At 46.3% G+C, this 144,179-nt stretch overlaps 5 protein-coding genes and 1 long non-coding RNA gene across 6 annotated transcripts; 2 read left to right on the top strand and 4 right to left on the bottom strand.

The window, feature by feature from the left end:
• Positions 1 to 5,714: 5,714 nt before the first annotated feature.
• Positions 5,715 to 13,287, bottom strand: LOC137527460 (lysophosphatidic acid receptor 6-like). Its single transcript, XM_068247976.1, has 2 exons — positions 13,224 to 13,287; positions 5,715 to 6,807 (listed from the first exon to the last, which is right to left on the bottom strand). Exon 2 carries the CDS (start codon positions 6,798 to 6,800, stop codon positions 5,715 to 5,717), a length of 1,086 nt encoding a protein of 361 aa, XP_068104077.1. The 5' UTR covers positions 6,801 to 6,807; positions 13,224 to 13,287.
• Positions 13,288 to 26,674: 13,387 nt separating this feature from the next.
• Positions 26,675 to 27,721, bottom strand: LOC137527459 (lysophosphatidic acid receptor 6-like). Its single transcript, XM_068247975.1, has one exon. The coding sequence runs from the start codon at positions 27,719 to 27,721 to the stop codon at positions 26,675 to 26,677; it is 1,047 nt and encodes a 348-aa protein (XP_068104076.1).
• Positions 27,722 to 57,213: 29,492 nt separating this feature from the next.
• LOC137527458 (P2Y purinoceptor 4-like) lies at positions 57,214 to 58,257 on the bottom strand. Its single transcript, XM_068247974.1, has one exon. It carries the CDS (start codon positions 58,255 to 58,257, stop codon positions 57,214 to 57,216), a length of 1,044 nt encoding a protein of 347 aa, XP_068104075.1.
• A 21,151-nt stretch (positions 58,258 to 79,408) lies between these two features.
• LOC137527457 (lysophosphatidic acid receptor 6-like) lies at positions 79,409 to 80,479 on the bottom strand. The gene has a single exon (XM_068247971.1). The coding sequence runs from the start codon at positions 80,477 to 80,479 to the stop codon at positions 79,409 to 79,411; it is 1,071 nt and encodes a 356-aa protein (XP_068104072.1).
• A 7,803-nt stretch (positions 80,480 to 88,282) lies between these two features.
• LOC137528522 (uncharacterized) lies at positions 88,283 to 138,208 on the top strand. Its single transcript, XR_011023420.1, has 2 exons — positions 88,283 to 88,430; positions 138,002 to 138,208. It is a non-coding gene; the product is annotated as an uncharacterized lncRNA (long non-coding RNA).
• On the top strand, positions 115,337 to 118,177 carry LOC137528520 (C-signal-like). Its single transcript, XM_068249834.1, has one exon. It carries the CDS (start codon positions 115,392 to 115,394, stop codon positions 116,163 to 116,165), a length of 774 nt encoding a protein of 257 aa, XP_068105935.1. The 5' UTR covers positions 115,337 to 115,391; the 3' UTR covers positions 116,166 to 118,177.
• Positions 138,209 to 144,179: the final 5,971 nt, after the last annotated feature.

The raw sequence follows: 144,179 nt of genomic DNA, 5'->3' as shown, positions 1-144,179 counted from the left end.
ATTCCTGTACATTCCGCTCATGATGATGAAATTCAGTCTCAGTTTATGGTGGAACCTTCCCTGGGACATCTGCCCTGTCCTCAAAATAAAGTTCCAGTTTTGCCCTGTAACATGGATAGTTCAGAATCCTTCTTAGAAAACTTGGAAAATGATGTTCCTGAGGTCTTGTCTGATGTCCTGGAGACCTCCGAGTTCCTCCCAAAGGGTGCAGAACTTGTAGGAGATGTCTCCTGCCCCCCAAGTCCTTCTGAGGTGTTGCCCACTTCCGTAGGCATTGCTGCCTTGCTGGCTACTTTTTCAGCTCTGGTGGAGCTTCAGTCGTGTGTGGTCAATGCTCCTGAGGTTTTTTTGATGTTCTGGAGGTCTCTGAGTTCCTCCCAAAGGGTGCAGAACTTATAGGAGATGCCTCTGGCTCCCCAACTCCTTCTGAAGTATTGCCCACTTCAGTAGGCATTCCTGTCATGCTGACTATTTCTGCAGCTCTTGTGGAGCTTCAGTTATGCGTAGTCAATGATGAGTTTTTGTCAGATACCATTACAGTCACTGAGACTTCTAAGCCTGAGTCCGAGTTTTTTTTTTGAAAGTCCAGTGCTTGAGACCACTGCTCATGATGATTCTCTGCCCGGTTCTGGTTTTGGTCTTGTCGTAACGGACTCTGAGGTTGGCAGTTCCTCGACGTGTCCTGAGGTTCCCCTTGGGCTAGTGTACCCCGATGAGTTCTGTGACCCAGAAAGCCCAAGTGTGTCTCGGTTGCCAGCCTGCTCAGATGCTTCCTCGGTGGAAACCTGTTCTGATGTTGCCTCTCTGCCTGCATGCCCAGAGGTGGTCCCTGAAGGCCCTGGTCTTGATGCTTGTCCTGGTAATTCTGAATCCGGAATTGTCATTGGTTCCATAGGGGGTTCTTGATAGTTCTCCGTGTGAGCCTGGTGATCGTTCTGCCCTCCTGGGATCTCTGCGGAGCTTCAAAGTGTTCTAGGAGATCCGGGGAGAAATATTTCCTGGTACCTTGGATGAGATCACCAGTGGGTGCTTTGTGGAAAGGGACACTTCGAATGGGTATTGTGGCAGGTTTGGTATTTTTGGACAGTCCTTGGAAGGTGGTGAGCATGGCTCGGTGGGTGTCGATGGCTTCTTCTCTGGCATTCACAGTACTGATGGGTGTTACACTGAGACTTGTGGTACTGATGGGCATGTTTCGGTGGCTTCTCCTTCCGATGAGGTCGGTTTCGGGTGGGCTGACTCTGGAATTGGGTCTTGTCGGGCTGCCCCGACCTTCATGAGTCTTCAGTTAGAGTCTTTTGCAAATATAAGGTTAGAGGCTCGTCTGGAATCTGACCCTAGAGGGGGGGGGGGGTACTGTGAGGATCTGCTCGGCTGCAGCCTTTTGACCATTGTTCAGGTCTGCATTCTGCAGGTCTCTGGAGAAGAGACCTTGTGTCAGTTTTGCAGTTTGCTGCTGCTGCTGCTGCTGAGTAATTTGCATACGTTTGTCATGCAAATTGCCTAGCCACATCCTCTGAGGGCTTGTACTATAAATACCATGTGATTTCCACAAGTCCTTGGCTGGTCATAAGGGTTAGTTCCTGTGTAACACTCCTGAAGTGTCAGCATTGCTCATTGTTTGAAGATTAGCTTAGAGTAATTCCTGGGACTGCACTAGGCAGATTCCCTAGTGCAGTTAGGATTGCATATCTGTTTTATTTGTCTGTTGCGATTGTCCTGTCCCAGCGGTGGTCGACAGGAGGTTGTTCTGATCTGTTGTTCTTGGAGTATAGCTGGAGCAGCGGTTGCTACCAGCTATCTCATCTGATCTGTCTTACTAGGATCGCACTCGCCTTGCGCTAGTGCTGTGGATCCGTCTGATCTCCATCTCTCTTTCTGTACTTGGATCGCACTCGCCTTGCGCTAGTGCTGTGGATCCTTCTGTTCTGTCTTCCTGGATCGCACTAGCCTCTTGCGCTAGTGCTGTGGATCCTATCTCTCGCTTATTCCTGTTTTCGTGTATCTGTCTTGTTTGCTACGAACGCTTGCTGGAGGCTCGGTGAGGTAACCGTTAAGCAAGCGCTCGCGTCCTCTGTTTCATGTTTGTCTGTCGGTGGTTAGTTAGGCGTGCTTGTCTCTGTTGTGCTTAACACGTGGAGACCTCGCATAAACGCGTGCACTGTTGCGAATGAGTGCGGTGTTCGCGTTTAGTTAGGGTTTGTTATTTTCCTTATCTTCTCATTGTATGATTTGCTGTGCCTTTGCTACTCTCGTGCTCTGCCTTGCTGTAGCCTTGTGTCACCTCTGGCAATCGCCTTTCTCGTGATTGCGTTCCTGCTTCATATCTGCTGTTGTGTATGCACCATCGCGGGTTGGCGACTAGTTTGGTGCACACACATACAATCTGTCCCTTTGCTCAATCTCATTCGCAATCGCTTCTCAGGTGATTGCGTTCTCACTCGGTTTCCTTTGTTGTATGTCCGCCGTCGCAGGTGGCGGCTAGATTGGTGCTCATACATACATTCCTCATCTGTGCTTATTCGGTCTTGTGTCGCTGTTAGCAATCGCCATCTCTGGCGATTGCCTTCTCACTTTATCTTCGTGGTTGTGTGTTCATCGTCGTAGGGTGACGACTAGTTTGGTGGACACACATACCCTCTGTCGCTTTGATCTCTCACTTTCAGGGCTATCTTGCCCTGTGTTTCTTCCCGTCGTACAATTCCTGTCTGGCGTCTGTGGCAGGGCAGAGGAGCTGTTCCTCTGCACTCCACAGCTCCACCTGTCGACAAGAATTTCCCTCTACAGGTGCATTGCACCTTTTGCTGGGTTCCCTCAAATTATACGCTTGTGGAGGATTTCCGCAGTGTCAGCGCACGTCTTGTGCGCTGATCACGGAGAGAATTCCACAATCGTTACAGATGGCTTTCTGGACAGCAGTCAGGTCGGCAGTCTTACCCATGATTGCGGTTTTGAGTAATGAACCAGGTTGGGAGTTTCTAAAAGCCTCAGGAATTTTTTGCAGGTGTTTAGAGTTAATTCGTTGATTCAGATGATGGGTTAATAGCTTGTTTAGAGAACCTTTTCATGATATGCTAATTTTTTTGAGATAGGAATTTTGGGTTTTCATGAGCTGTATGCCAAAATCATCAATATTAAAACAATAAAAGGCTTGAACTACTTCAGTTGTGTGTAATGAATCTAAAATATATGAAAGTCTAATGTTTATCAGTACATTATAGAAAATAATGAACTGTATCACAATATGCTAATTTTTTGAGAAGGACCTGTATATGTATTTTTATACTGACTGTTATCAGGAACTCGACTACCCAGCAGTCTTAACCAACTCGCAAAAATTAACAGGCGGTACTCATAGTGCAAGGCCAACATCTTAGGCTGATGTAGGCTCTGCCGTGCTTAAAGACTGGGTTACAAGGCTCCCCCAAGGTTAATATACTTTCAGTTACTATTATTAAAGTTTAAATACAGCGTTCATGGCATTTACAATATATAAAGTTGGGTATAGCACTATATTAGCTGGGCCTATTGATAACATCTCAAGCAACCAGAAAGCACAATTATCTGGCATCAGCCAATCCCCGTCTGTGATGGATAACCGAGACTCTACTGTATTTCTTTATTTTTTCTATATTGACATGAAGGAAAATGAACCAGAATAGAAAGCAATTGTGTGGTTTGAATAATAAAACTAATTTAGCTATGAAATCTTCATGGTATGGGTGAATAGGGTTGTGCTGGGGGCGTGATTAGGGGTGTGGATTGGGGCGTCGCTTAAGGGACCTTCTTTCTTATCTCTAAAAGTTGAAAAGTATGGAGGTGCTGGATTTCCTTCTTCCGCTCCTGGTGGCAGGATCCACATTAACCCTCTGGGCGATACAATTATATCGCCCAAGAGGTGGCGCAGCACTATTTTTTAATTTTTTTTATTTTTTAAATCATGTAGCGAGCCCAGGGCTCGCTACATGATAGCCGCAGCGCAGCGGCATCCCCCCACCCACTCCGATCGCCTTCGGCGATCAGAGTAAGCAGGAAATCCCGTTCAGAACGGGATTTCCTGCTGGGCTTCCCTGGTCGCCATGGCGACCGGGCGGGATGACGTCACCGACGTCATGGACGTCGTGACGTCATAGGGAGTTCCGATCCACCCCTCAGCGCTGCCTGGCACTGATTGGCCAGGCTGCGCAAGGGGTTGGGGAGGGGGGGGGCTGCGCGGAACGGCGGGTAGCGGCGGATTGGCGGCGAGCGGCGGCGATCGGAAGTTACACGCAGCTAGCAAAGTGCTAGCTGCGTGTAACAAAAAAAAAATTATGCAAATCGGCCCAGCGGGGCCTGAGAAATCCTCCTGCGCGACATACCCCGAGCTCAGCTCGGGATTATCGCTCAGGAGGTTAAAGGACATCCAAGGTGAAAATAAACTGATGAGTAAAACAATTGTATCTATCCTCCTTCTCCTTAAAACGACTATTTTAGATATCCCACAGTTCTATTTTGTATTTAAACCTAGTTTTTAAGTTTTTACTGTTTTATTGTCTCTGCTCAATGATACCTACATTGAAATATGCCAGAGCTCAAATCTATGAATTATTGACCATTTTTATCTTTTTTCTAATTTTACTGACAGGAAAGTGTTTTATGGCTGTAATTACTTATCAGTGAGGGTTATGCTGTAGTCTGACTCAGTCCGACCCAGACAGAAACTGTCACTTGCATACCTGATGTTTAACTCTTTCAGGCAGAGAAAGAAAAAAAAGGAACACAGCATAGTTATTTGTGTGCTAGGTACTCTACATACACATGTCTATCTCATCATGTCACCTCACCTCGGTTGTCTTACAGTATAAGCGCCTTCCAAACAACAACAAATAAAACCTTCAAAACACAGTGTACTGTAGTGCACTCCTTCCCTAAACGAATCTCTACTTGATAGTAATATTATTATACCTTTGTAAGAGCAGCCATCCTTATTTAACATTGGACAACTGTTCGCTCCACCTGAAAGGGTATGATATCTCTGACAACATGAAACATACAGCAGTAAGTTAAGATCGCTCAACAGTCTCGTATAGCATCATAAATAAGTCTTTTATTTTCCTTTCAAGAGTCCAGATAACTTTAAAAAAGTTCCTCCTGATCTTCAAGCTTGCAGCCAACTCCTAATACTGAACTCAAAGATTCTCGGACAAAGCAGACAAAAAGTGACATTACGCAATTTTGCTATTAGCAATGAACTTCATCCACCACACCTCTGTGATGTGGTTCAGTGCCCAGAGCCAGTGATAAAACCCTCACCACCCCACTGTAAGGCTGATTTATTAAAGCTACCATGCACGAACAGTGTGGGTCAATAATAGCACACGCATGCTGCGGCGCATGTTCCAGGCAGGCAGCGTAGCATGCACTCTTAACTAACGTTGTTCCTTCTATCTGCCACGCTATGTCTTTGTAACGTGACCATGAAACTATACTAGCAGGGCCGCTACTTTGTTAATAAACATTGCGTGGCCGATAGAAGGAACTGGCGTAAGTTAAGAGCGTATGCTTTGCTGCCAGGACTGCAAGCCCCTATATCACTATCTGCCTATTTTTTCTTAAGATCTTTGAGTTCCTTACAAACGTAGCTTGCTCTAACAGATTGCTTTTGAGAAGTCAGTAGGGGATTTTTTTCAACCAGTATCTATCTAAATCCAAAAACTTTGTCTTTAAATAAGTAGTTAGTTTTCCCATTCCACTGCTGCAACTGGCCTTCTTTCTGAACTGTCCATAGTTAGAAGAACAGTTTGATGAATATTTTTAGGTTCTTCAGTCTGTCCACCGCAATCAGAGACTTCCATGTTCTCCTGATGTTGTTGTCTTTGCAGAAAAGGACAGTAGAAAGTACAGCAGCTTGTAAATGTAGCTCTAAATTTATCAGAAGCAAAACAATACAGTATGGGATCCATTAATGAATTTGTTGCCACAATTGTCAAAGTGATATTAAAGACATTCTCAACATTTTCCAACAATGAACAATTGTCTCGATGGAATGATGTAATGACGATCACCGCGAACCTGGTGACATAGCTGGGAATGTAACAAATGATAAATATAATCAAAGTGACAAATATAGTCATCACTGACTTGGATAACATAACTTTGCTGAGGGAGTTCATTGGTTTGACCCTGCGGAGGTACTTAATTAGTAGACTGTAACTGGCCAGGGTTATGAAGAAAGGAATGAGAAGCCCAAAGAACTGGGTGAACCAGAGCAAGGCATAAAAGAAATCTGTTTGGTCAGTCTGCTGGATGCTGAGGCATTTTGTAACTCCACGGACTTCAGAAGTTTCAACAACAAAGAAAGAAGGAACAGCTTGGCACATCATTACACCCCACATAATGAGACAAAGTTTTTTGATGAATGGTTTTGTGGTCAAGACTTTTCTTTTGTCATTTCGGGCAATTGAGAGATATCGGAAGATGCTGATTAAGGCGAGGAAATACATGCTCCCATACGCGTGAATGCTCAGTGCGAAGGCTTTGAACTGACATAAGAATACTCCAAAGGTCCATCGGTCCATCAGGCCATATATTACGACCAGAGGAGCAGCTGGAGTGACCATGGCATCAGTGATGGCCAAGTTGAACTGGAGAACCACCATTGCATTCCATTGCTTAACTTTGAACCAAAAGATCCATAAACTGATACAGTTCAGCACAAAGCCAATGAAGAAGATGAAGCTTAAGAAGATAGGGATGAAGGGGTTGATGGGTTGTGGTTGGCAGCCGGTAAAGTTCCCAGATGAGTTCAACATCGCAGACATCTGTTAGCTGAAAACCAATGAAGATTTTTATATTTAATGTCAAATAAATTCTAGGCTGTTTTTGGTATTATTTATTTTTATAATGCCATCATCTTCCATGGCGCTGTCAGGGCCGGTTTAAGCAACAATGAGGCCCCAAGGCAAAATAAGCCTGGGGGCCCCCCGACAGATACCCCGGAACAAAAATCGGCATTAAGGGACCTTTTTTGCAGCTGGTATAGTCAGGGTGTGAAGCCCCAATCGGTCGGAGCTCCACATTCTGGCTATCCCAGCCTGCATGGGGGAAAAGGGGTTAAAAAGTTTCAGGAGGGGGGACCCCACATAATAAAAAAAAATTCCCACACTCTAAACATAAAAAAAAAAATTGGGAAAATAGGAAAAAATGCCAGGGATCTTCATACAGCCATATTGCGGCTGTATAGCGATCCCTGGCCAAAGCGCTGTGGCTGCGTATGGACCCCCAGGAAACCCTGTCAGGAAATGTATTACTCTTTCTTTTGATGCATGTAAAATTACACTACCGTTAGGTTTGCTACTAAAAGTGACAATTACCGCATTTAAAAGTATACTTTTTTCCTTTGAAACGTTGAAATCGATTTTCTCAAAAACTATAAGGTCTTTTTGAAAAATTTGTTTTTTCCTCTTATTCCCAATGATCTCCTTAACCTATCCTGCAAACTTAGGGTTTCTAGCATTTAAGGTGGATTTGCTATTAACCGTTAAAGTCGGCGGGTTTTTAAAAGTGTATTTTTTTTCCTTTGAAACTTTAAAATCGATTTTCTCAAAAACAATAAGGTCTTTTTTGAATTTTTTTTCCTCTTGTAGCCTTTGGGGGCCCCTACAGGATCTGGGGCCCTGGGACAATCGCCTCCTTTGCCTCTATGGTAGCGCCGCCGCCGGCCTTGGGCGCTGTACAAAGTACAATATAGACTGTAATGGGCAATATAACTATAGTGCACACAGTACATAGTCCATGTGCAGCTCATTTGGAACATAAAACAAGTACAATAATACATATATAGTTAAAGGGAACCTGAAGTGAGAGGTATACAGAGGCTGCCATCTTCATTCTCTAATAAACATTACCAGTTTCCTGACTTTTGTGCTGATCCTCTGCCTTTACTGCTACCATGTACACTGACACTTGAAATCATTGGCCCAGATGGATCATGCAGATGCTTTGACTCTGTATGCTTGTTGTTGGTTTGACTCAAAAGTAATGATAGTAGTAAAAATGTTTCTGTACCGTGTTAGCCAAACAAATTATGTAGGAAGAAAAAAACAAAGTCTTGTAAAAGTAATACCTTTTAATGGCTAACTGATAAAGTTAAATCATGCGACTGTCATCGGCATCTACGTGTTTACTATTTACCTGCATCAGTGTTTAACTTCAGCTAACATCTGGAAATATGCCTGAAGAAGGGGACTAGATCCCAGAAAGCTTGCATCATTTAACTTTATCAGTTAGCCATTATAAGGTATTACTTTTACAAGACTTTGTTTTTTTCTACCTACTCAAAAGCAATTAAAGCCTGAAGCTCAGCATAACAGCCAGGCAACTGGCATTGTTTATAAGGAAATGAAGATGGCAGCCTTCGTATACCTTAGTTCAGGACAGAAAAAGAAGGGACACCGAGAGCCCAATATAGTGTAGTAAGTTGGGTGATGAGTAAATGGAAAAGTATATGATAGATATACTCACAAGTCAGGGTTACCAATTAGGCAACCACTGTGTAGGCAGGTGAGGAGATTAGACCTGTCCTCACTAGGGATTAAGATGTCGCTCTCTGTAGATTAGGAAAAAAAAAGGGAATTCAACCCCTCCACCAGGAGTGAATGCTGATATTGTAAGGCGAACAGAGGCGCCAACAGAATAAAATATATCTAAAAACTTTAAAATTCCTCGGGAGACGTTGGTGGACTCATCTCCCCGAAGCAGACATGATACGGTCAGATTTAGTACAAACACATTTATTTATATACTCCAACATACAGTGCAACGCATTTCGTGGGTATATTCCCGCTTCTTCAGGCAATAATGAACAGGAGTACACACAGTGCAGACTTAAGGTCACGATAAGCGCCTCTGTCTGCCCAGAGGCGCTTATCGTGACCTTAAGACTCCACTGTGTGTACTCCTGTTCGTTATTGCCTGAAGAAGCGGGAATATACTCACGAAAGCGTTGCACTGTATGTTGGAGTATATAAATAAATGTGTTTGTACTAAATCTGACCGTATCATGTCTGCTTCGGGGAGATGAGTCCACCAACGCCTCCCGAGGAATTTTTAAGTTTTTAGATATATTTTATTCTGTTGGCGCTTCAGTTCAGGACAGGTTTTCTTCAATGCCTCAAAACATCCATCAAAATACACTAGGTATGTATTAATTTAATATATAGAGCTAAGACAAGGGTGAGAACTGTGCCCTTGTGAGCTTGGAATCTAAAAGAGAGTGGGGTGGAGATTCTAGGTAAGGTGATGAAGGAGGTAGACAGAGGGTAAGATAGTCTTTTGAAGTTTGGTGCAGATATGGATTACTGGTGGAGACTATGACAAAATCTAGGCTTTTTTAAAGGACTGACAAGGTGAAAAACTGTAAATAAGATCAATACCTGTGTGCATTCTTGATCTATGGGGGACGTCATCCGCGCCCTCCCTTCCATTACGCACAGTTTTTGTAATCGTATTCAGACCCGGGTTGCATCCCAACCACACAGCACGGGTCAGGCTAGCTTTCCCCGCATTCGATGGCCACCAGGATTGCCGTGGATGTGCAGTCCACATAGACGCAAGTGAGGATGCACAGCATTAGTGCCTCCTCCAGCCAAGTTCACGCTCCCACATGCTTGTAGGGCGTTCCGTCGGGAGGAGGCATTAAAGCTGCGCATCCGCACTTGCATCTATGCGGACTGCGCAGCCGCTGTAATCCTGGCGGCCATCTTATGCATGGGAAGCTAGCCCGACACGTGCTGTGGGGTTGGGATGCAACCTGGGTTTGAATACAATTACAGAAACTGCACGGAATGGAAGGGAGGGTGCGGATGACATCCCCCATAGATCAAGAATGCACACATGTATTGATCTTAATTACAGTTTTTCAGCTCATAAGTCCTTTAAAGTTAATGTTTACCCATTTAAAAATAAAAAAGTCGGATACTCACCTAAGGAGAGGGAAGGCTCGGTCCTAATGAGCCTTACCTCTCCTCTCCCGGTGCCCGGTCCTGCTCAGAATCCCCTGTAGCAGTATTCGACCAGTTCGGTCAAATACTGCCACTTCCGCTGCCGAAGGGATGTTTCGGAAGCCTTCGGGAGCACTCGGGCTCCCGAGGACGGGGCCGCTCCATAGTACGCATGCGCGAGCGCCCTCTATGATGCACTCGCGCGTACGTAGTATGGAGCGGCCTGTCTTCGGAAGCCCGAGTGCTCCCGAAGACCTCCGAAGTCCCTGCCGCGGCGAACGAGAACGGGGGAGCCAGCGCAGCACCGAGGGCACCGGGAGAGAAGAGGGAAGGCTCAATAGGACCGAGCCTTCCCTCTCCTTAGGTGATTAACTGACTTTTTTATTTTTAAATTGGTACCCATTGGCTTTAAGGAGGTTAAGAGTGTGCTTGAAAATTCTAAATCTCGGAATTTGAAGGATGACTTTTAGAGGGGTGTTCCAAAAGAGGGGGGAGGCTCTTGGGAAGCCCGGCATGGGAGAGTGAGAGAAGGTGTCCAAGGTGGAGGATAGAAAGGTTCAGGGGCGGTCTGCAAGATGTTCAGGCGTCTCCAAGTGGAGGCATTCTGCTTGCCCCCCCCCCCCCCCCCCCCCTCCCATCCACTGCTACTTTTACCTTCTGAGTCAGTGGTCACTTTATGACAGGCCTCGGTCCCCATCGCTAGTCGCTACTAGACCTCAGAAGTTTGCCTCAGGCAACAAAAAGTCTAGAAACAGACCTGGAAACATTTCATGTGTGGAGAGAAGGTTGCAGATGGCATCATATCTGGAAACTAGTAAGACAATGTACACAGAGAATGGCTTATGGAGAGCTGTGTAAGGGAGGCTAAGGCAAGGCAGGGGCAGCATCAGAGGAGTGGGAGGCAGATGAGACAAGCAGCTAAAGATATTAGGGACTAGAGAGGTCTGGTCTACACTGTAGGATCCTTCCGTAGTTTAGGTGGGATAACATAAGGGCAAGCACAAGCATTTTAATAGACTTTTGTGTGAGAAAGAGACTTATTCAGGATATTTTTGGAAGACTGAAATCACAGGCGATAGGTAATTAGATAAAATGAAGTTTAATGAAAGCTCCAACTACGGTAAACTATAACCCCTGGGTCAATATGCAATTCACTTTTTCTCCTAGGGGATATTTTCACACCTTGTCACTATAATGTTTTTTTTTAAATTAGCAGCAAGCAAAAAAATACTCAAAACAATTTTGAGAGTACTTTTTACCCTCTTTTTGACACTTTTTCAATTGCAAATAGCTAAAAAATGATTTTAAAGAGAAGATGAAAAAAATATCTCTTATTAGGAAAACTTGGGAAGAAAAGTCAAAGGAAACCCGAGGTGTGGAAGCTGCCATATTTATTTCCTTTTTAGCAATACTAGTTGCCTGTCAGTCCTGATGATCTTTCTGGTCAATAGGGTCTGAATTACACATCTGAAGCAAGCATGTGTCCAGGGCCGGTTTAAGCAACAATGGGGCCCCAGGGCAAAATAAACCTGCCCCCCCCCCCCCTAACAGATACCCTGGAACAAAATTTGGCATTAAGGGACCTTTTTTGCAGCTGGTATAGTCAGGGTTTGAAGCCTCAATAGGTCGGAGCTCCACATTCTGGCTACCCCAGCCTGCATGGGGGACGAGGAGTTAAAAAGTTTCAGGAGGGGGAACCCCACATAAATTTTTTTTTTTAAATTCCCACACTCTAAACATAAAAAAAAAATTGGTAAATTGGAAAAAATACCAGGGATCTTCATACAGCCATATTGCGGCTGTATAGCGATCCCTGGCCAAAGCGCTGCGGCTGCAGAGGGGTTTCCGGGAGCTCCATACGTACTGCGTATGGACCCCTGGAAACCCCGTCAGGAAATTTATTGCGCTTTCGTTTGATGCATGTAAAATTACACTACCGTTAGGTTTGCTACTAAAAGTGACATTTACCGCATTTAAGAGTATACTTTTTTTCCTTCAAAACTTTAAAATCGATTTTCTCAAAAACGATAAGGTCTTTTTGAAAAATAGTTTTTTCCTCTTATTCCCAATGATCTCCTTAACATATCCTGCAAATTTAGGGTCTCTAGCATTTAAGGTGGATTTGCTATTAACCATTAAAGTCGGCAGGTTTTTAAATGTGTATTTTTTTTCCTTTGAAACTTTAAAATCGATTTTCTCAAAAACTATAAGGTCGATTTGAATTTTTTTCCCTCTTGTAGCCACTGGGGGCCCCTACAAGCTCTAGGGCCCTGAGGCAATTGCCCCCTTTGCCTCTATGGTAGCGCCGGCCCTGCATGTGTCTAATCTTGTCAGATTTGTCATAGACATTTGATCTCTATGCTTTTTCAGGGTCTACAGCTTAAAGTGAACCAAAGACGAAGCACCCTCATGTATTTTACCATATAGATCAGTGGGAACATTAGAGAAAACACCTACCCTGCTTTTTGTTTCATTCTGCACTGCACAGCTTGTTTCTTATCAGACCTGATAAAATCCCCGACTGAGCATTCAGGCTTTGCTATAATGATTCCTGAGCAGAGCCACAAGGGGGCAGACTTGGACTTGAAAAGACATGAGAGAACACAGACTGAGCTATAAATATTCCTGAGAAAAGCCAGACTGAATGCTCAGTCGGGGATTTTATCAGGGCTGATAAGAAGCAAGCTGTGCCGTGCAGAATGAAACAGAAAGCAGGGTAGGTGTTTTCTCTAATGTTCCCACTGGGATATATGGTAAAATACATGAGGTTGCTTCGTCTCTGGTTCCCTTTAAGCAGAGGATCAGCGGGACAACCAGGCAATGTGCATAATTTAAAAGGAAATAAATATGTCAGCCTCCATATCCGTCTCACCTCGGATTCCTTTTAATTGCATATGGGCCCCAGACTGTGGGCTTTTATAGTTAGGGTGGTATCTTCTATACATTTATACTGGCTACAGTGCTACAGAAAGGTGTGGAAAGAGATATTTGCTTGTATTGCCTCAGTAAACCTTTTCTCCTGCGTTTGCTCCTAGGAGATAATGTAATCTTCTCTTTAAAAGAACTTTCATCGCTTTGCAATTGAAAATACCAACAAGTAGGTGAAAATGTACTATCATAACTATTTTGAGCATTTGAGGTAATTGAATTGGAAGGGGGGGGGGGGGGGGGGAGGAGTAGGACAGCATCCCAAGTTCCCAACTACAAATGTTTTGAAAATCAGTAAAAAAAAAATGTACTTACCTTCTTAGACACAACTCGGATGTCTGATGAAAAGTGGACAAGATTCTTTCTGGTGCTTTGATGCAACTTCTGTCCAAAATGGGTTTTTTTTTTGTACCATCAAAAATATAAATGCAACATTTGCAAAGTCAAACTCCTCCTAGCACACGATTGCAAAACTTCATTTGTTGCCAAGCAGGATAAGCTCATACTTACGATATTGACCACAACTTAGAAGAAAATTGTTAAGCATGTGGAAATGTTGAGTCACAAAGAGGTGAGATCAGAGAAGAAAGTCAAGTGCTGTACACCGGGGGTTCCCAACTTGCAACATTTCCTAGTGTTGTTGCTTGACTTTGTTTATATATATATATATATATATATATATATATATATATATATATATATATATACCCCCACTGTATTAGCAGTAGAGTGGGGCCGAACCTCCGATTTTAGGTTCGCGAACCCGCGTAAGGTTCGGTTCGCGTAAAAGTTCGCGAACCGCCATTGACTTCAATGGGGATGCGAACTTTGAAAAAAAAATTTATGCAGGCCACAAAAGTAATGGAAAAGATGTTTCAAGGGGTCTAACACATGGACCCCCAGGTGGAGGAGTGGGATACATGCCAAAAGTCCCCGGGAAAAATCTGGATTTGACGCAAAGCAGCGTTTTAAGGGCAGAAATCACATTGAATGCTAAATGACAGGCCTAAAGTGCTTTAAAACATCTTGCATGTGTATACATCAATCAGGTGGTGTAATTAAAGGGACTCCGAGCAGTGCAGAAACTATGGGAAGATGCATATCATTTTAAAGCTCTCTTTCTCCTCTTTCCAATGATATATAAACCGCCGCCCTACGCCTTTTAGTTTTCTCTATTTTCGCGATTGAATTTGCCGCGGCCGCGATTTCAATCGCGAAAATAAAGAAAACTAAAAGGCGTAGGGCAACGATTTAGGTGTCACCAGAAAGAGGAGAAAGAGAGCTTTAAAATGATATCCATCTTTCCATAGTTACTTGTATTACACAGGACGACACTTTCCCCAGTGTCAGCAGCTCCATTCAGCAGAAAAAGTCGGCCTGTGTAATACAATGTAACTATGGAAAGATGGATATCATTTTAAAGCTCTCTTTCTCCTCTTTCTGGCGACACCTAAATCGTTGCCCTACGCCTTTTAGTTTTCTTTATTTTCGCGATTGAAATTGCGGCCACGGCAATTTCAATCGCGAAAATAGCAAAAACTAAAAGGCGTAGGGCAGCGGTTTGTATATCATTGGAAAGAGGAGAAAGAGAGCTTTAAAATGATATGCATCTTTCCATAGTTTCTGCCCTGCTCGGAGTCACTTTAAGGTACTGCTTCACACTGACACACCAAACTCACCGTGTAACGCACCGCAAACAGCTGTTTGTGTAGTGACGGCCGTGCTGGACTGGTGCGCACCATGGCGAGAACAGGTATGCAGTGGCGGGTTCACTGAACAGATCAGGTATGCAGTGGCAGGTTCACTGAACAGAACAGGTATACAGTGGCGGGTTCACAGAACAGGTATGCAGTGGCAGGTTCACTGAACAGGTATACAGTGGTGGGTTCACTGAACAGGTATGCAGTGGTGAGTTCACAGTACAGGTATGCAGTGGTGGGTTCACAGAACAGGTATGTAGTGGTGGGTTCACAGAACAGGTATGCAGTGGTGGGTTCACTGAACAGGTATGCAGTGGTGGGTTCACTGAACAGGTATGCAGTGGTGGGTTCACAGAACAGGTATGCAGTGGTGGGTTCACAGAACAGGTATGCAGTGGTGGGTTCACTGAACAGGTATGCAGTGGTGGGTTCACTGAACAGGTATGCAGTGGTGGGTTCACTAAACAGGTATGCAGTGGCAGGTTCACTGAACAGGTTCACTGAACAGGTATGCAGGTACTGAACAGAACAGGTATGCAGCCAGGAACAAGCTAAGCCTAACTAATCTTTCCCTATGAGAGACAGTCTGCAGCAGCTCGCCCTACTCTCACTAACGCAGGCACACGAGTGAGCGTAATGGCCGCCGCTGCCTGCCTTGTATTAGGGGGGGAGTGGCTCCAGGGGCTAGTGTAGCCTAATTGGCTACACTGGGCCTGCTGACTGTGATGTAGAGGGTCAAAGTTGACCCTCATGGTGCATTATGGGGCGAACCGAACTTCCGCAATAGTTCGCCTGCGGGACGCGAACGCGAACCACTGAAGTTCGCATGGAACCGTTCGCAGGCGAACCGTTCGGCCCAACTCTAATCAGCAGTGGTTTGTATAGGGTTCAAATTGTTGACCAGACTAGACAACATTAAAGTTTACCTGAAAAGACTTCCAAGGCCAAATTTAGAAAAAAAAATTAAAAAAGTTAGATACCTGCATCAGTTTGGAAGACACGGAGGATGCAGTCCACGCCCTCCGTGCCGTTCCGCCGGGTTCCCGCCGCTCAATAGCCCCCGAACGGCTCCTGACCGCATGGCCCGGGTCGGATCTCCTGCCTGCACAAAGATGGCCACTGGAGCTGGCCGCAGTTGCGCAGTCCGCATTGCCGCGAGTGCGGCTGCGCAGGTCTAGGGCCAACCCCCCGATCCACACTACAGGAAATGTGGATCGGGGGGTTGGCCAGCTCCGGTGGCCATCTTTGTGCAGGCTGGAGAGCCGACCCAGGCCGTGCGGTCGGGAGCCGTTCGGGGGGCTATTGAGCGGCGGGGACCTGGCTGGCGGGAGGGCGCGGACGGCGTCCTCCGTGTCTTCCAAACTGATGCAGATATTTAACTTTTTTTTTTTCTAAATTTGGCCTTGGAAGTCCTTGAAGGGGGGTTTAAATAGTTAAACTAAACATGTCCCCGATATTTATATTTAGAAGATTTACCTAAGTGCATGCATATTAGAGGAGATGTCTTCACTGTTCTTTTGCAGTCTATTGGTAAAAAACAAAATAGCCTCCCACCCCACAGACACACAGGAGGTTTGGCTGCAAACCCTGTTATGGTGTGTGTATGAAAAAGATGGATGCTATGATAGATAGCCAGCTTCAAAAATCCCTCACATTTGGTGCATTTTGGTTTCCTTACTTTTCACCTGGACATCATAAGTAGTGTGTCCGAACCTCTATAAACCTATATAGCATCTCCACAGATTTCCTGTCACCTCACACCTATGAAACCACTGGCTACCCAATACTGGGGGGTGGGGGAGAGGATGTTAGGGTGGGTGGAACCCAGAAAGAGCATCACAAACCTATACAACGAGCAAAACCACTACTAGTCGCCAGTAGAAACTCCACTTCTGTAATACGGAGGGTAGCAAAAACCTTGTGGATGTTTTGCCACTACTGAATTCTACTAAATAAAGTGATTGCGGTTTGTGTTCTTGTTGCAAAGATCTCACCTCACCTCTCTTCCTGTTTTTGGTGACCCCAGTATAGTCCTGACAGGGCCCCACCCTTTCCCCCCACTCAATATAACACCAAAAATATAAATATTTAAGAAACACTCCCCCTCCAGACATTAGAGGGAGACAAAGTACTTCAGAGTTGTTCAGACTAGCACAAGCAAACTGGAATTGATTTACTAATCTCAAGGAGCCCTTGGCCCTGAGTTATCCAACAAATTCTGTTGATTTTTTTAAAATGTGTCTGCTATTAGGTCTGAATTTTTTTAGCCCAATTTAATCAAAACATTAGAGATTGCTTAAAATTCACAAAAATTAGAGTGCAATATTAAATTTCAAGGAATCTCCACCACTTCATGAGAACTGAAGAAGTTGCTCAATCAGTCTGACTAAACATCTTCCTGTACACAAAAAGCTGTCAATTTGAAATGATCTTATTTTTTTTTTTATTTAGGTACATCATGACCTAGATACCTGAAAAATGTAACATGCATATATTTGCTAACATATATAAATTGCTAACAAACACAAGCATACGTTTAAAAATACATATATATATATGTGTTTATATTTATGTTTAAATAAAACATAATAACAAATAGCAGATATGCCAACAAAACAAATGACTCAAAACTGAACCTTTACACCCATCTGCTTTTACTGAACATGTTCTGACATTATGATTAACCACTTGACCACCACAGATGGTGTTCCTCTTATGGATCAGAGCAATTGTCACATTTCAGCGTTCCTCCCAGTCATTCGCTAATAACTTTATCACTACTTATCACTTCAAAATGATATATATCATGTTTTTTTCGTCGCCACTTAGGCTTTCTTTGGGTTGTACTTTTTACTAAGAATTATTTGTATTCTATATGTATTTTAACAGGAATAATACGAGAAAAATTGAGCCAGCCATAAATCTACACATTTTATTTGCCCATTTGTCCTGGCTATTACAGTGTTTAACCACTTCACCGCTGAGAGTTTTTCCCCGTTATGGAACAGAGCAATTTTCACCTTTCAGCGTTCCTTCCATTAATTCACCAATAACTTTATTTGTCACAACACACAAAATTATATATCTTGGTTTTTTTTTGCCACCATTTAGGCTTACTTTGTGTGGTGTGTTGTGCTATGAATTATGTTATTCTAAATTGATTTTAATGGGAAAAAATAAGAAATAAATTGAAAAAATATAAAAATATGAAAAAATGTATTCTCGGGGGCGGAGCCGGACATGGCGCTGTAAAGACGTGTTTCTGCAGAGCTCCGAGCCGCATGACAGCAACAAGCCAAAATGGACCAAAATCCCCAGCCAAATCCTGCTACTGACACCACAGCAGGGAAGACCTCTAAGCGAGGACCACGACAGAATCAAATAGGGGCCGCGGGACCAGCCGCTAACACGGTCGCTAAATATTTCACAGGCCCCCTGACACGCAACGCCACAGACAAGATGGCGGATCGGCAGGCCGCGGCCCAAGCATCGGAAGACTCCCCAGAGACTACCTCGGCGAGAAGCCTAGAGGACATCTGGGACTTCCTGAGGGGCTTACCAACAAAGGCAGACATGCTAACCCAGACTAATACAATACTCACCACCACGAGGCAAGAAATCTCGGCGCTAAAGGAGGATATCATAGGCCTTGGACACCGGGTCCAATCGGTGGAAACGGATGTAGCGGACCTCCAAAAAGAACTTAACGACCTAAAAGCAGCTAAAGACCGGCAGACTTCACTTAATGCGGTGTTCCGTTCACATATAGAAGATTTACAGAACAGAAGCCGCCGAAACAATGTACGCATCCGCGGCCTGCCGGAGGCCACGCGCCAGGAAGACCTCCGAGAAACGGTGAGAGCTATTTTTGACAAGCTGCTCAATAGAACACAGGGCCCCCCGATCCGCATAGATAGAGTCCACCGGGCCCTCCGACCATTACCAAAGGGAAACACCCCACCACGAGATGTGATATGCCGCATACACTACTTCGAAATCAAGGACGCCATCATGGCTGCGGCTAGACAGGAGGGCTCCCTGGATTTTGATGGCGCGGAAATCACCCTATACCAGGACCTTGCTCCACTTACACTGGCACAACGTAGAGCAATACGACCTCTCCTACAGAAGCTCCGTGAAGCTGGGATAGTGTACAAATGGGGCTTTCCATTTCATCTCCACGCTAAGAAAGGCACGCAGGTTGCGATACTTCGGAACCCGGAAGATCTTACAGATTTTTGCAAAAAAATGGAGATCTCAACAGTAGATCTCCCTGAGTGGGATCCAGATCTAATGCTCATTAGGGGCCCACAACGTCCACGCCGAGAGGACTTACCCCAGACAACGGATGCGTGAGTATACACATACCCTTGGAGATTCGAGATATTGGGAAGCTATGAAAACTTCCCTCCATCTGGGGAACTGTTCATTTTTACTTTTTACTCTCTCCTTTCGTTGCTGGGCTCCTATACACATATTAACTGCCCTTACACTCCGCAACTGGCCGTCTACACATATATATATGTACTTTTTCTTTTTTGAGCCACCTGATCTGAGGAGATGGACAGTCTCACCCATTACACTATAAAAGACAACTGCAGGAGACAAACCTTACAGCTAGCCCTTCTTCACTTTACCAGGGTGCTAACCCATTATTCTCACCTGTATATATGCATGGATGTTTTGGGTGCTAAGAGCACAGTTTGTTATAACTAATTCAATGCTAACTAATGTTATGATGTTTGGTTTATTGTCCCGCTTTTAGTATGTGCGATACTATATAACTGCTAACCCTGCCTCAGTGTCATGCGAGCCTAGACTGTTCTCTATTATATCCGGACCATAGCGGATTATTCAACCTACACTATGCAACTCCATTTTGGGCTTTGCACAATTAGCTGAGATTCTCTAGGCTCGTGAGCTCTGCGCGCAGTGCCAACTCTACTTTGTTCCCCATCCATTATGGCCTTTAGGGCTATAAACAGTTTCTTAAATTTATACTTTATTTGCTCGATATATATACTCACCAGATTTTGGTTGCCTCGGTATAGGCAACGACTCTCAACTTTTCCCACTGAATCTGCTTCTTCTTCTTTCTTTTCTCTTTCCCTACTATTTCCTGGGGTATTCCTGTCAGTCTCCCTCCATCTTAATATCTGCTGGAGCTACTTAGATCACATTCCTTAAGATACAATCACTGAACACCAGGGGTCTCAACATCCCTGAAAAACGCAGAGCCTTACTCAGACAACTTCACAAAGATAGAGTGCAAATAGCATTCCTGCAGGAGACTCACTTTAAGGAAAATGCATACCCTAAGTTATCTAATAAGCATTTCCCACAGGTGTTCTATAGCAACAACCCTGATTCTAAATCTAAAGGAGTAGCTATCCTTTTGTCAAAAGACGTTTCGCTTACTCTTCTGCAGGAGTGTAAAGACTCTACCGGTCGCTTCCTTTTTATAAAAGGTAAATACCTCTCTAGAATGCTCACATTGGGCACTTTTTACGCCCCCAATGGTGGGCAACCTGCCTTTCTGGTCAGGGCCCTCGAAGCCCTTGACTCTTTTGCTGAAGGAAGCCTAATCCTGGGAGGTGATTTAAATGCGGTCTTGGACCCTTCCCGGGACAACTCTACTGGTAAGAGCTCCCTGACCAGCAAGGCAATAAAGACCTGCCGCACTGCACTCACCAAAAGACAGCTAATAGACATATGGCGGATTCAAAATCCCACTGCCAGGGACTACACCTACTTTTCTCCTCTGCATAATTCGTACACGCGTATTGATTTTATATTTATATCACAAAATCTACTCTCAGAACAAATCCTCACAGACATTGGAGTGACTTGCCTTTCGGACCACTCCCCTGTGACGCTGGAAATTGGCATCCGCCCTAAACAGTGTCTTCCCAGGCAGTGGAGATTGAATAGCTCGCTACTACAAAACCCAGAGTTTAAGGATAAGATCTTAAAATCTATCTCACACTACTTTAGAGAGAATGCAACGGAGGAAATAACTCCTCTCACCCTATGGGCGGCACATAAGTGTGTAGTTCGAGGTACCCTAATTCATGAAGCCAGCATAATTCATAAACAAAAGATGAAAGAAATGGAAGGTTCCCTCCTCCTAATAAGACAGCTGGAATCCAAACATAAGAGCACTTTAGTTCAGGCAGATTTAAATATTCTAAATCAAGAGAGAGAGAAGTTGAGGAAACTCCTTTTTCAAAAAGAGAAACACATAGCAATCAAATGCAGGAGAAGTTTCTATGAATACAGTAATAAATGCAGCAGACTCCTAGCGAGAGCTTTACGAGACCAGCAGGCTCTCACACATGTCACCTGCATCCAAGACATTAGTGGTAATAAGAAAAAAAGACATGAATCAATTGCCAGAGTCTTTCGAGACTATTACCATTTCCTTTATAACCTGCCCTCTCCGACCATGAGCACATCCGACTCAGAAAAAGCCCAGATAATCAACCAATACCTTTCTAATTCAGGTCTGCCCACACTCCCACCTGAAGCACTTGAAGACCTCGAGAAACCCATTCTAGAAGATGAGATAAGACTAGCAATTAAGACATCCCCGACAGGTAAAGCGCCTGGCCCTGATGGCCTCCCCCTAGAATATTATAGAGCTTTCAAAAACGAACTCTTGCCTTTTCTAACCAAAGCCCTTAATAGCTTAGCCCCAGAAAACACAGAACCTGCACAGCTACCAGTAGATATGTTAAGAGCACAGATAACTGTTATCCCTAAGACAGGGAAGGACGCCACCTTGTGCTCCAATTATAGGCCCATTTCCTTATTAAACACGGACCTAAAGCTTTTTGCTAAAATACTTGCCAATAGGCTATCCCCTTACATGTGTCATCTAGTTGACCCTGACCAGGCTGGATTTATACCGGGAAGGGAGGCCCGAGATAATGTCATACGAGCAGTCGATCTAATGGATTGGGCTCACACAGCTCATACCCCCACTCTGCTCTTGTCAACAGATGCTGAAAAAGCTTTTGACAGAGTAGACTGGGGGTTCCTCACACACACCCTAAAGCATATTGGCCTGGGTCCTCATATGCTTCAGTGGATTCTGTCTCTGTACTCCAGGCCTACAGCTTGCGTCAGGGTCAATGGGTTGATCTCAGATCCCCTGTCTATTGGCAACGGTACCAGACAGGGTTGCCCCCTGTCCCCACTCATTTTTGCCCTGACCCTGGAACCTTGCCTGCGCACCATTCGCAGCAATCAAGATATTAAAGGACTACAAGTCAGGTCCTCAGAGCACAAGGTGGCAGCCTACGCCGACGATTTACTTTTCTTTCTCACAAATCCCCACATCTCCCTCCCAAATTTAATGAGAGAATTAGGGACCTACCAATCCTTAGCTAACTATAAAATTAATCCTGACAAATGCCAAGCCATGACCATAGCACTACCATCATCCCTCGTTGCCACTATTCAATCTAACTTTCCCTTTAAATGGGTGTCCAGATCCATCACATACTTAGGGACTCAGCTCCCCTCCTCCACTGCATCTATTTATAAACTAAACTTTCCTCCTCTGGTCCATACCATTAAACAAGATCTTCAAAGATGGGACCAACCACACTTTTCCTGGATAGGCCGCATCAACATTATCAAAATGAATATACTACCTAGATTGCTATACTTGTACCAAGCCTTACCCATCACCCCGCCCACAGAGCACTTTAAAGAGCTTAAAAAACTACTCACACAGTTCATTTGGCACAAAAAACCTCCTCGGATAAGATATAACGCACTAACCCTATCTAAATCCCAAGGGGGCTTAGCTGTCCCTGATCTTAAAAAGTACCACACTGCAGCCTCCCTGGTCAGACTGGTGGACTGGCACAGACATTCTGAACATAAACGATGGGTGCAACTGGAGTCAGATATGATGGGATCTGACCTACTCAATCTTCCCTGGTCCTCCCCTAAAGTCTCCACAGGCTTTATTTCACTACAATCTACGCTTTTAGCACTCTCTAAATCACGCAAGGACCCGGATATCTCACCTTGGCCGACCCCACTAGTCCCTCTCTTAAACAACCCTTTGTTTCCCCTAGGCTGCAACCTTAGAGGTTACCAGCACTGGAGAACAGATCCACCTTTAAGGGCTAAGGATCTTATAACTCACTCAAATTGGACACCTTTGGCTGACCTGCGTTCAGTGAGAGGAACCCCGTCCCTAGATTCATGGAGCCTATCGCAATTCCAGCACTTTTTGCGCGCATTAGGCACAAGGGATCAGCTGTCTCGCGACCTTACACCTTTTGAATCCATGTGCCTAGGTAAAGGCAAAGTGGAAAGGTCTCTCTCACAAATCTACCAACTATTGGGTTCAGATGAGTCTTGGGCCCTACAACTTAAGAGCAAATGGGAGGCAGATCTGGGTTACAACTTTACTACTGAGCAATGGCGAAAGATACTATTACTAAATCAAAAATCCTCCATTTCTGCAAGGATTCAAGAATCAAATTATAAACTTTTGAGTAGATGGTACTTGACCCCTGCAAAACTTCATGTGAGATACCCAGCGGCTGATCCACTGTGCTGGAGATGTGGTCTGGATGGAACGGGGTACACTTCTTCATATTTTTTGGAAATGCCCACTCATAACCCCCTTTTGGGAAGCTGTACAAAAATATATCAAGACACTTACAGATGGTGACCCTAACCCAGACCCTTCCTATTATCTCCTGCACCACACCCCTAAACCAGTTAAAAGATTTAAAAAATCCCTCACTAAACACCTTATCCAGGCGGCTCGCATACTCATCGCCAGACACTGGAAATCCGCTACTCCACCCACAATCCCAGAATGGCTTAGTGAAGTCCAATCAATCAACCAAATGGAGTCCATGACGCATGCTCTACATGGTAGGGAAGAGGCGCACAATAAGACGTGGGTACATTGGCACATGTTTTTAGAAACTCAAGAATACAGAGACGCAATGTCTATTACCTGATACTCACCCCCTGGTTGTTCTTCTTCACCATAGCTCAGATAGCCACATATTATCTGGACACAGATGGAGCTCTGGTACTGATGGGATGCCCCCAAACTCCTCTATCCTCTTCTTCTTTCTACTAAACACCTTATTTCCTATCTCCCTTCTCACTTTCTTTTTCTTTTTTCTTCCTTCTTTTTTCTTTTACTACTTCTCTATCCTTAGATCTTGGAGTTGCAGATTTTTGAATTCAGCGTGCTCAGCCTGTTCTATATGCACTCGGCACACTGGACCCGGGAGCTGGGGGGTGGGAGGGGGCCCCCCCTTCTGGACTATGTGCGGCTCCCTTTCCGTAAGCATATGCACTAATTTTACTGGGTCCCTGGCAGTATGACCCCCTTTGGGCTCTGGGGACCATGGTTTATCCACAATTTTCTCTCATCCTTTTTTCTGTGCTTGTGGGAACGGAGGTCCGCGACGACCTAGTCTTATATAAATATCTTCCTCTCACCCCCTTTGGGGGGGGCCCCTTCACATCACCCCAAGAATATACTATATTCTATATGTACGCACTATATACGGAGTCACTGGCTGACCACTATACTTGCATTATTCCTTGGTCTACATTATGTACTGGATATTTGCTGACACTCCTGATGTAATGTCCACTTTTTGTTATTATGCATATTTTACTCCTGGAATGTTTGTACAATTTCCTTGCTTTATATATTTGAAAAATAAAGAGTCTTTAAAAAAAAAAAAAATGTATTCTCAGTTTTCAAGCCATTATAGTTTTGCTTCAGCTAATATCTGGAAATATTCCTGAAAAAGGGGACTAGATCGCAGAAAGATTACATCATTTAACTTTAACAGTTATTCAATAAAAGGTATTATGTGAGCAGACAGAGGCGCCAGAAGAATAAAATATACTAAAAACTTTAAAACGTGAGGAGGCAGTGGTGGTGGACTTACCTCCTCCAAGCAGACACATACGAAGCTCAGCTTTGTACCAGACCTATTTGAGTTTTATGCTCCTTTCGTATTGCCTGATAAAGCGTGAGATTCCCACGAAACGCGTTGCACTTGCACTTTCTGGAGTATACAAATAAATCTTTTGTTGTTTGAATTAACACAACATTCGTATGTGTCTGCTTGGAGGAGGTAAGCCCACCACGGATACAGTCAAAAGTGGCGCTGGGAAAAAATGGCGCATGGTTGCAAACGAAAATGTGCTTAAAACGCTATTTAGCGTTTTAATGTAATTGTCTTTAAAACGTTCCTACAGCACACATTTGTACTCACTGCTGCTCGTCTGGCCAGCCAGAGTTGATACGGAGGTGTAGTGCGGCTTCATTTCCAAGAACGGCGGCCCTTATTGTTACTGTCCTGCGCTCTTAGACCTCAGGCTGGCTGAGACCAGCACCTGGCCGGGAGCAAACTGAGCTGTCCGCATTTAGTGGGGGTTGACAAGCCCCGCACAGCACTGGAAGCCGGGCACACCGGAGAGGAGCGCTGGGGAAGCCGTGACTGGAGAAGTGCAGCACAGAAGAGGATTGGCGCGCTGGAGGTCCAGTGCACCAGCTCCGGAGGAGAATGCATTCCCAGCGGCTGCTGGCACCCGGAGCAGAGAGGAGCATCGCTTCCCAGCACCCGCACGGAGCATAGAGAAAAGGATCCAGCGGGCGTATAACCGCTGCACACAGCGCTGTGGAAGAGACAGTCTGGAGGTGGGAGCACAGTCCATGCTCACAGCGCCCGGAGCAGGATAAAGAAAAACTTTCTGGTGCAGCATTGAAAAGCACTGAAAATGTAATTTATCGTTTTGAAGTGCCCTGCGCCATTATTTCCCTCCTGCACTTAAGATAGCAGCTGTGCGCCAGAATGTTGCACTTCAAAAACGGTAAATTATGTTTACCGTGCTTTTCAATAGTGCGCCAGAAAGTTTCTATTGCAGTATGCGCCATTTTTTCCTGCTCCCCCCACCACAGCCTCCTCTCGTTTTAAAGTTTTTAGTATATTTTATTCTTCTGGCGCCTCTGTCTGCATACATAGTTCCTGAGTCCCCCCCTTGGTGGAGAGGTGTTGCCCCGTATTTCCTATCTACAGAGAGCGACTTATTAATCCTGAGTGGGGACAGGCAGGGATAGGCTCAAATTCGAATTTGGGTGAATCCAGATAGTTACTATCTGGATTTCACCCATTTACCTGTGCGGGGTGGTCAGGGGGTTAAGCTTACCTATCTGACGTCTTCTTCGGTCTGTCCCTCGGCGCCTCCCACAATGCGGTCCATGCGCGTCACGTGAGTACAAACACTTCCTCCTTCAACCCGGAAGGAAGAAGTGTTTGTAATCACGTGACCGCCGTGTGAACCGCATCGTGGGAGGTGCTGAGGGACGGACCGAAGAAGACATCAGATAGGTAAGATTGACCCCCTGCCCACCCCGCACAGGTAACTGGGTGAAATACAGATAGCAACTATCCGGATTCACCCGAATTCGAATTTGTGCCCATCCCTGGGGACAGGTCTAATCTCCTCACCTGCTGATAAAGTGGTTACCTGGACGGTAACCCACGTTTGTGAGTATAAATAAATACTTACTTGTCATATTCATTTACCAGTACTTACTACACTATATTGGGCGATCGGTGTCTCCATTTTGTTATTAAAAGGTATTACTTTTACAAGACCTTGGTTTTTTTCTACCTACATAATTTGTGTGGCTAACCGGTACTGAAACATTTTTACAGAAGTAACATTGAAGTCTATGGAGGCGCCCTTTTAATACAGATGGCTCAGGTGCCCTTTTCAACTGATTACTGTGAGGGTCACCAGGGGTAGGTAAGGGAAAGGGTGTAAACATTGGGGGCTCCATCAAAGTTTTGCTGGGGCCCCCCTGATTTTTAGTTATGCCCCTGAATATAGGACAAACATTAGTGTGCCAAATGAGCTGTGAGCGTTGGTGCTTACCTAAGTAAAACTGGCTTTGAAGGGTAGTTTTAGCTGTTGTCATCTTATCTTTGCTAAGTTTATGTAAAGCAAGTAAGCAGCAACATTGTTGTTACGGTAAAGAGATGAGCTGTTGAAGGCACCCTAAGGCGAGCTGTCCATAGTTAGAATTGGAGCAGGGTGCTGCTGCATATCTTTAGGTGTCTCAGCCTGGCCACCAAAGCCGCAGTCTTCTGAGTTCTCCTGATGCTGTCTTTGTGGAGAAGGACAACACAAAGTACACCAACTTATGAATGCAGTTCTAAATTTATCAGAAGCAAAACAGTACAATATGGGATCCATTAAGCAATTTGTTGCCATGATTGCTGCAGTGATATTAAAGACATTCTCAACATTTTCCAACAATGAACAATTGTCTCGGTAGAACGATGCAATGGTGATCACCGCAACCCTGGTGATGTTGTTGGGAATGTAACAGATTATAAAGATCATCAAAGTGACAAATATAGTCATCACCGACTTGGATAACATAACTTTGCTGAGGGAGTTCATTGGTTTGACCCTGAGGAGGTACCTAATTAGTAGACTGTAGCTGGCCAATGTTATGAAGAAAGGAATTAGGAGCCCAACGAAAAGGACGACCCAGGTCAAAATATAAAATAAACGTGTTTGGTCAGTTTGCTGGATGCTGAGGCATCTGGTAACTCCATGGACTTCAGAAGTTTCCACAACAAAAAAGGAAGGAATCGCTTGGCATATCAGAAAACCCCACATAATAAGGCAAAGGTTCTTGATGAATGGTTTTGTGGTCAAGACCTTTCTTTTGGCATTTTGGGCAACGGAGAAATATCGGAAGATGCTGATTACGGCGAGGAAATACATGCTCCCATAAACATGGATGCTCAGTATGAAGATTTCGAACTGACATAAGAACACTCCAAAACTCCATCGGTCCGTCAGGCTATATATAATGATCAGAGGAGCTGCTGGAGTGACCATGGCATCAGTGATGGCCAAGTTGAACTGGAGAACCACCATTGCATTCCATTGCTTAACTTTGAACCAAAAGATCCATAAACTGATACAGTTCAGCACAAAGCCAATGAAGAAGATGAAGCTTAAGAAGATAGGGATGAAGGGGTTGACGGGTTGTGGTTGGCAGCCGGTAAAGTTCCCAGATGAGTTCAACATCGCAGACATCTGTTAGCTGAAAACCAATGAAGATTTTTATATTTAATGTCAAATAAATTCTAGGCTGTTTTTAGTATCATTTATTTATATAGTGTCATCATCTGCCATGATGACACTGTACAAAGTACAATGTAGACCATAGTGGGCACCATCGATATATTTATCGTTCTTGCGCAGTTCATTCAGAACATCTATCAGCACAAGTACAAAAATACTTACATAGTTGATGTGTAGCATGCTAATATTGTGTATATACAGCCATTTGATATACAATGCTAAAAAGAGGTCAGAGAAAAGGGGGGAGGATTGTGCTCTTGTGAGCTTGCAATCTAGAAGGGAGTGGGGTGGAGATGCTAGGTAAGGTGATGAAGGAGCTAGACAGAGAGTGAGGCAGTAAGTCTTTTGATGTCTGCTTCAAATATAGATATATGTCTGGGAGAAAGAGGCACATTTCTGGGATGGGCTTGAAGAGTTGATATCTTGGGGTTTGATGGATGAGTTGTAGAGAGGGGTGTTCCAAAGGAGGGGTGAAGCTCATGGAAAGCCTTGCATGTGAAAGTGAGAGAAGGTGTCCAAGGTGGAGTGTAGAAATGTGTACATGGAATAAAGATGATTGAGAATTCAGATGCCTGGTAATGCCAAATTGCCGATAGTAGAATATTGGTAATGTAACTGTCACTTTAAAGGACATCCGAGGTGAAAATAAATGAGTGGGATAAACAATTGTATCTGTCCTCCTCCTTCTAAAAATGACTTTTTTTAGTTATCCCACAGTTTTGTTTTATTTTTTTAAATCTTACTTTTCAAGTTTTTACTGTTTCGTTGCCTCTTCTCAATGACACATTCATTGAAGTATGCCAGAGCTAAAATCTATAAACTATGGACCCTTTTTATCTCTTTCCTACTCTCAGAAGCTATTTACTGCCAGGAAAGTGTTTTATGGCTGAAATTTTTTATCAGTGGGTGTTACGGTATAGTCTGACCCGGTCCCAACCCAAACAGAAGCTGTCACTTGCATATCTAATTTTCTAATTTTTAACTTTTTCAGGCAGAGAAATAAAAAAAAAAAGAACACAGCATAGTTATGTGTGTGCTAGGCACTGTACATACACGTCTATCTCATCACCTCGCATGTCTCGCTAACATAACTCTCACACTGTTCTCCCCTTTACCAATCCACCACTAACCTAAGCTGAACTATTATGTAGTTGAACTCTGCTAGCCAGTTACCTACCCTCACCACTGACGCCTAACCCCTGAATTCCCTGCACATACCTATGCATACGTATGAATCTGGCGATGGTCAGCTGGGCACGGGGAGAAGCCAAGAGATGACTCACCCCGCGAAAGGCAAAGTAGGGAATATAACAAATATATTCCCCTACTGATTACCTAATTTGTCCCTTCGGACACGCAATTTGGTGTCCGGCTATTGCCGGCACCTTACAGTTATTTAACTAAAAATTCCCCCTGTGCCGCTATAGCCATAATGAACATTATGGTCTATGATGGTGTCCAAGTCACTTTGCAGTGTGTGCAGGCGCCGAGAACACCTGACCCACTTGGCTATAGTATAATCAAGCACCCATCTCTATTTTCAGAGCCAAAATTAACCTCCTGGCACTCAGCTATACTATAGCTAAAGGCCCATTACTTCAGCACTGCCAGTAACACTGCCGCTATCTGAAGCCAGGGTTCAGCTATTTAAAGGGGAACTTCACCCTAAACAAACATACTGTCATTAAGTTACATTAGTTATGTTAATTAAAATAGATAGGTAATATAATCTCTTACCCACCCTGTTTTAAAAGAACAGGTAAATGTTTGTGATTTTGTGGGAGCAGCCATCTTTTTCATTTGGGCAACCATCTTTTTGTTTGAAAGGAGGTGACAGGGCGCATGAGACACAGTTCCAACTGCCCTGTGTCCTGATCACCCGCTGTGCACGCTAGGCTTCAAATCTCAAATAAAAAGGAAAAAAAAACAAATGTGCGCCAAAACAGCAGAAGGAGAACAACATCCATCATGATCAAAATCCCATCATGCTTTGCACAGCATTAGGGGAAAAAATGCCCTGGCAGTTTTCTTCTGTGCAGCTAAAAATGAGGCTTGGGTAAGAAAAACAAAGTTCTTATGCTGTTAAACTGTTAAAAAACACAGAGCTTTTCAGTGCTGCTGAGTAGATTTTTAGTCTGGAGGTTTACTTTAACCTCCTTGCCGGTTATCCCGAGCTCAGCTCGGGGTAACCTGCGCAGGAGGATTTCTCAGGCCCCGCTGGGCCGATTTTATTCAAATAAAAAGGAGCACACGCAGCCGGCACTTTGCCAGCCGCGTGTGCTACCTGATCGCCGCCGCAGCGCAGCGATCCGCCGCGGGCAGCGGCGATCCGCCGCGTGCAGCGGCTAAAGAGGGTCCCCCTAGCCGCCCAAGCCCAGCGCAGCCGGAACAAACAGGGCTGGATCGGAGGCGGCTGACGTCAGGACGTCGGCTGATGTCCATGACGTCACTCCGCTCGTCGCCATGACGACGAGGAAAGCGAAACAAGGAAGGCCGCTCATTGCGGCCTTCCTTGTTACTTCTGATCGCCGGAGGCGATCAGAAGTACACATACGGAGCGCCCTCTAGTGGGCTTTCATGCAGCCAACTTTCAGTTGGCTGCATGTAATAGTTTTTTTTTTATTAAAAAAAAACCCTCCCGCAGCCGCCCTGGCGATCTTAATAGAACGCCAGGGAGGTTAATAACCAAAATCCGGTTTCACTCCCCAATGCATTCCATGCTATCAGCCGGAGTTTGGTTGTGTAATAACAGATCTCTGGTGCCTATTTCACCCAAATTAACTTGTTGGTGCCACCATAGCTGCTTATCACGTTGTGAGCTATGGCGGCACCCAAATCCCTAGGTGCTTCAGTAGAAACACCCTAATAACCCCTTGATTGTGGGCTTAGAGTGATATGGAGGCTGCCATATTTATTTCCTTTTACGTGTACCTGAGATGGGGCAGGAAAAAAAATTAAACATACCCGGGGCTTCCTCCAGCCCCGTCCAGGCTGATTGCTCCCACGCTGTCCTCCGACACCTCCAGGATCTTTTGCAATTGGCCCCAGTAATTTATCCCGTTGGGGCCAGTCGTTGCAGGCTCAGCCTGGCCACTCACACTCCCCTATCGCGCACCTGTGGCAACAGTACTGCACAGGTGCAGAATGCTCCCAGCACAGGAGAGCGAAGGAGGCACGCAAATAGGCACGGATAGGCCGGAGGACTTACCGGGGCTGATTGCAGAAGATCCAGTAGGAGGCGGATGATGATGGCAAGGCATCGATCAGCCTGGAGGGGGCTGGAGGAAGCCCTGGGTATGTATATTTTTTTCTTCCTGCCCCATCTCAGGTTTCCTTTTAAACAATACCAGTTGCCTGGCACCCTTGCTGAGCTATTTGGCTGCAGTAGTGTCTGAATTACACCAGAAACAAGCATGCAGCTAATATTTTCAGTCCTGACAATATTGTCAGAAACACCTGATCTGCTGCATGCTTTATAATAAATGAGAATCGATTAAAAAAAACAAAACAGATACTACCTAAAAAGAGGGAAGGCTCCGGGTCCTATAGAGCCTTCCCACTACTCTCCCGGTGCCCTCGTTCCAGCACTGGCTCCCCAGTAACAGTATTCAACCAATTTGCTTTCTCTCTCTGCTGTGAAGGAGGCTTTGAAAGTCTTCGGGAGCCCGAGTGGGCCTCTCCATCTGCGCACACGCGAGCCCCCTCTTTTGCGCAGTATGGAGCCACCTGTCTTCACGAGGACTTGGTTTCCGAAGTCCCCCACGGTGGGGGATTGAACGGAGGAGTTGCTGCTGCAATGAGGGCACCAGGAGAGGAGTGGTAAGGCTCTATAGCAGGGGTCCCCAACCCCCAGTCCGCGGCCCACTGCCAGTCCGTGGGCCATTTGCTGGTGGTTCGCGGGTCTGGCCTCTTGCCCCCACCTCCCCCCCGTGGCCGCTGCTGGTGTTACCTTGCTTAGCTGGCGGCAGCTTCCTCTCTTATATTACCCTTTACTGCGTGTTATTTTCCTTCACACCAGAGCTGCTGTGATGAGGCAGGAAGCAGGAGAGAGGCTTCCTGTAGCGACGATGTGTATCCCAGTTACCAGGGGAACCGCTCTCCTGCTTCCAGCCTCATCACAGCAGCCGCAGGGTGCGCTGTTGTGAAGGTAAATAACGCGCTGGAGAGGGGAATATAAGCGAGGAAGCGTCCGTCTGCTAAGCAAGGTAACACCAGCGGCGGGGGTGGGGGGGGGGGGTGGTTCGGCTTAAGCAGGGGAGTGTATACTGGGGGGGCAACTATAGTGGGGCACAATAATACCCATACTGGGGTACTATACTGGGGCACTATGCTACCCATACTGGGGTACTATACTACATATACTGGGGCACTATACTACCCAAACTGGGGCACTATACTAGCTATACTGGGGCAACTATACTGGGGCAACTATACTAGCTATACTGGGGCACTATACTACCCATACTGGGGCAACTATGCTAGCTATGTCGCTGCACCCAACCCACATAACCCGCTGCGCACGACACTCCCACTTTTTTTTATAACAATTTCCAATGACTTTAAGGGGCTATGGAGTAAATTGCTTAAAAGGAAATAAATATGGCAACCTCTATATCACTCTCACCTTGAGTTCACTTTAAAAGTTGAGGTTATTATTAGGTTGTTATGTACATTTATACTAACTACAGAGAGAGTAGTGGAAAAGAGAAAAGTATTTTGCAAAAGAGGTATAAAACACTAACCTGCTGGAGACAAATCTTAGATACAGCTCTTATAAAGGCTGGAGAGGATTTTGTCTGGTGCCTTGATACCACTTCCGTTAAAAATGATTTTTCCAGCGTCAAATATATAAATGCAACATCTGCAAAGTCAAACTCCTCCTAGCACATACGTTGCAGAACAGGATAAGACAATGCTTACGATACTGACCACAACTTGTTTAGCATATGGAAGTGATGAGTCACAAAGAAGTGTGGCCTGAAAGGAGAGTCGAGGGGTTTGCACCAGCGATTTCAACTTTTGCTAATGTTGTTTAACCTTATTTTGCTTGTTAATTTATTGCCCCGATGAAGCAAAAGCGAAACCGGTCAGGTGGAGTAGAGGCAGCCAAAGTCACGTTTTAACCATTAGTATCATTGATGTGCTGCTGTTGGTGCAGGCCCATGTGCTATTTGGACCTGGAAGAGGGCTCTGGGTGCTCAAGCATGCCCCCTTGCCCCTTTGTGTGCCCCACTTCCCTAGGTCCTTAGGCCCTTCCAGCGGACTTCCTCCTTACAATGGGCTTAATTCATTAAGACAATTTGCACGCCTTATCAAAGTTAGCACGCATTATCTAAGTGAACACGCCTTATCAGAGTAGCATAGCGAGCTCTATGAACCCGCAGGGGCTCAGAGCAGGACGAGTGGAGCTCTCGTCATTGCCAATTAGCAGGCATAAGTTCGCTATGCTACTCTGATAAGGCATGTTAACTTTGATAAGGCGTGCTAACTTGGATAATGCATGTTATTTGTCTTAGTGAATCAAGCCCAATGAGTGTGGAGTCTGTGGTGTGGAGTGGACTGGAGGGTTGCAGCAGACTTGCAGTAAGTAACTTATACTCACTGGTCCCTGACAGATGCAGGGACCCAGGCAGCACAGGCACCAACAAGTAGGAAGTTCCTTGAAGCTTGGCGTCTCCATGGCAACCACATCCATCACATAGCATTGTTGCCATCCTGACAGCAGAGATGTGGTTGCCAAGGAGAAAGAAAAGAGGAGAAGGGGACATGCAGCCACCGGTGACAGGTCCGACTGACTCCACACCATTGAATGCAGCCAGTACATCTATGACTTAATGTGTGTGTACCTTGGAGGGGCCCAGGGGGATGGTTTAGGACAGTGAGAGAGTGGTGGGGAGTAGTGATTATGGCTGTAATTGAAAATTTGTAATTTTGTGAAATTACGTGAAATTTCTCGTTGATTTCGTAATTACAACCGTTTTTCATAATTACGATCATTTTTGTCACAGAAACGAATCAGAATTTTGTGTTTAACGAGGAAATTCATCCGTTCTCTAAATTGTGTCATAGTCCAGAGCCTCCTGATACATTTAAAGTGACAACACGTGCAGGGACCTTTGTATTATCAGATAATGCAAGGCTCAAAACCAAGTGTCTCAGCATGCATGACCGCTAAGTGCACTTTTCAAAGAGCACCTGTCTTAAGGCTCATACACACATCAGACTATAGTCTTTGGAAAATGAAAGATCACAGACCAATCTTACCACCCTTCATGTAGTATGAGAGCCATACTCTCAGGGCCGGCCCGCTCATGAGGCGGGGTGAAACTTTTGCCTCAGGCGGCAAATTTCCAGGGGCAGCACCCGCCCGTCCGTGGGTGCGGGGAGCCGGCCCGCCGAGCTGGAGGGGTCGCTGGCAGGACGGGGGTATTGGGCCAGCTCCCTCGCCTGGGTCCCCCGTCCTCCGCTCCCCTCCAGCCTAAATAGAAGCAGCCGTATGTGTAAGAGGCACGGGCGGGGAGACACTCACCTCCTCCTCGCTCCAGCGTGCGCTCCACTGACATCACTTCCTGCAGGACGCTGCAGGAAGTGACGTCAGTGGAGCGCACGCTGGGAAGAGGTGAGTGTCCTCCCCGCCCGTGCCTCTTACACATACGGCTGCTTCTATTTAGGCTGGAGGGGAGCGGAGGACGGGGGACCCAGGCGAGGGAGGGGGGGGTCCGACCCCCCTCCCCGCCGCTGGCCCAATACCCCCGTCCTGCCAGCTACCCCTCCAGCTCGGCGGCCCCCCAGAGCGGCCCCCCCGAGGGGGGGGGGGGGGCGGCGGTGACAATTTTTTAAAAATTTGCCTCAGGCGGCAAAAAGTCTAGGGCCGGCCCTGCATACTCTACACAGTCTTTTCTATGGAGCTGAACTCCACATCAGATAGAAATCTTTGCAAGATGCTGCACACACAGATGCTGTACAGACACAAAAGATCAGTATCTGCAAAAGATCTGTTCCTGCCAAAAATCCATTCCTGCAAATTGCAATGATAGTCTATGAGATCTGCAAATCATCATACACACATGATTTAACTGACATTCATCTGCAGATCAAGCAATCATCTGCAGATCTGAAAATCCATCCTGGTGGATCTGATCTGATCTGCAGATGAATGTCAGTTAAATCATGTGTGTATGATGATCTGTAGATCTCATAGACTATCATTGCAATTTGCAGGAATGGATTTTTGGCAGGAACAGATCTTTTGCAGATACTGATCTTTTGTGTCTGTACAGCATCTGTGTGTGCAGCATCTTGCAAAGATTTTTTTCTGATGGGGAGTTCAGCTCCATAGAAAAGACTGTGTAGAGTATGGCTCTCATACACTACATGAAGGGTGGTAAGATTGGTCTGTGATCTTTCTTTTTCCAAAGACTATGGTCTGATGTGTGTATGTGGCCTTAGAAGTGGCTGCAGCCTGCAGGTAAAGCCTTCTGATACATTTAAAGTGACAGTATGTGCAGGGACCTTTGCATTATCAGTAATTGTAATCAAATGAGTGCCTTTCCTGAGTTTAGTAATTACTTACATTTTCATTATTTCTATTAAAAACAAAATTACGTCAATTTTCATAACTAAAATGACTGTTTCTATAGAAAACTTGAAATGACGTAATTTCGCATTAAACACATATTTGCGCCGAAACGAGAAATTGCGTGACGGAAATTTAGTTTACGGAATTCCGAATTACTGTTTGTATGGCAATTACGAAATTACGAATTTGCGAAGTAGCGGCAAAATATGCGTCCATAGGGAGAAAATACTGAGTGTACCTCTGGCTACCTAATACTGGGTAATATTCCTAGTTGGCTGGATAGTGTAATGGTTAAGGGCTCTGCCTCTGACACAGGAGACCAGGGATCGAATCTCGGCTCTGCCTGTTCAGTAAGCCAGCACCTATTCAGTAGGAAAGTCTCCCTAACACTGCTACTGCCTATAGAGCATGTCCTAGTGGCTGCAGCTCTGGTGGTTTGAGTCCGCCAGGAGAAAAGTGCTATATAAATGTTATTTGTCTTGTCTTGTCTAGTTACCAAATACTGGAGTCAGTGCAGTTTCAAGGCTATAGAGCTCCCAGGACGAGGGTCTATAAATGGGGCCGCCTACTTTCGCCATAGATTTGGGCACACTATTGTGATGCAGTAGCCAGAGGTGCCCCAGTATTAGTTAGCCCCCATTATAGCTATCCAGAGGTGGCCCTCATTATTAATTACTGTTCAGTAAGTCAGCACCTATTCAGTAAGGAGATCTTTGGGCGAGACTTCCTAACCCTGCTACTGCCTACTGAGTGCGCTCTAGTGGCTGCCTCACAAGCGCTTTGAGTCCGACAGGAGAAAAGTGCTATACAAAAAAAAAAGGTATTATTATTATTAATTAGCCAGATGCAGCCCTCCAGCATAAGTAGCCATAAAAGTCCCCAATATTAAGTAGTCAGATGAAGCCCCTCCATAATAGGTAGCAACAACAGCCCCCAGTATTAGGTAGCCAAATGCAGCCTCCCCAGTGTAAGATGCCCCCAAATATAGGTAGACAGAACCCCCCCCCCATGTTGGTAGCCATAGAGTCCCCCTGTAGGTAACCAGAGAGCCCTTCCCCTCCGTAGGGAGCCTTAGAGACCCCCGTTTAGATAGCCAGAGAGCATCCCCCTGTAGAGAGCCTTAGAGACCCTTGCTTAGGTTGCCACAGAGCCCCTGTTTAAGTAGCCAGAGTGCCCCTCTCCCACGTAAGTAGTTAGAGAGTCACTCCCCCCCCCCCCTCTTAGGGAGCCTTAGAGACCTCAGTTAAGGTAGCCAGAGAGCCCCTCCTCTACCTGTTTAGATAGACAAAGTGCCCTCCTGTTAGGTAGCCAAAGTGCCCCCCTGTTTAGATAGCCAGAGAGCACACCCCCATAGGAAACCTTACAGATCCTGGTTTAGGTAGCCTAAGAGTCCCCCCATTGGGAGCCAGTGAGACCCCCTGTTTAGGTTGCCAGAGTGCACCCTGATTTAGGTAGCCAGAGACCCACAGTATCCCAGTGTTTAGGTAGCCAGATAACCCTCTGTTTAGGTAGACTGATTACCCCCATTCAGGAAGTCAGAGTGCCCCCCCCCCCTGTTAGGTAGCCAGAGTACCCTCCTGTTTGGGTAGCCAAAGTGCCCCTCTTTAGGTAGCCAGAGTCAGAGTGCCCCCCTGTTTAGATAGCCACTTAGCCAGACCAATAGATGGGGGGGGGGGTATAGGCACATGCAGAGTACGCTAGTGATACTCGGATAGTACTTTTTAAAATCCGAATTGACCCCAATCCGGATACCTAGATATCTGGATCCGGCTCGGATATCCGAATCTGGCCTTTTAGATATCCGCATGAACGCGGATATCCGGTCGCATTATCCGCGGATATCTGGCCTATTCGGATATCTGGATAGAAAAACCGGAAGTGCCCTTTAAATAGCTTTAAAAGGGGTTTTGAGGGTAAATGGGGCATGAATCATCATTATTTGCAAAGGGAAACACTAATTGATGATGTGGGGACTTCGAATCCGCCCCCCCCCCCCCCCCCCAAAAAAAATGACTGTCAATTAACATTAGGCCTAGATTCCAGACAGCGGTCGTGCAGCCCACATTGTGTCCAAAGTCCAACCGCACAACTGGGACATGACAGTTTTCAGTCAAGACACCTCCAAAAATTGATGCTGCAATTTTGTTTTGGGTTAAATATAGGTGGTATCAGTGGCCTGTGGCACCCTGTCCTGGCGGTGGGAGCTGCACAGGCAGCAGGAGCAGGGCAATGCAGCAGCAGCAGGTGTAACGTGTGCCAGCCAGGAGCATGACGGACGTGGTACGTGGCACTTGCCAAGTGTCACGTGACAAGTGCACAGTGACAGACAGCAGAGGAGAAGACACTAACTAGTGCACACTAACACATTAATGAATTAACAATAGTGGGGTGATAGTGAAGGGGTTAATCACTGAGCTTATCACTGTGTACAGCCCTTGGCCCAGCAGCAGCACTGCAGCTGTACAGCACACACTCTAACTGTCACACTATGAGACATCAGTCAAGCTAATTAACGATTACTATAGAGTAGTGAAGGGGTTAATCAATGAACAGCTTTAGGTTTATAACTGTGTACAGGCAACCCTTGCTAGGCCACCAGCACTGCAGCATGTCTCTCAGGAAGCATTCAGCAAGCCATAACGATCTGTCTCATCATGGCAGCCCTCCTTATTATACAAGGGGGCTGGCCAGTGTTCCTTTCTGTGATTGGGTGCCAGGGCTTAGGCTAGGAGGCCTCTGTTTGGCTCAATGAGGTCAGGTGGGGCTGGCCAGGGTTCCCCTCTGTGATTGGTTGCTAGGGCGTCTGCTGGGAGCCCTCTGATTGGCTCCAGGACGTCATCACCTTAGTTACAGTATTTCGGATCCGGATATCCGCGGATATCCGCAGATATCTGGGTCATGCGTCAAACTATCCGCAGATAGCTATCCGGATATCTATAGCTATCCGGGATCCGGAGTCTGACCCGGATAGCGTAAAAAATGCTCAGATATCCGGGTTACTCGGATATCCGGGATCTAGATGAGCATCACTGGAGTACGCAGCAGGAGCGTTACGATTACTTACCTTGCCGGGATCCACACGCACTGCAAGTACTTCCTGGTCCTGGGCATCCCATCTCATGATAACAGTAACAGCCCCCCCCCCCCCCCCCACACACACACACACATCATAGGGGTGGTGTTACCATGCACAACGGGATGCCCAGATGAGGAAGTACATGCGGCGCTTGTGGATCCCGGCAAGGTGAGTAATCATAACGCTACCACTACGCATGCACTCCCCCTCCATCTGCACCCCAGGTGATGCCTCACCTGCCCATAGAAACGGTAGTGACTGGGGTCACCTCTGGCACCCTTGGTTACCTAGCACTGGGAAACCACTGGCTAACTAATACTGGGGCACGACTGATTACTTAATGCTGGGGGGCACCTCTAGCTATTTAATACTGGGGCACCTGTAGTCAGGGCCGGATTTCTGGAAAGGCCATAAAGGCCAAGGCCTAGGGCGATAAAATTAGATAAGATAAGAAGGGCAGCATGACTTGGAGAGAGAAGAGGTCATATGTCAAAGTAAATCATCTCTTCTGGTCTCGCAGCGCAGCCATCCAGCGCCCTGCTCTGCACTAATAGCTGAATTCCAGAGTTCCCCGATCCCTGCATCTCTCACTTCCTGATGTGTTAAAACAATCAGGATCAATCATAACGGTCACTTGATAATCCATTCCTTTCTTTGTATGATAGACTTACAGATCGATGCGAGAAATACCAGAGATTTACATTACAAAGCAGATAGAACTAAGTTCCGCTGAGTTTTAATGCAGGCATTCCCAAACATCAGAAAGCTCTGCAGTTTCTTCACCTCTTTTACAGCTTTGACACTGACCCCAGCAGTTGTTAATTTATCTAATCCTGATTTATGACGGTCTTTCTTTTTTTTTTCCTAGTAGCAGTGGTCGCTTCTCTTCCTTAGTTAACTCTTTCCTGGCTCATTTTCTGTCCTCCAGCTCCTACCATCTATGAGACTGCAGGATAAAAAATGCTGTTTTCTTCCCTTTCATTGCTAAACTGTCATTTTAAATACACCTGAGCAGTGGTGCTCATCCAATATTTGGGTATTCGAACTACCCAGATAATCTGAACTTTTTCCACTATCCGAACTTTGAATAGCAATTCGGATATTTTTTAAAATCTTAATAGCACTATCCGAGCAAACTCGGATTTCCCATCTGAGAGAGAGAGGGATTTTAAGTCCCCACATCATTAAAAAAACATGATGCTACATGCCTCATTTACCCTTAAAAAAAGTTTTAAAGGCAATTTAAGTAAGCCTTCTTCAGACTTTGTTCCCGTATACTGCCAATATGTTAGAGCACACCACCATATGTACATTCAGCATTCAAATGAGATGCATAGATTTTTCAGCAAATATAAATAAATGTCATTCAGATGCTTTACACTGTGTCACCCGACTGCCACAACAGCTAAGCTCATTTGAAAGCACAGGATGTTAAAAATATATCTGCTTCCATAAAAGCAGGAAGTAGACACACTGCAGATTTATTGCAGGATTTGTATCAGCTGTAACAAAAATGTTTTTATTGAAAGGTTATTTTGTTGTGTATCTTTTAGAGCAGAGAGGAAGTTCTGAGTTCAGGTCCACTGTAATTACAACAGAACATCCAAAGTGGGTCTTGACAGGATGTTTGCTACTTACCTGTTCTCTGTTTTGGATGGGCTTCTGTCCATTGCACTGCCCTGCCACCTATTTGTGGCTCCGACTGCAGCCAGTCGCACAGAGGACAAAGAAGCAGCGCATGCTCTGGCCACTCGCGCTCCCTGTAATATCTCGCTCCTGCCCAGATGTGCACAGCAACTGAGGCCGGTACAGTGTTATGCATTCTTGCCAAGTACCGGTCATACATCAGCATAATTTCTCAAGTATGCATGCCCAGAACACAATCGGCTGCTGTGCACATTCGGGCAGGAGCGCAAATTACAGGAATTATTTGTTGAATGGGAGGCAGAGCTGCACAACTGAAATGAGCACATTCAAACCAGTGATCGCTAGTAGAGTGTTGGACAATTTTTTTTTTTTTTTTGGGGGGGGGGGGGGCACTTGGTGTCAGCAGGCCTGGGGCACTGGAAAGTACAAATCCGGCCCTGCCTGTAGTTGCCTAATAATGTGGGGCACGCCTGGCTAGCTAATACTATTGGGGCATCATCCTGCTACCTAATACTATTGGGGGTACATCTGACTACCAACTGCTATTTTGGGGGCATATTTAGCTAACTACTGCTATTTGGGGGCACATCTAAAAACAAAATTACGTCCATTTTCATAACTAAAATGACTGTTTCTATAGAAAACTTGAAATGACGTAATTTCGCATTAAACACATATTTGCGCCGAAACGAGAAATTGTGTGACGGAAATTTAGTTTACGGAATTCCGAATTACTGTTTGTATGGCAATTACGAAATTACGAATTTGCGAAGTAGCGGCAAAATATGCGTCCATAGGGAGTAAATACTGAGTGTACCTCTGGCTACCTAATACTGGGTAATATTCCTAGTTGGCTGGATGGTGTAATGGTTAAGGGCTCTGCCTCTGACACAGGAGACCAGGGATCGAATCTCGGCTCTGCCTGTTCAGTAAGCCAGCACCTATTCAGTAGGAAAGTCTCCCTAACACTGCTACTGCCTATAGAGCATGTCCTAGTGGCTGCAGCTCTGGTGGTTTGAGTCCGCCAGGAGAAAAGTGCTATATAAATGTTATTTGTCTTGTCTTGTCTAGTTACCAAATACTGGAGTCAGTGCAGTTTCAAGGCTATAGAGCTCCCAGGACGAGGGTCTATAAATGGGGCCGCCTACTTTCGCCATAGATTTGGGCACACTATTGTGATGCAGTAGCCAGAGGTGCCCCAGTATTAGTTAGCCCCCATTATAGCTATCCAGAGGTGGCCCTCATTATTAATTACTGTTCAGTAAGTCAGCACCTATTCAGTAAGGAGATCTTTGGGCGAGACTTCCTAACCCTGCTACTGCCTACTGAGTGCGCTCTAGTGGCTGCCTCACAAGCGCTTTGAGTCCGACAGGAGAAAAGTGCTATACAAAAAAAAAGTATTATTATTATTAATTAGCCAGATGCAGCCCTCCAGCATAAGTAGCCATAAAAGTCCCCAATATTAAGTAGTCAGATGAAGCCCCTCCATAATAGGTAGCAACAACAGCCCCCAGTATTAGGTAGCCAAATGCAGCCTCCCCAGTGTAAGATGCCCCCAAATATAGGTAGACAGAACCCCCCCCCCCCCCCCCCCCATGTTGGTAGCCATAGAGTCCCCCTGTAGGTAACCAGAGAGCCCTTCCCCTCCGTAGGGAGCCTTAGAGATACCCGTTTAGATAGCCAGAGAGCATCCCCCTGTAGAGAGCCTTAGAGACCCTTGCTTAGGTTGCCACAGAGCCCCTGTTTAAGTAGCCAGAGTGCCCCTCTCCCACGTAAGTAGTTAGAGAGTCACTCCCCCCCCCTCTTAGGGAGCCTTAGAGACCTCAGTTAAGGTAGCCAGAGAGCCCCTCCTCTACCTGTTTAGATAGACAAAGTGCCCTCCTGTTAGGTAGCCAAAGTGCCCCTCTGTTTAGATAGCCAGAGAGCACACCCCCATAGGAAACCTTACAGATCCTGGTTTAGGTAGCCTAAGAGTCCCCCCATTGGGAGCCAGTGAGACCCCCTGTTTAGGTTGCCAGAGTGCACCCTGATTTAGGTAGCCAGAGACCCACAGTATCCCAGTGTTTAGGTAGCCAGATAACCCTCTGTTTAGGTAGACTGATTACCCCCATTCAGGAAGTCAGAGTGCCCCCCCCCCCCCCCCTTGTTAGGTAGCCAGAGTACCCTCCTGTTTGGGTAGCCAAAGTGCCCCTCTTTAGGTAGCCAGAGTCAGAGTGCCCCCCTGTTTAGATAGCCACTTAGCCAGACCAATAGATGGGGGGGGGGGGGGTATAGGCACATGCAGAGTACGCTAGTGATGCTCGGATAGTACTTTTTAAAATCCGAATTGACCCCAATCCGGATACCTAGATATCTGGATCCGGCTCGGATATCCGAATCTGGCCTTTTAGATATCCGCATGAACGCGGATATCCGGTCGCATTATCCGCGGATATCTGGCCTATTCGGATATCTGGATAGAAAAACCGGAAGTGCCCTTTAAATAGCTTTAAAAGGGGTTTTGAGGGTAAATGGGGCATGTATCATCATTATTTGCAAAGGGAAACACTAATTGATGATGTGGGGACTTCGAATCCGCCCCCCCCCCCCCCCAAAAAAAATGACTGTCAATTAACATTAGGCCTAGATTCCAGACAGCGGTCGTGCAGCCCACATTGTGTCCAAAGTCCAACCGCACAACTGGGACATGACAGTTTTCAGTCAAGACACCTCCAAAAATTGATGCTGCAATTTTGTTTTGGGTTAAATATAGGTGGTATCAGTGGCCTGTGGCACCCTGTCCTGGCGGTGGGAGCTGCACAGGCAGCAGGAGCAGGGCAATGCAGCAGCAGCAGGTGTAACGTGTGCCAGCCAGGAGCATGACGGACGTGGTACGTGGCACTTGCCAAGTGTCACGTGACAAGTGCACAGTGACAGACAGCAGAGGAGAAGACACTAACTGGTGCACACTAACACATTAATGAATTAACAATAGTGGGGTGATAGTGAAGGGGTTAATCACTGAGCTTATCACTGTGTACAGCCCTTGGCCCAGCAGCAGCACTGCAGCTGTACAGCACACACTCTAACTGTCACACTATGAGACATCAGTCAAGCTAATTAACGATTACTATAGAGTAGTGAAGGGGTTAATCAATGAACAGCTTTAGGTTTATAACTGTGTACAGGCAGCCCTTGCTAGGCCACCAGCACTGCAGCATGTCTCTCAGGAAGCATTCAGCAAGCCATAACGATCTGTCTCATCATGGCAGCCCTCCTTATTATACAAGGGGGCTGGCCAGTGTTCCTTTCTGTGATTGGGTGCCAGGGCTTAGGCTAGGAGGCCTCTGTTTGGCTCAATGAGGTCAGGTGGGGCTGGCCAGGGTTCCCCTCTGTGATTGGTTGCTAGGGCGTCTGCTGGGAGCCCTCTGATTGGCTCCAGGACGTCATCACCTTAGTTACAGTATTTCGGATCCGGATATCCGCGGATATCCGCAGATATACGGGTCATGCGTCAAACTATCCGCAGATAGCTATCCGGATATCTATAGCTATCCGGGATCCGGAGTCTGACCCGGATAGCGTAAAAAATTCTCGGATATCCGGGTTACTCGGATATCCGAGATCTAGATGAGCATCACTGGAGTACGCAGCAAGAGCGTTACGATTACTTACCTTGCCGGGATCCACACGCACTGCAAGTACTTCCTGGTCCTGGGCATCCCATCTCATGATAACAGTAACAGCCCCCCCCCCCCCCCCCCCCCACACACACACACACACACACACACACACATCATAGGGGTGGTGTTACCATGCACAATGGGATGCCCAGATGAGGAAGTACATGCGGCGCTTGTGGATCCCGGCAAGGTGAGTAATCCTAACGCTACCACTACGCATGCACTCCCCCTCCATCTGCACCCCAGGTGATGCCTCACCTGCCCATAGAAACGGTAGTGACTGGGGTCACCTCTGGCACCCTTGGTTACCTAGCACTGGGAAACCACTGGCTAACTAATACTGGGGCACGACTGATTACTTAATGCTGGGGGGGCACCTCTAGCTATTTAATACTGGGGCACCTGTAGTCAGGGCCGGATTTCTGGAAAGGCCAGGAAGGCCAAGGCCTAGGGCGATAAAATTAGATAAGATAAGAAGGGCGGCATGACTTGGAGAGAGAAGAGGTCATATGTCAAAGTAAATCATCTCTTCTGATCCCGCAGCGCAGCCATCCAGCGCCCTGCTCTGCACTAATAGCTGAATTCCAGAGTTCCCCAATCCCTGCATCTCTCACTTCCTGATGTGTTAAAACAATCAGGATCAATCATAACGGTCACTTGATAATCCATTCCTTTCTTTGTATGATAGACTTACAGATCGATGCGAGAAATACCAGAGATTTACATTACAAAGCAGATAGAACTAAGTTCCGCTGAGTTTTAATGCAGGCATTCCCAAACATCAGAAAGCTCTGCAGTTTCTTCACCTCTTTTACAGCTTTGACACTGACCCCAGCAGTTGTTAATTTATCTAATCCTGATTTATGACGGTCTTTCTTTTTTTTTTCCTAGTAGCAGTGGTCGCTTCTCTTCCTTAGTTAACTCTTTCCTGGCTCATTTTCTGTCCTCCAGCTCCTACCTACCATTTTCTTCCCTTTCATTGCTAAACTGTCATTTTAAATACACCTGAGCAGTGGTGCTCATCCAATATTTGGGTATTCGAACTACCCAGATAATCTGAACTTTTTCCACTATCCGAACTTTGAATAGCAATTCGGATATTTTTTAAAATCTTAATAGCACTATCCGAGCAAACTCGGATTTCCCATCTGAGAGAGAGAGGGATTTTAAGTCCCCACATCATTAAAAAAACATGATGCTACATGCCTCATTTACCCTTAAAAAAAGTTTTAAAGGCAATTTAAGTAAGCCTTCTTCAGACTTTGTTCCCGTATACTGCCAATATGTTAGAGCACACCACCATATGTACATTCAGCATTCAAAAGAGATGCATAGATTTTTCAGCAAATATAAATAAATGTCATTCAGATGCTTTAAAGTGGAGTTGAACTCTTGCACAGGACAGAAGGAAAACAGAGAACTGTACCCTGTATGTATTTAGAGAGCCTGTCTAATTCCCCCTCCTCTATGTCACAAGTTGTAATTTGATCTCTACACTGTGTCACCCGACTGCCACAACAGCTAAGCTCATTTGAAAGCACAGGATGTTAAAAATATATCTGCTTCCATAAAAGCAGGAAGTAGACACACTGCAGATTTATTGCAGGATTTGTATCAGCTGTAACAAAAATGTTTTTATTGAAAGGTTATGTTGTTGTGTATCTTTTAGAGCAGAGAGGAAGTTCTGAGTTCAGGTCCACTGTAATTACAACAGAACATCCAAAGTGGGTCTTGACAGGATGTTTGCTACTTACCTGTTCTCTGTTTTGGATGGGCTTCTGTCCATTGCACTGCCCTGCCACCTATTTGTGGCTCCGACTGCAGTCAGTCGCAGAGAGGACAAAGAAGCAGCGCATGCACTGGCCACTCGCGCTCCCTGTAATTTCCCACTCCTGCCCAGATGTGCACAGCCACCACGCCGGTACAGTGTTATGCATTCTTGCCAAGTACCGGTCATACATCAGCATCATTTCTCAAGTATGCATGCCCAGAACACAATCGGCTGCTGTGCACATTCGGGCAGGAGCGCAAATTACAGGAATTATTTGTTGAATGGGAGGCAGAGCTGCACAACTGAAATGAGCACATTCAAACCAGTGATCGCTAGTCAGAGTGTTGGACAATTTTTTTTTTGGGGGGGGGGGCACTTGGTGTCAGCAGGCCTGGGGCACTGGAAAGTACAAATCCGGCCCTGCCTGTAGTTGCCTAATAATGTGGGGCACGCCTGGCTAGCTAATACTATTGGGGCATCATCCTGCTACCTAATACTATTGGGGGTACATCTGACTACCAACTGCTATTTTGGGGGCATATTTAGCTAACTACTGCTATTTGGGGGCACATCTGGCTACCTAATACTTTCAGGAGGGTCACAGGATTACCTAATACTGCTAATTGGGGACACATCCATCTAACTAATACTTTTTAGGATGGATTCATGAGACTAACTAATACTGCTAATTGCAGCGGGACACATCTGGCTACCTAATATATAATGCTGGGAACACACGATGCAATTTCCTGCCCGATCGACGGGAATCAAGTGATTATTTTCGACATGCCCGATCTGTTTCCAATCGAGAAAGGGATCGATTTTACAAAGTTATCATCACAAAATCAATCTCTTTATCGATTGGGACCAGTTTGGAAATATACACACGGTACAACTTCCTGTCGATCACCCATCGATCGGATGGGAAATTGCATCATGTGTTCCCAGTATTAGAGCTACCTAACACTTGGCTCCCTAATACTGTCCAGAGGGGGGAGCAGTTTACACATGGCTTACTAATACTGCTATCTGGATGACTCACAGGACTACCTAATACTGCTAATTATAAGGCTGATGCACATCTGGATACAGGGGCATAGCAATAGGGGTTGCAGAGGTAGCGACCGAATCGGGGCCCTTGGGCCAAAGGGGCCCGAAGGGCCCTCCCTCAACTACAGTATTAGCTCTCTATTTGTCCTGTGCCTGAAAATTAAACATCAGGTATGTAAGTGGCAGTTCCTGTTTGAGACAGGACTGGGTCAGACTACAGTGTGACCCTCACTGATAAGAAATTACAACTATAAAACACTTTCCTAGCAGAAAATGGCTTCTGAGAGCAGGAAAGAGATAAAAAGGATCAATAGTTCATATATTTTAGCTCTGGTATACTTCAATGAATGTGTCAATGATCAAAAACAATAAAACAGTAAAAACTTAAAATAACTGTGAAATATCTTAAAAAATCATTTTTAGGAGAAGGAGAATAGACACAATTGTTTATTTCATTACTTTATTTTCACCTCGGGTGTCCTTTAAATGGATTGGAAATATTAGAAAAGACTTTCATAATTCGTATTAAATGATATCTTTAAAAAAAAATAACTCATGTATAGGTCACATCTATTTATTAGATATTATTGTCATTCAACATTTTATTACATCACAATTTCCTAGAACGCTGATTTCATCCAGACTGCAATAAAAGGAACTGGGGGAGTGGGTGTCATCAATCATGTGCAACAGTGATGAATTCTTCATTCTCTTTCAGATACAGGAAGTGAAACTTTTACTTAAAGAAGTACAGACTAACCAGCAAGCTCATGGTGAACCAGAACTCATTGGAGCGTGTGAGGGGCTACAATGGTCCTAAAAGCCCCCTTACTAAAAAGCTAAGAAAAACTAAAGTTTGCTTTCTTAAAACAGAAAGAATTTGCAATAGTTCAGGCTGGAGTGAGCTTGAGATGTCTCCCATATCTCAAGCTCACTCCAACCTGAATTATCGCAAATTCTTTCTGTTTTAAGAAAGCAAACTTTTACTTAAAGAAGAAGTTCAACCCTGAAAATGTCCCAACCTAAAAATTCATATTTATAACGCTTTGGGCCTATCTTTCCTCGTCAGTTTTCTGTGCTTTCTCTGCACAGGAAAACTGCAGCCAATGTTAATCAATGGACTAGTTCACACTTGAATGCATTTTTCACATGCAGTAAAACTATTGGCAGCAATGCAAAACTGTCAGGCTGGGTGCACACAGAGCAGAAACGCTAGCGTGGCGTAAAATGCTGCGTTTTTGCTGCTAATGGAAGTCTATGGGCCGCAGAATAATACGCATATAAAAAGCGCATATGCGTTTTGTATGCTTGCGTTTTTTAAAGCACAGGTTCGGTTGCATAATATTCATAGACGCATCAAAAACACACATAATGAAAGTCAATGGGAACGCATTGGTTTTTAATATGCATTTTTTCCCAAAAATATATTTTTTTTATGTATTTCTGCTTCCTGTAGTCTTCCTAGTGATTTGCATAAATGTACATATGAAAACGCAGGAAAAAATGCATACAAAACGCACATGCGATTTGCATATACGAACCACAAACGCATTAAAGGGAAGGTCCAAGCAAAAAAAAAAAATGAGTTTCACTTACCTGGGGCTTCTACCAGCCCCATGTAGCCATCCTGTGCCCTCGTAGTCAATCACTGCTGCTCCAGTCCCCCGCTGGCAGCTTTCTGACCTCGGAGGTCAGGGCCAAATTGCGTACATTTTTACACATTCCCGCTAGTGCAGGGACATTAACACATACATTTTTACCCGTTAGTGGTGCAACGCGTAAATTTTTGTTCCTGCACTAGCTGGAATGCGTAAAAATGTATGCAATTTGGCCCTGACCTCCGAGGTCAGAAAGCTGCCAGCGGGGGACTGGAGCAGCAGTGAGTGACTACGAGGGCACAGGATGGCTGCATGGGGCTGGTAGAAGCCACAGGTAAGTGAAACTCATTTTTTTTTTTTGCTTGGACCTTCCCTTTAAAACGCACGCAAAACGCTTGAAAAACGCATCTGCAGTAAAAAGAACGCAAACGCAGAAAAAACACAGCAAAAACGCAGCAAAAATGCACACAACAGTAACATAAAACTTGACATAAAACGCAGCATTTCACGTTATGTGTGCACCCAGCCTTAGACAAATAATGCACAAAAACTGACACACAGAAAAACTGACTAGTGGAGGCGGGCCTTAAAGAAAGGAAAATCCTTTCCATATAAGGAGAACTCAAAATCTCATGTAAATATGAAGATTTTAAAGAACTCTCTGCTGTGTACTCTTTAAATCACTTTAGGTCATAACCACTTGGTGCGTTTCTGTGTGCTAGTGAACCGCACACGCATTGTGATTTGCAAAAGCATAAAATGCCCTGCAAGAGTATCCCACCCCTTGGATTTATACCTATTTTTTACATTATAACCTGCAACTTTAATGTTTCTTAATAGACAAGACAAATTACATTTATATCACACTTTTCTCCTGGAGGACTCAAAGCGCCAGAGTTGCAGCCACTAGGGCATGTGCTATAGGCAGTAGCAGTATAAGGGAGTCTTGCCCACGGTCTCCTCACTGAATAGGTGCAGGCTTACTGAACAGGAACAGCCAGGATTCGAACCCAGACAGAGGCAGAGCCCTTAAAGGCAACCCAAGGTGAGCAGGATATGGTAGCTGCCATATTTATTACCTTCTAAGCAGCAATGCCAGTTGCCTTGAAGGCCTATTGATCTTCTGGCATAAGTAGGGTCAAAACCAAGCATATGGCTACTCCAATAAAACCTGAGTCAGCTGCGTTAGACTGAGTCCCCGATCTGCTGCATGCCTGTTCAGGGTCTATAGCTAAAAGTATTAAGCCCCATCTACACCATACAATTTTTTGTCCGATTCAATTTGATTAATTGATTCGATTCAATTTAATCCGACATGTCCGATTGGTATTCTATTCGATTTGATTCAATTTGCCATTGTTTTAATGGCAAATTGAATCGAATTAAAACGAATCCCAATCTGACATGTTGGATCAAATCGAATCGAATCAATGAATCGAACAAAACATTGTATGGTGTAGATGGGGTTTTAGAGACACAGGTTCAGGAGGACTGCCAGGCAACTGGTATTGTTTAAAAGGAAATAAATATGGCAGCCTCCATATCCCTCTCACCTTGGGTATCCTTTAACCTCCTGAGCGGTATGGACGAGCTCTGCTCGTCCATCACCGCCGGAGGCTGCCGCTCAGGCCCTGCTGGACCGATTTTCCTCAAATAAAAAGCAGCACACGCAGCCGGCACTTTGCCAGCCGCGTGTGCTGCCTGATCGCCGCCGCTCTGCGGCAATCCGCCGCGAGCAGCGGCGAGAGAGGGTCCCCCCAGCCGCCCGAGCCCTGCGCAGCCGGACCAATCAGTTCCGGCCAGCGCTAAGGGCTGGATCGGAGGCGGCTGACGTCAGGACGTCGGCTGACGTCCATGACGTCACTCCGCTCGTCGCCATGGCGACGAGGAAAGCCAAACAAGGAAGGCTGCTCATTGCAGCCTTCCTTGTTACTTATGCTTGCCGGAGGCGATCAGAAGAACGCCTCCGGAGTGCCCTCTAGTGGGCTTTCATGCAGCCAACTTTCAGTTGGCTGCATGAAATAGATTTTTTTTTATTAAAAAAAACCCCTCCCGCAGCCTCCCTGGCGATCTCAATAGAACGCCGGGGAGGTTAAACATTACACTATCCTGTGTCATTGACTTTAATGGCAGGCCAATATCAGGAACCTCCAGGGCGCCTCCGCAGACAGAATTTATTTTAAGAAGGTGTACAAAGTGTACAGAAACCATGAGAGTGGCATGGCGGAGGGGGATCAAGGTCAAAGTGTTCCTTAAAAACCCAGAGGCTTTATTTCATGTGTAAATGCCAAAATCACATATAGTTTCTCGATTTCTTAAATTAACCATTTCAGGACCACAGTCTTTACCCACCCCCTCCCCCTCTTCCCTAAAGACCAGGCTACAAAAATGGCCACTGCAGCTTTAAGTGCTCGCTGCAGGGCCGCACAACTCAGCACACAAGTGATTTCCCCCCCTTTTCTCCCCACCAACAGAGCACTCTGTTGGTGGGGTCTGATCGCACCCCAGGTGTTTGTTTGTTTTTTGACAAATATTTATTACATTATTTTTTAAATATTTAAAACTATTTTGTTTCATATTTCCTCTTCTAACCCCTCCCTCCCCCGGCAGCCAATCAGCACGATCGGCTGTGATAGGCTTCAGCCTATCACAGCGGATTGCTTTTGTCCCACTGGAGGGGACAGCCGAGTGACACGGCTGTCCCCTGTACAGCGCTGCCTACCAAGAGGAGATGTGCGCACAGTGTGCACACAATCTCCTGCAAAAGCGAGCCCCAGGACTTTACGCCGATTGGCTTTAGGCGTTCCTGGGGCTGCCGCTGCAGCCACGCCCATCGGTGTGAGGCGGTTGGCTAGCAGTTAAAGTCTTTAGAATGGCTGCTGTGTTTACCTCCCTAAAAATTTGTATGTGCAGCCAATGCGTGCAATGCCCAAAAAGTTCAATTGATTGATTGATTGATTGATTGATTCTAGGTAAAATCTTTAAAATGTAAACATTTTTAATGACGTGTTATTTATTTGCAGACACTGTAACATAGGCCATGGAAAAAGGTGGCATGCAGCAGTCCTGTAATATCAGGCATTGTATACTAACGTTTTACATTTTTACTAATTTTTAAAACAAAACTGACATGAACCAGGTAAGTCATTTCTCAGAATCCAATGAAAGTAAGACTAAATGACATATTAGCTGCTGAAGGTGGAGCAGGAATGCTCTCCCTGTGACCAAAGTGCGCATGAGGCCCGCCTTACCAGGCACATTTTAAAAAAATTTCAAATAATTTATAACATTACAAATTGTTTCTACTACTGGCATGCGCCAGACGAATAATTTGCCGAATCCAATTTAAGTAGGAATAAATGACATATTGGGTGCTGAAGGTGGGGCAGAATAGCTGTCCCTGTTAGAGATGCTCAAATCCGATCTGGATGAAATCCAGATAATTGCGATCCGGATTTCATCCTGTTAAATTCAAGTCACCTGTGCGGGCTGGGCGGGGGGGTTTAAAGAGAACCAGAGATGAAGCACCCTCTTGTATTTTACCTTATAAATCAGTGGGAACATGACAGTAAACACCTAATCTGCTCTTTGTTTCATTGTTCTCTGTTTAATCTGACTGTTATCACCTCTGATAAGAATCCCTGATTGAGCACTCAGTCTAGCTTTGCTACGGAATGATTATAGCTGAGTCTGTCTTCTCTGGTGTCTTTTCAATCCCAAGCTTGCCCCCTTGTGGCTCTGCTATAATGACTCAGCTATAAGTATTCCCTGCAAAGCCAGACAGAATGCTCAGTCCGGGATTCTTATCACAGCTGATAACAGACACTTTTAGCAGTGAGGATGAAACAGAGAGCATGGTGTTTTCTCTAATGTTCTTACTGATATATATGGTAAAATACACAAGGGTGCTTCGTCTCTGGTTCCCTTTAATCTTACCTATCATGACGTCTTCTTTGTCCGTCCCTCGGCGCCTCCCACGATGCGGTCCAATCCGGCGTCACGTGACTAAAAACACTTCCTCCTTCCGGGTTGAAGGAGGCAGTGTATAGTCACGTGACGCTGAATTGGACCGCATCGTGGGAGGCGCAGAGGGACGGACGAAGAAGACCTCATGATAGGTAAGATTAACCTCCCCACCCCAGCCCGTGCAGGTGACTTAATTTCATTCAGATCGGATTTAAGCATCTCTATCTCTAGGCCGTGGCCAATGCAGGCATGAGGCCTGCCTTAACAAGCACATTTTAAAACTTTAAATGATTTATTACATTACATATTTTTTTCTATTATTTGCATGCGCAAGGCACAGTTTTTTCTGTCAAGCAGGGAGCACGTTAATGTTCAGGGGGCGGAGCTATGCATATAACGCTGTCGACGCCCTCTGCCGCAGGGTAACATGTATCGGGGAATGGTGCGGTGCGATTGTCCTGCCACAGAACAATCACACCACACCATGGCCCAAATGCAATATAGATTTCTCCAGAGTTTTCTCCTTGGTGATATTTGCAATCTTGTCTATAAAATGCCTTTTAAACCACCAGCAAGCAAGAAAAATACTCAAAATGATTTTGGCAGCACCGTTTCCTCTACTTTTTGGTAGTTTTTTTCAATTGCACAGTGCTGAAAAGTTATTTTCAATAGAACATGAAAACATTTAAATTGAAGATGAAAAATTATCTCCTAGGGGAAAAATTTGGAGAAAAAAGTGAATCGCATATTGGCCCATATGCAATTCGTTTTTTCACCTGACTTTTCTCCTAGGAGATAATTTTTCATTTTCAATTTAAATTAACTTTTTAGCATTTTTCAATAGAAAAAGTACCAAAAAGTAGGTGAAAAAGTACTGTAAAAATGATCTTGAGTATTTGTTTGCTTGCTGGGGTTGTAAAAGGCAAGTTATTTACAAGTTGGAGCCTAGGAGAAAAATTAGGAGAAAAAGTGAACTGCATATGGGCCCCTATGAGAAAAGAAGAAATTGTGTTGATTCACAAATAGTAAATACAGAGTAGCCCTCAATGCTGATAATGACTTCTCAGGTGCATAAATCAAAAAACAAGGCACAATGTAGCAGTGGTGCTGCGAAATTTCGCAAATGCAAAATTTCGCATCGAAATTCGCCATTTTCCATCGTAATGCGACATTTACGGGAGAATGCATAATAAATTACATATGGACTGTAATTATGTATCGAAGCTTTGTCTAACTTTATAATTTTGCGAAATTACGGTTCATTACGAAATCAGTCATTTAGTATGTTTGGACGCGTATTATGCCGGTGTACCCATACAAATTTCCGCATGCGGACATGTTATTGTATCGACGCGCATGTGCTGTTTAATGTGTATTTTTATACGCATTATAAGCATGATTATACACATTAATATATAGTATGCGCATGCGCATTGGCAAGTTTAACACAGATATTTATGCGTAGGTAACGTGTAATTATGTTACACAATTTTGTTTACACGTGAAGTACCATAGCCGTAATTACGGGATACCCGTAAATGCGTAAAATACTTCGCAAAGTTTTATGTGAAGTTTTTCGATGTGAAAAACTTAGCGAAATTTGCGAAATGAAGTTTTTGGCCATTACGACCACCACTGCAATGTAGTCCGCCACCAGAGGGATTCCTTACACCAGGTTCCCCCCCCCCCCCCCCCCAAGGTTAACGACTCACCGGATCCAAAGATTCACAGGGTCTGTCTGCGCATTTGGAGTGTATGGCCATCCCCCAGACTCTCAGGCAATCTCCTCTGCTCGGCCTCCTCTGCTCCTCGAGTTGTCCTTCAGCATACCTCATAAAAAAATGTACACACTTCAAATAGCTTAAAAATACCTTTTAGCTTTTATTGAAGAAGATTAAAAAAAAATGTGCACAGGCACTTTAAAAATAATGAACAGCGTGGATGGACTAGATGACTCAGACCTGCCAGATCGGCCTCGCTTCTCTAAAGGGGCCCATACACTGGTCGAGGTATGGGAGCGTGCTTTTGACATCCTACAAATCCCTGGAAGAGGAAGGGAGGAAAGAGGCTAGAAGGTGTTTTTAAAGGTTAGAAATGGTTTTAAAGCATCTTGAAAGGCACTTTTAGGTTCTCTATCGGATATCCGAATAGGTCGGGTACCCGCGGATAATGAGTTTGGATATCCGCGTTCATGCGGATATCTAAAAGTTCGGATTCGGATAGCTGAAAATCCGGATCAATTCGGATTTTAAAAAGTACTATCCGAGCAACACTGCTATGTGCTACTATATACTGAAGGTAATGCAGTTACCTGTGTATTCAGGGTCCTAAAGGTGGCCATACATCACTTGACTTGGCAGCCGACCGACCATCTGATTTGATTATTATAATCGGATGAAAACTGGTGCTGCCAAGAGCATGCCCGATCAACGATGTGACCAGTTTTGGTCCGAAATTGGTTGCATGTATCAATCAGACATGCTGAAAGATGTAGGGCCAACTTGTTCGATCGGGTGCGTGGCAGTACCGGCATACGATATCGGGACAATTGACAAACGCAATGGAACCCCCAATGCTGTCCCCTCTAATGTAAAATGTCCTCCCCCCATGGCCGATGAAGTACACTTTTCCTGTCCATCAGTAGCTCCGGGCTCCATCCGCATACGCGTGCCCCGAGTGTGTGATATAATACACGTGCCCATGTATACGCCGGCAACTACATGGGGCACGGGTATGCGGATGAAGCCAGCAGAGGGCAGGTAAAGAGTACTGCGCAGGCCACAAGGGGATGAATATTTTACATTAGGAGAGAGAGAGAGCAAGGGGGAGCGAATCGGTGACAGTAAGGTCACAAGGCCAATTCAGGAGAGATTTCATGCTGAAATTGATCGGGATTCAGCCTGTGCTGTATGGGCAGGCAACAGATCTCTCTCTGATCACATTCGATCAGTCTGAGAGATGTGTCTCTTGGTTAATCTGCCCATACATCTTCTGATGTATGGGCACCTTAAAGGAAACCTAAACTGAGAAGGATATGGATTTTTCCTTTTTAAATAATACTAGTTGCCTGACTCTCCTGCTGATCCTGTGTCTCCAATACTTTTAGCCACAGCCCCTCAACAAGCATGCAGATCAGGTGCTCTGACTGAAGTCAGACTGGATTAGCTGCAAGCTTGTTTCAGATGTGTGGCTCAGCTACTACTGCAGTCACAGAGATCAGCAGGACTGCCAGGCAACTGGTATTGTTTAAGGAAACATCCATATCACATTCAGTTTAGGTTCCATTTAAAAGTAATGAGACAATAAACATAAAAGAACAAAGTTTCATTACAGAACCAAATATTAGTGTTGCTTTCCACGGCCTCGTGATCACAGGTAACCCGTGATCACGAGCTGTTTTTCCTGATCACAAGGTCAGATTCCGAATTCGTGATCGCCTCTCGGATACAAAATTAAGTTGTAGCCACTGATCACCTTTATAATCCATGCAATTTTGGTGGTAGGAGCATGTATGGGAGCTTTGCTATTAACGTTAAAGTCAAATCCGTGATCACGGCCACGATCACGGATCACGGATTCTACATGTAATCACAGCTAAAATCCGAGTCGAATTTGGATCACTCGCTCGCTAACAGTGATGTGTATTGTCTGGTATCAGCAGCAGCCCAGACAATACACATCGCTGTTAGCGAGTGTTAGAGAAGCCAGACTCCCACTTCCTATGCAGTAACTTTTGCACAGCAGCAGACGGATCTTTGCCTCCGAGCAAATATTGCCTTGATAAAGGGGCCCTACGTGGCTCCGAAACATTGGCCATATTTTTTACATGGAACCAATAAAGATTAATTTTGGATGTGCCAGCTTTTTTCCTTTTTGAATACTGCATAGAGGGCGTCATCCCTCTTTTCAGCTTTTGCACTCCCCTTAACCACTTAATGACCAGGGGTGTTTTCTATTATATGTGCTGCGTGGGCTCTCCAGCCCACAGTACAGATCGGGATTGAGGCAGGGCGATCAGACTTCCCCCCTTTTTTCCCCACTAGGGGGATGTCTTGCTGGGGGGGTCTGATCACCACCGGCTATTTTGGCCTAGCGGGGGGGGGCTCCTCAAAGCCCCCCTCCGCAGCGTTTTTCGTCTTCCCTCTGTTTCCCTCCTTCCCCTGGGTGGCACAGGGCGGCGATGCATCCTACGCCGCCTCTGATAGGCTGCAGCCTATCAGATGCCGGCGATCCCCGGCCAATCAGAGGTCGGGGATTGCCGATCTCCTTTACGGCGCTGCTGCTTAGCAGCGTCGTATGATGTAAACAGCGGGGATTTCTTCCCCGCGTGTTTACATTTCGCCTGCGAGCCGCAGGCTCGCAGGCAGTTCACGGAGACACCCTCCGTGAACGGACATGGAAAGGCCGCTCGTTCCATGTAAAACCACTTAACACCTAGGTCCGCCGATCGGCTGACCGTGGTCGTTAAGTGGTTAAAGACTATGGGGTTGATCCTTTAGTGATTGCGAGACAATACTACCAATGTGATGGTTATACGATAGTTGAACTCTGGCTTCAGTCACCTCTGCATTCCCCAACCCTCATGGGAGTTTGGCTGCTATATAATAGCTGATCTCTGGTACCTTGTGCCACAATTATCTTGTTGGCGCTGCTATAGCTTTTAATTAAACTGTGGGCTATGGCGGCACTCAATTCACTAGGCGTGCCATGCTCCCATATACCTTGGTACACCAGAGACTCCATTAAAATGTGTACTGTAATATAATGTAATGTACTATAATGATTTTTCTCTTTCTTCACATCTGATGGTTACTAGCCACAGTTATATGTTTTAATAGAGCTGGTAGATTTAATAAAATAGTCAAATGTAAAAGGAATCTGTTGAAATCAAGAGCAAACTCTATTGGTTGGCTTTCGCCAAATGGTTGGCAGGACAGTAGGAATCCAACGTTTCCATATCTGTCTACTTTGAGCACTACAAAGCTAGTGCTAGCATTGGTTCAGATAGATAGTCCAAACCTGATATAATCACGAATGGTGAACAGTAGCCTCCAGGCAAGCAAACAATATTATTCAGATGTATGTTTTAGTCACGCAATCCGGCATCTGTAGTGTTTGTAGCTAGGGGAGGAATGGGGTCCTGATCACCTTCAGGTTCCTCTGCTTCATCATCATGAGTCAAGTCCACGGCGTTCCTATGACTTTTTCTTCTTAGAAAGATACACAAGTTAGTGAAAGTACTTTTAAATGTATCTGTGGTATAACAATACAGTATAGGATCCAAACAACAATTTGTTCCTGACATCACCCAAGTGATGAAGTTGGCAAGTTCTGCGCCTTCCAGCCAAGAGCACGAGGAAGGGTAGAACAGCATGATGGTGACACCCACAGTTCTGGAGAGATGATAGGGAATGTAGCAAACTATGAATATTATCAAGGAGATGAGGATAGTCTGCACTGACTTGGACACCATGGCTTTGCTGAGGGTGGTCATTGGATTGAGTTTGACGATATATCTAATTAGTAGACTGTAGCAGACTATAGTTATAGAGAAGGGAATAAGGGCCCCGAAGAAGAGGATGACACTATTGAGGACAAAAAATAGTCCTGCTTGTTCAGCTTGAAAGAAGTTGAGACATTTTGTGGCTCCGTTGACTTCAGAAGTTTTGAGGACAAAGAAAAAGGGAAGGCCTAGGCACATAAGAATGCCCCACACACCGAGACAAAGTTTCACGATGAATGCTTTTGCAGTCAAAGCTTTTCTTTTGACATTGTGGGCCACAGATACATACCGGTGGATACTGATTAACGTGAGGAAGTAGATGCTTCCATACAAGTGAGTGCTGAGTAAGAAGACTGTGAGCTGGCAGGAGAACACTCCAAAGGTCCAATGGTCAGTCAGGGAGAATATAATAATCAGAGGAATCGTAGGGGTGATGAGGGCATCAGAGATGGCCAAGTTGAACTGGAGAACTACTGTTGAGTTCCATTGCTTGATCTTAAACCAAAATATCCATAAACTGATGCAGTTTAGCACAAAGCCAATGGAGAAGGAAACACTCAAGAAGAAGCGCAAGAAGCCATAGGATGACGGCTGACAACCAATAAAATTCCCAGAAGAGTTTGCCATCGCAAGCATTAGTGAGCTTATAAAAAAAAAGGAACAGTCAGAATCTTATACTTAAATTACAACTTCAACTTAAATTAAAACGTTTAAAAACATGTATCTATGCTGTTCTAGCATTAAAGGACAACTATCAAAGTTAACTGCAATTCTAAATGCCACATACTGTATATTTCCAATACTTACAGTACTAACAAATAGCAGTACAAAGGTTTTTTTTTAATCTTTTCATGATTATATGAAGAAAATGAAATTTACAGAAAACTGTTTTCACTGTGGGCATTACTATGGAGGTCTGTGTCCAGCACATCCAGCATACAGAAACAATATTCACTGGCTCTAAAACTGTGACTGGAATCTGTTCAGAATGATAGGAAGCAGAAATATAGCTTTAAATGTGTGTAAATAATAATCAACTGACGCTCTATGTTCCTTTCTGTGTGTGTCTCTCTCTGTCAGCAGTATAAAGTAAACAGTTTACAGTCAGGTTACAGTTCAGCTCTGCCTACCCTCCCTCTAATGCCAAAACAAAATTGTTACAAACAGCTGATAAACAAAGCATTTTTTTCACACAGGCTGTGCTGGGAGACCTCTGAAAAGCTTTCTAGTGTTGCTGGCTAAAAGCTCTATAGGTATGCAAGGTAAACAGAAAAACAGTTTATTTGATAGTTGTTCTTTAAATATGTATCAGAAGTCATAAAATGGCAACTTACCTGTTCATTGCATCAGTTCTCCGAGCAACACTGCAGGCAACTAGCAAAGAGAGAACTGCAAGCTTCCTCCTGGTAGATGGTTGTGATCTCTGCAGGCTATAGCGCACTCCCACCAGAAGACCTCCAAAATTAGCTACGTGCTTGAGTGCAAACTGAGTCACACTTCTTCAAAACTGAATTCAGTGATGTGTAAGATAACATGCAGCAACGTTTTGAAAGATAACCATTATGTCTTTGTCAGTGCAGTTTCTAGGCTAAAATGCACCCAGGGCGAGGGTGTAAAAATTGCGCCCCCCCCCCCCCCCCCCCCCCCGAGCAAGGTATGGGTGCCCGCAGTATAGGTTAGCCAGGTCTAGTTGCACTTAGTATAGGTCCCCCCAGTATAGGTAGCCAAGAATAGGTACCCCAGTATAGGTAGCTAGGCATAGGTGAGCCAGTATAGTTGCCCCCGCTATAGGTTAGCCAGGTAGGTGCCTCCAGTATAGGTAGCCAGTATAGTTGCCCCCAGTATAGGTTAGATAGGCAGGCGCCCCCGGTATAAGTTAGATAGGTAGGTGCCCCAGTACAGGTTAGCTAGTTGGGTGCCTCTAATATAGGTAGCCAGAATAGTTGCCCCCAGCATAGGTTAGATAGGTAGGTGCCCCCAGTATAAGTTATTTAGGTAGGTGTCTCCAATATAGGTAGCCAGTATAGTTGCCACCTGCATAGGCTAGCTAGGTAGGTAGGTGCCCCCAATACAGGTTAGATAAGTGCCCCCAGTATAGGTTAGATAAGTAGCTGCCCCTCCCCCCAGTATAGGTTAGATAGGTAGCTGACCCCCAGTATAGGTTAGATAGGTAGGTGCCCCTCAGTATAGGTTAGATAGGTAGGTGCCCCCCAGTATAGGTTAGATTAGGTAGCTGCCCCCCCAGTATAGGTTAGATAGGTAGGTGCCCCCCAGTATAGGTTAGATTAGGTAGCTGCCCCCCCCCCCCCAGTATAAGTTAGGTAGGTGCCCCCCAGTATAGGTTAGATAGGTAGCTGCCCCCCAGTATAGGTTAGATTAGGTAGCTGCCCCCCCCAGTATAGGTTAGATAGGTAGCTGCCCCCCAGTGTAGGTTAGATAGGTAGCTGGCCCCCAGTGTAGGTTAGATTAGGTAGGTGTCCCCCAGTATAGGTTAGATAGTTAGCTGCCCCCCAGTGTAGGTTAGATAGGTAGCTGCCCCCCAGCGTAGGTTAGATTAGGTAGCTGCCCACCAGTATAGGTTAGATAGGTAGCTGCCCCCCAGTGTAGGTTAGATAGGTAGCTGCCCCCCAGTGTAGGTTAGATTAGGTAGCTGCCCCCCAGTGTAGGTTAGATTAGGTAGGTGCCCCCCAGTGTGGGTTAATTAGGTAGCTACCCCCCAGCATAGGTTAGATTAGGTAGGTGCCCCCCAGTGTAGGTTAGATAAGTAGCTGACCCCCAGTGTAGGTTAGATAGGTAGCTGCCCCCCAGTGTAGGTTAGATTAGGTAGGTGCCCCCCAGTGTAGGTTAGATAGGTAGCTGCCCCCCCAGTGTAGGTTAGATAGGTAGCTGCCCCCCAGTGTAGGTTAGATTAGGTAGGTGCCCCCAGTGTATGTTAGATTAGGTAAGTGCCCCCCAGTATAGGTTAGATTAGGTAGCTGCCCCCCAGCGTAGGTTAGATTAGGTAGGTGCCCCCCAGCGTAGGTTAGATTAGGTAGGTGCCCCCCAGGATAGGTTAGATAGGTAGCTGCCCCCCAGGGTAGGTTAGATTAGGTAGCTGCCCCCCAGCGTAGGTTAGATTAGGTAGGTGCCCCCCAGGATAGGTTAGATAGGTAGCTGTCCCCCATAGTGGAGGGCGGAGCCGGAGCCGCGGGGAGGGCAGCCCGACCTCTCCCTCCCTCTCCCGGGCTGCCCTCCGTGCTCCCCCCTCAGATGCATAGTGAACAGTCAGGAAACATACCTCCCTGGCTCAAAGCGCCGCTCTCTCGCCGCCGGTCTTCTCCTATCTGCCTACACGCTGATACACACGCTGCTTCCGGCTAAACAGGAAGCAGCGCGTGTATCAGCGCGTAGGCAGAGAGGAGCCCGGCGGCGAGAGAGCGGCGCTTGGAGCCAGGGAGGTATGTTGTATACAGCGCTTCCTGACTGCTCACTATGCATCTGAGGGGGGAGCACGGAGGGCGACCCGGGAGAGGGAGGGAGAGGTCGGGCTGCCCTCCCCGCGGCTCCGGCTCCACCCTCCATTACAGCGCCCTCCTCCCAACAGCGCCCAGGGCGGCGGCACGCACTGCATGGCCCTAGAAACGGGCATGGTCTTTGTCATGTGTTGTATTGAAGAGCAGCCTCTAAAAGAATGCCATGAGTGCGCTGTTGGTGGGGAAGAGAGTCTGAAGCAATACAGAGTCTCAGTGCTGCAACCCTTCAGATTAAAGAGGAGATAGAGGTGTTACTGGCAGGTCCCGATTCACATTACAGGAGCCTATAGGCACAGATGTCCTGGCACCTTTGACTTTGCCCTCCATGGACCTACAAACCCATGCTGAGCCGCGCTACAAGTGTGCTGGCTGGCCCAGCTGTCACATCTCCCCTACTTTGCCTGCTCGGTGCAGGTAGCTACAGGTGCCCCTTAGTATTAGGTAGCCAGAGGCAGGGCAGGCCCTAGACTTTTTCCCGCCTGAGGAAAAAATGATTGCTGCCGCCACCTCCCCGTGGGGGGGACCGCCGCCGCCCAGCTGGAGGGGTAGCGGGCAGGGCGGGGGTATTGGGCCTAGCGGCGGGGAGGGGGTCGGACCCTCCCTCCCTCGCCTGGGTCCCCCATCCTCCGCTCCCCTCCAGCCTTAAATAGATAAGAAGCGCAACTCGTAAGAGGCAGTGGGTGGGGAGGACTCACCTCTTCCTCGCTCGATCCAGCGTGCGCTCCACTGACGTCCCTTCCTGCAGCGCCGTCCACTTACAATACAGTGGGCGGCGTTGCAGGAAGTGACGTCAGTGGAGCGCACGCTGGATCGAGCGAGGAAGAGGTGAGTCCTCCCCGCCCACTGCCTTTTACGAGTTGCGCTTCTTATCTATTTAAGGCTGGAGGGGAGCGGAGGACGAGGGACCCAGGCGAGGGAGGGGGGGGGTCCGACCCCCCTCCCCGCCGCTAGGCCAAATACCCCCGTCCTGCCCGCTACCCCTCCAGCTGGGCGGCCGGCTCCCCGCACCCACCGATGGGCGGATGCCGCCCCTAGAAATTTGCCGCCTGAGGCAAAAGTTTCACCCCGCCTCATGAGCGGGCCGGCCCTGGCCAGAGGTACCCTCAGTATTAAGTAGCTAGAGGTGCCTCTGAAGGGAAATCTCATCAGTGGAATGCCGAGAGCCAGGTGAGTAACCTCTCATTTACACTCAGGACTCTATATAGGGAAGGAGGGAGGGAGCCACTCTGGGAGGGAAGTGAGACGCCTTTCCATCATCAGGCCCCTGTAGGCATGTGCCTGCAGTGCCTTATGGTAAATCCGTCCCTGGTTACTGATTAGGGCTGTTGATGAGGGGATTATTATGGGCCTGTTCATACGGACGTCTGTGTGTCATCTGCATTTATGAGCTTTTAACCGCTAATCACTGAGCTACAGAAATCGACATGTTGTTTGGTCAAATCATTTGTTAGCGGTTGTTAGAGTCCGGAAAGCGTTCGCGTTTGAAAGCATTTGATCGCTTAGACGCCTCTTAAAGAGGAAGTAGTCATAAAAGGGGCGGTACTATACTGTCCAAGGAAGAGGAAATTGGTCACAGCTTTGTACTTCCTGTACTCCCGGGTGATAGAGACATATTGGGCTCGATTCACAAAACGGTGCTAACCCAGTTAGAGACTTTAGGCGTGATAACCATTGCACCATGCTGGTGAAAAGCCAGTTTAGGCGTGATAAGTTTAGGCATGATAAGTTTAGGTGTGATAAGTTTAGGCATGATAAGTTTAGATAAGTTTAGATCGCGCGCAAAGTCCCGCATGCAAAACAGCACCATTAAACTCTATGCGAAGTGCACCAGACTTTGCTAGCGCAAAACTTTTGATCAGCTGTGCACTGCAGTGCTAACCCAGTTGGTGCTTAAACTTATCATGCCTAAACTTATCACGCCTAAACTTACCATGCCTAAAGTTTAGGCATGATAAAGGGCTTTTCACCCGCGTGCTAACTGTTAGCACCGCTTTGTGAATCAGGCCCATTGTCTTTAAGCTCTGGTAGTTTTTCCCAGGAATTGCGTGTTTTGATTCGATATGGGCTCCAGGACTGTGTTTGTCGCCACCCATCTCTCCTTCTTTATCCCAGAGGATTGTGGTCTATTTCCTGTCTACTCCCTTCCCTATGAATTATAGTCCATTTCCTGTCCAGCGCATACCTCCAGGATGACTACTACAGACAACCAAAGCGTTTGCGCACTGTCGGCGGCGACTTCGAGTGGTTGCTACTGTCGTTTGCTGAACGCAGCCGCCACCAGAAGCCGCATGCCATGTCTCTCAGAGACCGCTATCAACCGCTAATGCTGACAAATGAGATTGCAAAAACGCTCCCATAGAAAAACATTGGGAGCGGTTGAAACGCAGTGCTTAAACGACAGAAAAAAACGCCGACAGACGTCCGTGTAAACCAGCCCTATATGTTAACTGGTGGCTTCTTTGAAAAAAGATATGTAAGGAGACAAAAAATGAGACGGGAGCCCCCAATAGTGTATTATTGGTGATAAAAACGGTAAAGTAAATAATGAGAGATATACTCACAAACATGGGTTGCCGAGAATCAGGCAACCACTATAAGCACATATGGGGATATTGACCCTGTCCCCACTCAGGTTAAAAAGTCGCTCTCTGTAGTAGGAAAAAAAGAGTGGGTGTCCACACCCATCCACCAGGTGGATAACAATATGTAATAAGAAAACAGAGGCGCCAGTAGAGTAAAAAAAGAACCGTATTAAAATCGATAAAACACGGGGGGCAAGGGTGGACTTACCTCCCTAATTATTCAAACACAACCACTGTGATCAAATGTATGAAAAGCATTTAATCTGTACTCCAAAAACAAACAAACAGAGCATTGGAGTACAGATTAAATGCTTTTCATACATTTGATCACAGTGGTTGTGTTTGAATAATTGGGGAGGTAAGTCCACCCTTGCCCCCCGTGTTTTATCGATTTTAATACGGTTCTTTTTTTACTCTACTGGCGCCTCTGTTTTCTTTGAAAAAAGAGAACTATAAGAATACCAGTAGTGTATACACTCCCTAAAGTTCACAAAGGCTTATCCCACTCCCATGGAGACCTATCTTGTCTGCAATGAACTCCCTATTGGAACCATCAGGGATCTTCAGTACTGCAGCCGGTGGTAAGATCTAATCCAAGATGTCTCAAGGACACTACAAATTTTTTGAATCACCTCGATGAACTAACAGTCACTGTTGTGATATTTTTAGTGAGCGTAGATGTGGTCAGTTTGTATACTCACATTCCACATCATGAAGGGCTAGCTGCAGTTAGGAAGGCATTTGATGTAGTTGATGGAAGTAGTGGTGACCTAATTTCCATCACAGTTTTAATTTTGTTTAAAAGGTCATCTGAGGTGAAAATAAACTGATGAGAAAAACAATTGTATCTATCCTCTTTCTCCTAAAAATGACCTTTTTTTAAGATATCCCATAGTTTTATTTAATATTTAAATCTAGTTTTTACTGTTTTATTGTCTCTGCTCAATGACACCTTCTTTGGAGTATGCCAGAGCTAAAATATATGAATTATTGACCCTTTTTTATCTCTTTCCTGCTCCAGGAAGCCATTTACTGACAGGAAAGTATTTTATGGCTCTAATTACTTATCAGTGAGGGTTACGCTATAGTCTGACTTAGTCCGACCCAGATAGAAACTGTCACTTGCATACTTGATATTTAACTCTTTCAGGGCCCATTCACACCTAAAAATGAAAACGCAAATGCAAGCGTTTTGCGTTTTTGTGCACTGTTTTCTTTTCCCCTCCCGACGCTCCACTGCATGCTGCGTTTTTGAAATAAGCGCTTTTCTAAGCACTTTTTCAGAGCAGTTTTGTAATTCACTCCCTGGCGCAATTTAGGAAGTGAACTCTTTGACCCGGAAAAGAATAAATACAATATATTTATTCTTAAAAATGCAATCGCTGCATAAAGCGATTTTATGAGCATCTTGCGTTTTTCCTATACCTTCCATAATAGCAAAAATGCCCCCAAAATGATACAGGCACCACTTTGCTGGGGCGGATCGCAAACGAACCGCTCAGCTGTGAGCTCTCTCATAGGGAATCATTGCACAAGCGTTTTGAGGGCGTTTTAAAAAATCGCCTGTGCTTGAAAAAAGGCAGGAAACGCCCCTAGTGTGAACGGGCCCCTTAGGCAGAGAAAGAAAAGAGGAACTCAGCCTAGTTATTTGTGTGTTTAGCACTATACATACACATGTCTATCTCATCATATCGCGTCACCTTGGTTGTCCTTTAAAATCGAATTATTTCTGGCTGCAAGATGATTAAATCTTACAGGTCCAGGAAGTCCCGATGGCGATGGGGCCCGTATGCACCCAATATAGTCAAGGTGTTCATAGCGGAGACCACATTTATTTTGAACTATGACATTTTTAAAAAAAAATATGGCAAAGGTTTTTTGTAGGTATAGTGGTGACCTCTAGGTTGTAAGCTCGCAAGGGCAGGACCTCCTCCTATCGTTTAAATATTTGAAATACCTGGCATGCTTGTATAATTCTTCTATTTCTACCTTTGTTACTATCACTAGTGTTGATCGAACACCCAGATATTCGGGCTCGCGTCGGCTCGGCCGAACATGGTCCAGATGTTCGGGATATTTGGCCAAACACAGAGCCTAATTAAAGTCAATGGAGACCCGAGCATGCCTGCTGGAGGGGACGCAGCATGAAGAAAAAAGCCATGGCCACAGTCAGCAGGAGGGGGGACGATCTCCCCCCCCCCCTCCCTCACCTCGGGGCTCTCCCCTCCAGCTTAAATTGGTGTGTGGGCAGCAGCGGGCAGATACATACCTTTCCATGCGTTCCACCGCGGATACTCCTTGCTCAGGGGCGGTGCCAGGGGGGTGCTTTTGGGTGCTCAAGCACCCCCTAGAATTGTCCAAGCACCCCCAAAGCACCCCCTGACGTGAACTGACTTCAGGCGTCTAAGAGACGCCGAGTCAGTTCACAGCAGCAGACCAAAGCAGCAGAGCAGGGCTATGGTAAGATGGCTTCCGAAAGCCCTGCTCTGCAGACTTCGAGTCTGCAGTGCAGGGCTTTGGGCGGCCATTTTCCCGTAGCCCTGCTCTCAACATGCAGGCAGGAAGTCACGTGACGTCGGGAAGGAAGAGGATCATGGGAACTGCGCGCCACAAGGAGGTCGGGACAGGAAGAGGTCGGGACAGAAGGTCTTCTGACTGTAGGTGAGTAAATGGGTTTTTCTGTTTCAACAGGTGGTGCATATATTGTGGTCAGAACTGCTGAGGATTGTGCATATTGTGGTCAGAACTGCTGAGGAGTGTGCATATTGTGGTCAGAACTGCTGAGGATTGTGCATATTAAGGTCAGAACTGCTGAGGATTGTGCATATTGTGGTTAGATCTGGTGAGGATTGTGCATATTGTGGTTAGATCTGCTGAAGATTGTGCATATTGTGGTCAGATCTGCTGAGGATTGTGCATATTGGGGTCATATCTGCTACCGATTGTGCATATTGGGGTCATATCTGCTACCGATTATGCATAATGGGGTCATATCTGCTACCGATTGTGCATATTGGGGTCATATCTGCTACCGATTGTGCATATTGGGGTCATATCTGCTACCGATTGTGCATATTGGGGTCAAATCTGCCAAATTATTGAACGTGTTTTTTGTTTTGAGAAAACCTGCACAATTATGTGAATTTTCTCGGGAAAGGTTCACCAAATCTTGGGCCCTCTGTCTTTGCGTTGCACTTTTAAAGGGAACCCGGGGTGAGAATAATATTGAGGCTGCCATATTTATCTCCTTTTAAGCAATACCAGCTGCCTGGCTGCCGTGCTGGTCCTCTGCCTCTAATTCTTTCAACCATATACCCTGAACAAGCATGCAGCAGGTCAGGGGTTTCTGACAATATTGTCAGAACTGACAAGATTAGCTGTATGCTTGTTTCTGGTGTAATTCAGTTCACTACTGCAGCCAAATAGATCAGCAGGGCTGCCAGGCAACAATTGTTTAAAAGGAAATAAATATGGCAGCCTCCATATCACTCTCACCCTGGGTTCACTTTAAATTACAGTTAGCTCTGCCCTCATCCAGTCATGACCACGCCCACGCGAAGCGTGCCACAGGTCTTCAGCTACCCCGGAAATTGGTCCAGCACCTGCATAGCACCCCCTAAAAAAAATTCCTGGAGCCGCCACTGTCCTCGCTCTAGTGTCTGTCGCAACTTCCTGTTTATACAGGAAGTTTGTCGAACACTGTTCGATCAACACTAACTATCACTATGTTCTCCATATGCACCATGGGGCTGTCATGAAAAGTAATAAAGTAGAGTGACCAGATCGGGGGGGGGGGGGGGGCGGCGCACGCAGCGCGCAGCGGTGAAAAGTGTGGGGGACTGAGGAGCGTGCAGTGACGAATACTGGGGGTGTGGGCGTGGCCATGACATTGTATGGGCGGAGCTAACTTAATGATGTAACAGCGAGGCATAAGAAAGCAGTGTTTACGCCATGATGTGGTCAAACGAGACTTCGCATCATGGGTGTGCAGAAACTGTGTGATGCTAATAGTATACCGTAACCACAAAGCAGCAAACATAGCCATCTATGACCATTAAATAATAAATGCAGTAACAGTTACCCCGGACACCAGAAAATAAACGCAATGGGCAACATGTCAGCACAAAATAAACGCAATGCGGGCAACATGTCAGTATAAAATAAACGCAATGCGGGCAACATGTCAGTACAAAATAAACGCAATGCGGGCAAACATGTCAGTACAAAATAAACGCAATGCGGGCAAACATGTCAGTACAAAATAAACGCAATGCGGGCAAACATGACAGTACAAAATAAACGCAATGCGGGCAATATGTCAGTACAAAATAAACACAATGCGGGCAACATGTTAGTGCAAAATAAATGCAATGCGGGCAACATGTCAGTACAAAATAAACACAATGCGGGCAACATGTTAGTGCAAAATAAATGCAATGCGGGCAAACATGTCAGTACAAAATAAACGCAATGCGGGCAAACATGTCAGTACAAAATAAACGCAATGCGGGCAACATGTCAGTACAAGATAAACGCAATGCGGGCAACATGTTAGTGCAAAATAAATGCAATGCGGGCAAACATGTCAGTACAAAATAAACACAATGCGGGCAACATGTTAGTGCAAAATAAATGCAATGCGGGCAAACATGTCAGTACAAAATAAACACAATGCGGGCAAACATGTCAGTACAAAATAAACGCAATGCGGGCAACATGTCAGTACAAGATAAACGCAATGCGGGCAAACATTTCACCAGAAAATAAACGCAACGCGGGCAAACATTTCACCAGAAAATAAACGCAACGCGGGCAAACATTTCACCAGAAAATAAACGCAACGCGGACAAACATTTCACCAGAAAATAAACGCAACTCGGACAAACATTTCACCAGAAAATAAACGCAACGCGGACAAACATTTCACCAGAAAATAAACGCAATGCGGGCAAACATTTCCCCAGAAAATAAACGCAACGCGGGCAAACATTTCACCAGAAAATAAACGCAACGCGGACAAACATTTCACCAGAAAATAAACGCAATGCGGGCAAACATTCCACCAGAAAATAAACGCAATGCAGGCAAACATTTCACCAGAAAATAAACGCAATGCGAACACACATTTCACCAGAAAATAAACGCAATGCGGGCAAACATTTCCTCCTGCTCTTGTCTCCCGCGCTGACAGGGCTACGGCAAGATGGCGCCCGAAGCCCTGTACTAGAGACACAAATAGTCTCCAGTACAGGGCTTCGGCAGCCATCTTGCCGTAGCCCTGCTCGCCTGCCGGTGTCGGAACACCGGAAGACTATAGACTAAGGAGGCTGGAGCGGGGCTGCAGGCAATGAACTGGCACGGCGTCTATAGACGCCGCTGCCAGTTCATGCAGAAACAGTGGCCAGAGTCGCGAGGCCGGGACGTCCCGCTGCTAAAAGCGGGACGTTTCCCGGGACCTCATGCTGCCTGGGACAGCGGACCCCGAATCCGGGACGCGTCCCGGGCAAACCGGGACATCTGGTCACTCTAAATAAAGTGCTTGAACTTATTTTGCTGTATGGTAATCCTATGAACGTGTACCAGCTTTAGTGATATCTCAATCCACACATTAACTATGTATGTCTGTATTTGTACTTGTATTACTGGATGTCATGACTGTACAATGTCTTGAACTTCTCATGTACATACAGTATGTTCCCCAATATTTGTTGTGTACTATGTACAGCGCTACGGAAGACGTTAGCACTACATAACATAAATAATAATGACCAGGGAGTTTTTCTCTGAAAGGGACTGGAGCAGGCCTTCCTTGACTTTTTTGAGGGTCTCAATCTCCGCTATGACTCCCTGAAGTTCACTTCGACGCTTAATGAGGAGAAATTGCATTTTTTGGATGCGGATGTCACGGTCTGGGATGGTGTGTTTGAGACTGACCTATTCCACAAGGGCACACCTGCAAGAGCTGTCATCCACCACCACCCCTAATTATGGGTCTCCCACAAAAGTCAACTAATCAGTGCAGAATTACTTCCATTACTTCCAGTAATGAAAAGTATCAGAAACAGGCCAATTGATTATGCAGAGGGGATACTGTCGCTACACTCTACACCTCTTCCTTCTGGTATGCAGTGGGAATACCAGAGGGAAGAGGTGTAGAGTGTAGCGACAGAAGTAGTGGGCCTACTTCCCAGCCAGCCCCCTCCACAATTTGTGTATCGGAATGGAAAAGTGTAAAAGCGTAGATGAGCAGGATAGGAAGGACCACCTTCATACCACATCACAATGGCATGAGTTGCCAGAACTACTCAGGCACCCCATGAGAGGCTAATTTAGTCTATCTTCTGAAGTGCCCTTGCGGAATAGGTTATTGGTAGCCAAGGAAAAAGCTGAATGAGGCCTTGAAAAAGACCATACAAGTCGAAACGTTGTGCTGTATACTGTGGCACTTGTAATAAATTTGCCAATTGGTCCAAATTCAGGTGAGGGAACCAGTCTTTACTTTTCTTTGTGGAAGAATAGGGTACTGGGAAAGAAAACACAAAGACAACGGGAGCCCAAATTGTGCAGTATATCACAGGTAGATGGATGAGTAAAGTGTTTGGAAGGGGAATACTCACAAAGGTGGGTTGCACACAGGGCAACCGACCACTTCGAGCAGGTGGAGTGTCTTATACCTGACTCCACTCTGGTAAGCCAGTGAGTTTTAGTTTTTAGTGTTTTTAACTTTTTTATACTCCATTGGGCGCCTCTTTACCCCCTTCTTTGTGGAAGAAGTTCCTCTCACGGTCTTTGAGTTGCATTTGTAGATACATTAGACCCGTGTATAAAAGGGTTGGTTGGTTTGTGTTGATGGACTATGCGCTGGGACTCAATACATTGGTGTCAAGTAAGGTTTCAATGGATTTAATGGAGCAAATACCAAAATGTTTATGGACACCTAACCAAAATAGTTTTCAACAGCGATCATACTATCTTTCCATGATAGAGACACTGAGTAACCACAGGTTCATGTTATACAAAAGTAAGTAATTAAATATTCATGTTTCAAAGACTGAGTAGTCACAAGGAACTTTCCCTATGAATGAAAGACTAAGTAAGCACTTGACCATGTTACAATGATCAGAGTGGCCACTGAGGCATGTTACAGAGACTGAGTGACCACTGGAGCATGTTACAGAGACTAAGTGACCACTGGGGCATGTTACAGAGATTGAGTGGCCACTGGGGCATGTTATTAAGACTTAATGACCACTGGGGCATGTTACAAAGAATGAGTGACTACTGGGGCATCTTACAGAGACTGAGTGACCACTGGGGCATGTTACAAAGAATGAGTGACTACTGGGGCATCTTACAGAGACTGAGTTACCACTGGGGCATGTTACAGAGACTGAGTGACCACTGGGGCATGTTACACAGACTGAGTGACCACTGGTGCGTGTTACAAAGAATGAGTGACTACTGGGGCATGTTAGAGAGACTGAGTGACTACGGGGGCATGTTACAGAGACTGAGTGACTACTGGGGCATGTTACAAAGAATGAGGGACTACTAGGGCATCTTACAGAGACTGAGTGACCACTGGGGCATGTTACAAAGAATGAGTGACTACTGGGGCATGTTACAAAGAATTAGTGACTACTGGGGCATCTTACAAGACTGAGTGACCACTGGGGCATGTTACAGAGACTGAGTGACTACTGGGGCATCTTACAGAGATTAAGTGACCACTGGGGCATCTTACAGAGACTGAGTGACCACTGGGGCATGTTACAGAGACTGAGTGACCACTGGGGCATCTTACAGAGATTGAGCGACCACTGGGACATGTTACAAAGAATGAGTGACTACTGGGGCATCTTAAAGAGACTGAGTGACCACTGGGGCATGTTACACAGACTGAGTGACCACCGGTGCGTGTTACAAAGAATGAGTGACCACTGGGGCATCTTACAGAGACTGAGTGACCACTTGGGGCATGTTACAAAGAATGAGTGACTACTGGGGCATCTTACAGAGATTGAGTGACCACTGGGGCATGTTACAAAGAATGAGTGACTACTGGGGCATCTTAAAGAGACTGAGTGACCACTGGGGCATGTTACAGAGATTAAGTGACCACTGGGGCATCTTACAGAGAATGAGTGACTACTGGGGCATCTCACAGAGACTGAGTGACTACTGGGGCATTTTACAGAGACTGAGTGACCACTGGGGCATCTTACAGAGACTGAGTGACCACTTGGGGCATGTTACAAAGAATGAGTGACTAGCTACTAGGGCATCTTACAGAGATTGAGTGACCACTGGCACATGTTACAAAGAATGAGTGACTACTGGGGCATCTTAAAGAGACTGAGTGACCACTGGGGCATGTTACAAAGAATGAGTGACCACTGGGGCATGTTACAAAGAATGAGTGACTACTGGGGCATCTTACAAGACTGAGTGACCGCTGGGGCATGTTACAGAGACTGAGTGACTACTGGGGCATCTTACAGAGATTAAGTGACCACTGGGGCATGTTACAGAGACTGAGTGACCACTGGGGCATGTTACACCACTGAGTGACCACCGGTGCATGTTACAAAGAATGAGTGACTACTGGGGCATCTTACAGAGACTGAGTGACTACTAGGGCATTTTACAGAGACTGAGTGACCACTGGGGCATCTTACAGAGACTGAGTGACCACTTGGGGCATGTTACAGAGACTGAGTGACTACTGGGGCATCTTACAGAGATTGAGCGACGACTGGGGCATGTTACAAAGAATGAGTGACCACTGGGGCATGTTACAGAGACTGAGTGACTACTGGGGCATCTTACAGAGATTAAGTGACCACTAGGGCATCTTACAGAGACTGAGTGACCACTGGGGCATGTTACAAAGAATGAGTGACTACTGGGGCATGTTACAAAGAATTAGTGACTACTGGGGCATCTTACAAGACTGAGTGACCACTGGGGCATGTTACAGAGACTGAGTGACTACTGGGGCATCTTACAGAGATTAAGTGACCACTGGGGCATCTTACAGAGACTGAGTGACCACTGGGGCATGTTACAGAGACTGAGTGACCACTGGGGCATCTTACAGAGATTGAGCGACCACTGGGACATGTTACAAAGAATGAGTGACTACTGGGGCATCTTAAAGAGACTGAGTGACCACTGGGGCATGTTACACAGACTGAGTGACCACCGGTGCGTGTTACAAAGAATGAGTGACCACTGGGGCATCTTACAGAGACTGAGTGACCACTTGGGGCATGTTACAAAGAATGAGTGACTACTGGGGCATCTTACAGAGATTGAGTGACCACTGGGGCATGTTACAAAGAATGAGTGACTACTGGGGCATCTTAAAGAGACTGAGTGACCACTGGGGCATGTTACAGAGATTAAGTGACCACTGGGGCATCTTACAGAGAATGAGTGACTACTGGGGCATCTTACAGAGATTAAGTGACCACTGGGGCATGTTACAGAGACTGAGTGACCACTGGGGCATGTTACACCACTGAGTGACCACCGGTGCATGTTACAAAGAATGAGTGACTACTGGGGCATCTTACAGAGACTGAGTGACTACTGGGGCATTTTACAGAGACTGAGTGACCACTGGGGCATCTTACAGAGACTGAGTGACCACTTGGGGCATGTTACAAAGAATGAGTGACTACTGGGGCATCTTACAGAGATTGAGCGACCACTGGGGCATGTTACAAAGAATGAGTGACCACTGGGGCATGTTACAAAGAATGAGTGACTACTAGGGCATCTTACAGAGACTGAGTGACCACTGGGGCATAATACAGAGACCGAGTGACCACTGGGGCATGTTACAGAGACTGAAGAGACTGAATGACCACTGGGGCATCTTACAGAGACTAAGTGACCACTTGGGGCATGTTACAAAGAATGAGTGACTACTGGGGCATCTTACAGAGATTGAGCGACCACTGGGGCATGTTACAAAGAATGAGTGACTACTGGGGCATCTTAAAGAGACTGAGTGACCACTGGGGCATGTTACACAGACTGAGTGACCACCGGTGCGTGTTACAAAGAATGAGTGACCACTGGGGCATTTTACAGAGACTGAGTGACCACTGGGGCATCTTACAGAGACTAAGTGACCACTTGGGGCATGTTACAAAGAATGAGTGACTACTGGGGCATCTTACAGACACTGAGTGATCCCTGGGGCATGTTACAAAGATTGCGTGACTACTGGGGCATGGTACAGATACTGAGTGGCCACTGGGACAGGTTACAGAGATTGAGTGATCACCACCATGTTACAGATTTACGGATCGTGCTTTAAGTATCCATTCAATGCTCAGAGGTCCCAGTGTATCCAGATCACTGGTTCAGAGAGTACAAGCGTTTCTCTCGCCTTAAGAAATCTCAACGGAATGATCTTTTAATTTCTCTCTCTCTTCACTTCCAGCATATGAAAGGAGGCCAGACTTGTTGTCAATATCATTTTATTACAATGTTTTTTGTTTGTTTGTTTTTATATATATACATATATAAAATGCAATGCAACAAAACATGAAACCAGTTAGTTTTTAAATCTAATCTTTAAATAAACTTGGAAACCATTTCACTGTTTTTCCCGGGAAGGGCAGAGAGTTTGCAGCCCAGTATCTGACACCCTCCTATACTTGGTATCTGAGTCCAGTGCTCCTCCTCCTCCACTGAACAATGCTGATATGATAAAGTGCATTATTTTGTAGCTACAGTACAGTACAGTGAAATCTTCAACTGCATCATGGGAGATAAGAGTCTAGTTGACTTCTTCATGGCATTAACTGACCAGCTGCTAGACTCTAGCAGCTAGATCATAAAAAGGACAAATTATGACTCTTTGAATTTACCTGCAGTAAAACCATATCTCAAGATGTCTCTCACTGTTTGTTTGCATTTTAATTGCTTCAGAAAACAGGACTGCATTTGACCCAATTCTGCACATTTTTAAATGTACATGTATGTATGTATGTATATATGTATATATATATATATATATATATATATATATATATATATATATATATATATATATATATATATATATATATATATATATATATATATATATATATATACATATATATATATATATATATATATATATATATATATATATATATATATATATATATACATATATAATGTACATCTTGTTATTTATGGATTGTATATAATTCTGGGTGATATCTTACTTGCATAACTCAGTCCCTTTTGTTTTTAGCCAATAAGCCAATTGGCCAATAATAAGCATGATATTAACCTTTTTAAATATCTGTAATTCAACAGCATCTGTAAACCTAAGGAAGTGGAGTGGGTTTGGGGGGAGCAAACCTCTACAAAACGCATTGTTGACGCTTACTTTTCAGAGTTTGTTCTAGACTTGTGAGGATGTACCCTCCCCATTTGGAATGATCGCACAGCACCTGCCAATTTGCACCACATGTTATTGCTTAAAAATTTAAAAATGAACACTCTCAGTATAGGTAGGTAGGTAGCCAGGTATAGGTGCCCCCAGTATAGGTAGCCAGGTATAGCTGCCACCAGCATGGCTAGCCACATATAATTGCACTAAGTATCAGTTAGGCAGGGATAGTTGCCACCAGTATGGCTAGCCAAGTATAGTCGTCCCCAGTATAGGTTAGCCAGGTAAGTGCCCCCTGTATAGGTAAGCCAGGTATAGTTTCCCCCAGTATAGATAGCCATGTACAGGGAGTGCAGAATTATTAGGCAAATGAGTATTTTGACCACATCATCCTCTTTACGCATGTTGTCTTACTCCAAGCTGTATAGGCTCGAAAGCATAACTACCAATTAAGCATATTAGGTGATGTGTATCTCTGTAATGAGAAGGGTGTGGTCTAATGACATCAACACCCTATATCAGGTGTGCATAATTATTAGGCAACTTCCTTTCCTTTGGCAAAATGGGTCAAAAGAAGGACTTGACAGGCTCAGAAAAGTCAAAAATAGTGAGATATCTTGCAGAGGGATGCAGCACTCTTAAAATTGCAAAGCTTCTGAAGCGTGATCATCGAACAATCAAGCGTTTCATTCAAAATAGTCAACAGGGTTGCAAGAAGCGTGTGGAAAAACCAAGGCGCAAAATAACTGCGAAAAGTCAAGCGTGCAGCTGCAAAGATGCCACTTGCCCCCAGTTTGGCCATATTTCAGAGCTGCAACATCACTGGAGTGCCCAAAAGCACAAGGTGTGCAATACTCAGAGACATGGCCAAGGTAAGAAAGGCTGAAAGACGACCACCACTGAACAAGACACACAAGCTGAAACGTCAAGACTGGGCCAAGAAATATCTCAAGACTGATTTTTCTAAGGTTTTATGGACTGATGAAATGAGAGTGAGTCTTGATGGGCCAGATGGATGGGCCCGTGGCTGGATTGGTAAAGGGCACAGAGCTCCAGTCCGACTCAGACGCCAGCAAGGTGGAGGTGGAGTACTGGTTTGGGCTGGTATCATCAAAGATGAGCTTGTGGGGCCTTTTTTGGGTTGAGGATGGAGTCAAGCTCAACTCCCAGTCCTACTGCCAGTTTCTGGAAGACACCTTCTTCAAGCAGTGGTACAGGAAGAAGTCTGCATCCTTCAAGAAAAGCATGATTTTCATGCAGGACAATGCTCCATCACACGCGTCCAAATACTCCACAGCGTGGCTAGCAAGAAAGGGTATAAAAGAATAAAAACTCATGACATGGCCTCCTTGTTCACCTGATCTGAACCCCATTGAGAACCTGTGGTCCATCATAAAATGTGAGATTTACAAGGAGGGAAAACAGTACACCTCTCTGAACAGTGTCTGGGAGGCTGTGGTTGCTGCTGCACGCAATGTTGATGGTGAACAGATCAAAACACTGACAGAATCCATGGATGGCAGGCGTTTGAGTGTCCTTGCAAAGAAAGGTGGCTATATTGGTCACTGATTTGTTTTTGTTTTGTTTTTGAATGTCAGAAATGTATATTTGTGAATGTTGAGATGTTATATTGGTTTCAATGGTAAAAATAAATAATTGAAATGGGTATATATTTGCTTTTTGTTAAGTTGCCTAATAATTATGCACAGTAATAGTCACCTGCACACACAGATATCCCCTTAAAATAGCTAAAACTAAAAACAAACTAAAAACTTCTTTCAAAAATATTCAGCTTTGATATTAATGAGTTTTTTGGGTTCATTGAGAACATGGTTGTTGTTCAATAATACAATTATTCCTCAAAAATACAACTTGCCTAATAATTCTGCACTCCCTGTATAGTCGCCCCCAGTATAGTATTGGTTAGCCAGGTAGATGCTCCCATTATAGGTTAGCCAGGTAGGGTGCCCCCAGTAATAGGTTAGATAGGTAGGTTTCTTCAGTATAGGTTAGCCAGGTCCCCCAGTATAGCCAGACAGCACCAGAGGAAGGGGGAGCAGCTGTTCACCAGAGGGGGGTCTGATTTCTCTCCTCCCTCCCTCTCCTAGTGTCCCCCTCCGATGCTCTCCTCCCCCTCCATGCAGTAGAACAGCACCGGCAGCGTAAAGGTACTTAAGTCCAGCCGCCGGGTCTCCCCGTGATCTGCCATCCAGTCACCAGGTCTCCACTGTGATCTGCACTGGATGGCAGATCACAGGGGAGACCCGGGTGGCAGGTCACACAGGAGCCACTGCTAGTCTTCTGCATGGAGGGGGAGGAGAGCACTGGAGGGGGACCCTAGAAGAGAGAGGGAGAGGGAGTGGGATGCCGCCCTGACGCGTGATGCCGCCTGAGGAAGACTCAGGCATCACCTGGCATCATGGGCCTAGGGCTGTTCCTTTTAACCAGTAAATAAACCCCTGGAATTTACTGGTTTGGATATTATAGCCAGTTTGTACAGATTTCCACCCCAAATCAAGCCAGGCACCCCAGGCACCACAGGAGCAATCTTATCCATCCTGGAACTAATCCAGCCAGCAGTCTGGGTCGGGATGTCAACCTGCAGGACCGCTACATCAAATACTGGCTCGTCTTCTTATGCCCGGACCCTGGCACCCAAGCTGGGACATGCGCAAAAGGGTGTTTGTAGCGAATAGCTCCCATATCAGGTGAGACCGATTCATCTGGGCACAGACATACACCATTTCACACTTTCTGAATTTTAGAGGATTCGGACTATCCCTCTTCATATCTACCAGAAACATCCAGCGCTGACACTATACAATATGTGTTCAATTTTGCTCTTTTTCAAGCTAGAGTTTGGACTAGGGATCGTCGGAAATTCCAATGTCGCTGAATTTCTGATTTCCGCCAATGCTGATTGCCGATACAGCAAATTTCCAATTTCTGTTATCTCATTTCCAAGGAGTCTTTTTTTTTGTCATTTTTTGCATTCTCATATCTGCAATTTGGATCAGAGAATGCAGAATTTTACCGTGGTAATCAGAATACCATAGAAATTTTAGGTCAATCAGAAGACTTGGGACTAATCAGTAGTATTTGAGTCTTGTGATTGGTCTAAAATTACCGCGGTAATCTGATTATCGCAGAAATATTTTGCATTCTGTGATTGGTTCAATGCTTTCGAGTTCCGTAATTGGGCTAAAATTACCGAGTGGCGGTGATGTGGTATTTCCGTGGAAATCCGATTTCCGATCCGAAATGCCGATTTCCTGTAGGAAATGCAGAAATGTAAATTCCCCGGAATACGAATGAGCATCCCTAGTTTGGACTAGCTAAAAATCTAGAGTAAGAGTTTGGAATACCTTGAAATCTGGTGAGTTAGAATTTTGAGTAACTTGAGATCTGGAGTTGGAGCTAAGACTTGCTTGAAATCTAGAGTAAGGGCCCCTTTCCACTTGCGAATGGTAGCTGATCCGGATATGCATCACTTCCGCCCTCATTCACGTCACTTCCGCCTCTCCCAAAGCAGAAGTGTATTGGAGGAGATGGCGAATGAGAATCTGCAGCATGCTGCAGATTCTCAGATCCCTCCGCACTGCTCCGCAAAACCAGCACGCAATGGAAACTGTTCCATTGCCGTGCATTGGTTACAATACAGACTCCGTGTGATGCGTCTATGTAGCTGCATCGCACCGTGTCTAATGGAAACGGTCCTTAAGACTTCAGAGGTTGAATGTGTTCCACCATATTGCAAGTACAAAAAACTGGGAAACTGTCAATACACTTTAAAATTTAAAGGTAACCTTAACTGAGAGGGATATGGATGTTTCCTTTTAAACAATACCAGTTGCTTGGCAGTCCTGATCTCTTTGGATGCAGTAGTGGATGAATCACACACCTGAAACAAGCATGCAGCTAATCCAGTTTGACTTCAGTCAGAGCACCTGATCTGCATGCTTGTTCAGGGGCTGTGGCTCAAAATATTAGAGAGACAGGATCAGCAGGAGAGTCAGGTAACTGGTATTATTTTAAAAGGAAAAATCCATATCCTTCTCAGTTTAGGTTCCCTTTAAGCAAAGTACCAGTGTGTGAGAAGCCTCATATTTGGAAGCTGCCATTTTCTTACTCCTACTGGGATGCAACTGTGGTCCTGGTCAGTGAAGCTGAACACATCCATACAGCTTCACTATTAATGACCTCACTGCCTTGCAGCAAGGACATAGCTGGGAGACGAAGGCTGGCAAGTTCCATCTGAAGCATCAGTATAGGCTGGACTAAGCCTACAGACTGGTGCTCACCTTTTCCCATGAAGTTGAGTCAGATTCTGTGGCACTCTTAGTTAGAAATGAACCAGTGCAGTGATTGTCTTGAGGTGCCTTAACTTGGCTTCCTTGAGCATAGTTTTTTATGTCCCTCAGATGCTGTCTTTGATGAAAAGTCCAACAACTTGTGAAGATCTTTTGAAATCTCTCAGAAGCAAAACAGTACACTATGGGGTCCAGACAGCAATTTGTGGCTGAGAGCATCCAAGTGATACTATAGCCAAGCTCAACGCTTTTCACCAAAGAGCAAACAGACGGGTAGAACAATATGATCGAGACACTAACAGATCTATTGATATGGACTGGGATATAGCATATTATGAATATGAGTAGGGAGACAAAGATGGTCAGCACTGACTTGGAAAACATGACTTTGCTGAGGGTGTTCATCGGGTTGGCTCTGAGGATGTATCGAATCAAGAGACTGTAGCATACCAATGTTATGATGAAAGGAATGAGCAGACAGAAGAAGAAGACAAGCCAGATCCAGACAAAAAAAGTAAAAACGTGTTCAGTTTGATGGAAGCTGAGACATCTTGTAGCTCCATTGACCTCAGAAGTTTCAAGGACCAAGAAACTTGGCATACCTTGAAATACAAGAAACCCCCAGATGATGAGGCAAACTTTGGTGATATAGGGTTTTGTGATGAAGGCCTTTTTCTTAACGTTTTGGGCAACGGTGAAATACCGGTGGATGCTGATCAAGGTGAGGAAGTAGATGCTTCCGTACGTATGTGTGCTGAGCAAGAAGGCTGTGAGCCGACAGAAGAACAGTCCAAATATCCAATCATTGTTTAAATAGTAGGCGACTATTAGGGGAGCTACTGGGGTGAAGATGGCATCAGCGATGGCCAAATTGAACTGAAGAACCACTGTAGGTTTCCATATCTTAACCTTAAACCAAAATATCCATAAACTGATGCAGTTCAGCACGAAGCCAACAAAGAAAATAAAGCCAAAGATCAGAGGGATGAAGGTGGGTGTTTTCTGTGGCTGGCAGATGGTAAGGTTCCCAGAAGAGTTCAACATGTCGAAGGTCTCTAAAATGAACATTAAGGAGAGTTATTTCTGTCTTTTTGTGCACCTGAAAAAATACACCTTTGATTACAGCCTTTATTTCCACACTATAGAAAACATCTAACACCTAATGTATTGTGAAAAAATATGACCCCAAGCACCACTCAAAGGCCCCAAAAAGTGAGTACTAATGAGTGGTGCATTAACCACTTTACATCATGACCTTGTTTCCCCCTTATGGACCAAAGCAGTTTTGACATTTTAGCTATGTCCCTATTTAATCATCAATAACGTTATCTCTACTTATGACACCTAAATGAAATGTATATCGTTTTTTCAAGCCTATTTAGGCTTTCATTGTATGGCATTGTTTTTCTATGCATTTTAATAGGGAAAAAAAGGAAAAAAAATAAAAAACACATTATTCCTCAGTTTTACCTATTCCAGTTTAAAAATAAAAGCGCTATTGTAGATAAAAAAAACCACAAATTTTATTTTGCTATTTCTACTGTTTATCACAAAACTTAAATTACGTTCCTGTTACAATTTATGGTGAAGATATTTGATTCTGAAATAATGCTACAGTGTGTATTTTTCACTATGAACTGAGAAAATAAATGTATTTTTAATGGTAAAAATCAATGTTATTGGCTCAGGGAACATATATTCCCGTTCACCAATTAGTGCTGCATCAGATAGTGCCGGAGGTGTGCACATGAGCAATGCCCAATCCTGCACAGCTGTGCTTTAGCTACACGACTTATATCTACATCCTCATGGCTTAGATGAAGTCACAGAGGACGTAGATATACTGTAAGGGTGGAAAAAATGGTTAATGAGGAGGGCACTACTGGGGGATGATGTAGCAAAGGGTGCACAAACAATACTAAAATGGGAGGTGTGTACAATAATAGGAGCTAGTAAAGAGGATGTGATAACATTCATCATGAGTGGGGCTGCCCACTTTTTGCCACACATTCTCACATTTCACTCTCAGGGTAATGCTGCCCACATAACGATTATTTTCTGGTGAATGCTGACCACATAACGATTATTTTCTGGTGAAATGCTGCCCACTTTACAATTTCTGGCGAAATGCTGCTCTCTTTATGATTATTTTATGGTGAAATGTTGCCCACTTTACGATTAATTTCTGGTGAAATGCTGCCCACTTTACAATTATTTTCTGGTGAAATTCTGTCCACATTAAGATTATTTTCTGGTGAAATGCTGCCCACTTTACGATTATTTTCTGGTGAAATGCTGCCCACTTTACGATTATTTTCTGGTGAAATGCTGCCCACTTTATGATTTCTGGTAAATTGCTGCCCACTTTACTATACAGGGAGCATGTATACCTGGCATTACCCACCGTGGTGTGCTTAGTATGCCACACTCGCTTCTTTTTTTTTTCTTTTTTTTGGGGGGGGGGGGGGGGGAGTTGGGAGGGTGGTGGTGTCTTATGGTGGTGTCTTATAATAACCAGTACCGGGTGTCAAATGCCCTAGGTATGCCACTGCAACAAGGTGTTATCACTGATAAGAGGCGACCAACGACTGATAAGACGCAGCTCAAGTCAATCCAACAGTTGGAGTGACTTGAGCTGCGTCTTATCAGTCGTTGGTCGCCTCTTATCAGTGATAACGCCTTGTCGTTTGCACGTCTTTTACTTGACAAAAGTTGTCCAACTTCTTCAAGTTGTTTGATAATCGTGCATTTAAAAGACTTTTGTTGAGCTTAAGGAACTGCAGAACCACAGTTATCAGCACATGAAGAACTTAGCTTAAGCCAATTTCTATAATTATGCAAATTATGGAACCTGGTTTCACTTTTGTTGAACATGTGTATGAGCCTTTAACCTCCTCCCGACCGCATCACGCCGATGGGCGTGACCGCAGCGGCAGCCCCAGGACCGCCTAACGCCGATCGGCGTAAAGTCCTGGGGCTCTGTTTTGCAGGAGATCGTGCGCAGGGTTCGTGCGCATCTCCTGCTTGGTGGGCGGAGCTGAGCTACGCCTTCAGTCTCCGAGCGGCGAGACTGTTAGACGGCGTGATCGCCGTCTAAGTACTGGTACAGCGCTGCGATCAGCAGCAGTGCTGTACTGGGGACAGCCGTGTGACACGGCTGTCCCCTCCTGAGACACAGAGGTGATCGGCTGTTATAGGCTGAAGCCTATGACAACTGATCACGGGGATTGGATGGCGGGAGGCAGCAGCATAAACAAAAACACACCTTTTTATTAAAAAAAACACACATATAAACACAAACAAACACACATCTGGGGGGCGATCAGACCCCACCAACAGAGAGCTCTGTTGGTGGGGAGAAAAGGGGGGGGGGGTCACTTGTGTGCTGTGTTGTGGAGCCCTGCAGCTTGGCCTTAAAGCTGCAGTGGCCCAATTAACATGAAATGGCCTGGTCATTAGGGGGGTTTAACACTAAGGTCCTCAAGAGGTTAAGGTGCCACTAAAGATACAATCTTGATTGTACAATTTTAAGATATCTATGTTATATAAGGGTAAAGAGAGTGACTATACTTTCAATGGGTACTTTGGCTAGTCACACTCATATTACATAAAAGTGATAAGATTGTACAATCAAAACTGTATCACTAGTGGGCACCTTAAAGGACCTCTATTGCGCAAATATGTAAGATTTAAAACACATGTAAACACATACATATAAGATGTACTATAAATCACTTTTTTTTCTATTTTGCTGTCACTTACAGTAAGCAGTAAAACATCTGACAGGTTGTAGGCTAGTCCATCTCCTCATGAGGAATTCTCAGCATTTACTTTATTCTTTACCAAAGCAGTCCCTGAAAGGATCTATACAAACATACCAGAGCCAGCTCCCCTACACGATTGCAGTTCAACTACCATACAGTAAGTCCTTTTAGGAATTAAAAAAAATCCCTTGAGATCCCTTATGAAGAGATGGACTAGTCCAGAATCTGCCAGATCTTAATTCCCTACTGTAAGTGACAGTGACATAGAAAAAAAAATATTTATGGTGCATTTTATCCTGGATCAAATGCACATTTTATATGTATGAATGTATAGAATGTTAAAATTTTTTGCAATAGTGGTCCTTTAAGATGTTAACCTCCTTGCCGGTTATCTCGAGCTCAGCTCGGGGTAACCTGCCGCGGAGGATTTCTCAGGCCCCGCTGGGCCGATTTGCATAATTTTTTGCTAGCACTTTGCTAGCTGCGTGACCCGAGACCCGTGCGCTGCCTGGCCAATCAGTGCCAGGCAGCGCTGAGGGGTGGATCGGGACTCCCTCTGACGTCATCGCGCCCGTCGCCATGGCGACGGGGGAAGCCCTCATGGAAATCCCGTTCAGAACGGGATTTCCGGATGGGCATATGCGCCGGCGGCGATCGGCGCATATGGGGGGACGCCGCAGGGAGGGGGGAAGCATGTAGCTAGCGCTAGGCTAGCTACATGCTAAAAAAAAAAAATGCAAAAAAACACCCTCCCTGCCCGGTGCAGCAAATATTTAGAACGGCAGGGAGGTTAAAGGGGTCAGAAAAAAAACTACAAATATTATGATGTTCAGTTTATGCAAAATTTGATGTATATGCAATCTCCTTAAACCCCCAAGCATCTAACTCCCACCGTCCAATAATAAAATGCTGCATTCTTAAAAGCAGACCTGAACTCAAGAACTTCCTCTCTGCTCTAAAAGATAAGCAACAGCCTAATAACCTTTAAAGAAAAACATTTCTTTGTTACAGCTGATACAAATTTTGCAATAAATCTGCAGTGTGTGCGACTTCCTGCTTTTATGGAAGCAGACATAGGGTTAACATCCTGTATTTACCAATTAGCTGCTATGCCAAGGCAATCAGCTGACACAGCTGAGAGATCAAATTACACTGGTGATTAGGCACAGATGAGGGGGAATTAGACAGGCTAAACTCTCTAAATACACACAGGGGGCATTTCTCTCTGTTTTCCTTTGTCCTGTGCAAGAGTTGTGGTCCGCTTTAACAAGTAAAAAATATACTCACTATTTACTCCTGGGAGTAGAGGGGGGATCACACGTCAAATTCTCCAATTCAAATCAAATTCTCCCATTTGGACTTCGGTAACTGGTGCACTGAGAATCTAATGTGAGATGATGGCTGGGCGCACAATAGAACGCGAAAGCTTTTGTAGTAATGAGGACTTCGTAGAATAGTAAATAAAAGTGACACATTAGGACACGGAACTCTGACCTGCTTCCCCACTAGACACGCAATCCAGAGTAACTTCACAAAAGACCGTTGTCTTGCTAACTGAGCACAGTGACAGCCAGGCATGAAGTTCCAGTACATTGCCACGGTACATCCTCTAGGGCTTCCTCTATTTGGTAACACTTGGCACCAGGTGTAGAGAAAAACTAGTTAGTACAACCTTCTTGTAACAATAACAATAATTTGCTGTGTTTATGAAGACATTAGGAACAAATGATGAGAAATGATACTCACCACGGCTACGCAGAACTGGGAGCGCACCGGTCTTGGCAGGCTGCACCATGTACAATTAAAGCAGCATTCCGCACATGGATGTCTCCCTAGTTCTCTGTCTCCAGTCCTCAGCAACAGAGCTCGTTATTATTAGCGTTGATGCTCAGGGGCGTTGCTAGCCCCAAAGGCACGTGCCACGGATCTATTCTGGAGTGACCCTGATGTCCCCCAGGCAGAGTCGGAGCTGTAGAGCCTCTATGGGGGCATGCTGGGAGCTGTTGTGCCTCAATGGTGGGCATGCTGGGAGCTGTGATGCATCAATAGGGGTATGCAGGGAGCTGTGGTTCTTCTATGGGAGCATGCTGGGAGTTTTGGTGCTTATCAGGGAGGCCCGTGGGGAATGCTGTGGGGGGACTGCCAGCAGGGGCGTAACAATAGACCCTGCAAGGGATGCCTCCACAGGGGGGCCCAGAAGCCACAGGGGGCACATGGGGGGAAAAGTTTGAGAGACTGACAGCTAAGGGCATGGAGAGAAAAAAACTTATTCTGCTCTCGCACCATTGTTGACTGCATGTGTCCACAACACAGATAAGGACTCATACACACTTTGGAATTTGTACACTGTCCCTGCTCCCTAGGGTTCGTAAAAAACACTCTCTCACTGCTGCAAAGATCTGATGACTTCATGTACAACCTTACAAACAAAGAAGTCACATTTTGAAAAAAAGTTGTAGACTTTCCCTTTTCAGCAATCACTCTGAAAAGAATTCCTAGATTCTTATCACACACAGGCTAATGACCTTATGGCCTCTGATTACTTTTACAACACAGTGGAGTGGATATTGATGTCTTACTGTTGCTGCTTCATTGAGAGCTTTTTGTCTCACACCTAGTCCACGTTCTTGTAATAACAGTATCAATCAGTGACATTCTGAATGTTTTGCCAAAGTTACAGTGAATACTATATCTTATGTTCAGCATGTCATTGTTGTTCCCCCATATAGCATGTGCTCTCATGTAGTAAAATAATACAGCTGTGTGTGTATGTATGTAGTGGGAGCAGAGCTGCAACGAGGGACTTGTCGGCTGCAAGAGGCTGGAGGAAGCCCCGGGTAAGTAGATCTGGGGTTAGCATAGATTGCCTGACGCTTCCTTTAAGTCTAAGTGTTTTTATCTGCATGAGGAAAACACATTGGTCCTCAGTTTTCCTGTGCAGAAAGCGAGAGGGGTTCCCCATCCAAAGTTTCGCGGGGGGCCCAGTGATGTCTAGTTACGCCCCTGACTGCCAGACAACATGGCATCAGAGCAGCCCGCCCAGCAGAAAGCCAGACCAGTAAGCACAGAAGCCAGGTAACTGTGCCTATTTATGTTTACGTGGCACTGTCTATGTGATATGCAGCACTTATTTATTTATTTTATTAATGGAGAGGGGGCTTCTTCCTACTTAGACCCCTGTTAAGTGCATGTAAATTTGGCTCCACCCATGACCAAACCCACATTCTGGTGCGTGGCCCACCCATTTTTCAGCTAGAGTGCCCAAAAGTGCCCCGGATCTTTTAGGATGCTAGCAGCGCCCCTGTCAATGCTCCTTGTGGCTCCTTTCACACTGCACATAAAACGCTCCGTTTATCGGAATAGAACGGATCTGAACGGATGCAAACAGATCTGTTCACACCAGAGCGTTTAGAACGCACCCAAATTGCACGTTTGGGTCCTGCACAATTTTACTATAAGAATTGAAATGCGACCGAATCAATGTCCATGAGAAGTCTCACGTTGGCTTTCAATTGACCAATGGGAATCGTCCTTGCCCAGAGAGGACTCTCATTAGCTCATGGAGTAGTGGACCAATGAAAAGAGGATTCCCATTGGTCTTTCCTGAAGCGATGGGAGCCTGATGCTTCTGCTGGGGCTGTGGGAGTTGTATACTGGCACTTTCAGTGCAGCAAGGAAGGCAAACATGACAGCAACAGGTACCAAGTGGGTGGAGACGAAAAATGGGAATGGACGGAACCGTATGAAAAACTGATGTCACTGTAAGAAACTGATCTGTTGAAAGGACCACTGCAGCAAAAAAAAAAAGGTAAGCAGTTAAAATCAGAACCAACAGATTTTGGACTAGTCCATCTCCTCATGGGGGATTCTCAGGGTTTTCTTTATTGTCAAAAGCATGTCCTGAATAGCATTTGCTAAGTCCAGCTGCAAAAATAGTGTGCAAGTAAGTAGGGAAGCTGGCTGGTATCTTACTATTTTGTCAGTTAAACTGCCGTTCAGGAAATGCTTTTAAAAACAAAGAAAACCCTGGGAATCCCCCATGAGGAGATGGACAAGTCCAAAACCTGTCGGTTCTGTCAGATTTTAACTGCTTACTTTTTTCACTTTCCGTCAAACGGAAAATGGATCACTTTTAACAGGATCAGTTTTCCATCCGGTACAGTGTGAATCCAATCAAAAAGAGCTGGCATATCCATTAGTTCCATATAAAATAGCCAATGTTCAGGGACGTATCTGGGTAATATAGCGCCTGTAGCAAACACTGAAATTGTGCCCCCTCCACCAGTTAGATCACCTTGCCCCATAATGACTCTTTTCTTGCAATGACACAGTATAAGTAGCCCCCTGTGTGGGTTTCAAAAGTTAGCGCCCCCCCCCGCCCCCCCAAGTATAAGTAGCCAGTGTTAGCACCCTAGTATAGGTAGCCAGAGGTAGTTCACTCAGTATAGGTAGCCTCTAGTTTAGGTTGAATTCCCAATTCATGTAGCTAGAGGTGTCTCCCTAGTATAAGTAGTTCCCCAGTATAGGTAAAGAGAGGTATCCACCAGTACAAGTAACACCCCCAAGTATACCCTCAGTCTAGGTATTGAGAGGTGCCCCCCCAGTATAAGTAGCTCCCTCAATATATGTAGTGACAGGTGCCCCTCCAGTATATGTAGTCAGAGATGTCTCCCAGTATAAAGAAGCTCCCTCCCTGTACAGGTAGTGAGAGATGCAGTATAAGAACAGGTGCAAACCCCCATGAGGCATCCCTCAGTATGTTGGCGGCACATGAGGGAGGAGGAAGCAATCATGTCGCCAATGGTGCTGTGGGGCCCATGGCACAAGCCATGCCTGTATCCCTCTAGATAAACCTCTGCCAATGTTTCGGAGCCATGTAGGGCCCCTTTATCAAGGCACAATTCACTCTAAGGCAAAAATCTGTCCACTGCTGTAAACAAACTCTGGTAGGGTTAATGGGAGAAGGACTTGTCTAAACATTTGCGCAGCGATGTGTACTCAGTGGGTGGCAGCAGTGCCTGCTGCCCGCTGAGTACACATCGCTGCGTGCGAGTGTTTAGAGGTGTCCTTCTCCCATTAACCCTACAGGAGCTTGTTTAAAGATTCTTTACAGCAGAATCTCTCTTTTCAGCGTTGTGACCCCAGAGGTCATGAAAGTGAAAGTGAGCCCTAGCAGGCAAACGGAGTGGAGGGGATGGCGCCTAGCTGATCCGCCCAGCCCACAGGATCAGGTAGCATTGTTTTTTAGTTTATTTTATGTGCCTACCTCGGGCTCTCTTTAAAGAGAACCAGAGATGAAGCACCCTCAAGTATTTTATTACATTTATCAGTGGGAACATGACAGTAAACACCTACCCTGCTTTTAGTTTCATTGTTATCTGCTTAATTAGTCTATTAGCAACTGTGATAAGAATCCACTGACTATTCAGTCTAGGTTTGACCTGGAATCATTATAGCTGAGTCACTCTTCTGTGGAGTCTTTTCAAGCCCAAGCCTTCCCCCCTCCTGGATCAGATTACCTGATACCATACTGAGAGCTGTGATGACATGGGAGGGGCTGCTCCTGCTGAGAGAGAAGCTCTGTGGCTGCAATATGATTCCTGTGTGCTCTGTGTGCTCTCAGCATAGATACTGATGATGACTGCAGTTTCATTCCTATGAGAGACACTTCCTACAGGCAGCTGTACATCATACCAAAATGAAAGCACACAGATGAAAGGCTGCATTTAGCCTAGATAGCAGCATAGTCTCATATAGCCTAGACAGCACATCCAGAACTACTCATAACACGGAAACAGAAGGGATATGAGCCGGCGGCCATATTTGATTTTTCCTGGAGGAATAATGGATAAAAAACACCAAAAAAGGGACACCAGAGCGGCAAAATTACCAGGTAGAGCATTTATTCTTTACAAGCTATCAACTGATATGTTTATTTTGTGTGAAACGTTCATCTCTGGTTCCCTTTAAAGTGGTGTAAAATTAAAACCCACACTTATCAGCACAGGCAGCAGAAGTTATAGCAGAATAGCAGGAACAAATGTCTAAAAACTGACCACTTGTGCCACAAAATCCACATTTTGTTGGTTAGCTACGCCCACTTTATTAAAAACTGCCATGGCAGTGTTTTGCCTTTGCAAATACTGCTAAGAGTTTGTGTCATCTGTGGGTGGGAGGAGTCTCACAGTGTGGCCAGAGGGGTACTCTGCTCTGCTACCTGTGCCACTGAGCCAGCCTGCCCCAAAAGGGTAGTCTGCTTCTACCTGTTCCACTGAGCCAGCCCATCACAGAGAGTACTTGGCTTCTACCTGTGCCACTGAGCCAGCCCATCAGAGAGAGGTACTAAGCTTCTACCTGTGCCACTGAGGCAGCCTGTCCTAGAGGGGTGCTCTGCTTCTACTTGTGCCACTGAGCCAGCCTATCACAGATAGGTACTCTGCTTCTACCTATACCACCAAGCCAGCCTATCTCAGAGAGGTTCTCTACTTGTACTGTGCCCCTAAGCAAGCCGATCACTGATGCTCTGCTTCTACATGTGCCACTGAACCAGCCTATATCAGAGATGTACTCTGATTCTACATGTGCCACTGAACAGGCCTATATCAGAGAGGTACTCTGCTTCTACCTGTGCCACTGAGCCAGCCTGTCCTAGAGGGGTACTCTGCTTCTACTTGTGCCACTGAGCCAGCCTATCACATAGGGCCACTCTGCTTCTTCCTGTGCCACTGAGCCAGCCTATCACAGAGAGGCACTCTACTACTACCTGTGCCACTGAGCCAGCCTGTCCCAGATGAATACTCTGGTTCTACCTGTGCCACTGAGCCAGCCTATCTCAGAGGAGTTCTCTGCTTCTGCCTGTGCCACTGAGCCAGCCTATCACAGAGGGGTACTCTGCTTCTACCTGTGCCACTGAGCCAGCCTATCACAGAGAGGCACTCTACTACTACCTGTGCCACTGAGCCAGCCTGTCCCAGATGAATACTCTGGTTCTACCTGTGCCACTGAGCCAGCCTATCTCAGAGGAGTTCTCTGCTTCTGCCTGTGCCACTGAGCCAGCCTATCACAGAGGGGTACTATGCTTCTTCCTGTGCCACTGAGCCAGCCTATCTCAGAGAGGTACTCTGCTTCTACCTGTGCCACAGAGCCAGCCTATCTCAGAGAGGTACTCTGCTTCTACCTGTGCCACTGAGCCAGCCTATCACAGAGAGGTACTCTGCTTCTACCTGTGCCACTGAGCCAGCCTGTCCTAGAGGGGTACTCTGCTTCTATTTGTGCCACTGAGCCAGCCTATCACATAGAGGCACTCTGCTTCTTCCTGTGCCACTGAGCCAGCCTATCACAAAAAGGCACTCTACTATTACCTGTGCCACTGAGTCAGCCTGTCCCAGACGAATACTCTGGTTCTACCTGTGCCACTGAGCCAGCCTTTCTCAGAGGTGTTCTCTGCTTCTGCTTGTGCCACTGAGCCAGCCTATCACAGAGGGGTACTCTGCTTCTTCCTGTGCCACTGAGCCAGCCTATCTCAGAGAGGTACTCTGCTTCTGCCTGTGCCACTGAGCCAGGCCTATAACAGAGACCAGTGCTTCTACCTGTGCCACGGAGCCAGCCTGTCACCGACGAATACTCTGCTTCTACCTGTGCCACTGAGCCAGCCTATCTCAGAGGGGTACTCTGCTTCTACCTGTGCCACTGAGCCAGCCTATCTCAGAGGGGGTCTCTTCTTCTTCCTGTGCCACTGAGCCAGCCTGTCCCAGACGAATACTCTGCTTCTACCTGTGCCACTGAGCCAGCCTATCTCAGAGGGGTGCTCTACTTCTGTCTGTGCCACTGAGCCAGCCTATCACAGAGAGGTACTCTGCTTCTACCTGTGCTACTGAGCAAGCCTATTACAGAGGTCCTTTGCTTCTACCTGTGCCACTGAGCCAGCCTATCTCAGTGGGGTTCTCTGCTTCTGCCTGTGCCACTGAGCCAGTCTATCACAGAGGAGTTCTCTGCTTCTGCCTGTGCCACTGAGCCAGCCTATCACAGAGGGGTACTATGCTTCTTCCTGTGCCACTGAGCCAACCTATCTCAGAGAGGTACTCTGCTTCTGCCTGTACCACTGAGCCAGCCTATCACAGAAAAGGTACTCTGCTTCTACCTGTGCCACTGAGCCAGCCTGTCAGCCTGTCACAAACAAATACTCTGCTTCAACCTGTGCCACAGAGCCAGCCTATCTCAGAGGGGTACTCTGCTTCTACCTGTGCCACTGAGCCAGCCTATCACAGAGAGGTACTTTGCTTCTACCTGTGCCACTGAGCCAGCCTGTCCTAGAGGGGTACTCTGCTTCTATTTGTGCCACTGAGCCAGCCTATCACATAGATGCACTCTGCTTCTTCCTGTGCCACTGAGCCAGCCTATCACAAAAAGGCACTCTACTATTACCTGTGCCACTGAGCCAGCCTGTCCCAGACGAATACTCTGGTTCTACTTGTGCCACTGAGCCAGCCTATCTCAGAGGTGTTCTCTGCTTCTGCCTGTGCCACTGAGCCAGCCTATCACAGAGGGGTACTCTGCTTCTTCCTGTGCCACTGAGCCAGCCTATCTCAGAGAGGTACTCTGCTTCTGCCTGTGCCACTGAGCCAGGCCTATCACAGAGACCAGTGCTTCTACCTGTGCCACTGAGCCAGCCTGTCACAGACGAATACTCTGCTTCTACCTGTGCCACTGAGCCAGCCTATCTCAGAGGGGTACTCTGCTTCTACCTGTGCCACTGAGCCAGCTTATCTCAGAGGGGGTCTCTTCTTCTTCCTGTGCCACTGAGCCAGCCTGTCCCAGACGAATACTCTGCTTCTACCTGTGCGACTGAGCCAGCCTATCTCAGAGGGGTGCTCTACTTCTGTCTGTGCCACTGAGCCAGCCTATCACAGAGAGGTACTCTGCTTCTACCTGTGCTACTGAGCAAGCCTATTACAGAGGTCCTTTGCTTCTACCTGTGCCACTGAGCCAGCCTATCTCAGTGGGGTTCTCTGCTTCTGCCTGTGCCACTGAGCCAGTCTATCACAGAGGAGTTCTCTGCTTCTGCCTGTGCCACTGAGCCAGCCTATCACAGAGGGGTACTATGCTTCTTCCTGTGCCACTGAGCCAACCTATCTCAGAGAGGTACTCTGCTTCTGCCTGTACCACTGAGCCAGCCTATCACAGAAAAGGTACTCTGCTTCTACCTGTGCCACTGAGCCAGCCTGTCAGCCTGTCACAAACAAATACTCTGCTTCAACCTGTGCCACAGAGCCAGCCTATCTCAGAGGGGTACTCTGCTTCTACCTGTGCCACTGAGCCAGCCTATCACAGAGAGGTACTTTGCTTCTACCTGTGCCACTGAGCCAGCCTGTCCTAGAGGGGTACTCTGCTTCTATTTGTGCCACTGAGCCAGCCTATCACATAGATGCACTCTGCTTCTTCCTGTGCCACTGAGCCAGCCTATCACAAAAAGGCACTCTACTATTACCTGTGCCACTGAGCCAGCCTGTCCCAGACGAATACTCTGGTTCTACTTGTGCCACTGAGCCAGCCTATCTCAGAGGTGTTCTCTGCTTCTGCCTGTGCCACTGAGCCAGCCTATCACAGAGGGGTACTCTGCTTCTTCCTGTGCCACTGAGCCAGCCTATCTCAGAGAGGTACTCTGCTTCTGCCTGTGCCACTGAGCCAGGCCTATCACAGAGACCAGTGCTTCTACCTGTGCCACTGAGCCAGCCTGTCACAGACGAATACTCTGCTTCTACCTGTGCCACTGAGCCAGCCTATCTCAAAGGGGTACTCTGCTTCTACCTGTGCCACTGAGCCAGCTTATCTCAGAGGGGGTCTCTTCTTCTTCCTGTGCCACTGAGCCAGCCTGTCCCAGACGAATACTCTGCTTCTACCTGTGCGACTGAGCCAGCCTATCTCAGAGGGGTGCTCTACTTCTGTCTGTGCCACTGAGCCAGCCTATAACAGAGAGGTACTCTGCTTCTACCTGTGCCACTGAGCCAGCCTGTCACAGAGAGGTACTCTGCTTCTACCTGTGCTACTGAGCAAGCGTATTACAGAGGTCCTTTGCTTCTACCTGTGCCATTGAGCCAGCCTATCTCAGTGGGGTTCTCTGCTTCTGCCTGTGCCACTGAGCCAGCCTATCTCAGAGAGGTACTCTGCTTCTGCCTGTACCACTGAGCCAGCCTATCACAGAAAAGGTACTCTGCTTCTACCTGTGCCACTGAGCCAGCCTGTCAGCCTGTCACAGACAAATACTCTGCTTCAACCTGTGCCACAGAGCCAGCCTATCTCAGAGGGGTACTCTGCTTCTACCTGTGCCACTGAGCCAGCCTATCACAGAGAGGTACTCTGCTTCTTCCTGTGCCACTGAGCCAGCCTGTCCTAGAGGGGTACTCTGCTTCTATTTGTGCCACTGAGCCAGCCTATCACATAGAGGTACGCTGCTTCTTCCTGTGCCACTGAGCCAGCCTATCACAAAAAGGCACTCTACTATTACCTGTGCCACTGAGCCAGCCTGTCCCAGATGAATACTCTGGTTCTACCTGTGCCACTGAGCCAGCCTATCTCAGAGGTGTTCTCTGCTTCTGCCTGTGCCACTGAGCCAGCCTATCACAGAGGGGTACCCTGCTTCTTCCTGTGCCACTGAGCCAGCCTATCTCAGAGAGGTACTCTGCTTCTGCCTGTGCCACTGAGCCAGGCCTATCACAGAGACCAGTGATTCTACCTGTGCCACTGAGCCAGCCTGTCACAGACGAATACTCTGCTTCTACCTGTGCCACTGAGCCAGCCTATCTCAAAGGGGTACTCTGCTTCTACCTTTGCCACTGAGCCAGCCTATCTCAGGGGGTCTCTTCTTCTTCCTGTGCCACTGAGCCAGCCTGTCCCAGACGAATACTCTGCTTCTACCTGTGCCACTGAACCAGCCTATCTCAGAGGGGTGCTCTACTTCTGTCTGTGCCACTGAGCCAGCCTATAACAGAGAGGTACTCTGCTTCTACCTGTGCCACTGAGCCAGCCTGTCACAGAGAGGTACTCTGCTTTTACCTGTGCTACTGAGCAAGCCTATTACAGAGGTCCTTTGCTTCTACCTGTGCCATTGAGCCAGCCTATCTCAGTGGGGTTCTCTGCTTCTGCCTGTGCCACTGAGCCAGCCTATAACAGAGAGGTACTCTGCTTCTATTTGTGCCACTGAGCCAGCCTATCACATAGAGGCACGCTGCTTCTTCCTGTGCCACTGAGCCAGCCTATCACAAAAAGGCACTCTACTATTACCTGTGCCACTGAGCCAGCCTGTCCCAGACGAATACTCTGGTTCTACCTGTGCCACTGAGCCAGCCTATCTCAGAGGTGTTCTCTGCTTCTGCCTGTGCCACTGAGCCAGCCTATCACAGAGGGGTACCCTGCTTCTTCCTGTGCCACTGAGCCAGCCTATCTCAGAGAGGTACTCTGCTTCTGCCTGTGCCACTGAGCCAGGCCTATCACAGAGACCAGTGCTTCTACCTGTGCCACTGAGCCAGCCTGTCACAGACGAATACTCTGCTTCTACCTGTGCCACTGAGCCAGCCTATCTCAAAGGGGTACTCTGCTTCTACCTTTGCCACTGAGCCAGCTTATCTCAGAGGGGGTCTCTTCTTCTTTCTGTGCCACTGAGCCAGCCTGTCCCAGACGAATACTCTGCTTCTACCTGTGCCACTGAGCCAGCCTATCTCAGAGGGGTGCTCTACTTCTGTCTGTGCCACTGAGCCAGCCTATAACAGAGAGGTACTCTGCTTCTACCTGTGCCACTGAGCCAGCCTGTCACAGAGAGGTACTCTGCTTTTACCTGTGCTACTGAGCAAGCCTATTACAGAGGTCCTTTGCTTCTACCTGTGCCATTGAGCCAGCCTATCTCAGTGGGGTTCTCTGCTTCTGCCTGTGCCACTGAGCCAGCCTATAACAGAGAGGTACTCTGCTTCTATTTGTGCCACTGAGCCAGCCTATCACATAGAGGCACGCTGCTTCTTCCTGTGCCACTGAGCCAGCCTATCACAAAAAGGCACTCTACTATTACCTGTGCCACTGAGCCAGCCTGTCCCAGACGAATACTCTGGTTCTACCTGTGCCACTGAGCCAGCCTATCTCAGAGGTGTTCTCTGCTTCTGCCTGTGCCACTGAGCCAGCCTATCACAGAGGGGTACCCTGCTTCTTCCTGTGCCACTGAGCCAGCCTATCTCAGAGAGGTACTCTGCTTCTGCCTGTGCCACTGAGCCAGGCCTATCACAGAGACCAGTGCTTCTACCTGTGCCACTGAGCCAGCCTGTCACAGACGAATACTCTGCTTCTACCTGTGCCACTGAGCCAGCCTATCTCAAAGGGGTACTCTGCTTCTACCTTTGCCACTGAGCCAGCTTATCTCAGAGGGGGTCTCTTCTTCTTTCTGTGCCACTGAGCCAGCCTGTCCCAGACGAATACTCTGCTTCTACCTGTGCCACTGAGCCAGCCTATCTCAGAGGGGTGCTCTACTTCTGTCTGTGCCACTGAGCCAGCCTATAACAGAGAGGTACTCTGCTTCTACCTGTGCCACTGAGCCAGCCTGTCACAGAGAGGTACTCTGCTTTTACCTGTGCTACTGAGCAAGCCTATTACAGAGGTCCTTTGCTCCTACCTGTGCCATTGAGCCAGCCTATCTCAGTGGGGTTCTCTGCTTCTGCCTGTGCCACTGAGCCAGCCTATAACAGAGAGGTACTCTGCTTCTATCTGTGCCACTGAGCCAGCCTATCACAGAGAGGTACTCTGCTTCTACCTGTGCTACTGAGCAAGCCTATCTCAGAGCGGTTCTCTGCTGCTACCTGTGCCACTGAGCCAGCCTGTCCCAGATGAATACTCTGGTTCTACCTGTGCCACTGAGCCAGCCTTTCTCAGAGGAGTTCTCTGCTTCTGCCTGTGCCACTGAGCCAGCCTATCTCAGAGAGGTACTCTGCTTTTGCCTGTGCCACTGAGCCAGCCAATCACATGGAGGTATTCTGCTTCTGCCTGTACCACTGACCCAGCTTATCTCAGAGAGCAGAGGTGAAGAGAGAAGAAGTGCAGTGCCAGCCACAGTATGCTGCACTCCAGAGCTGCCACAATGCTTCCCTGCTGCTTAATGAAATAGTCAGCTATTGCTGCATTGAGTAAAGAAATGACGGGGAAAAGTTATTGTAAGTGTCCTTCTGGCTCTTTTTCACTGCGGAATTTGCAGCGTAGGTCTTCTTTAACCTTTCAGTAACCCTCTTTATTTTCAGATATGACCCAGTTGTAAACTTTTGCTACTTTACCAGAGACATATTTTTTTGAAAAAATCCAGTCCAGGATTTCTGGATCCCTTGAAATACAGTATAATCTCCATTGTTTTCTGGCCACATTAAACCAGCCCCATAGTAACCGAAATAGTTACGGAGTACTAATCATTGCTGAGCCAAAACCACAATTGGCTAACAGGAGCTGTTTTATGGGTTTCAGAGCTCCTCAACCACAAGAGGAAGAAAAGTGTTATAAGGAAAGAATTGCTTTCTGAGAAGACTCTCTACGTAGTCAGAGGAGGAGACCTCATTTGCTCTGCTGCACTCAATCAACTCTAATTATCCTGGCATCATGTACTCCGTCCCGTTACATAATCTAAGAGTATGTTCAGTAGCGTAGCAATAGGGGATGCAAAGGTTGCAAGCGCACTACCCTTGGGCCAGAGGGGCCCTCCCTCAACTGCAGTATTAGCTCTTTATTGACCCTGTGCTGATAATAATCACTTCTCTAAATGCTTTCAAGAGTGATAATCATTAACAAGCTGGTCCCCATCCCCTTCTTGCACCTCTGACACTGTGGTTGTCTTTGGCAGGTTTTGGTGCGCTGTATCAATTGTTATGTATAGAGTGCTTGCAGGGCCCCATTGTAAAACCTGCACTGGGGTGAACAGCTCCTTAGCTACGCCACTGGGTATGTTCCCTGACCATGGAGGATGAACACAAACCAGGAGAAGCCCACAGACATCTGCGTTGTCCTTAGCTAAATGGACTGTGAAGAGTAGATAATGGCTGAAGGGTGGAATGCTGCAAAAACAAAAGACCAATAGCCAATATATTATTATTATATCGCTCTGACAGCTTCTGCACATAATACACAGTTGACTGCCCTCAGAGGAGCTTACAATCTAATCCCTGCCATAGGCATAGTCTAATGTCCTACCATAATAATTCCAGTACTTGTCTAGTGCTCAAATCGCATGCGAAGCAGCCACTAGAGTGCACAAGACCGGTTTTAGGGGCCCTGCAGCAAACTGAAGAAGGGGTCTTGCCCGAACACCTTTCAGACCCCATAACACCCCCCCCCCCCCCCGCACCGATATCACTCTGTTACCCAGGTCAAGTGTTTACACATAACACATGCCGGGTCATAGAGAAGGAGGAGAACAGGGTGGCAAGAGCGCCCAGACTGTACCGCCGCCGCCCGCCGAGACAGGTGAGTAATTACTCCTGAAACTTCACAGGCATGGCCTGGGGAGAAGGCCACCCTTCTTCCACACACCTAATAGAGAAGGACACCTTCAAGAATACAATTCCTTGATGTTTAGTGGTCCTCCCTCCCTTATACAATCGAGGAAAGCCGCAACTGTCAGGGTCGGTGGCGCGGGGCCCCTGTAGAGGTCAGGAGTCCTGGAGCAATTGCTCCCTTTGCCTCTATGGCAGTGCTGGCCCTGAGAGTGCACTCAGTAGCTGTGTTAGGGGGTTTCACCCAAGGACCCCTTACGGAATAGCTGCTGGCTCACTGAATTGGGAAGATCCGATATTTTAACCCAGGTCTCCTATGTCAGAGCAGAGCCCTTAACCAGTGCACAATCCAGCCACTACCCACAATATTATTATGTATTTATATAGCACTGACATCTTCTGCTGCACTTTATAGCACACATAGTCATGTCAGTAACTGTCCTTAGAGTTGCTCATAATCTAATCCTACCATAGTAGGAACACACAATGTGTCACAACTTGCTCCATATGGTTCTACGTAGCAGCAGATCAGTCATGGTGCCCAGCTGAACCTTTTACACCAACAAAAGTGCATCATGAGAGCTTCAGAACTGGACTACAGATCTATGTAAGATGGCCTTCTCTATCAGATCTATGGAAGAAGGCCTTCTCTATCAGGTCTATGGAAGAGGGTGGCCTTCTCCATCAGGTCTTTGGAAGAGGATGGCCTTCGCTATCAAATCTATGGAAGAAGGTGGTCTTCTCTATCAGATCTATGGAAGAGAGTGGCCTTCTCTATCAGATCAATGTAAGAAGGTGGCCTTCTCTATCAGATCTTTGGAAGAGGGTGGCAGGGTGGCCTTCTCTGTCAGATCTATGGAAGAAAGTGGCCTTCTCTGTCAGGTCTATGGAAGAGGGTGGCCTTCTCTATCAGGTCTTTGGAAGAGGATGGCCTTCTCTAGCAAATCTATGGAAGTAGGTGGCCTTCTCTTTCAGATCTATGGGAGAAAGTGGCCTTCTCTATAAGATCTACGGAAGAAGGTGGCCTTCTCTATCAGATCTATGGAAGAAGGCGACCTTCTCCATTAGACCTATGGAAGAAGGTGGTCTTCCTTATCAGATCTATGGAAGAAGGTGGCCTTCTCTATCAGATCTATGGAAGAAGGTGGCCTTCTCTATAAGATCTATGGAAGAAGGTGGCCTTCTCTATCAGATCTATGGAAGAAGGTGGCCTTTTCTATAAGATCTATGTAAGAGGGTGGCCTTCTCTATCAGGTCAATGGAAGAGTCCTTCTCTGAGGAGTCATGTTTTCTTTTAGATCATGTGTATGTTGTTTTGGTAAAAGCCACCTATGTGGAGATTTTGGCTGACCACATACACCCCTACCAGCAATAGTATCCCCTGATGGCAGAGGGCTTTTGAGGTTTGGTGCCAGCCAGTTACCTTCTGAGGTCTTGTGGGGTCCATGCTTTAGGAGGCGAAATCTGTTTAAAGCAGGTAATTTGGGTACACAGTCCTTTCGGTATATTGGACACCGCCATAGATTACAATGTAATCTGCAGCTACAGTTGTGTTCAAAATTATTCAACCCCCACTGAAATTGAATGTTTTGGCCAGTTTGACATTGATTTTGATCATTTCAGTCATCTTGATTACAATTAAATCAAAGAGGCACTTGTAAGTCAGACAAATATAACATAACATTTATAATGAAATAACCACAAATGTCTTTTCTGTGCTCAAATCATTATCAGTTTTATTCAACCCCCAAGTGACATTCATTCTTGCAGCGATCTACGGGTATCTTAGCCCATTCTTCATGGGCAAAAGCCTCCAGTTCAGTCACATACTTAGGCTCAGTGTGTGCAAGGGACCATGAATTCTCTTCAGTATCAGGAGATATTGGAAGAAAATGTGATGTAGTCCGTCACAAACCTGAGGCTTGGGAGACGCTGGAAATTTTAACAGGACAATGATCGGAAGCACACCTCCAAGTCCACTAGAGCATGGTTGCAGATTAAAGGCTGGAATATCTTGGAGTGGCCATCGCAGTCACCAGACTTAAATCCGATTTAGAACCTCTGGTGGGACTTAAAGAAAGCAGTTGCAGCGCGTAAGCCTAAGAATTTGACTGAACTGGAGGCTTTTGCCTATGAAGAATGGGCTAAGATACCCGTAGATCGCTGCAAGACACTTGTGTCAAGCTATGCTTCACGTTTAAAAGCTGTTATAACTGGAAAAGGATGTTGTACTAAGTACTAAGAATGAATGTCACTTGGGGGTTGAATAAAACTGATAATGATGTGAGCACAGAAAAGACATTTGTGGTTATTTCATTATAAATGCTATGTTATATTTGTCTGACTTACAAGTGCCTCTTTGATTTGATTGTAAACAAGATGACTGAAATGATCAAAATCAATGTCAAACTGGCCAAAACACTCAATTTCAGTGGGAGTTGAATAATTTTGAACACAACTGTATGGCGACACTGACTGAGCACTTTGGGTGCTGGGGTTCAGCGGTGGTCATGAAGCCGAAAGTACAGATATCGGCAGCATGGCTTAGTAAGGGATGCACTGGGTTCAGCTATAATGTATCAAAAGTCTGGATGTCAATGGAGATAGCAGCAGGGGTGAGTAAGCAGCACTCTGGGTACCTTGGGTGCTGGGGTTCAGATATCATGTAGCTGAACTCTGGACATTGGCAGCGGGGGCTAGTAAGGAGCACCTGATGCTTGGCTATCATGTAGCCAAATTCTGGATACCAGTGGAGGCAGCTGTGGGAGTGAGTGATCAGGCATTTTGGGTTCGGCTATTATGAAGCCAAACCCCAGACTGACTGGGGAACCGGGCTTATAATGTTAGTGTTAGCCATAGGTGTGGGCTTAGTGTTAGGCAGAGGCGGGAGTAGGTTAATGATAGACGTAGGTGGGGGGAAAGTTAGTAGTAGGCGGAGGGGGGGATTATTGTTAAGTGTAGTTGGGGTGGGGTAGTGTTAGACATAGGTGCAGAGGTAGATAGGGGGAGTCTAGTGTTATAGGCGTAGGTGTAAGGGGGAGGTTAGTGTGAGGCATAGGTGGAGGAGGGGGAATTATTGTTAACCATAGTTGGGGCGGGGTAGTGTTAGGCATAGGTGTAAGCGTAGGTAGGGGGAGACTAGTGTTCTAGGCGTAGGTGTAAGAGGGAGGTTAGTGTTAGGCGTAGGTGGAGGAGGGGCATAGGTGTAAGCGTAGGTAGAGGGAGTCTAGTGTTATAGGCGTAGGTATGGGGGGGGGGAGCTTAGTGGTAGCCATAGGTGTTGGCGCAGGTAGGGGGAGTCTAGTGTTCTAGGCGTAGGTGTAAGGGGGAGGTTAGTGTGAGGCATAGGTGGAGAAGGGGGAATTGTTGTTAACCATAGTTGGAGCGGGGTAGTGTTAGGCATAGGTGTAAGCGTAGGTAGGGGGAGTCTAGTGTTATAGGCGTAGGTATGGGGGGGGGGAGCTTAGTGTTAGCCATAGGTGTTGACGCAGGTAGGGGGAGTCTAGTGTTATAGGTGTGGGGAGGTTAATGTTAGATGTAGGCGGGGGAAATTTTGTTCAGCATAGTTGCAGTTGGGTCAGGGTAGTGTTAGGCGTATGTGTGGGGGGAGTTTATTGATAGACGTAGGTAGGAGGAGTTAAGTGTTATAGGCGTAGCTGGGTGTGTGGGTGTGTGTGGGAGGGGCTATTGTAAGCAATAGGTAGGGATAAGTTAGTGTGAGGAATAGGTGAGGGAAGCTGATAGTAGAATTTTAGTAAAATTACCAATATACTAATGGTGTGTGCCAGGATTCGGCACCAAATTTACTGGGTGCCCCTAATAAATATCTACAGAGCTGTTTTGGCGGCACAAGGGGACTACGTACATGGCCGGATTTGAGACAAGGCCGCAAAAGCCATGGCCTAGGGCATCAGGAAGCAAGGGGCGGGCAGCAGGCTGGCACACTAAGGCAGTTAAACTGCCAAACATGTAAACCACAACAGTCACAAAACCAGTCTGTGGCCGCCCTCCTTCCACAGGGGCAAGCAGCCAGTAAAGCACCGCACAGAATGGGGGATGCACCAGATCAGAAATGTACTCAGGATGTGTGGAGCAGAAGACAAGAGCACAGGACCAGAGGAACAAACGGGACGGGGAGTGCACAAGACGGGGCAGTTGGGGGGGGGGGGGGGGGGTTGGGTTGTGACAGTGTGCCTTGAGCCAGAGCCGGGACAAGGTCCTCCAGCACCCAAGGCTGAGACACCAAAGTGCGCCCCTCCATCCCTGCCACCCGAGCCATCAAACACTAAATGCTATTAGACTAAGAGGCGCCACAGGGCCCACAACCTCCCCAACACCTTAATATTTAGTTATCTGGCTTGCAGTCACTGCCATGTATCCCCTTTTCTTATTTCTTTCTGCTTCAAACACAATTAGGAATGACAGCTGAATGAATTCTGCGCCCCCTTCTACACTGCGCCCTGAGGCTGGAGCCTCTCCAGCCTATGCCTCGGCCCGGCCCTGCCTTGAGCAGTAAAATGTCCAAATCCAGTCCTGACTATGTAATTAATAATAGGCAGGTTGTTTATTGTTGGCTGCTCAGTGTATATAATTCTCACTGTTTATCCAGTAATCAGGGCAGACTACATCATTGTGAGCCCAGCCCGGCTGATTATGCCGCCAGAGCTGGTCCTAACAGCATCACGGCAGCAGGATACAGGGATGTTATGCCTCTGGGCGGCTTCTAAGTGACACATAACTGTATTTATTAGCCTTATTATAGCATGTCGTCTTTTGTGAATGACAATGCGTGTGCACCAAGTAGCCTTGCTGTGGATATCATAATATAAGGCAACCTTTCACACATATATTTGTGAGCAGTGTTTATGCCTAATTTAAATCACACAAAATGAGCATGTGCATATTTGAAGAACCACTATCAGAAAATAATAAAAATTACATTTAAAGGGACACTTAAGTCAAACAAAAAAAATGAGTTTTACTCACCTAGGGCTTCCAATAGCCCCCTGCAGCTGTCCGGTGCCCACGCTGTCTCCCTCCGATCCTCCTGGCCCTGCCAGCAGCCACTTCCTGTTTCGGTGACAGGAGCTGACAGGCTCGGGACTCGAGTGATTCTTCGCGTTCCCAGACACATTAGCACCCTCTATGCTGCTATATGGTATATGATATATGCTATAGCAGCATAGATGGCTCTATTGTGGCCAGGAACGTGAAGAATCACTCGCGTCCCCAGCCTGTCAGCCCCTGTCACCGAAACAGGAAGTGGCTGCCGGCGGGGCCAGGAGGATCGGAGGGAGACGGCGAGGGCACCGGACAGCTGCAGGGGGCTATTGGAAGCCCCAGGTGAGTAAAACTCATTTTTTTTTTTACTTAAGTGTCCCTTTAAAGTGAACCAGAGACGAAGCACCCTCATGTATTTTACCATATATATCAGTGGGGACTATGGATGCTCAAATCTGAATTCGGGTAAAACCCGGATAGTTGCTATCTGGATTTCACCCAGTAAACCTGTGATTTTAAGGCTATTTATTCTATTACAAATATATAAATTATTCTATTCATGTTATTTATAGTGAAGTATTTTAAGGATTAAATATATTATTGTTTATATGTGTGTAAGGGTGTTTTTGCAGTGGTGATGGTTAGGGGTAGGCACCACCAGGGGGGTCCAGTGAAAAATGGCGCCGGCTAAATAATGGCGCCCCCTTCTGGCCGAGATTTTTTTTAAACGATATTTATTGTTTTAAAGGTTAAAACAGTTTAACCTTTAGTTTAGTTTTTAAACTTTTTTTTTGTCCTGCCTGAACGATATTTATCGTTTTAAGCCCTGCTTTGCTGCCCTTTGGAAAATATCTGCCCGCCGACTTCAATGTTTAATAGCAAAGCCCCCTTAAATGCTAAAAACACCAAATTTGCAGGGAATGTTAAGACAAAAATTGTGAACAAGAGAAAATTTTTTTTTTTCAAAAAGATCTTATTGTTTTTGAGAAAATCGATTTTGAATATTCTCCTTCTGACCGTGGGAAAATTAAACGCCCGCCGACTTTGGCGGTTAATAGCAAAGCCCCTTTAAATGCCAGAAACACCAAATGTGTAGAGAATGTTAAGAAGAACAGTGGTAACACGAAGAAAAAAAATTGTTCAAAAAGACCTTATAGTTTTTGAGAAAATCGATTTTAAATGTTCAAAGAGGAAAATGTATCTATTTAAATCGCGTAATGACATTTCTGTGGAAAAAATTCCCGCGAACTTTAGCAGCAGTTAATAGCAAAGTCCCCTTAAATCCTAGCAACACCAAATTTGCAGGATATGTTAAAAAGATACTGGGAAACAATATTTAAAAAAAAATTGAAAAATTTTATTTATTTTTTATTTAAATTAAAATTTTTGTGTTATGTACTGAGTGTGGGAATTTTTTTTTTTTAAAAAACACGTGGGGTCCCCCCTCCTGAGCCTCTGTAACCCTTGTCCCCCATGCAGGCTGGGATAGCCAGAATGCGGAGCCCCGGCCGACTGGGGCTTTGCACCCTGAGCTATACCAGCCCGCATGGTCCATGGTATGCGGGGCTCCGGGGGGAGGGGCGGCTAAGCCTCCCCCTCCCCCTGGAGCCCCTTGTCCAATCCATGGACAAGGGGCTCTTCCCCCGCCTCCCTTGCCCCAGGTGGAGGCGGGGGCAACGACTCCCTGGGGGGGTTCATGGTGGCATCTGGGAGTCCCCTTCAAGAAGGGGACCCCCAGATGCCCACCCCCCTTCCAGGAGAAATGAGTATAGGGATACAAAGTACCCCTTACCCATTTCCACAAAGGGTTAAATGAAATAAAAATGCAACAACGAGAAAAGTCCTTTAATGTTCTAAATTAACCACAAATACTTGACTGTACCTTTAACATATTGATTGTACCCCTATACTCATTTCTCCTGGGAGGGGGGTGGGCATCTGGGGGGGGGGTTAGGATTAGGCACCACCAGGGGGTGGTTATGGTTAGGCACCACCAGGGGGGTCTAGGGGTTAGGAATAGGTACAGGGAGAGTTCTGTGTGAGAGTAGGGTTAGGTATAGTTACAGTACAATATTTGTAATATATACAATTTATTAAATTATGTATATTTACGCAAGGGGGGGGGGGACTAGGGGTTAGGGATAGGGAGAGATCTGTGTGAGCCTACAGTTAGGTACTGTATAATTGCAGTAAAACACCTGTAAAATCTACCATTGTACTGTATTACTATGCTTAATACTAGTGTAAATACAGTGGTTTGCAAAAGTATTTGGCCCCCTTGAAGTTTTCCACATTTTGTCACATTACTGCCACAAACCTGAATCAATTTTATTGGAATGCCACGTGAAAGACCAATACAAAGTGGTGTACATGTGAGAAGTGGATTGAAAATCATACATCATTCCAAACATTTTTTACAAATAAATAACTGCAAAGTGGGGTGTGCGTAATTATTCAGCCCCCTTTGGTCTGAGTGCAGTCAGATGCCCATAGACATTGCCTGATAAGTGCTAATGACTAAATAGAGTGCACCTGTGTGTAATCTAATGTCAGTACAAATACAGCTGCTCTGTGATGGCCTCAGAGGTTGTTGGGAGCAACAACACCATGAAGTCCAAAGAACACACAAGACAGGTCAGGGATCAAGTTATTGAGAAATTTAAAGCAGGCTTAGGCTACAAAAAGATTTCCAAAGCCTTGAACATCCCACGGAGCACTATTCAAGCGATCATTCAGAAATGGAAGGAGTATGGCACAACTGTAAACCTACCAAGACAAGGCCATCCACCTAAACTCACAGGCCGAACAAGGAGAGCGCTGATCAGAAATGCAGTCAAGAGGCCCATGGTGACTCTGGACGAGCTGCAGAGATCTACAGCTCAGGTGGGAGACTCTGTCCATAGGACAACTATTAGTCATGCACTGTACAAAGTTGGCCTTTATGGAAGAGTGGCAAGAAGAAAGCCATTGTTAACAGAGAAACATAAGAAGTCCCGTTTGCAGTTTGCCACAAGCCATGTGGGGGACACAGTAAACATGTGGAAGAAGGTGCTCTGGTCAGATGAGACCAAAATCAAGCTTTTTTGCCAAAATGCAAAACGCTATGTGTGGCAGAAAACTAACACTGCACATCACTCTGAACACACCATCCCCACTGTCAAATATGATGGTGGCAGCATCATGCTCTGGGCGGAGCTTGGACGCACGCACGGACGCTTAGGAAGCGAGGACTCTGCTACACCTGGCCGGCGGACGTGCTGATGTTACGGACCTTTTTTGATGGCAATGGCTGCCGGGGTTTATGCATGCTAGCAAGAAGCCTGGGGGTAAGCAGCCACTTCATAGGGAGAGGTGGCAGCAGTTTGTGGTACGTTTGGGGCTTATTCGCTTGCTCTGGTAGTGTGTTGAGTTACACTAAGGGTGAGGCAGTTCCTACGTTACACCCTATGTCCCTCTCTCTGTGTTTCTTTCCCCATATGAGCGTTTTGGACACCTGTGGAATACAAGCGCGGCAGTATAAGACTATTCAAATTGTGCAACGCCTATACAGAGGACACTGTCTGCAGCTCGGACATTGATTCAAGTACTCTTTAATCGTGCACAGCATTATCACTGAATACTATAGCATCATGCTCTGGGGGTGCTTCTCTTCAGCAGGGACAGGGAAGCTGGTCAGAGTTGATGGGAAGATGGATGGAGCCAAATACAGGGCAAACGTGGAAGAAAACCTCTTGGAGTCTGCAAAAGACTTGAGACTGGGGTGGAAATTCACCTTCCAGCAGGACAACAACCCTAAACATAAAGCCAGGGCAACATTGGAATGGTTTTAAACAAAACATATCTATGTGTTAGAATGGCCCAGTCAAAGTCCAGATCTAAATCCGATCGAGAATCTGTGGCAAGATCTGAAAACTGCTGTTCACAAACGCTGTCCATCTAATCTGACTGAGCTGGAGCTGTTTTGCAAAGAAGAATGGGCAAGGATTTCAGTGTGTAAAGCTGGTAGAGACATACCCTAAAAGACTGGCAGCTGTAATTGCTGCAAAAGGTGGTTCTACAAAGTTATGACTCAGGGGGCTGAATAATTATGCACACCCCACTTTGCAGTTATTTATTTGTAAAAAATGTTTGGAATCATGTATGATTTTCGTTCCACTCCTCACATGTACACCACTTTGTATTGGTCTTTCATGTGGAATTCCAATAGAATTGATTCATGTTTGTGGCAGTAATATGACAAAATGTGGAAAACTTCAAGGGGGCCGAATACTTTTGCAAACCACTGCATTGTTTTTTGTTATAGACGCTATTTGACGTTTAATTTCCAAATTGGTTTGTTGTTACAGACGGTATTTTGCCATTTCATTTTCATTTATTCAACCTATTTAGCACTAAATTTTCGTTTATAAGCTATAAACGAAAAATATTGTTTTACAGTACAACTTATAATTTCGGCTATATAACACGCCCTTTTTTCCAGGCGCCCTTTTTTGATGCACGCCACTGGCTGGCTGCGAGTCTGTGACAAACTGCTCACCCTCAGCCGCTCTATTCTACCTCAGTCAAGACAGCAGTGCCACCTCCTCCCTTCCGCTGTGCACATCAAATGAAACACTGCTGATCTCCTGTCTCCCCCCTCCTCTCTCAATGTCAGATTCCTCGCACAGCACAACAAGCTGCTTTTCCCCAATGATGACCTCTTCACCTCGCTCTGCTCTCACTTCTCCTCCTACCCTGACTGCATGCTGTTAGTGTAAACACAGTACAAACATGCTGCCCCTGTAATCTCTGCGCCTGATGCAAATGTTTCATCTTGCTTCATGAGAGAACCGGCCCTGGGCATGCTGCACTTATGCTGAATACTAACAGACACAAGATCACAGCAACGTTACCTGACAATGAGCATTCCCCGACGCGATCCAACTTTCTGCCTCAGCCTGTTCGAAAAAGCGACGGCACATGATGGGCGCGAACAAGAGTTCATATGATCATGGCAGTTTGCGTGGGAGTTGTCGGGGATCTTAAAAATCCGATCCACTGTGGCAGTCGTTATCACCACATGTTGCAAAGCATCATTCGCCTAATCGCGCACTTGTACCTACGTCACAAGACTGCGGAAACGATCACTGGTTCCTTAAAAATAAGTCAGTCTTCTGGAAAAGCGCGCACAAAATTGCTATGTGCGTATGAACCGTCAGTAATTATGCGTGCCTTTAGAATAGGTCAAGGTCCTAATCTATGTAGGTTGTGATGTATTTACCCCCCTGGCGCTCTGATTCTCTTGGGATTTTAGGGTCTAAAAGAAGTGCAATTTTTTTGCAGGCTTTTAGACCCTAAAATCCAGAGAGAATCAGGCTGCAAAGAGATCTGCAGCAGCCCCAGCACTTTACCTCCCTGGGATCCAGCGCTGCAATTCTCCCTCCATCCACCGGGTGATGCTGTAATTCTGTAGTGAGATCGGTGTCTGTCGTCATGACGACAAACTGCAATCTCACCAGGGGATGCAGAGACTTGGAGACAGGAAGCAGAATGTCTCCCCCGGAGTCTGGATCCCAGGGGAGGTGAGTGAAAACGCTATACTCTGCACAGTCCTGCCACCGGCTACCACGTCACACTCGGGGTTACCGCTCTTGGCTTGTTTTTTTCCAACTCGAGTCTGACTCGTGATAAGCGCTAAGGAAGTTAAAGAAGCAAAAAACAAAGATCATTTCAACCCATCGTGCTCTAGGACAGCGTTTATCAATATTGAAATCAAATTATTATTCTTTTTTTCTGATCCAGAAATTGAACTTTCTAATTCTTTATTTATAGACACAATCTATTTTTTTCCAGAGTTTTCGTACAGTTTTCTCATCAATGGGAAAAAATGAAGTGTGTGATACATCGGTCAGATTTTTCAAAAGTTACAATCAATCAGTAAAATTCATCCTAATTCTTAAATGAGATAAAAAAAAAAATCAGGGTTTTGTGCTCGCCGTGAGCACATGGCGATATTCGTCCCGCCCCCACACATCATCATTGGGCTAAACTTTGACCCCTTACATCACAGTCAGCAGGCAAATGGCAGCCAATCATCCTGCACTCCCTTCACAGACCCCCCCCCCCCCTCCCCGCCCCTTATAAAAACACATTCGTGCCTGCCATGTTCCAGTCTGTCTTCGGCTGGAATAGTGAGAAGAAGGGACAGAGATAGGGAAAGCGTTAGCTAGGCTTGCTTATTTTGATCCTCACTGACTGACTTGCTGTTAAAGCAACCCAAACAGGGCTACTTCATCCTTCTGCTGTTTTGTGTGTGTGTGTGTGTGTGACACTCCACAGCCCACAGGCACCCACCAAGCATAGCTGGGACTAGGTCCTCCAGCACCCAAGGCAGAGACACCAAAGTGCGCCCCTCCATCTCTCCCACCCCAGACGTCGCACACTGATTGCTATTAGACTAAGAGGCGCCCCAGGGCCCCCAAATCTCTAGTTACTGTATCTGGCTTGCAGTAACTGCCATGTGCCCCCTTGCCCCCTTTTCTTATTTCTCTCTGCTTCAAACACAAAAGGGGAATGATAGCTGAGTGAGTTGTGCACCGCCTACTACTCTGCGCCCTGAGACTGGAGCCTCTCTCACCTCTGCCTCGGCATGGCCCTGCCACCAAGAGCTGTGCCCAATGCCCGCTACTATAATTGTCTGTCACATTAGACACAAGCACAATAGTACTCCAGGGCCACTGTATTGTGTTTGAACTGTAGCATATCTCAGTGTCTGTCTGATACTCCACAGACAGAGCCCACTGGCACTGACCCACTCCTGTGCCCACTTCTAGTGGTATATAATTGTGTGCCACATAACATAAGCCCTCCTTTCACCCCAACTCCACACCACTATGGCCCTTATTCAGTTCACTTTTTCTCTTTAAGAGACTCTGTAACAAAATGTTCAGCCTTATTTCTTTTATCCTATAAGTTCCTATACCTGTTCTAATGTGCTCTGGATTACTGCAGCCTTTTCTAACTGCACTGTCTCTGTAATATATCTACTGTATATTCCGGCGTATAAGACGGCTGGGTGTATAAGACGACCCCCCAACTTTTCCAGTTAAAATATAGAGTTTGGAATATACTCGCTGTATAAGACTACCCCATTTCCAATGCACACCAAATAAAAATTTTAAAAAACCTTCTTATAATGGTGCTATGTATGAACAGGTACTGGTGCTGTACTGTATGTGGTACCCAGTATATAATAGTATACAGGTGATTAACTGGTTAGATTGGTCAACTCTCCCTCTCCCTAAGTGGACTGGTCAGCTCTCCCTGTCTCCCTGTTTATCAGAGCAGTATGTAAGAATAGATTGTGCTGTGCCCATAAAACACGCCTCTTTCACCCTTCTGGCCCACCCTTGTATCCTATTTACCTCCTTCTCTGCCTCTCAGATCTCGCACATGTGCACCTGCGCCGCTTCACTACAGTCCTCAGCAGCGAGATCTGAGAGGCGGTAACAGGATAGGGCGTATCACAAGGCACCAATGACACCCGACGTATAAGACGACCCCTGACTTTTCAGAAGATTTTCAAGGGTTAAAAAGTAGTCTTATACGCAGGAGTATACAGTAATCTTCTTTTCTTTGTCAAGCTTTGTCGACCCAGGGGAGGAATGGGCTACCTCTGTTGAAATAATACAAGTTATGCACGCCCCCTGCAGGCTCTGTGTGCTTTGTTTACTCCTCACTCTCTGCTCTCAGTTTCAGCTTGTCTGTGATGCAGTTTGCGAGGCTGAGGGAGCTGCCTGTCACATGCTGAGAAACTGCGAGAATCTCAGACTGGAGTGCAGATAATTCACTATGTAATAAAAACTCTGTCTAAAACTGGCGATTTAAAGCCAGAATCGTGGCGGGGAGCGGTGGAAATGACAAAGAGGGATCCAGGGTATCACAGTGACTCGATTGGTATGTTTTTTTATTGTACAAATTGGACAGTACAGATTTAAGTGTTCTCCTAGGAGATAATTTTTCATCATATTTTTAACACAACTTTTATAGCACTCTGCAATGGAAAAACTACTAAAAAGTGGGAGAAAAAGTACTGTCAAAATCATTTTGAGTGTTTTCTTGCTTGCTGGTGGCTTAAAAGGCATTTTGCTAAGGTGTGAAAATATCTCCTGGAGAAAAACTTAGGAGAAAAGATGAATTGCATATGGCCCTATGTCTGTACCCAGTTGTTGCTTAAAGGATAACTGAACAGAGAGGGATATGGAGGCTTCCATATTTTATTTCCTTTTAAATACTACCAGTTGCCTGGCAGTCCTGCTGATCCTCTGCCTCTAATACTTTTAGCCATAGACCCTGAACAAGCATGCAGCATATGAAGTGTTTCAGACATTATTGTCAGATATGTGAAGAGTAGCTGCATGTTCCTGGTGTTATTCAGACACTACTGCAGCCAGATACAACAGTAGGGATGCCATGCAACTGATAGTGTCTTAAAGGTCATAAATATGGCAGCCTCCATATTCTTCTCACTTCAACTGTTCTTTAAAGGTTTTATTTTACAAAGTACAGTGCCTTGTTTCTTCTTGATTGCATATTGGATGTTCCTCTGTTGTGCATGTATCCTTAAAGCATGAGTCCAACTGACCAATCTCTCCAGCAAGACATGACAAATAACATTTATATCACACTTTTCTCCCAGCAGACTCAAAGCGCCAGAGCTGCAGCCACTAGGATGCACTCTATACGCAGTAGCAGCATTATGGAGTCTTGCCCAAGGTCTCCTCACAGAATAGGTGCTGGCCAACTGAACAGGAAGAGCTAAGATTCAAACCCTGGTATCCTGTGTCAGAGGCAGAGCCCTTAACCCTCTGGCAGATAATCCCGACACTGTATCGGGGTGAAAAAAGATGCCCATTTAGATAATCCCGATACAGTGTCGGGGTAAAAAAAAAAAGTTTCCCAGCACTTTACCATGGGTTGCCCTGGTACAGGGTGCACAGTCCCCTTTCTCCGGACGGTCCCCAGTGTCTCTGATGCCTTCTGGTCAGGACGAGCCTTCAGATCCCGCCCTCCGATCCCGTCCTCTGGTCCCCTCCGGTTCGCATCTCTTTCCGCATCTCTTTCCGCGTCCCTCCACCCTGTTGTGCCCTCCGATCCTCTCCTCTGGGCCTTCCGATCACGTCCTCTGGGCCACCGATCCCGTCCTCTGGGCCACCGATCCCGTCCTCTGGTCCCCTCCGGTCCCTCCTCCTTTCACGTCTCCTTCCTCCTCTCCTTTAGCCACACGCAATGACGTCGCACGTGAAGTCGACGCTAGGGGGCGCGGCGGTAAATTTGAATTTGTATTGGATTGAATACACATGTATCCAATCCAATACTCAGTAAAAAATAACAAGTTTGAAACAGTATAAATAAAATGACACATAGGAAAAAAAAAACACCATTTGCTGTTTGGATTTTGCTGGTGACACTTGCACTGATATTTCTGCTGATTTTTCTGGTTTTGACCCTTGCTTGGACTATCGACTATTCTATCGACTGCCGCCTGGATTTGACCCTTGCTTTTTGATAACGACAACGCTTTGATTGCCGCCTGGATTTGACCCTTGCTTTTGGATAACGACGACGCTTTGATTGCCACCTGGATTGACCCTTGCTCCGAATAACGACTACGTTTTTTCTGCCGCCTGCCCTGTAATGGCTTCCAGCTCCCGTAGACGCCTCTCCCCGCGAACCCTGATGCAGGAGTTTGATGACAGCGAGGATGAGCAGCTGTTATTCTCAGACTCAAGTGACAGCTATGTGGCGAACATGTCATCATCTGACTCAGAGTCTGACAGCGATGACTTCACCGAAGAGGTTGAGAGCATCCGCACATGGATCGCTAAAGACCCTACCCAGAATAATCCTGCCCCCCCGCGATTCCCATTTACAGGCGAACCCGGCCAAAAAGTTCCCTGTGATCCTAACCCCCTGGCCTATTTGAAACTTTTTTTGGACGAGGCCATAATCCAAATTATAGTGGAGGAGACCAACCGCTATGCGGAACAGCAGCCTGGTCCATTCAGGAGGTTTGCTAGGGGAAAAAGGTGGGAACCAGTCACCCAGGATGATATATGGCTATTCCTGGCCATCCTCATCCTCCAAGGGGTTGTGGGGAAACCCCGCCAGACATCATATTGGAGCACCAACCGACTGATTGCTACACCTTTTTTTGCGACTGTCATGTCAGAAAACAGATTTAGCCTCATCATGAAAAACCTGCATTTCATGAATAATGAGACCTTTGATGAGGCCACCCATCCTGCCCCCAAACTGTGGAAGATCTACGACCTATTTCAAATGGTCATACGCAAATTTCAGTCCGTGTATGTTCCAGAAAGAGACGTTAGCGTAGATGAAAGCCTAATGGCGTATAAGGGGAGACTTGCCTGGAAACAGTATATCTCTTCCAAGCGTGCCAGATTTGGGATAAAATCGTTTGTATTGTGCGAATCTAATTCCGGATATATTTGGAATGCCATTATATACACTGGTAAAGGCACACAATTTGACCCCAGCTACAGCCAGTTTGGCCTTGCATCTGCCTCTGTCCTCTCCCTCATTTCACCGCTTCTTGGTCAGGGATATTGCCTGACCACAGATAATTACTACACCTCCCCTGAACTATATGAACACCTCATCAGACACAAGACTGATTCATATGGCACTGTCCGGCCTAACCGTCGCAATCTGCCATCAGCCTTTTCAGCTCAGAAGCTGAAGCCAGGGGAAATCACAGCATGGCAGAAGGGTAAACTGATGGCCCTCCGCTGGAAGGACAAAAAAGATGTTTCCGTTTTGTCAACAGTCCATAACACTGACACTGCTGCAGCCAAGAATCGTGCTGGGAAGACAATCCAGAAACCCCAGGTCATTCTGGATTATAATCAGACAATGGGTGGGGTGGACCGTGCTGACCAGTGCATAACATTCTACCCCGTTGTGCGCAAACAGCAGCGCAAATATTATAAGAAAATCTTTAGACATCTGGTGGAGCAGTGTCTTTGGAATTCTTATGTCCTCTACAAGAAACAAAATGACAGGCCTCTTCCTCACTTTGACTACATTTTGAAGGTTTGTGAGGAAATATGCTTACAACATCAGCAACCACAACCTGAGGCGAATAGACCAGGACGTCGTGCCTCCTATGTCGTAAATCCAGTGCGACTAACAGGACGTCATTTTGTAGAGCATGTGCCACCCACTGAGCGCAAAGCAACACCTACCCGCATGTGCGTGGTGTGCTGCTCTAAGAGGGGGCCGAATGGAAAAAAGGTGCGCAAGGAGACGCGCTTTTACTGCCCTGAATGTGATGTAGGACTTTGTGCTGTCCCTTGCTTTAAAATATTTCATACTCAGGAAGTGTATTGATGTTTCAATACTTTTTGTGCTGCAACTGCTGCTTGATCTGAATTAAGATGTTTTGTTTACGTATTGTTACTATTAAATGTTTTTTTTTGCCATGATTTTCATGTTTTATTATTTTATTATGCTTAGGATAAGCACTAGAACCTTGTTTGCTAATGATTTGGTAAGTTACAGGCCTGAAATATTAAAAAAAAAATTCATTGGAAAATTCCATAGACTTTTTTGGACAGAAATTAAGGGAGAATTGAAACGCCCAGGAGGTTAAAGAAAACCTGAACTAAAAATTAAAAGTCAAAATAAACATACACAAGTCATACTTGCCTCCTGTGTAGTCTACTCCTCAATCTCTTTTTCCTCTCCTGCATCCTGTTTGTCCACCGTGATCAATGGAATACTCCATCCTCCATTTTGAAAATGGCCATAACACCATAACAGCTTTCTGGTTAGCATACAGTTAAACTGTAACATCGCCCACTTGAGCCATAGAGAAACATGGACACATCAGTTCTCCTCTCAGCTGTAACTGACAGCAACTGATATATAACTGACAGCAACTTATATATTTCAGTTCTGACAAAATGTTGTCAGAACTGGAAGGGATCACTGTCAGAAGAAAATGTTGAGCTTCTGAGAGGAACTGATGGCAAGGTAACTATGTAATGTTCATTTGAAGTTAACTCATGTGTTTATTTTAAATAATTTTACTCAATACAGGTTCCCTTTAAAGAGAAACGCCGACCAAGAATTTAACTTTATCCCAATCAGTAGCTGATACCCCTTTTTACATGAGAAATCTATTCCTTTTCACAAACAGACCATCAGGGGGCGCTGTATGGCTGATATTGTGGTGAAACCCCTCCCACAAGAAACCCCTCCCACAAGAAAAGTACGTACTCCTAGCAGTTTCCTGTCTGTGAACCTTGCTATATTGTGGGAAATAGCTGTTTACAGCTGTTTCCAACTGGCAAAACCATGCAGCAGCTACATCACTTGCCAGCAGTAAAATGTTCACTGGAGTTCCTCTTTAACCATTACACTATCCAGCAAGCATCTAGTGCCAAGTGTAGCTAGTGCCAAGTGTAGCAAATGCCATTGCTACTAAGAACCAGGAGCAATGGCACTTCATATAATGCTCCTATTAAATAAATAGTCATAGTTTTCTGCCCTATGGATGTTTTCTCTTTGTCTTCTGTTTGATTTGGAGTTTGGTTAATATGTTACCCAGTGAGTAAAGTACAGCAGAGCTCACAGCAGACAGACAGCTTCTTGTTCACCACTCACCATCCAGAAGACATGGCAAAGCTTTCAGTTCACAGTGTTCTAATCACTGGTTCCAGGAGAGGGGTGGGCCTAGAACTGGTCAAGGCCTTCCTTAACAAGCGCAATCCTCCGGTCCACGTTTTTGCATCATGCAGGAATCCAGAAGCAGCTGAGGAACTGAAATTCATGGCCTCCAAATACTCAAACCTCACCGTTATCAAGCTCGACGTAACAGATGAAATGAGCATTAGAGCAGCGTACACTGATATTGAAGCTAGATTGAATGGACGGGGATTGAACCTCCTCATAAATAATGCTGGAACTAACGTGGTCCATGCTATGGATGCAACCACTGCCAAGGAGATGATGAAGGTCTATCAGACCAATGTGGTTGGGCCAATGATGGTGACTCAATCTTTCGCTCCTCTACTGCGGAAGGCTGCGCAGGAAAATGCAAGCAAATTAATGAGTTGTGGCAAGGCGGCTGTGATAAACATCTCCAGCAAGTTTGGGTCCATAGATAGCATCTCAGAGGAGCTCCTTCCTTTCCTTGGGATCGAGTACTGCTGCAGCAAGACGGCACTGAACATGCTAACGTGTTGCCAGGCCGAGACCTATGGAAGGGACGGGATAGTTGCCATTGCTATCACGCCTGGCTGTGTCCAAACCGATACAGGTGGCCCGAGGAGGATGCCGACATGGGTGGTCCAGGAGAATGTAGGGCGCATGATGGAAGTTTTTGACACCCTTACTGAAAAACACAACGGGATGTTTCTGGACTGGAAGGGGTTGACTGTACCATGGTGAACAGTACAAGAGGGACAGTCATAACAACCGTACTCTTGAGTCACTTGCATAGCGGTTCTGAGAGTTTTGAGTGATGGACAGATAACATACAGCAACAGTTGCATCTAATTTAAGTGGACACTACAGCTTTAGGGCTGGGACCCACTAGGCATCACTGCAGCACTTTAAAATCGCTGCAGCGCTGTGTGCAGAGATTCCTAGGGCGATTACACCCGTGTTTCCCGGTGATTAAAAGCGCTGTACAGTAAACTGTACATCGCTTCCAACAAGCGATTTTTTTTTTAATAAACTTAATTATACTCATCAGGTGTCTGGATGTCCAGCTTCTGTCTGTAGAACTACGGACTAAAGGAGAGGTCATAGGTGCTTCTCTAGGACCAATCAGAGAAGCGCCTGTGGCCTCTTCCTTTAGTGAGCGGGGCTACGGACGGATTTCGGACATCCAGGACACGTGGTGAGTATGATAACGTTTATTTACTTTTTGCTTTGTTTTCTTTTTTTTTTATATAATTAACCACTTCACAACTGAAGGGTTTTACCCCTTGAGCACCAGAGCAATTTTTACCTTTCAGTGCTCCTTCCATTCATTTGTCTATAACTTTATCATTACTTATCGCAATGAAATGAACTATGTCCTGTTTTTTTCGCCACCAATTAGGCTTTCTTTAGGTGGGACATTATACCAAGAATTATTTTATTCTAAATGTGTTTTAATGGAAAAATAGGAAAAGATGTGGGGAAAAAAGTATTATTTTTCAGTTTTCGCCCATTATAGTTTTTAAATAATGCATGCTACTGTAATTAAAACCCATGAAATGTATTTGCCCATTTGTCCCGGTTATAATTATGTCCATATCACAATGTTTGGCACCAATATTTTATTTGGAAATAAAGGTGCATGTTTTCAGTTTTGCGTCCAGCTCTAATTACAAGCCCATAGTTTATAAAGTAACAGTGTTATACCCTCTTCACATAAATATTTAAAAAGTTCAGTCCCTAAGGTAACTATTTATGTATTTTTTTTATTGTAATTTTTTTTGTTTTTATTACAAAAAAAAAAATTGGGGAGTGTGGGAGGTAATGAGTTAATTTTTATTGTAAAACTAAGGTATTTGTATATAAAAAATGCTTTAGGGTGTAGTTTTACTATTTGGCCACAAGATGGCCACAGTAACTTTTTGTAAATGCGTCCTGCAAGCGTACAGGAAGTACGCTTGCAGGAAGTTCAGGGAGGCTGGGAAACGTTTTTTTTTTCTCATAGAAGCAGCTGATCATTGCGGAGGGCTTAGATTAACGAACAGGAATGTTTTTTTTTCCGTTCATTGATCTCCGGGCGAGCGGGCGGCGGCGTGCACGAGAGCGGGAGCACGCGTACGAGCGAGCGGGAGCGCGGGCAGCGCGGAAGGTGCAGATATCTCCGTCCCTGGGGGTGAAAGGAAGGAAAAAGGGACGGAGATATCCGCACCGTTGGGGGTAAAGTGGTTAAGTTCAACTTTTAACCATTAAGCTCAACAACTAAGTTGTTTATTTTTCAAAATGGTATGGAACTGGTTGTAATGCCTTTATATGACCAAATGTTGTAATATGTGTATGGTCACTGTGCCAGTAAAATATTTTTTCCCAAAAAATTTGAATCGCTTGGCCCCCCCAAATCGCTACAAAATTGCTTTTCAAAGCGATTTTGCAGCACTTCTATACTTAGCATTGAGCGCTCAAATGCGCTCAAAATACTGCATGTCCTGTGATTATTATGATTAATTCTAAACACTAGTGGGTTCAGTCCCATTCAAATACAATGGCAAAGCGTATTTTGGATATCGTCGGTAATTCCAAAACGCTGCCAAAAAATGCCTTAGTGGGTCCCAGCCCTTACTCTTATGGTGGTTCTGGATTCTGCTGTGTGATTTTATTCTTCCAGTTCCTGTTCCTCTCTGTGTGTTGGCTGTCTCGCTCATGGTTAGCAGGTTTCATTTCCTGCTCTGCCCAAATAAATGTCTCCCAGGAAAACACAACGGGTGTAATATTTTTATCACGGCGGACACAAATAGATTGTTTTGAGAAAGATTGTCTCAAAACTGAACTGTTAACAGAGATGGTGAGTGAAATGCAAATATTTCCAGCTTGTATGTAAATGTCATGCAAAATGTAGGCAGCTCGGAACTGGGCCAATCGAATGCTTTTTCTACCATTTTTGATTGGTCTAATTCCCAATTGCATACAATCGACACATAAGTCAGGAATATTTGCATGCCACTGACGGTCTTTAACTGTCGAGATGGGGCAGGAAAGTGGAGCCGGTGTTCAGAACATCCAATGAGGTCTCAGCTGTTAAATGAAGCAAATGTTCTGATTGGTTGCTCTAAGAAGAAACAGTTTTCATTTTGTTCATGTCCTTTGCACCTATTTTGATCAATCAGATACGGATTTGAGCATCCCTGCTAGTATTTAGTACAATTTTGAGATTTTTTTTGCCTTTGCATTTAAATGAACTAGGTATGTTTCCAAAAATTGAACAGCAGGTGGCAGCAAAGTACCATGTCAGAAGTATTTATTCTTTATACAAAGGGCTTGATTCACTAAACTGTGCTAACTCATAGCATGACTGCGCTAGCGTTTTTGCGTGCGTTTTCGCGCACTATCACAAATTTTACAAAATTAGTTTGTCTTAAGACTCTAAGGCCTGGGAGCCATACGCGTTTCATTGCTTATCACAAAATTCCTGCCACGATTTCACTGTGTGCAGCCACTGATGCGATTGCTCCCAAAATGCTGCAGCCTGATCACTGAGTACAATTGCTGAGCGCAAGCACTGCTTTGGAACCACCCCCGTAGGGTTCCACTGCCATAGCGCTTTGACGATTGCTGCCAACATCCAAACACTCAAAAAAAACTGCCTGGGGCCCACTAGAGGCACTTTTCTGGAGATTAAGAATCACTCATGATTCCCAAATCATGGAAGTCCCCGATTTGGCTCTGCAGTCATTAATGAGATCACTCCAGGATCAATGCTGTGCTATTGCAACCAGTGATGCTCAAATCCGATCTGGATGAAATCCTGTTAAATTCAAGTCACCTGTGCGGGCTGGGCGGGGGGTTTAATCTTACCTATCATGACATCTTCTTCGTCCGTCCCTCGGCGCCTCCCACTATGCGCTCCAATCCGGCGTCACGTGACTATACACTTCCTCCTTCAACCCGGAAGGAGGAAGAGTTTTTAGTCACATGATGCTGGATTGGAGCGCATTGTGGGACGCGCCGAGGGACGGACAAAGAAGACGTCATGATAGGTAAGATTAAACCCCCCGCAAGGGTGACTTGAATTTAACAGGATGAAATCCGGATCGGATTTGAGCATCACTGATTGCAACACTGTGAGTGGAAACTCCCCCATAGGGTTCCAGCATTGCAGCGCAATTGGCAAACACTGCAAAAGTGCTGTCAGTGGGCCCAGGCCTAAGGGCTCGTTTTCATAGGGTGCACATGCAAATTCAGATGGGGAAAAGAAGCCGGTTACAATCAGTAGACTGCTGTCCAATTTCCGTGTTGGGAAAAACAAGGACAGCCTGCAGCAAAAAATAATGTCATGCATGGTAAGGCTAGACTGATTCAGATGCATTCTCGCATCACAGGAAGTACTATCGAGCATCCCACAAGGCCACAAGACGTTTGCGGGTGGAAGAACAATGTACAAATGCTGAAAATCAACATTTAATTTTGTACTGTGGTGTGTGAACAGATCTCTCTGACTATTCTGCCATGGTCATTCACAACTACATTTTCTCAGCATGCAAGCGTACTCTCCTTTCTCCTCTCCCAGTACTGCTGCTTTTTGTACTGTTGTCTGTAAGTTCAAAAGTCTATATCACAGAGGCATTATATAAGAGGTACTGAGAGCTAATGAGGACCTGAACTCAGAACTCCCTCTTTGCTCTAAAAGATAAACAACAGCATAATAACATTTAAAGAATAAAGAACGTATAATAACCTCTACAGAAAACATTTCTTTGTTACAGCTGATACAAATCCTGCAATAAACCTGCAGTGTGTCTACTTCCTTCTTTCATGGAAGCAGAGAAAGGGTTAAGATCCTGTGTATGCAAATTAGTTGCTTTGCAGAAGCAGCCAGCTGACACGGCTGAGAGATCAAATTACACTGGTGATTAGTCGTAGATGAGGGGAAATTAGACAGGCTAAACTCTCTAAATACATACAGGGTGTATTTCTCTTTCCTTTAATCCTGTGTAAGAGTTCAGGTCCATAAGGCCTCTTGCACATTGCGATGTTAAAGTCGCACGTTAAACCAACACCTAACGCAGAATAACTCACAGCAATGGAAAATCAATGGCCTGTTCACAGTGCAGACGTTGTGTTGGTGTCTAACACGGCACGTTAAGTGAAAGTGCTGCATGCTGTGCGTTATACACGTTTTTAGCTGTGTTAGACTGTTTGCACATGCTCAGTAACACTTGGCAACATACTCTTCATTGCCTCTATTATCTACTATATATGCTGTATGCACTGGTAACGCTGTGTTGCGACTTTTTAGCCGCGTTGCGTTGTTAGTTTTATGGTGCGACTTTAACGTCGCGTCAAGCCGCAACGTCCTAATGTGAAAGTAGCCTAAGGCCTCTTTCACAGTGGGACGTTAAAGTCGTACGTTAGAAAATTTTATAACGCAGACTAACGCACAGCAATACAAAGTCTGTGCGACATTCACAGTGCACACGTTGCGTTGTGTGTAACATGTAGCAATATTTAGGAAGTGCTGCATGCTGTGCGTTTAGCAATACATTTGCTGCGTTATGTGTGTTGCACATGCTCAGTAATGTGTTTTTTTTTTTTTTAAATGTAACGCCTGCACCGTTTTCGTTCCATCAGTATGCGACGAAAACGGCGCACCAAGAGACACATAACGCAGTGCAAAATAACGGCCAATTTCATAACCTACATGCGCTGCGTTAGGGGCACGTTGTGCGACTTTAACGTCGCATCAAACGCAACGTCCCACTGTGAAAGAGCCCTAAATGTTTCAACCAAAAATTTTCAATATTCAAATTTTTTTTATAAAAATCATTGATGGTATAAAAAGTTAATTATTTTTTTTTTTTCGATCAGAAATCAAAATCCATTACATTTTGAGAATTTCCAATGTTTTGATCTAGCTGCCATCTTGGAAAATAGTGTATGGTGGATTGGTTTGATTTTTCAACCAACATTTTCAACCAAGGAAATTGATTGACTTTAAAAGTTCCAAAAGTGCCATTGACTATCATACTTTTGATAAGGTAATTCAGAAAATAACGTATTGTTCCACAGCATTAAAGTGGACCTGAACTCTTGTACCGGACAGAAGGAAAACATAGAGCAATGCACCCTGTATGTATTTAGAGAGAAGAGCCTGTCTAATTTCCTCTCTTCTGTGTCTAATCACAAGTTGTAATTTGATCTCTCAGCTATGTCAGCTGGCTGCCTTGGAAAAGCAGCTAATTGGAAAACACAGGATGTTAACAATGTGCCTGCTTCCATGAAAGCAGGAAGTAGACACACTGCAGATGTATTGCAGGATTGGTATCAGCTGTAACAAAGAAATGTTTTCTTTTTGGGCCGCATCCGCAGAAATTTCCCCGCACGGCTTATGGGATTCGGCAATTGTTTGTATCTATGACAAAATCTTTCCCTATGACACTGCGTGCGCTCAGCTCACGTAGATAGGTGCACTGTGTACAACAGGTAGGTAAGTATATGCAGTAATGGGTATTACAATGTGCACCTGTCACACATACAGGTGGCCACTGAATGTGCTAGGCCTGGCAGTGGCACACACACAGTATGAATTAGCAAGGCTGTCTATGCAACACAAGTGTCAGTGGGACACACAGAAAAAAAAATGGATCACAAGAACAAGATTAGCTCTCAAAAGAGCTGTTGTGGGGTGCTATTTTAGCAATAACAATCAGCAAGGAGCAAGCTAACAAGCCTACAAGAGCCTAACTAATCTTTCCCTATGAGAGTCTGCAGCAGCAGCAGCTGTTCTTTCTCTATTTACTGCAGGCACACAAGTGAGTAAAATGGCCGGCGATGCCTGCCTTTTATAAGGGGGGGGGGGGGGGGAGTGGCTCCAGGAGGGAGTGTAGCCTGATTGGCTACAATGTGCATGCTGACTGTGAAGTACAGGGTCAAAGTTGACTCTAATGGTGCATTATGGGCACGAACCAAACTTCTGGAAAAGTTCACGTTCTCTGGCGAATGCTATCCACCAAAGTTTCGCCGGGAACCGTTTGCCCGCGAACCGTTCGCGCCATCTCCACAAGGAAAGAGGCAGGTGGGGGGGGGGGCACTGGGCTGCATAAAAGGGAGTGAATAATTGCAGAACTTGAGGGCCTGGAGGAGGTATTGACTGCACTTAAAGCGGACCCAAACCAAACATTTTTTTAATTAAAAATATTTAGTTGCACCACTCTGACACATACAAATATAAATAAACACTCCTTCAAGCCTATGAGCATTTCAGTGCATGCTTTTCACCCTTCTCTTTTCATAGCTAGGGTTATAAAGGTGGCAGCCATTAGCAATTCCTCCATTGCCGGACACCATCTACTCCACCAGTTTGCCGGAAAAATCCCGGCAATTTTGAAAGGAATGGAGGGGTTCCTCCAATAAATGTCAAATATTTTATATTTGTCATCATGCAGCTGAAAAAAGGCTGCTATTTATTATTATAATTTCGAAAAGAGATTTATTTTTGAAATCTTGTATTTTTAATTTGGGTCCACTTTAAAGGGAACATCCAAGGAAAAAAAAAACAAAGATTCACTTACCTGTGGCTTCCTCCAGCCCGTGGCAGCCATCCTGTGCCCTTGCCACAGCTCCGAAGGCTCCCGGTCTTCTCCCCTGGCGCTGTAGTATGTTTATAGACGGCGGTTTCACCACCTAACAGTCTCCTAGCGGCGATCGACGCTGGGAGGCTGAAGGCGGAGTGGAGCTCGACATACCAAGCGGAGATGTGCGCACATTAGTGCGCATTCTCCTGCAAAACATGCCCCCAGGACTGCACACCGATCAGCGTTAGGTGGTCCTCGGTAGTGTTGGGCGAACAGTGTTCGCCACCAGTGGCGTAGCTAAGGAGCTGTGGGCCCCGATGCAAGTTTTACAATGGGGCCCCCCATGCACTCTATACATAGCAATTGAAACGGCGCACTAAAAGCTGCCAATGGCAACTACAATGTCAGAGGTGCAAGAAGGAGATGGAGAATAGTTTGTTAATGATTACCCCTATTCAAAGTATATATATAAATGATTATTATGAGCACAGGACCAATATAGAGCTAAAACTGTAGTTGAGGGAGGGCCATTCGGGGCCCCTCTGGCCCAAGGGCCCCGATGCGGTCGCTACCGCTGCACCCCCTATTGCTACGCCCCTGTTCGCCACTGTTCGGGTTCTGCAGAACATCACCCTGTTCGGGTGATGTTCGAGTTCGGCCGAACACCTGATGGTGTTCGGCCAAACCGTTCGGCCACATGGCCGAACTAAGAGCGCATGGCCGAACGTTCCCCGAACGTTCGGCTAGCACTGTGATTGGCCGAACGGGTCACGTGGTTCGGACCCGAACGCGCTCTGATTGGCCGAACTGTCATGTGGTTCGGGTAAATAAATACCCGAACCACGTCATATCTCCGCCATTTGTCTGTGGGTTTAGCTTTGGGTAGGCAGGCAGGGTAGTTCGCGCTCCAGCCACGCTAGCCAGGGTCCCCCCAGTCATTGTGTCGCTGCTGGGAATAGTAGTACACCGCTCGCTCAGCCACACTATATAGCATTCTGTTTACTGCCACTCTGTGTACCTCGCTCAGCCACACTATATAGCATTCTGTTTACTGCCACTCTGTGTCTGCTGGGAATAGTAGTACACCGCTCGCTCAGCCACACTATATAGCATTCTGTTTACTGCCACTCTGTGTACCTCGCTCAGCCACACTATATAGCATTCTGTTTACTGCCACTCTGTGTCTGCTGGGAATAGTAGTACACCGCTCACCCGCCACTGTATAGCATTGTGCTCTGTGTCGCTGCTGGGAATAGTGGTACACCGCTCACCCGCCACTGTATAGCATTGTGCTCTGTGTCGCTGCTGGGAATAGTGGTACACCGCTCAGCCACACTATATAGCATTCTGTTTACTGTTCTGTGTCTGCTGGGAATAGTAGTACACCGCTCGCTCAGCCACACTATATAGCATTCTGTTTACTGCCACTCTGTGTACCTCGCTCAGCCACACTATATAGCATTCTGTTTACTGCCACTCTGTGTCTGCTGGGAATAGTAGTACACCGCTCACCCGCCACTGTATAGCATTGTGCTCTGTGTCGCTGCTGGGAATAGTGGTACACCGCTCACCCGCCACTGTATAGCATTGTGCTCTGTGTCGCTGCTGGGAATAGTGGTACACCGCTCAGCCACACTATATAGCATTCTGTTTACTGTTCTGTGTCTGCTGGGAATAGTAGTACACCGCTCGCTCAGCCACACTATATAGCATTCTGTTTACTGCCACTCTGTGTACCTCGCTCAGCCACACTATATAGCATTCTGTTTACTGCCACTCTGTGTCTGCTGGGAATAGTAGTACACTGCTCGCTCAGCCACACTATATAGCATTCTGTTTACTGCCACTCTGTGTACCTCGCTCAGCCACACTATATAGCATTCTGTTTACTGCTACTCTGTGTCTGCTGGGAACAGTAGTACACCGCTCGCTCAGCCACACTATATAGCATTCTGTTTACTGCCACTCTGTGTACCTCGCTCAGCCACAGTATATAGCATTGTGTTTACTGCCACTTTGTGTCTGCTGGGAATAGTAGTACACCGCTCGCTCAGCCACACTATATAGCATTGTGTTTACTGCCACTCTGTGTACCTTGCTCAGCCACACTATATAGCATTGTGTTTACTGCCACTCTGTGTCTGCTGGGAACAGTAGTACACCGCTCACCCGCCACTGTATAGCATTGTGCTCTGTGTCGCTGCTGGGAATAGTGGTACACCGCTCACCCACCACTGTATAGCATTTCTGTACTGCCACTGTACTGCTGCCAGTCAGCGTGTACTTTAAGGATAAGTGAAATGAGGAAGAAATCCGGTGAAAGAGGGAGGGGCAAGGGAAAAGGTGTTTCCCCTGACGGTTCACGTACAGGCCACAGGGGAGCACCCAAGAAAACCCACTCAATACCGCCCATGTTGTCCAGGACAACAACCCTCACAAATCCAAAAGAACAGGACCAGATAATTACTTGGATGACCTCTCAAGCGTCCAGCAGTGGGTTAAGCAGCACCAGCACATCACGCACGAGGTCCGAGTCCTCAGCCAGTTACAAGGAGCCAGTGGGCACAAAGCTGACACAACCAGCAGCGACACCACGCACACAACTGCCAGATAACCAGTCCGATTAATTACCTCAGGACACAATGGGGTATTCGCAGGAGCTATTCCCAGCCCAACAAACTTCCACCTTTCAAAGGTCAATGGAGGAACAGCCAGAAATGTTGTGCCCGGATTCACAACCATTAACTGTGGGAAATGCACCGCGCACTGAAATACAAGGCGAGTCCGAGGAGGACTCGGAAACCCAAATCCCAGAGCAAGTTGGGCAGGAGGGGTTGCAATTGCAGGAGGTCGGCCGACAAGATCTGGAAGACGACGTTGGAGTGAGCTGCGCAGAGGTTGATCTGGGGAGCTCTACTCCACGGCGGCGGCCCCCCACAATGACATATGACGAGTTTCAGGAGATGGAAGAGGAGGGTATGGAGAATTTGGACAGAGACCCAGATTTTGTTTGTGAACGAGAACATCGCAGTCGTAGCAGCAGCACAGATGAGTCTGTTGAAGAACCCACTGCTGCACGAGTTTGCCTTGTGCCACAAGGTAGGCGGCGCGCAATTTCAGGCACCACAAGCGGGGAAGTTCAAGTGAGAGGCAAAAGAGACGCAAACAGAAATCGCCAGCAAGGCAGGTGCTCCAAAGTCTGGGCTTTCTTTGAAGACTGCACTGAGGATGGTACTATGGCGATTTGCAAGGTGTGCAAGACCCGCCTGAGCAGGGGGAAAAGTATTAACAACCTCTCCACCACCAGCATGAGCCGCCACATGCTATCCAAACATCCCACTCTGTGGGCAAACGCGGCAGGACAGGGTACCAGCAACACTGCCTCCCTTGGGGTCACCAGACTCACCACCAGACCCGCCTCAGCAGCAGCAGTAGCCCAGCCATTGCGTGGTTCACAACATTCACAAACATCAGACGCTGACACTGTCTCTTTCCGGAGTAGTGCTCTTGAGGTCTCCCAGTGTTCATCAAACACAACAACCAACAGCCCTTCAGTGTGCAGCCCTACGATTCAGTTGTCTGTCTCGGAGATGTTTGATCGCAAGAGGAAATTGCCAGCAAATGACCCCCGGGCCGTGGCAGTAACAGCCAGCATAGCCAAGCTCCTGGCCTGCGAAATGCTGCCATATCGAGTGGTGGAGACAAACAGCTTCAAGGGCATGATGTCAGTGGCCATCCCACGTTACGTGGTTCCCAGCCGCTACCACTTTGCGCGCTCTGCAGTGCCTGAGTTGCATGAGCACGTGGTCAGCAAAATAACCCGAAGCTTGAAGAATGCCGTTGCCTGCAAGGTTCACCTCACCACTGACACCTGGACGAGTGCGTTCGGCCAGGGTCGATACATCTCCCTTACCGCGCACTGGGTGAACCTTGTGGAGCCTGGCAGCGATTCCTCACCTGCTACGGCGCGGGTGTTGCCCACGCCGCAAACAGCTGCACCGCCGTCCCTCCCACTGGATAACAACAGCAGCACCTACCTCTCTGACTCCTTCTCCTCCAACGCATCTCAAAGCTGTACCTCATCCGGAAACGCTAACCCAGCAGCAGTAGGATCGTGGAAGCAGTGCAGCACAGCTGTTGGCATGCGTCAGCAAGCGTTGCTGAAGCTGATCTGCCTTGGGGATAAGCAGCACACAGGGGAGGAAATTTGGAGGGGAATAAAGGAACAGACGGATTTGTGGCTGGCACAGCTGGACCTGAAACCGGGCATGGTTGTGTGTGATAATGGGAGTAATCTCATTCGCGCTTTAAGGTTGGCTAAGCTGACACACATCCCTTGCCTGGCGCACGTGATGAACCTAGTAGTTCAGCGGTTCCTGAGGACATACCCAGGCGTGGCCGATCTTCTGTTGAAGGTGCGACGAGTGGCCAAACATTGCAGAAATTCCAGTACTGCTTCGGGGGCACTCGCCAAGATGCAGGAGCGCTTTAATCTCCCCCACCATCGCTTGCTGTGTGATGTCCCTACGCGCTGGAATTCTGCGCTGCACATGCTAGCCCGCTTTTGCGAGCAGAAGAGTGCAGTGGTCCAGTACATGACGGCGCAGTACCGAGGCGCATACGGACAGCTGCCAAGCTTCTGTGGATCCGATTGGGCCAACATGTTGGACCTCTGGCAAGTCCTCCAAAATTTTGAGCAATCCACGTTGCTTGTGAGCAGTGACAAATCTTCAGTCAGCATTACCATACCACTGCTGTGTTTACTGAAGAGGTCAATGTTGAAAATCAAGGAAACAGCTGTCATGATGCAACTGGGGGAATCTGAAGGAGAAAACGATCAGCGTGATGGTACCAACATCAGGCCATCCGCATCAGGAAACGCTGGCCCCAGCAGCTATGACGAAGAAGAGGAGGAGGAACAGCTGGAGTTGGAGCAGGAATTTCCTGCCACCACTGACGAGGGCTAGAGCGGTGCACGTTGGACTTCCACAATTCAGCGCGAATGGTCAGCAGAAGCAGACCAGGAAGAAGGTGACTACTATGATGCATCACAACAACTATCACAACGCTCACAAGAGGATGATGAGGATTCTGGCAGGACTCTGGCACACATGGCTCAATTCATGCTAGACTGCATTGAACGCGACCCATGCATTGTGCGCATTCTGGACAACACCAATTACTGGGTTTATACCCTTCTGGATCCACGGTGCAAACACAATGTTCCAAAACTGCTTGAAGAAAGAGTCAGACAGGTCAAAATGGAAGAATACCAGCAGGCCCTTGTGGAGACTTTAGAGAGGAGATTGACATCCTCCCCCTCCTCTAGCCAGTTGTACGCCAAAAGACTGACTTCCGCAAACCCAGGACGACCAGGAGGGCAGCAAACAACACAAGCCGCAGCTAGTGCCCAAAAGGGAATGGTATCGGCAGTGTCCTTGGAGTGGGAAAATTTTATGACACCCATGCAGCAGCAGCCCACAGAACAGGAAGCGTGCAGATCCACCTCCAACACCGATCGCCTGGAGAAGATGGTCAAGGACTACATGTCAAATGGCGTAGCTGTGTTGAACAATCCATCTGCACCCTTCAACTATTGGGTATCGAAGCTAGACACCTGGCACGAACTGGCAATGTACGCAATAGAGGTGCTGGCTTGCCCGGCAGCCAGCGTTATGTCGGAACGCTGTTTCAGTGCTGCCGGAGGCATCGTCACAGATCGGCGTATCCGCCTCTCCACAGAAAATGCAGACCGTCTGACTCAAATTAAAATGAATCAATCCTGGATTGGAAACGACTACGCAACACTCCTGGACCCCAACCAAGTAACATGAACAATGACCATCTGTGATGGGTTAGCGTTTCCGGTCCCTGTTTATTGAACCTCTCATCTTTATTACATTTATGACTGCATGGCGGCAAAAAGCATTGCTATATCCGCACGCTATTTGTCCTCATGCAAGGCCTGGGATGCTGTGTCTCAAAAAGCGTGGCCTTCTCCTCCTGCGGCTCCTCCTGTTCCCTCACGTGTGCTGCTGCTGCTGCTGCTGCTGGGTTAGCGTTTCCGGTCCCTGTTTATTGAACCTCTCATCTTTATTACATTTATGACTGCATGGCGGCAAAAAGCATTGCTATATCCGCACGCTATTTGTCCTCATGCAAGGCCTGGGATGCTGTGTCTCAAAAAGCGTGGCATTCTCCTCCTGCGCCTCCTCCTGTTCCATCACGTGTGCTGCTGCTGCTGCTGCTGGGTTAGCGTTTCCTGTCCCTGTTTATTGAACCTCTCATCTTTATTACATTTATGACTGCATGGCGGCAAAAAGCATTGCTATATCTGCACGCTATTTGTCCTCATGCAAGGCCTGGGATGCTGTGTCTCAAAAAGCGTGGCATTCTCCTCCTGCGCCTCCTCCTGTTCCACCACGTGTGCTGCTGCTGCTGCTGCTGGGTTAGCGTTTCCGGTCCCTGTTTATTGAACCTCTCATCTTTATTACATTTATGACTGCATGGCGGCAAAAAAGCATTGCTATATCCACACGCTATTTGTCCTCATGCAAGGCCTGGGATGCTGTGTCTCAAAAAGCGTGGCATTCTCCTCCTGCGCCTCCTCCTGTTCCATCACGTGTGCTGCTGCTGCTGCTGCTGGGTTAGCGTTTCCTGTCCCTGTTTATTGAACCTCTCATCTTTATTACATTTATGACTGCATGGCGGCAAAAAGCATTGCTATATCCGCACGCTATTTGTCCTCATGCAAGGCCTGGGATGCTGTGTCTCAAAAAGCGTGGCATTCTCCTCCTGCGCCTCCTCCTGTTCCATCACGTGTGCTGCTGCTGCTGGGTTAGCGTTTCCGGTCCCTGTTTATTGAACCTCTCATCTTTATTACATTTATGACTGCATGGCGGCAAAAAGCATTGCTATATCCGCACGCTATTTGTCTTCATGCAAGGCCTGGGATGCTGTGTCTCAAAAAGCGTGGCATTCTCCTCCTGCGCCTTCTCCTGTTCCATCACGTGTGCTGCTGCTGCTGCTGCTGGGTTAGCGTTTCCGGTCCCTGTTTATTGAACCTCTCATCTTTATTACATTTATGACTGCATGGCGGCAAAAAGCATTGCTATATCCGCACGCTATTTGTCCTCAGGCAAGGCCTGGGATGCTGTGTCTCAAAAAACGTGGCATTCTCCTCCTGCGCCTCCTCCTGTTCCACTACGTGTGCTGCTGCTGCTGCTGCTGCTGCTGGGTTAGCGTTTCCGGTCCCTGTTTATTGAACCTCTCATCTTTATTACATTTATGACTGCATGGCGGCAAAAAGCATTGCTATATCCGCACGCTATTTGTCCTCATGCAAGGCCTGGGATGCTGTGTCTCAAAAAGCGTGGCATTCTCCTCCTGCGCCTCCTCCTGTTCCATCACGTGTGCTGCTGCTGCTGGGTTAGCGTTTCCGGTCCCTGTTTATTGAACCTCTCATCTTTATTACATTTATGACTGCATGGCGGCAAAAAGCATTGCTATATCCGCACGCTATTTGTCCTCATGCAAGGCCTGGGATGTTGTGTCTCAAAAAGCGTGGCCTTCTCCTCCTGCGGCTCCTCCTGTTCCCTCACGTGTGCTGTTGCTGCTGGGTTAGCGTTTCCGGTCCCTGTTTATTGAACCTCTCATCTTTATTACATTTATGACTGCATGGCGGCAAAAAGCATTGCTATATCCGCACGCTATTTGTCCTCATGCAAGGCCTGGGATGCTGTGTCTCAAAAAGCGTGGCATTCTCCTCCTGCGCCTCCTCCTGTTCCACCACGCGTGCTGCTGGGTTAGCGTTTCCGGTCCCTGTTTATTAAACCTCTCATCTTTATTACATTTATGACTGCATGGCGGCAAAAAGCATTGCTATATCCGCACGCTATTTGTCTTCATGCAAGGCCTGGGATGCTGTGTCTCAAAAAGTGTGGCATTCTCCTCCTGCACCTCCTCCTGTTCCATCACGTGTGCTGCTGCTGCTGCTGCTGGGTTAGCGTTTCCGGTCCCTGTTTATTGAACCTCTCATCTTTATTACATTTATGACTGCATGGCGGCAAAAAGCATTGCTATATCCGCACGCTATTTGTCCTCATGCAAGGCCTGGGATGTTGTGTCTCAAAAAGCGTGGCCTTCTCCTCCTGCGGCTCCTCCTGTTCCCTCACGTGTGCTGTTGCTGCTGCTGCTGGGTTAGCGTTTCCGGTCCCTGTTTATTGAACCTCTCATCTTTATTACATTTATGACTGCATGGCGGCAAAAAGCATTGCTATATCCGCACGCTTCTTGTCCTCATGCAAGGCCTGGGATGCTGTGTCTCAAAAAGCGTGGCCTTCTCCACATGCGCCTCCTCCTGTTCCATCACGTGTGCTGCTGCTGCCGGGTTAGCGTTTCCGGTCCCTGTTTATTGAACCTCTCATCTTTATTACATTTATGTCTGCATGGCGGCAAAAAGCATTGCTATCCGCACGCTTCTTGTCCTCATGCAAGGCCTGGGTTGTGTCTCAAAGCGTGGCCTTCTCCTCCTGCGCCGCCCTCCTCCTGTTCCATCACGTGTGCTGCTGCTGGGTTAGCGTTACGGTTACCGGTCCCTTTTCCTGGAACCTCTTCTCTGTATTACATTTATGACTGCATGGCGACAAAAAGCATGTTACCTGTGCAAAGAAACATGACATTTTCCGAATTTAAAAGACAGTTTTTCCTTTGAAACTTTACAATCAATTTTCTCAAAAACTATAAGCTCTTTTTCAAATATTTTTTCCCTCTTGTACCCACTCCCAAGGTGCACATACTCTGCAAATTTGGGGTATGTAGCATGTAAGGAAGCTTTACAAAGTACGAAAGTTCGGGTCCCCATTGATTTCCATTATGTTCGGAGTTCGGCGTGAACACCCGAACATCGCAGCGATGTTCGGCGAACGTTCGCGAACCCGAACATCTAGGTGTTCGCCCAACACTAGTCCTCGGGCTGCCGCCGCATGCACGTCCATCAGCGTGACGCGGTTGGCAATAGGTTAAACACTCGGCCAATGTAAATGGATGGGACAGATTTCACAGTAGCGATTGCGATTAGGCAAATCACAATTGCAGGACTTGCAGCATTTTGCGAGCGTTTGCACTTCAATGTAAAGTATTGAAGTGCTGGCAAATCGCTCATGAATTGCTACACATAGTGATTTGTGTGCGGTTTTAAATTACTGCAAACTGTAAAAAAATTATAATGATTTAAAAGGACCAATCAGAATTAAAATCACTAATCGCAAATCGCTGTCATAATCGCTGGCAAAAGCTTACACTTTTAAAATTGCTACCAAAATCGTCAGAAACCGCTCAAGAAATCGCTTGATGAAAACCTGTAACTAAAAAAAGTTCCCCTGGGGGTGCTCACCTCGGGTGGGGGAAACCTCTGGATCCAGTCGAGGCTTCCCCCATCCTCCTGTGTCCCACGGCGGTCTCACTAAGTCACTATGCCCCTCCGAATAGCAGGGATGTAAATAATTACCTCCCCAGCTCCAGCGCAGGCGCAGTATCGGCTCTCCGCTCGGAGATAGGCAGAAATAGCTGATCGTTGTCGGTCCTCTCTAGTGCACAGAAGCAAGTCTCCTGCGCCTGCGTAGTAGAGCGGACCCGACAAAGATCAACTATTTCCGCCTATCTCCGTGCTGAGAACCTCAACAACGCCACCTGCTGGAGCCAGGGAAGGCTTGTCGGGGGAGGATTCCGGGATGGTTCGGGGGAGCCAGCGCTGGACTGCCTGCAGCTACAGGGATGGGGGAAGCCTCATTAGGACCCTGAGGCTTCCTCCTCCCGAGGTGAGTACTCCCCAGTACCCACCAGGGGATGATTTTTTTTTTACAGAGTCTCTTTAAAAAATGCTACTTAAAACGCTAGCGATTGCACTAGCGATTTGCGATTTGTAGTGGGTTCCAAGCCACTAGGAGCGCTTTTCTGAGCGTTTTGTGATTTGAAAAGCTCTTGCTAATGTCTATTGGTGAGATCCCACTTGAGTGATATGATTTTATAAAAATCCCCCATTACATTGCATTAGCAAGAGCTTTTTCAAATCGCTAGCGCTTAGAAAAGGCTGCTAGTGGGTTTGAAATCTCAAAGATGCTAGCATTTTTTAGGGCATTTTGCAATTGCAAGTGGGTCCCAGGCTAAAAAAACCTACTTGTTTAACAAGAAAAACGCACCTTTTGTTTGATAAAAGTTGAGTTCAGATTGGCCGTGGTTGCTGTACTCTGCTTTATTACATAAAGGCCACAGACCCGCCTGATAGCTGTTTACAGATATCTCCCATGATCCTTTGTGCAAGAGAAGTGTGGCTCTTAGAAAAGGTCACTAATTAGTTAGGCTGTGTCGTCTCAGCACCTTTAATTGGCTGCTATTTGTCGGGGAGATCACAGGTTCTGCACAGCAGCCCATGAATATTTCAGAAGGGAAGGACAGAGCTCGGGTTGCTGTCAGAGTAGAGATCGCACTGTTGCCCGGCAACAGTCATTCCATTCGCCACGCTGCAAGTGATACGTACAACGAACAGGCTCTGTTTTACACCGTGGGCTGACAGGCTTGTGTTTATTCACGTGGTGGAGGTGTGAGGAGGACAGCCGAGCCCTGACCACGTTACATCCAATCTGATACAGGCGGAGGACAATCGCGGGGTTGTTGAACAGACAGTAACTATGTAAGGTCTGGTGCACACCAAGAGTGCTTCTGAGCGCTTTTTAAAACGCGTGCATTTCAAAAAGCGCTTGGTTAACGTATTTGAATGGAAGGAATCACACCAGAGCGATGTGATTTTCTCCCAAATGCAAACGCGGGTCCTGCAGCATTTTTGCAGATTTCTGTGGCGATTTAGCCGCAATGTTAAGTATAGGAAAGTGGAAAATCGCTCTGAAAAGCGCTAGTCAGAGCAATTTTCCAAGAGTTTTTTGTTACAGAAGCTGTTCATTTACAGCTCTACTGTAACAAAATATAAAAAACGCTCCAAAAATCACTAGGCATGATTAGAAAATTGCTAGGCACATGCCTAGAATCGGCATAAAAATCACTTCAAAAAGCACTAAGCGTTTGCAATTAAAAATCAGAATCGCTTTTATTTCACCAAGCACGACTGGGTCGTGCCCGGAATTGGGCTTGGCACATGAAATACAGGGCATATACATAGAGACATAGACATCGCTTCGACACATAAACATGTACATAACCATATACATAAACCACACTTTCCATAACTAAGTGGGTTACAGGCTGAAAGTCTAAGGGGGGAGAGCATGAGCAGAGTTCATAGAGTTCAGCGAATTTACCACTGAGGGGAAGAAGCTGTTTTTGTGTCTGGTGGTCTTTGCAGAGATGGACCGATACCTCAGGTACCTCCGCCCCAAGGGGAGCTGATTGAAGAACCGGTGGCCAGGGGGAGAGGGATCCTTGGCAATCTTCAGTGCTCTGGAGCGTAGTCTGGCATTGTAGAGGAAGTCTAGGGCAGGGAGTGAGTTCCCGATGATCCTTTCCGCTGACCTGATGACCCTCTGTAGTTTGCGTCTGTCGCTTTCAGTGGAGCCAGCATACCAGACAAGGATGGAAGAACAGAGGACGGATTCGATGGTTGCGGTATAGAAGCTTGTCAGGAGTTTTTGGGACATGCCAAACTTCTTCAGTTGGCGGAGGAAGTAAAGCCTCTGCTGGGCTTTCCTCTGGGTGGAGACAGTGTTTGCCTTCCACTTCAGGGTGTTGGAGATGGTGGTGCCCAGGAGGCGGACACAGGGCACTTTTTCCACCAGCATCCCCCCAATGTGCAGTGGAGGTGTGGTGGAGGCATGCTTCCTAAAGTCCATGATAATCTCAACGGTTTTTGCATTGTTCAGGACCAGCTTGTTTTCCCTGCACCAGTGGCAAATCCTGTCCACCTGATGGCGGTATTCTTGTTCGTCGTCGTTGGAGATCAGGCCGACTATGGTGGTGTCGTCTGCAAATTTGATTACCTTGACAGAATCTGCCGAGGATCTGCAATTGTTCGTGTACAGGGAGAACAGGAATGGTGACAAGACGCAGCCTTGTGGGGCCCCTGTGTTGGTGGTCCTTGGTTGCGAGGAGGTGGAGCCCAGCTTGACAACCTGCGATCTGTTTATGAGGAAGTCCTTGATCCATAGTTGAAGTGTGGGGTGGACCCCGAGCTCAGCCAGATTCCCTTGTAGTATTTGGGGGCTGATGGTGTTAAATGCCGAGCTGAAGTCGAGGAGGAGGACTCTGGCATATGAATTTAGTTTGTCAAGGTGGTTGTTGACAAGCTCCAGACAGATGTTAATGGCATCATCAGTCGACCTATTCGCCCTATAAGCAAATTGATACGGGTCTAGCTGGGCTTCCGTTTTGTGTTTAACCTCCCTGCCGTTATAAAAAATTGCTGCGCACGGCAGGGAGGGTGTTTTTTGGCTTTTTTTTTTTTTTTGTAGCATGTAGCTAGCCTAGCGCTAGCTACATGCTTCCCCCCTCCCTGCGGCGTCCCCCCGAATGCGCCGATCGCCGCCGGCGCATTTACCCATCCGGAAATCCCATTCTGAACGGGATTTCCAGGAGGGCTCGTGACGTCAGAGGGAGTCCCGAACCACCCCTCGACGCTGCCTGGCACTGATTGGCCAGGCAGCGCACGGGTCTCGGGGGGGGGGGGCACCCTCTGATGCGGTGGGTTGCGGCAAAACGGCGCGGAGCGGCAGCGATCGTAAGTTACACGCAGCTAGCAAAGTGCTAGCTGCGTGTAACAAAAAAAAAATTATGCAAATCGGCCCAGCAGGGCCTGAGGAATCCTCCGCGGCAGGTTACCCCGAGCTGAGCTCGGGATAACCGGCAGGGAGGTTAAAGGGAAGGTTCAGGGAGGGTGGGTAAAAAATAAAAATCAAATTCCACTTACCTGGGGCTTCCTCCAGCCCGTGGCAGGCAGGAGGTGCCCTCGCCGCCGCTCCGCAGGCTCCCGGTGGTCTCCGGTGGCCGACCCGACCTGGCCAGGCCGGCTGCCAGGTCGGGCTCTTCTGCGCTCCAAGGCCCGGAACTTCTGCGTCCCACGCCGGCGCTCTGACGTCATCGGACGTCCTCCGGGCTCTACTGCGCAGGCGCAGAACTACTGCGCATGCACAGTAGAGCCCGGAGGACGTCCGATGACGTCAGAGCGCCGGCGTGGGACGCAGAAGTTCCGGGCCTTGGAGCGCAGAAGAGCCCGACCTGGCAGCCGGCCTGGCCAGGTCGGGTCGGCCACCGGAGACCACCGGGAGCCTGCGGAGCGGCGGCGAGGGCACCTCCTGCCTGCCACGGGCTGGAGGAAGCCCCAGGTAAGTGGAATTTGATTTTTATTTTTTACCCACCTTCCCTGAACCTTTCCTTTAAGGAGCTGCAGGACTGCTTTTTCAAAAGATTTCATTATGACCGATGTGAGGGCAACAGGCCTGAAGTTGTTAAGGTCGGACGCGCCTTACTTTTTGGGAACAGGGATGATGGTGGACCTCTTGAAGCACGCCGGTACTTTGCCACTCTCTAGGGACTTGTTGAAGATGGAGGAAAGGATAGGAGCAAGTTGCTGTGCGCACGTTTTCAGGCAGGCTGGCGACACTCCGTCGGGGCCTGAGGCTTTCCTGGCATTTAGTTTAGACAGGTGGCACGCCATGTCTGACTCATTTACGGCCGGAGGAGGCGAGTTTTGGCATGGTGACGTGAAGGTAGCCCGTAGCTTCGGAAACCCCTCGGGAGCCTCCTTTTCCTTGAACCTGCAGTAGAGGCCGCTGAGGTTTTCTGCTAGCTCAGTGCTGGTAGGTGCGTTTTGTGGGGGGAGCTTGTAATTGGTGGCAGCCTTAAGCCCTCGCCAAGCTAGCGCTTTTTGGTGTGCACTGGGCCTAAATAACTGTTTTACCTCCCACATTGGTGCTACCGCTGAGTGAAGCGTCAGATAAACATTTTTGAAATGTCCCCCGACCAACAGGTATCTTCATGTGAGACGAAAATTGTTATGCAAAAATTTTGCAAAGCATCGAAATTCACAATTAGGCATCATAATCATAATGTGAAATTTCTGAGAAAATCGTAATTAATTTCGCATGTAATAGTAGCATTTAAAATTTCATGTAATTTTTCGTGTAATTTTCGTGAAATTTTGCATAGTTTCATGCCGACTTTAGAGGTTAACAGCAAAGCCCCCATATTTGCTATTGCTACCAAAATTGCTACATATGTTAAGCAGAATAGGGGGTATAAGTCACAAAAATATTTTTTTTTTTTAAAAGACCTTGTAGTTTTTGAGAAACTCGATTTTAAAAATGCCAAGAAAATTGGTTTTTAAACTGTCATTTTTCTAAGTTTAAAAAACTATTTTTTACTTCCATTTTTAAAAATGAGTTTCTCAAACACTACAAGGTCTTTTTGCAAAATTCTTTTTGTGACTAATTAATAATTCCTTTTTTTGTATAGCGCCTTTCTCCTGTCGGACTCAAAGCGCTTGCGAGGCAGCCACTAGAGTGCACTCAGTAGGCAGTAGCAGTGTTAGGGAGACTTGCCCAATGAACTCCTTACTGAATAGGTGCTGGCTTACCCCCTATTCTCTCTAACATATGTAGCAATTTGGTGTCAATAGCAGGTATGGGGACTTTTCTATTCAATGCTAAAGTCGGCACGAAATTATGGAAAATTTCACGAAATGTTATGCGAAATTACGAATGACTACATGAAATCAATTGAATTTGCAAATCGTAATTATGTATAAGCGTAATTGCCAAAATGTATGCGAAATTGATTTATTAAAATCGTAATTTGATGATTACGATCATTATTCAGTATTCAACTCATTAATCTCTTTCTCCTCTCCACCGTCCTGCTCCTGATCCGTCCCGTTGGCTCAGGGAGACCTTTCAGGAATCCCTCCCCTCACCTTTGAAAATCCTAGATTTGCGCTAATAACATTTCCCTGTTTAGTATTAGTGTCTGTTTCTCCATCCTGAAGATGCTTCCTCTCTCTTCCTTTCCTGACAGGAAGTGGATACATTCTGCCCATGGAAAAGAGGATGAAAGAAATAAGAACCTTCATTTGTAGGATGGAGAAGTTGGCATCCCGAAGCAAGTAAAAAGGGCGCTGGAGACGGCCTGGTAAAACCCGCAACGCTATAGGCAGCAATGTTAAATAGCCACTTATAGTCGCTATTTAGACATTTGTAAGCGCTAATAAACCCCTATAGCTGCTATTCGTAGTTTTTATTTAAAAATATTGGGGGTTAGGAGGTGGTAGGAATGTACGTGTGTGTTGGGGGGTTACGGTTATTAAGGTTACGCGCCATGGGGGGGTTTTAAAGTGGACCTAAACTCTTGCACAAATATTTAGAGTTTAGTCCATGTCATTTCCCCTCATCTGTTCCTAATCCCCACTGTAATTTAACCACTTAATGACAAGCTGACTTATAAAAACGTCCTGCTAGAGCCTCTTAATGGCTCCAGAACGTTTTTATAAGTCAGACAGTGCTGATGCCGCTGTGCACATGCGCGTGTGCACGTGCGTGCTCCCACACATGCACGTGCATCCCCGTGCATGTGCACGTGAAAATAGTGGGAAAAAAAACCCCTCCTAGAAAAAATACACCTTTATTTCCAAATACTATATTGTCACCATTCTTTGTACTAGGGACATAATTAAAATCTTGTGATAACCAGAACAAATAGGCAGATACAATGTGTAGGTTTTATGCACAGTAGCAGTGTTTATATTAAAACTATAGGGATTAGTTTTTTTTCCCTTGTATTTCCCTTTAAAATGCATACAAAATAAAGGAATTACTGAAAGCAAATATCAACCCCAAAAAGCCCAATTATTGGTAAAAAAACAAGATATAGATCATTTCAGTGTGATTAGTAGTGATTAAGCTATTGGCAAATGAAAGGGATGAGCACTGAAAGGTGAAAACCGCTCGTCTGTTAGGGTAAGAACCGCTTTGGGGTGAAGTGGTTAATCTCCCAACTGTCCTCCTTTTGGAGGGACAGTCCTTCTTTGGGAAGCCAATCTCTCTGTCCCCCTTTCTCCCTCATGTGTCCCTCTTTCAGGACTGATGTACAGATTTATGGAAACATATGTATTTTTCTACTGAAAAATGTGTTTAACTGACTCTAAACTTTATTCCCATCCTTTAAATTGATGTATTTCTTATTTTCAAATGTTACAATGAAGGAAAATGACCAGTGTGGTTTGAACGATAAAATAGAATATTTTTCTTATGAAATCTTTACGGTATGCATGGGGGCAAATTTATTGTATCAGCTGTTACAAAGAATTTTTTTCTTTTAAGGTTTTCAGGTCCATTTAAGGAGTTCAGGTCCATTGTAATGTTAGGCATGACCAGGGGGTAGATTAAAGGGATCTTGAGGAGAGACATAAAATTAAAATCTGGACTTACCTGGGGCTTCCTCTAGACCCCCCTTCCTTACTCTAGACCCCCCTCCTTCCTCTACACCCCCCCTTCCTCTAGACCCCCCCCCCTCCTTCCTCTAGACCCCCCTCCTTCCTCTAGACCCCCTCCTCCTTCCTCTAGACCCCCTCCTTCCTCTAGACCCCCTCCTCCTTCCTCTAGACCCCCCCCTCCTTCCTCTAGACCCCCTCCTTCCTCTAGACCCCCTCCTCCTTCCTCTAGACCCCCTCCTCCTTCCTCTAGACCCCCTCCTTCCTCTAGATCCCCTCCTTCCTCTAGACCCCCCCCCCTCCTTCCTCTAGACCCCCTCCTTCCTCTAGACTCCCCCTCATCCTCTAGACCCCCTCCTCCTTCCTCTAGATCCCCCCTCCTTCCTCTAGACCTCCCTTCCTTTTTCTAGACCCCCCTCCTCCCTCTAGACCCCCCCTCCTTCCTCTAAACCCCCCTCCTTCCTCTAGACCCCCTCCTCCTTCCTCTAGACCCCCCCCCCCTCCTTCCTCTAGACCTCCCTTCCTTTTTCTAGACCCCCCTCCTTTCTCTAGACCCCCCTCCTTCCTCTAACCCCCCCCCCCCCTCGTTCCTCTAGACCCCCCTCTTTCCTCTAAGCCCCCCTTCGTAGCCCGAGAGGACTTTCGGAATTCTCTGGGTCCCTCCTGCGGTCCTGGTGGCGGCTCCGGTAATCCTGCGACTTCGGCTGAAGTTCCACCTGTGCGGCCCATGCGTGCACCTGGCGTGTTATAAAGCAGGTCACCGTAAGAGTTCTGCGCATGTTCTCTAAAGACTGAACTGTGCATGCGCAGGACACTTACGGCGACCGACGTGATGACGCATTGGGTGCGCACTCGAGCTGTGCATGTGTGACTTCAGCCGAAGTCGCAGGATTACCGGAGGCGCCAGTGGGACCGCAGAAGGGACCCAGAGGATGCCGGGTGACCTTGCAGGCTACGGGGGACTGGAGGAAGCCTGAGATATGTCCAGATTTTATGCCACTACTCAGGGTGCCTTTAACCACCTAACGACCAGCTAACGCCAATAGGCGGCGGCTGGTCGTTTGTGGTTTTACATGGAAACGGTCGCTCCTTGTCAGTGGCCGCTCCATGTTCGAGCGTCCGTTCCATGCCAGTTCACGGAGGGTGTCTCCGTGAACAGCCTGCGAGCCACCGATCGCAGCTCGCAGGCTAATTGTAAACACGCGGGGAAGAAATCCCTGCTGTTTACATCAATACGGTGCTGATTAGCCGAGGATCGCCGGCATTTGATAGACTGAAGCCTATCCTAGGCGGCGCAGGACGGATTTCTGTCCTGTGCAGCCCATAGGGAAGGGGAGAGGGAGGGAGAGGAAGGGAGGACGGAAATTGCTGCGGAGGGGGGCTTTGAGGAGCCCTCCTCGCTCGGCCACACAGAGCGGCGGCGAACAGACCCCCCCAGCAGGTCATCCCCCTAGTGGGGAAAAAAGGGGGGAAGTCTGGTCGCCCTGCGTGGTTCCCAATCTGTGCTGTGGGCTGGAGAGCCCACGCAGCACAGAATCCTCCGCAATAGCCCGGTCCTTACAACTGAAGTGAGAGGGATATGGAGGCTGCCATATTTTTTTTTTTTTTAAACAATACCAGTTGCCTGGCAGCCCTGCTGGCCTATTTGGCTGCAATAGTGTCTGAATCACACCAGAAACAAGCATGCAGCTAATCTTGTCAGATTTGACAATAATGAGACACCTGATTTGCTGCATGCTTATTCAGCGCCTAGGGATAAAAGTATTAGAGGCAGAGGACCAGCAGGATAGCCAGGCAACTGGTATTGCTTAAAGGGGAATAAATGTCAGCCTCCATATACCTCTCACTTCAGTTGTCCGGTGGGAGTCTTATGCTACGTACACACATGCGACAACGATCGTTCGTTGTCAACGACGAACGATCTTTTAATTGACGAAAGAACGACCGAAGTAAAGTTAGTTGTAAAAAGTATGTAACGATCACATCGTTAGAACGAACGTTACACCACGTAAAAGCACTTAATGCGCCTGCGCATAAAATTGTAAAGTTCCTTGGAGAAAAAGTGAAATGCGCATGTCCAGCCTGGTACGAACGATCGTTTCCAACGATGTGCCACTTTTGCTAACGATCGTCGGTGGTAAAAATCCGCCAAGACAGAACTTTGTTTTGTAGCGATTTGCCTCGTTCGTCGTTTGCCTTAATAGTCGTTGGTTCGTTTTTTGTAACGATCGTCGTTGGTAAAGATCGGGGAACGATCGTTACAAACGACTATAGTCGCATGTGTGTACGCACCTTTAGGGTTAGGCATCAATAGGGTGACAGTTCTGTGTGAGAGTAAAGGTGCGTACACACATGCGACTATAGTCGTTTGTAACGATCGTTCCCCGATCTTTACCAACGACGATCGTTACAAAAAACGAACCAACGACTATTAAGGCAAACGACGAACGAGGCAAATCGCTACAAAACAATGTTCTGTCTTGGCGGATTTTTACCACCGACGATCGTTAGCAAAAGTGGCACATCGTTGGAAACGATCGTTCGTACCAGGCTGGACATGCGCATTTCACTTTTTCTCCAAGGAACTTTACAATTTTATGCGCAGGCGCATTAAGTGCTTTTACGTGGTGTAACGTTCGTTCTAACGATGTGATCGTTACATACTTTTTACAACTAACTTTACTTCGGTCGTTCTTTCGTCAATTAAAAGATCGTTCGTCGTTGACAACGAACGATCGTTGTCGCATGTGTGTACGTAGCATAAGGATAGGTTAGGTGATAGTAAAATAATTAACTAGATATGTAATAATATAACATATTACCAATAGTAGCCAGCAGGTGGCACTCCAACCTTTCTGCATAATCTCAGGATTATTTGTTTTATTAAGAAAAACAAATCTGAAACTACATATTAAAGAGCCACTTGCCCCAGGTGAGTAAAACTGATTTGTTTTTTAGGCTTAAAGGACCTCTTTAGCGAAAATCTTAAAATTTTAAATACATGTAACAGGGGCAAATCCAGGATTTTCAAGGGGAGGATTCCTGATAGGTCTCTTTTGGCAAGCCGCACACTACCGCGCATGCGTTTGCCCACAAAATCCACATGATGCACAGCATTTCTCCACAAAATACACACAATGTGCAGTGTTTCCCTACAAAATACACATGATGCAGTAGTGTTTTGCCAAAATATATATAATGTGGCAGTGATTAAGTAGCCAGATAACCCCCCCTTTATTATGGATAAGGAAATTACCCCACCCCTCTTTAGTATAGGTGACCAGATGACCCCCATTTAACACACAGGTAGCCAGATGAGGCCCCCCCAGTTAGGATAAGTAACCACATGATCCCCATTTATAGTATATAGCCAGATGACTCCCCGTTCAGTACATTCCCCTTTGTATTTCGCCAGATCCCCCTTGTATATATAGCCAGTGTATATAGTCAGATCCCCTGTATATATAGCCAGAGATCCCCCCTGTATATAGCCATATACCCACTGTATGTAGCCTGCTGCCCAGATGCCTCCCCCTGCATATAGCCAGTGTATATAGCCAGATCCCCCTGCATACAGCCAGTGTATACAGCCAGATCCCCCTGCATATAGCCAGTGTGTATAGCCAGATCCACCTGCATATAGCCAGTGTGTATAGCCAGATCCCCCTGAATATAGCCAGTGTATATAGCCAGATCCCCCTGCATATAGCCAGTGTATATAGCCAGATCCCCCTGCATACAGCTGGTGTATATAGCCAGATCCCCTGTATATATAGCCAGTGTATATAGTCAGATCCCCTGTATATATAGCCAGAGATCCCCCCCTGTATATAGCCATATACCCACTGTATGTAGCCAGATGCCTCCCCCTGCATATAGCCAGTGTATATAGCCAGATCCCCCTGCATATAGCCAGTGTGTATAGCCAGATCCACCTGCATATAGCCGGTGTGTATAGCCAGATCCCCCTGCATATAGCCAGTGTGTATAGCCAGATCCCCCTGCATATAGCCAGTGTGTATAGCCAGATCCCCCTGCATATAGCCAGTGTGTATAGCCAGATCCCCCTGCATATAGCCAGTGTGTATAGCCAGATCCCCCTGCATATAGCCAGTGTATATAGCCAGATCCCCCTGCATATAGCCAATGTATATAGCCAGATCCCCCTGCATATAGCCAGTGTATATAGCCACATCCCCCTGCATATAGCCAGTGTATATAGTCAGATCCCCCTGCATATAGCCAGTGTATATAGTCAGATCCCCCCTGTATATATAGCCAGATGAACCCCCCCCCCCCTCTCTCCCTCTCACATATGGTGGATCATGGAATGGCTGGCTGGCTGGCTTCCAAACATCCCCCCCAGAGGCGGGACAAGGTCCTCCAGCACCCAAGGCTGAGACACCAAAGTGCGCCCCTCCATCCCTGCCACCCCAGCCGTCACACACTGATTGCTATTAGACTAAGAGGTGCCACAGGGCCCACAACCTCCCCAACACCTTCATATCTAGTTATCTGGCTTGCAGTCACTGCTATGTATCCCCTTTTCTTATTTCTTTCTGCTTCAAACACAATTAGGAATGACAGCTGAATGAATTGTGCGCCCCCTCCTACAGTGCGCCCTGAGGCTGGAGCCTCTCCAGCCTATGCCTCGGCCCGGCCCTGATCCCCCCCGCCCTGCCTCTCAGTGAGCCGTCTCTGCACTTGCCTTATCCAGACTCCAGCTCATCCAGCAGCAGTACTTCTCTCTCCATGGACGCATACTCT

Source organism: Hyperolius riggenbachi, chromosome 8 (genome assembly GCF_040937935.1).
Source record: "Hyperolius riggenbachi isolate aHypRig1 chromosome 8, aHypRig1.pri, whole genome shotgun sequence".
In the NCBI taxonomy this organism is placed as follows: Eukaryota; Metazoa; Chordata; class Amphibia; order Anura; family Hyperoliidae; genus Hyperolius; species Hyperolius riggenbachi.
The sequence above is the reverse complement of the archived record's forward strand: the minus strand, read 5'-3'. Positions and strand labels throughout refer to the sequence as shown.

Bases quoted from the DNA above. Each gene is read 5' to 3' on its own strand.
- LOC137527460 (XM_068247976.1), bottom strand. From the start codon at position 6,800: ATGTCTGCGATGTTGAACTCATCTGGGAACTTTACCGGCTGCCAACCA.
- LOC137528520 (XM_068249834.1), top strand. From the start codon at position 115,392: ATGGCAAAGCTTTCAGTTCACAGTGTTCTAATCACTGGTTCCAGGAGA.
- LOC137527457 (XM_068247971.1), bottom strand. From the start codon at position 80,479: ATGTTGAACTCTTCTGGGAACCTTACCATCTGCCAGCCACAGAAAACA.
- LOC137527459 (XM_068247975.1), bottom strand. From the start codon at position 27,721: ATGTTGAACTCATCTGGGAACTTTACCGGCTGCCAACCACAACCCGTC.
- LOC137527458 (XM_068247974.1), bottom strand. From the start codon at position 58,257: ATGGCAAACTCTTCTGGGAATTTTATTGGTTGTCAGCCGTCATCCTAT.